We start from the raw sequence: 144,179 nt of genomic DNA on the forward strand, positions 1-144,179 counted from the left end.
AGGAACTTGACTGGCCTGCACAGAGTCCTGACCTCAACCCAATAAAAACACCTTTGGGAAGAATTAGAGCGGAGACTGTGAGCGAGGCCTTCTCTGCTAACATCAGTGCCTGACCTCACAAATGGTCTTCTAGAAAATTCCCATAAACACACTCCTTGTGGAATGCTGTCCCAAAAGAGTTGAATCTGTTATAGCTGCAAAGGGCGGGCCAACAACATATTAAACCCAATGGTTTAAGCATGGGATGTCATCCAATTTCATGTGCATGTAAAGGCAGACATCCCAAGACTGAAATAAAGACTTTTGAATATAGTGTATAACGAAATGATTTAATATATATTTTACTTTATGCAATATTTGTGTAAAACAGCCATAAACGGGCTTTCCTGTTACATACAATGTATTTATACATTGTTAATGTATCTAATTTGCAAATTAATGTTTTTGGGGCAACATGTAATGAAAAAAGAAGTGTAATAATGGGAGTAGTAATTGGCAATATTTTCATAATAATATATATTTCATAGGGATATTGAAATATAATTTCTTTCCCTGTTCATTTGTTGTGTCTCCCAAAATGCTGGACAAACATGATTTAAGCCCCATGTCCTCAACAGTGGTATGAAATTGATGTCCTGTTTTGTAACAAAAAGTCATATTTTGATTTGAAACCCTATTACATTTTCCTGAGATGTTGATTTACAAACAATTAAAAAATTGGTCAGATTTAAATGATAACTGTAAATTATTATTATATTTCCATAAGAGTGTTAAATTGAATTACTTATTCTTAGCAATTTTTATAGTCCAGAGCGGCAGTTGTCATTGTGAAACTTCCAAACATTTGGCATCTCAGAAAAGCCCTAAATGTGCTCTTTACAGCAAACTGTGACATGTATGTTGTCAGAGGCATTCACTAAAATATGTCCACTACAAAGGAAAAAAGTAAATTTCTAAATCTATTTTCTATTTCTATAGAACCTTTAAGGTTCTATATAAAGCATACACACACCTGATAATACTCATAGACTCGCATATAAGATCATCCGTTGACCAGTGTATGATGCACTGAGGAAGGATTTCATCGAATTTTCCTGTGCTAAGATTTGAATAAATTCTACATTTGTTTAGTGCAGAACTTTTTATTTTATTTAATATGTTTTACTACTTAAAACGGCATATGGCTGATGTGTTGAAGGGGTGGGTTGTCCAGGAATGCCTTGCAGTAGGGCTTGGGCACAAAAGCTTCGTTGTGCGTTGTCCTGAAGTCATGTTTGCTGTGCCGGGGCTTGATATGACTGTCTTTAACCTAGAAATAGATTAGTACAAGGGTCAAGATCAGCTTTAAAACTTAGTAAACTTATAACACCTCCCTTACATCGGCTTGGTGTGTCCCGGCCTTTACAGTTGCTGACAAGGTACTTGAACAGCTATTATACTGTTTAACCCCCAAAACTACTTATCACATGGTTTCAACCGAACTTTGGCACCACCAGGAAAGCCAAGACCCATCTCACAACTACAGACAGTTTAAAACCCGACCAATGTCTATGTTTACTTTTCATGGACTGCAGAATAAATGGGAAACCAGTGAGCTGGAATTTATCTGTGTGAAATTGAAATATTTTACCTGTTGAAGCTGGCTAGGGCTCAGTTCCTGTCTTCTGGAGTTCAGGGGGACAAAATCTTTTTGCACAGTTGTAAACATCCGATCTGGCTCTAAAAAACAAGATCAGAGAAATACTTGATATACATTTTTTTTTTATTATATTAGAGATTGTTAACAAAATATTTTAGGAGTATGTATTAATTTTCTTAAAGAATATTATTTAGTCTTTTTAGTGGAGGGTAACCTAAAAATAATCTTGATGTAGTAACATTTTTTTTTAAATATAACTGAACCAACCTGCCAATATTTAGTTTTAAAAATCAGATCAGGTAGAAATAGCTCTACAGCAGCTAAGTAAAGGTATAATGAGAACAGGTCATTTTAGGTGACTATACAATGTGAAAATGCACGTTAATAAACCAAAGGTACCTTGCTCAAGCAGCACATGGCTAGGTGGGAAATTGGCCATCTTGGGACGGTCCACTTCCTTTGGTGTGAACTGCTCCTGTGATGTCGTGTTGTAGAACTGTCCAGCCAGATCAAGACACCCGAATTTTACATCACTAAAATTCCGGATATTGGATCCGTCCACATGCACTGGGAACTGTGTATGGTCAATCTGATAGGGCAAACACAACTCGGTTAGGAAAGACACACTGTATTTAGATCGTCAAGCAAGAGGCGAGTTGCAACAGGTCACACCTTTGGGAAGAAGCTCTGGTTTGTTGTTGACAGTCTCTCCTGGTTGCCCTCAAGTACCTCTCCTTTGAACACAGAGCTGAGGGTCGGGCATCTGCGCTCTAGGTGAATAGGGCCTGGTGAAAACAAACATGAGGTTAAGTTGGGAGGGGGGAAACGATACACTTGATGTATATGTGCTAATATGTTGATTTGCCCAGTATGTGATGAATGTAAAACATAAGCTGAAAGCATGTTGATTATTGAGTCTACATAAAAATTCACATAAGTTATTTAAGAATATTTGAAATGGCGCCATCTGCTGGCTTATGCTGTGCTTTTCCCTTAAAGGGGTACTTCAGCACTGGGAAGATGAATGTGTATTTAAACAGGGTCGTTTATGTAGTATAAATGTAAAATAATTTTTAAATTTGGTGCCTTCTAGACTGAGAAAAGCCATAAAATGTACAGTTGTTTTCATTTTCATAGTAATAAAACAGAACAGACACTATAATTAAAAACTGAATGTGTCTGCTCAATATAGTGTGAGCCAAATGAGTGTCACAGCAGCAGTCAGATTACATTTATTACGAGTAAAGAGCCAAAATTCATGATTCGGATCACCAATGTCACATGATTTCAGCAGTTTGACACACGATCCGAATCATGAATCGATAAACTGATTCATAACCGTTCGAATCTTTGAGGATTTAAAAAAAAAAAACAGTGAAGAGAAGACAATTGTGAATAAAATCGTAGAGTCTGTTATTTTTGGACCAAAATATATTTTCGAGGCTTCAAGAGAATCTAATTAACTAACTGATGTCACATATAGACTACTTTGATGATGTTTTTATTCCCTTTCTGGACATGGACAGTATAGTGTGCATACACTTCCATACGCTCTCAGACTAAATATAAAATATCTTAAACTGTGTCATGAAGATGAACGGAGGTCTTCCGGGTGTGGAACGACATTAGGGTCAGTCATTAGTGACATCAATTTAATTTTTGGGTGAACTAACCCTTTAACATGCACAGAAAGCCAGTGAACAGATAAATCCGGCTTAGATAAAAAAAATAAAAAAAAGAGAACAACTCTGAAGTGGGCCAAATACAAGTGTTAGATCAGGGTTTTTTAAACACTCAAATATGATGATCCCCTTGTAAGGAATATACTGTAAAGGTAGCTATAGAATTTCACACATAAAGCCCTTGAAATTAAATAATAAATAAAATACTTCTATATGAATGTCTTAAAAAATCAGAATTAAGAATGAATGCCAATAAGTCATTAAATAAAATGTAATAATAATAATAATGTAAAAATAATATTTAATCTGAAAATGCATTTAAATATTGCATTTCATTCAAATTTTATGGTAATGCTTAAAATTGTTTATAGTTTAAATAGTTATAAGGCAGAAGAAAAAAAACACGGCATACAATTATTGTACATACCACATTTGCGTGCAGGAAATTCTTCGGTTGAGGTTGTTATCCATTTATCATCAGCAAGTTCCCGGAGGTTGATGGGCTGAGATTTATTTATCTTGGGAAGCAGACATTCCCTGTATTTAGCAAAGCTGTTGACAAAAAAAAAAAAAAGGTTTTAGGTTTATCTGATGTATACTGAAAAGAAGGTGTGATCAAATGTTATTTCTAGAGCTTTCCTGTTAGGTTTTATGTGTTTTGTCTTTATGCGGGAAGGTTATCAGTACCTGCTGGCGCCTAAATGACTGAAAGAGTTGGAATATGTTGTTTGTCTGTTCAGTATCTTTTCTCGGTCTCCCATTGCTACGGATGAATACTGAATTCGTTGCTGAATGAAAGACAGAATGAAAGATGTTATTGAACCGCAGCATCATTGGTGCTCTCTGACGCTACAGCAAATGATATAGAATTACCTTCTCTGCAGACGGAAGAGGAGGAGGAGTAGGACACCATCTGTACTTGAACTGCTCGTGATAACTGGAGCTGAATTGGTCCTTTTTGTCTGTGTTCAGACTTGATCCGACACCTTATTGATACAAAAACAATATCTTATATCCACTCATAAAATACAAAAGTACTACTATAGATAAAGGGACTTTGGTGTGCAGTAGGCTACCTGTGTTCGCTGCAGCCTTTGCCTTGAGGACTGGGGACACTTCATGTTTGGTGTAATTGGATATGTATGTAGTTCCAGGACATTTGCTCCCTGGCAGACCTAACCTGACTGCGGTGGTGGGACGTATTATTTGGGCTGCAGACTTCGGCAGGGGCTTGAAGTCTGACTGAGTGGTCTCAAAGTCGCCACAGCTGTTCTCAGAATGCATTTGAAAGTTGGTTCTCTGCATGGTGAGGTGGGTTAACATCGGCTGGATGACATGGGTTGGTTGATGAGATGGGAAGGACAAGGCTGTCTCTGTCTGGTAGTTTCCCATGTAATTCTGGCCGACATGCTGTAAAAGTGCTGACACAGGCTGAAGGATAATAGGCCCCTCTCTTTTCTGCAGAGTGGTGTTGTCAACTGATTTGAAGTGGCTCTTGTTCGTTGTTCTATACATGCCGGTTGCTCCATCCAAAAACGGAACATTTGAAATCCTTGACTGAATCATCTTCATATAGCGTAGCTATAGAGTAAATACACGTTGAAAGCTTTAAAAAAGCGAAAATGTGCGACTGAAATCTATTGAAACCAAATCACAAAATCTCTTCTCGAAGCGCTCAATCGAAGCATCTATGATGTCACAGTCCCCGCCAATGCCTTTCGAATTAAAACATGTTGAAGAAATGTATACAACTTTACATTGAGCTATATGTTTACATAAAACATTAAATTATTTTACCTTTTTGTATTCTTGCTAAGTTCTTGTCCATATACACAAAGCAAAGACAAAGGGGGGCTTTTCAATTTTGTTGTGGAGACATTAATTATTAAATGTTTTCCAAGACAACCGGGTCTCTACGTTGCTCATGTTATTTGGAGATGTCTAGGTGGTTTAACACATCGTGGGACGCTTAATGAACCCCCCACATCTTTTGTTTGTTTGTTTGTTTGTTTTTTAATTCGATATGGAGTAATAATCAGAGCAATCATACTAATAGCTTGAGGGCTTTTATTACTCTTCAGTAGGTGGCGGTATTGGGTCAACTGCAATCAGGCAGTAAGGATCCCCAAAACAATAATACACCCAAGGTTTAGTTCACACAAAAATTATCTCAAGATTTAACGTTACTCACCATCAAGACATCTTAGGTGCGTGTCATTCTTCTTTCATACGAATAACGTAAAATCGGAGTTATATTAAAGATGTCCTGGCTTTTCCGATTTTTATCATGTCCATTAAAAGTGGCTATCCATCATATAACTGCTCCACACGGCTCCGGGAGGGGTAATGAAGGTAATTTGAAGCGAGTTGATGCGTTTGTGTGAGAAAAATATCCATATTTAAGACAAAGTCAATTATCTAGTTTCTGGCGATTCAACTTATTCAACTGAAGGAAAAAAAGTGTAGCGCCCAGCCCCCTCAGTTCAAAATGCTTACGCGCGTAAAAACAGAGCAACGTTCGGTTATAAAGTTTTGAGCCAATATATTTTTAATAAAACGAATATAAAAGACATTTAATAAAGAAGTTGAACAAAGAATTATTCAAAATATTATTCGTCTGAAAGAATAATGTCATGTACACCTAGGAAGATTTGAGGGTTAGTAAATTATGGGCTAATTAAATTTTTTGGTTGAACTAACGTTAACTACATTTTTTCTGATGACATCGGAGAGCTCTCTGACCCCTACATAAACAGCAAATGACACCTTTAAGGTCCAGAAAAGTAGTAAAGACATTGTTAAAACAGTCCGTGTGACTACAGTGGTTCAATATTAATTTTATGAAGCAATAAGTACTTTTCATGCGCAAAAATCAAACAAAATTACGCAATTTCTTCTAGTCTGTCAGACTCTTATGCTGTTGACTCAGTGTAAACAAAACAGTGCAGCTTCATAGTTTTACTACTGGTGCATGCCTTGTGCTCACATAAACAGCATCAGCCAATGGTAAGCTTGGGTTCTGGGTGAATTAAATAATTTACATTATGTCAACAGCATAAAAGTCTGACACAGGCTAGAAGAAATTGTTGAATAAAGTTGTTATTTTGCTTGTATTAAATAACCTTTTAAATATCCAAGTCTTGGTCAACTGCAATTAGAGTTATAGTGATTCCAAAACATAACTTAAATATCCAAGGACTGAATCCCTATGCCAGGAATTTAAAATTAAATTAACAACTGGGAATTTTATAAATATGAAATCTTCCATTTTCACCAAAAAAACAACTAAAACAAGAAAAAGGATAGGCCTCCCCTGCTAGATTGATCCAGTCTTTACCAGATCCTGTCAGAAGACATCATTTTTGTCTGGTATCCAAAACTGTCAGCAGTGTTTTGTCTGACACCTATAACCAGTCAACAGCCTGAGACAGAGGAAGCCGTAAAATAACAGAAAGTGGAGATGAAGCGAGGATGAAAAGATGGATGCAGTATTATAGAATAATCTGAGTTGTGTATGTTTTAATGCTTGTGTATGTAGCAATGCTTAACTGCTTTACAACATCATCCTGTGATGTTTAAAAGTGGAAATGGACACGTCCTCTTTCATGAAAACCACTATTCCTTAAAACCAGAAATGTATAAAATCAAACTAAAAAATAAAGCCAGGAAAGAGCAAATAAATTATAAGGAACAGAAAAAAGGACATGAATAAATAATTGAATGATACATTATTATAAATGAATAAAAATAAAATAAATAACATGCTCATTCTCTTGAAGCTACACATACAGATTGTCATTAAGAATCCTTCATAGTTACAGGTTAACATATTCACAGATAACATTTATAAGTATTTAATGTTTTCAAATTGTGGGTAAAGCCCACCATTTTTTAATTCTCTGTTCATTCAAATTATAATAAAGCAATAAAGCTACTTTAGATCCCATTTTATAAAAAACAAAAAAAACATAGCAACACTGCTTCAAAATGCACCATAATTATCACAATTCAATATTACACCAAAACAAATGATAAAGCAAGCAGTGCAGTACTTTATGCATTTATTGATTTGTACTTCATGCCAATGTAACTTAATCTAATAAGTTGTCTAAGAATCATTCTTCATAAAGCATCATAAAGGCTATCTTGGAGGGTTTTAGGTTTGGGAAACAACAATTAAATTAAAGGACGTGTACACTGAAGCAAATACTTTTATTGGGAATTCATATAAAACAACAAACAACAGGCACACAATAGAAAAATAGTATATGTGCAAATGTTTTTGAGGTTACAGGGCGGATGTCAAAGCAAAGAAAAATCAACACTTAAAGTGAATGTTTAGACTAAAATACATGTTTTTTTTAAACAAAGAATGAACTACGTAGTATAAAGGTTGGTATAAAGATGCATGCTGACATACTGAAACCGATAGTGGTTTATAAGAAGTCTAAAGTGTTTTTCCTAAAGGGTTGTTGCAGTTAGAAGTGCCATTTTGAACTAATGGAATCAAGACAGTGAAAATTGAATTGAAGTACTGTGCAAACCAGTTGATCCCAGCTTTTTAGGTAGATTTAGAATGGAGACTGCAGCAGATTAGTTAAAAATGATGAATAAATTAGTTAATGAAAAATGGAAGTTAAGGTTAATCATTCACTCATATTATCATTTGTTACTAAGAGAAATATAATGTTTTGTTAGTTCTATGTGCATCAAATTCCCTGCTCTTCTTGTTGTCAATTGCAGAGCCCTGCATTGAGCAAATTTTATGAGGCATGTAAGAGAAACTGCGTTCAACAAGCCATTAAATGTCCTAACAGAGACATGCTGGTGTCCGTAAATATTGAGATATCTTCATTCTTCAGGTCTAGTTATGCATCTAACAAGAATACCAATAACTACATTTAACAGTAGCTTATATCTACAGAATGTTCTGTTCAAAGTCTTACTCTAATTACTCATTTAGAAACCTAGTCACAACTCACAACCAAATCACAGATCTCAACAACAATTTCAATGTTGATCTCTAGTACCAATAAACAGGTCTAAAATAAGCTAGTCTTTTGGACAGTTCTCTATGGTATTCCTTGTGACTATTTTAATCAAACAGGCTCCGTTGAATGAGCGCGAAACAACTGGTAAGTTAACACGATGGCTTTTTCAGCTTTCAGGACGCAAACGTGGAACATAAATGCAAATATTGTAGTGTTACTTATCACCTCTCTAGTACCATGACGAAATGTCGAGTTGTGCAGCTTGGAAAGATTCCAGTTGAGAACAGGTTCTCCTCTTCCTCATATTGGTGGTTTTGCCATACAATGTTTGTCCAACCGAAGCGGTCAATTGTCCAGGAGCTTGGCTAGGTTCTGTCGCAGGTCGCTCAAGTCGAAGATCTTGACGTCTAAAGTTTCAATGACCTTTTGCATCGCAATCTCCGCCCTGTTCCGGGCATCCTGGGAGGAAGCTAAATCGCTCTCTACTGCTTGCACTCGTTTCTCCAACTCAGAGTTCTTCACTTCCAGGTCCTAATGCCAAGGAAAACAAACATTCTTAGGTCACTAAACCATAATCATATTTATACCGTGAACTCTGAAGCTAGTGTAAATACTTCTGTTGTACCCACCTAGCAGTAAAGTGAATAAAGACATGTACCTGCATCCTTTGAATGGCCTCTTCCCTTTCTTTCTCGAGCTCACCAAAATCTGGTTTCTTGCCCCGCAGAGTCTTTATTTCCTGTAATGACCATTTTTAAATAAGGAATATGCTTTACTAACTTATTCATCTTACAAGTGAAATGTAAAAGGAGTTCTACTTCATTTTCAATGGAAATGCATTGGTTTTAAACGGGCTGTTTATATACATATGCACATGGTTAAAAATGTTGGAAATACAGGGTCTGGAGTGGCTGTGACAGTGCTATTGAATATAATGGGATTCCCTATATAGTTTTGATGTGTCAAAGTCTAAAGAAGAAAGGTGCGTCCCAAGTTATGTACTATTCTGTGCTGTTTTATAGTATAAATAATGTGAGTTGTGCGTTTAGAAATCCCACACAAACAAAAAAAATCCACTTTAGATGCACAGATGATACCCTGCAAAAACAAAGTGAGGAATGTTGGTCAATTGATTCAACTGTGCAAGCTTCCCTTACATAGTGGTGGTGGTGGTGGTGGTGTGTGTGTGTGTGTGTGTGTGTGTGTGTGTGTGTGTGTGTATGTGTGTGTTGGGGGGGGGGGGGGGGGGTATCAGACCCTAATGTTTGATGACAAAACCATATTAAATTCATACACTAGATGGTTCAGTGCATAGTTTAAAGTTCATATAGTGCTTCATTTGGGACACGACTGGAATCTCTTGCCGTGTCAGTTAGCACTGCTATTACATAATATAAAGTAATCTTGACCTCATCTTTAGCTTTGATAAGGGCCTCCATCTCTGCCACAGACTGTGTGAGCTCCTCATTCCCCGTCTCAGTGGAAGCAGAAACCCCGCTCTGAGCCTCCAGGTCTGCAACCTGAAATATGAAACCAGAAGACTACAGCTATTCCAAGTTCTCTCATCAAACTCCGGTAGAACCATCAGTCCCCAACTGTATAAAATCTCAGACAAAAACTGAGAATGTGCCATGTTGTCCAATAAAAATCTAGTTTAAACCACATGTGCCAATTCTTATTCATGTTGGTTTCACTTGGTTCTGAAAAGGTATCTTCATTACAACGTAACTACAAGGATTAAGTATTGAGTAATATTATTTAACATGTAGTTGCATGTAATTATGTATGGTTTCCTGTTATTACTACAGTAAGTACAAGGACAATGTAAAATAGTTACCAAACAGCTTTCAAGTTGTTTCAAGAAAGTGTAAATTTAATGTCATGTGGTGTAACCATTAAGTAAAAATATATTTAACAATAACTTACATACATACATATCACAAAATATTAATATTTGTGTTTTTTTTGGAGCATCACAACATTTCACAACTTGAAGTAACCCCTCCCCTCACGTTAGTCACACCGCATGACTTGGATTTAATGGACAAAATTTGGATAATTTTGCCAAACTACGTAAGGTTTTACGTAAAGACCATCTCCGTCAACACAACTTATCACCATCTTCTTTAGTATCATTATTGTTATTATTACTGTTATTATTATTACTGATATTACTGTTGCAGTCATCACAAAATATTATTATTATTACATAAATACATCTACTATTACTATTATTTGTCATTTCTGCTTTTTATTTATTGTTGTTCTATTACTGCTGTTTTATTGTTGTTTTTGTGTTTTGTTGTTGTGTTTTATATTTATGTTTTAAGTTTTGCACTCCTAATAAATACAAAAAAGAAAAGACCATCTCTACAAGTTCAATCCCACATATTCTTTTCATTATAGATAACCTTTCAGAATTCTTAAATATGAAAATTCTTTTTTGTTGTTGCTTTTAGTTTTTATGTGAAAAAAAGTGTCACCCTCAAGTTGCTTCAAAACTGTCTGAATTTATTTCTTCTGCTGAACACAAAAGAATATATTTTAAAGAATGTCAGTAAACAAACCCCTTGAGGGTTGATGAACCCCATTGACTTCCATGGTATTTTTTGTCCCATACTATAGAAGTCAATGGGGCCCATAAACTGTTTGGTTACCCATACTCAAAATATTTTCTTTTTGAATATTCTGAGGGTAAGTAAATAATGAAAGAATTTAAATTTTTGGGTGAACTATCCCTTTAGTGTTTTCTCCAATCACTACCACACTATTTTCCACAGAGCCATGATTTCTGTGACTGAGCATCTTTTCTTCAGGGGTCGTTATAATTCGCAGGAAACGCTACACTCATGTTCACCCCTAAAGGTGAAAGTAAAGCAGGACATCACTGCACTGGAGCTTTTAGCACTGTCACAACTCTGAGCCATTTTTTTTCGGTTTGTGTTAGAGAGAAACTTAGTGGTCTCATTTTCCCCACGGTCATTTGTCTTCCTTCTGTTCCGGGCAATGAAGGCGTATTGTCTTTTCCTAAAAATATCCCTCCGCACGCTCTCAGAAGACCTGAACTATATACGTCACCTGGTTGATGTTTGCTTCAGTAGACCTTCAAAGTGTTGTGGAATCATTAATGTATGATTATGTAAAAATGCTGCCAAAGACTGCCTAAGGGAAAATATTCAGTTTGCTTGAGCAACTGCTAAAACAAATTGTTAACACATGAGAATGTCTAACTTGGACGTTATTTTTATGTGGTCCTCAAAAAGCAGCAATGTGGAAAAACGGATCTGGAACCTCACCTTGGATCTCCCAAAACTCTTGTGAACATTTACAGACCCACTGAAGTGCTTTCAAACATGCAGCATTATTCATTGTGTTGACATAATTTCCACTGAAACAGGAAGACACAGCCGACATATCTAGGGCCCTATAAAATCCATTTTATTTTTTCCCAAAATCAGTTTTTAATTTTTGCAAATTACATTTTTTCAGTTTTTCATTTTTGGGAATTCATTTTTTTTGGTACCCTTTACTGTTATTTTAGTTATAAAAAGTGTGCTTTTAATGTTAATATTGTAAACAATATAATATAACATAAAATAGGAATTACCTTAAATTTATTGAGGTTACTTTTCAGGACAAATACTGCAAGATGCAACATAACACTGCACTTCAAGTACATCACAACAAAATATTAATGGTTATGAGCTTTAAACTTTCCAGTAAAATACATTATATTAGTTTATACAAGTACATTTTTCTACATTTTTGGGTGAAACATTTCTTCAACATTGCTCACCTGCTCTCTGAGGCGATCTGTTTCTTCCTGATACTCGGCTAATTGTGTTTTCCAATGTTCAATGCTGCTGTTAGCATCTTGAAGAGCGGCTACAAGCTTAGCGTTGCTGTCCCGAAGAGAAAACAGCTCTGCCTCCGAGTTTCTCTCGCATATCGACCTGTTAACAAACCAACATCTGGGGTTCAGTTTTACAAAGTTTTTCCTTCTGGAACCTGCGGTAAAGACACAGGGTATATGCAGGAATCCTGAAGTTAATTTCAATACCTTTTTAAGACTTTTTAAAGACCTTCTCAACATATTTTAAGACCTTCAAGTTCTAATCGGCAAACAAACCTTTAATAAACAGTTTTAGTCGAATGTAGACTTAAAATCTCTATCGTAGCCCAATTTTGTGAAACTAAATATGTCAAACTAAATATAAGGACATCACTCAGGCAGCAGTAAAGGCTACTGCGCCTTTAAGACCTGATGCAGGGATATGCTCGTCTTTCTCGACTGTGCATACTATACAGTTCACTTAAGGCACATTCAGACTATGTCTGCTAGGATACTCATCAAGATGGACATGCTGACATACTTCTTGTGTGAGTTTGTCCGTTTAAGCGCAAGACTTGAAAGAGAACTCAATATTTGCGCTGTGAGACGAGCGCGCGCTCTCGGATGATGCACAGCGTCAGATCTTCTCTCAGCGCGCACGAGTCTCACAGCGCGTCTTCACCCGAGTGACGACGGAGAAAACGACTGGTTATATGCGCACATACGGCAGCACTCGCATGCATTGAATAAAGTTTACAAAGAGGTGAAACAGCTCGGTAGGTGAAGCGACCCAGACAGCAAAATGTATTTGGGCCAGATTTGGGCCAGGTCTTCATTAGCATTTGGCGCAGGTCCGCTAAACGGACCTGGGCCGGGGTCATCCTTTCCAACGGCCCAATACCGGAACAGGTTGGAATTACGGATCAGAGACAGATCTGGGCCAGAACTGGCCCAGTACAGTTATTAAAGCCATGACGTGTGGTGCGGATCTGGCCCAGATCCGCTACTCATATTTTACATCTGGGGCTCATCTGGCCCTGGTCTGTGATGCATATTTAAGCTATCAGACAAACACGGCCCACACAATTTGTACATTTCAAAATATTTTTATTTTATTTTAAAAAGGCAAAAAGAGAACAGTATGAACAACGGTCAACAACCATCTACGTGAATCCAGATGAAAAAAAAGAAAACACAAAACAATGCCAACCAATATATAATCAAGTGAGAGAAAAAAGATTAATGTTAAGTATTCAAATGACAAAAAAATATATATAATAAATAAATACAAAACCAAGTAAAACCTATTTTGAACACAATATTAATGTGCACACATTTTACAGCACATTTGTTGGGTGCGATCGGGCAAAATGCAAATCAAATTGATGTCAAAAACTAAACGTCAATTTGACATCCACACATTGATGTTTTCTTGACCACCAAAATAATGACACAAAATTAATAATAATACTTTTATTAATCAGTATACATACATACATACATACATACATACATACATACATTTCATACAATACTGGATTTTGTAAATTCAAATAAAAAAATTGCTTTATTGACATAAATCATACAATATTGCCAGAGCTACACTCTCAGAAAAAAAAAGGTACAGTGCTGTCATTGGCAGTACCCGAAGGTACAAAAGTGAAAAGGTACACCTTTGTACCTTACTCACCCCTATATTAGTAACATAAAAAGGTACATATCGGTACTTTAAGAGCATGTATTAGTAACGTGGTGGCTGTGGTCGGCCAAACCAAAAACATTTTTTTTTGAATGTGAATGCTGTTTTACGTGGATATTATGACATGAGTGAAGCACAACGCTTTATTTACTAAATAAATAATAGGTACGCAATTAAATGTTACCTCGCAGCCAAGGAAACAACATTCATGTCAAACAGGAGAGGTAAACATTGTGAAGTGAGACAAATTTAAGCTTTGAGTTTTCCAATCTAGTCACCCGATTTCCCGAATAGGCTTACTCTATTTTATTCTACTGGACATGGAATCTCATATTTATTTTCCCAAATCTTAAAGAGATGTAAATTAAGTATCTCTTTGGTATAGTCTAAGTATAAATCTAAAGTATAATCTTCAGCATTATGTTTCCTTGGCTGCGAGGTAACATTTAATTGCGAACCTATTATTTATTTAGTAAATAAAGCGTTGTGCTTCACTCATGTCATAATATCCACGTAAAACAGCATTCACATACAAAAAAAATTGTTTAGCTGACCACAGCCGGTGCTACTCAGGCACCGCGGTGGCGCTCTACCGCGGTGGTGCGGTTGTCATGCACATAGACAGTAAAAGAAATGGACAGAGCTATCCCATAGACGTCAACGGCGGAAAATGAGGTCAATTAGAGGCACAAACTTCCCGTCTCTGAGCGTCTCCTCCTGTCTATAAGGTAATTTCTCAACTGTGCCACAGAGTCGCGTTGGTTATGACGCAATCGATTTTTACAAAAACAGCTTCTACGGGCGATAATGTAAGATACAAGGTAACGGAGCCTTTTATGCATTGTCGTGTTTCTTTATAAATAAACAATGGACAAATGGAGTCTTTAAACGCCTCAGATGTAAAGTTATTCACTGTCAAAGTGACTCAAAAATGAATGGGAGTCAAAGGGACGCTAACAGCAGGTGATGGCTTGGTTAGCAATGGCCGCCCCTATGGGGGGAACGCTTTCCGAGCGCTAGATTACCCCCTTGGTCATGCATGTTTACTGGCACAGCAAAAAACTGCCACAGCCCTACTTAGGGTACCACCCCAGTGACAGCAATGTACCTTTTTTTCTGACAGTGTAGGAATATAAATAATAGATAGGAACATAAATAATAATACATATATGAACATTAATAATACTGATAATAAAAAAATCTAAATAATAGTGGAAAATATAACAACATAACTCAAATTTAAAGGGATACTTCACCGCTATTTCATATTAAACTGTTATTACCTTAATTAAAACGAGTTGATACATACCTCTCTCGTCTCAGTGTGTGCTCTTAATCTCTCTGACGCGTGGTGACGATCTGATAGCATTTAGCTTAGCCCACTAAGCCCAGTTCATTCACTATTGTACCAAACAGAGATCAAGTAGAAGTTTCCCCTATTTAAATACAGTTACACCAATAGTTGAACGATCAAGTATGAGGACAAAAAATAAAATGTGGCACTTTTCCTTTTCTTTGTGTCACCATACTTGGTCGTTCAACTATTCGTGTTGAACGAAAGAGGTATATATCAACTCATTTTAGTTAAGGGAATAACATAGTTTAATATGAAAAAAGTGAAGTATCCCTTTAAATAAACAGTGTAAAAAATTAGAACATTAAAAAAAAAAAAAAAATTCCATAGGCGTAATAGTTTTCATATCATACAAACCGTATTTTCTATCCCCTTACACTGCCCCTGCCCCTAAACCTAACCATCACAGGAAACATGCTGCATTTTACTTTCTTATAAAAACTCATTCTGTATGATTTATAAGCCTTTTGAAAAGTGAGGACATGGGTAATGTCCTCATATTTCACAAAAACAAGCATACACACACACACACACACACACACACACACACACACACAATATATATTTATCACTGTGGTGTACAATAGGGAAATACGCTGAGGTCAGACACAATACACACATTAAATACAATTTCTGAACAATTTCCTAATCTGAATCTGAACACAGATCAATTGCTGTCTGACCATTTTGGCGTCCCATTCCCTCATTTCTGTTGGGAGCAGCTCGAAGATGGTTCTTCATGAGATGTTTTATATCAGCCTCTGAAGATGCTGGGCCTGACTGCTGTACAGAACCTGAATGAAGATGGAGCATATTTTGTATTACTTGTTTCACATCATTTAAAGTAGAGCATAAATAAGACTTTCATCAACCATCATTTGTAGTAACATAGCAATTCACAAAGTAATTTAACCTCTTTAAAGCTAGTGTTATACTTTCTGTGTGCACAAGGTTATACATGATGTAATGCAAAGCAAAAAACAAAGGCGTAGTTTGATGATGCCAAGTTTAAGAGCAGAACCTTGGGCCATATAGTCTTCATCTCACAGCCGGTGGAAAAGAATCGGGATAGGACTCATTCATGAATGTGATTATTAACATTAATGTAGTAGGAAGCAGAGCAGGTCCAAGTGTTGTGGAGCTTAGCAAGGTTGCTGGAGCGATTGTTAATGAGATGAACAACACACGCCTCGTGAGCACCGGGACTTTTATCATGACGGGATGGAACACTGTTCTGTGCACCATTTCCGCTTTTCCGGTCATGAGTATGCGCCTCTGTTTATCATATTAGATACATTTGAGTGTGTTTTAAAATTATGTTATTACGTTACTCTATGCATTCACTTGTTCACACTGCTAAGAGTAAAGCGCTTCTGCCGAGGCACAGATATGACGCAATTGACAGGTGACTCCCTCAAACGCTATGCTGAAACGCCACGGGTCCTTGGTTAAAATAGCAATTTTCTCACAATTTACAAATAGTTGGAAACATTTGGGATATTGTAAGAACTCAACTGAACAAAATATATAACACATATATAAATACTACATAGTGCACCTTTAATATTGTTCATACAGTGTCACTTACGTTTGGATGTCAAAGCCTTCTAAAACAAAATAAATAAAACCAATAATTTGAGAAAATAAAAAGAAGATAGATGTATGGTGATATTATAGGTGGAAAATATTGGTAAAACATTATTTTTTACTTGATCAGAGATTATAACTTTATCAGCTCACCTGTGTTTCCTACTTCTCTGTCAGCAGCTTCCTCCAGAAATGTTGTAATCTTGGGATAATTGCTGTAATGTTATAGTGGTTACTTTGTCCCTCCTGAAATCACAGAACATTTGTATATATATTTTAACCAGTTTCACATTCGCATTTTTCGCATTCATCGATTAACAGCGCACACATTTAACTAACATTAAATGAATAAGCCCTAATGACCTATTCAATTTCCAGCAAAACCTTTACAAAACTGTCAAGTTCAACACCTCGGCTCTAATCTACCCATAAATATGTTATTAAAAGAACACATTTTATTAATAAGAGCTTAAGTTACGTTAACTGTTAACGTTAACTTAACTTACCTGCTCTGAAAACAGTTGGGATGCTAACGAACTTTCTCGAAGACAATTAATAACATTACATTTCTATAAAGTAAATATTCAACAGAAGAGTGTCAATTACACGTAAGAAAAGTGTTAGGAAAAGCTGTGTGTATTGTTTGTGTAACTTTAGAGAAAATAAACTCACCTGAAAGCAGTGGGGGAAAAACAACAGAGGGAGTTTTGTAGTTTGTCGGTTGCTGCTGCATCGTATCCATGGCAACTCTGCGACGCTTCAGTGTTTGAAATCTTCTCGACTGTTCAATGCGCACGCACATTAAAACCAAAACACTTCAAGTCACGCAGCATTTACAGACACATCTATAATTAACACATTACATTTTACTGCAAAATGCCACCCCACGTGATAATGGCACTTTTATTATTTAGGATGTTTTTGTTTTTGTTTTTGCAAACGCAGCTATTTAAAAAAAATTGATTAATGTCAAATATTTTACAAATCCAAAACGGCTCGGAAGGAAACTGTGCCAAATGGATGCATTTTAAGGCCTTAGTCATGAAAAATGTTATAAACTTAAATGAAATAATTACTAAATATTGAGGTCAATTTGATGTCTAAAACATGACGTTGATTTGATGTAAATTAAACGTCAAAAATTTTGTCCTACATATACATAAAACCAATTTAAGTGTGGGATTAACTTCCGATTTTCACCCAGTTAACACTGGAAAAAATTAATTTCCAAACTGAATTTAAAATGGTGCATAGGCCTACAGAATATTGGTCAAGTCTTGACTAATATTTGACGTCAAATTGACGTCAAGGTGCCCGCTGGGTTAAAGGGGACTTTAAATTAGTGATTCCTCTGCGTACCACTAAAGGGAGCCTGAGTACCACTTTTGATTCCCCCAAAAAATAACCAAACGAACAAAAACTTAACGTGAACGCTCTTGCTGGGGTCCGGCCCACACCCGCCGGACGGACTCAATTCAGCTGTGGCGCGTATGGTCTGCGCAGCTGCCCCGGTTCGGCACCCAACCCGCCGAACGGACTCAATTCAGCTGTGGCGCGTATGGTCTGCGCAGCTGCCCCGGATCGGCGCCGCGCCCGCCGGACGGACTGCCATAGTTCAATCTACAGACAGGTCTGGCGCAAAGTTGGTGCAGATCTGCATAGTGAGTGTGACTGCTGCGCGAATCTGCTGATTCGAAAACGGATCTGGCACAGATGTAAATGCTGTCTGGGGAGTTTACCCGCCACAACTCTAAATCAGCCGCGTCTGGCTGGTGGCAGCGCTAATGTCCATCCCTGGCGCGCGCGCTCCGAGCCGATCTCAGACTGAGCGCCCCGGTGTTTTTTAATACTTATGGGGATGAAAATAAATATATTCATAAATACTTTTTGGAGTCAAACTCTTTTGACAAAGCTTGAACAAAATACTTTCAAAATTTAAGACTTTATAAAGCCGTGATAAGACTTTTTAATACTTTATAAGGGTCTTAATTTTCCCAAAATTGATTTATCACCTTTTAATACTTTTCAAGACCCCGCGGATACCCTGAGACAATTGGCAGCCGACGGTAAACACCACACACAAGTTTTATAATGTCATTTCTTTTGTGTTCAATTTTAAATTTATTTTGCAGAGACAACTGTAAGCCATTTGCAGGTTGACTTCCTGAATCTGAGGCTGTGTGATGTTTTCAACATCATATTATTAAATGTTGTGATTGTATGGAGAATTACTTCATGCTTGAATCTGTAAGACTTAAGTTAAACTCAATTACCCCAGAAAACCACTGAGGAGGAAGAGTACATCAGGCGGATTGATTAGATTCACGTGCATCTGAGTGAGACATTAGTGGCTATATATATCAAACTGTGAAGCTACTGTACCCCATTACAAAATATGAGACAAATTAAATTAAAAAATACATTCAATTTAAAGTTTGTCCCCAAATAATGCCGCAACTACACGTGTGACTCTTGAACAGGTATATTTGCGGCAATAGCCAACAATATGGGTTAAAATGATACATTTTTCTTTTATACCAAAAATCATTAGGATATTAAGTAAAGATGATGTCCCATGAAGATATTTTGTAAATTTCCTACTGTAAAAAGATCGAAGGGGTATTATTAGTAGTAATTTGCATTGCTAAGGACTCCATTTGGACAACTATAAAGGCGAGTTTCTTAATTTTGCACCCATATTGTAGCACACCATACATCAGGGGTCTTCAACTAAAATAGCTTGGGGTCCAGAAAAAAACCTTCCTCACCAGCCGAGGTCCGGACAATTATATACCTAAAAACATGAATTGATGTCTTTTTGCCAGACTAAAGAAATTAGTGTAGATTAAAATGTCTTTTGAACAAAATATAATATGTTCTCATATAGATAAAGAATGTCTTTTCATATTGTTAAAGCAAACATAGGTAATCCTTCACAAAATGTATTTCATTTTGAGGTTGTTCTGTTTAAGTTGCATTGGTACAAAATATCTAATTCAACCAGTAGCCATGTCTGACAAAAATATGATGAATGAAATAATGCCTTCATCTCTAAATCTGCACTGAAAATACATTAATTTCAACATTACTAAAGTGCTTTTTCTGCTGAACTGAGATAAACAGTAACAATCAATGAACACAAACCCTCCTGGTTAAAAAACAAAACCTCAACGTCAAAAACAAAATCTCCTAACATAATTGTATGTTCATTTACATGTATAGTCTCTAGCTAACTAAATGTAGGCTATCTTCAGCACTGTTCTCTCTGAGCTTTAAATTGCACTGGTAAAAAATCATTAGCAATATCATCCAGAAACACAAACAGGCACAAATAAAGTGCCACCAGTGTTGGAAAAATGAAAAAGTGCACAAAATCTTCTCTTTATTTTAACTGTTCCTTTAAATCCAGAAAAACGTAAATAACCTCTCAAAAGGCTGAGCTGAGTTGAACTTAAAGATGGAATGGAAGCATAAACATTCCTGGTTCCAAAAAATAAAAAAGTGAATATAGCTACATTGTCTGAACTTCAGTGCATGTGAGAAATTGGCTCATTTATTTTCTGCGCCCTTACCTCAGACTGCTGAGGATAAAGGGGTCTTTAAAATGTGTATGGCTGAAGCCGAAATCGCCCCTATACCCTAAATAGGGCATTATTTGAGGGGACAGCCATTTGTAGTGGTGTCCGAAACCACAGTGGACATGTTTTGAGTGTACTCACATGTTGCACCGCAATAACGAGTGTGCAGCCGATATACACACAACAGCCGTCCGACTTCACGCACTCGTTTTCATTCACTCCATCAAGTGAACTGTAATAGTGGACTAACGTAGGGAATAGTGAATGAGGGTTAAGGGGCCAATTTCTGATTCAGCCTCTGTTTTGCGCGCCGCTTTCTTCTCTCAGTCTCTTCACTGCAGGTGTGACTGCGCGTCTAAACATATAGTGAGCATAGTAACGTAGCCTAAATGGGGTCGCACACCGGACTGAAGCTCATGGGCACGCGCGTCTCAGGATCTCACACCGGACGCTCACATACGCGCAAGCTCAGTTGTGAATCGACTTCTGACAGAACAGCTGCACGATGTATTATATTTATATTATATTTCCCTCAAATAGTCCTTGTACATACTGATTTCACCCTGTGCTACAAGATACACTCATCGTGCAGTTCTGTCTGAAGTCGATTCAAAACTGAGCTTGCGCATATATGTGTGCGTCCGGTGTGAGATCCTGAGACGCACCGCTGAGCTTCAGTCCGGTGTGCGACCCCTTTAACTGTCAACGCAACCGTGGCAACATAGGCAAAACGGTTCTACTGAGCTGCCTGATATAAATGTGATGATTTATTTATTTATTTAAAATAGCATTTGGCATTTATTTATTTCAGTGCGTCAAAAGGCTTCGCGGTCCGGATGGATGCATCTCGTGGTCCGGATCCGGACCGGAGTCCGCCAGTTGGCGACCCCTGCCATACATCAATGGAAAGCTTATTTATTCAGCTTTCAGATGATGCAGCTTTTCAGATGATAAATCTCAAAAATGATGACTGGTTTTGTGTTCCAGGGTCACGTATTACAAACAGGAGACTGAATTATTGTAAAAGAAAATTTGAGATTTGATGAGGAATTCAAATTGTATGAGGAATTTTTGTCAAGTGAATATTTTACCCTTCAGAAAGCATCTTCCTCATCTGTTCTTTTTCCATGGACTGCTCCATATCAGCACTCTTGCTGCGAAACAACTTGTCTTCACTAGAGCCATTGACACCAAGCAGTGGAGGAGACTGACGGTCCATCGACAGCGCCTGTATTACAGACAATAAAAACAATATATATATAAAATAAAACAAATTTTGTATTAATATTTTAATTATAGCAAGGACACATTAAATTGATCAAAAGTGACAGTGAAGATAATCACAGCATCCGTTACAAAGGAAAAATCTATTTCCAATCAATGTTATTTTGAACTTTCAACTCAAAATCCTGAGAAAAGTTTCCATAAAAATATAAAGGCAATACAAAATATTACAATGATTTCTAAAGGATCATCTGACACTAAAGACTGGAGCAATGATGCTGAAAAATCAGCTTTTTGCAATATAAATGAGTATATTTACAAGATATATGCAGTATTTATGAAATCTCCTCTTAAATGCCGCCGTTGATTTGGTGCTTTACAGGAGATGTCCACATTTAAAATGAATGACGGTCCCAGTGAGCTCACATTTTCCATCCTATGGTAAGAGTTAGATAATTTAAAAAGATAACTTCTTTAAACAACACATTCTTAGTCTATTTGTTTGATGAAGAAACTCTTTTAGAGTCTGCACATGGAACTAAACTGGGCCTGAGGCAACATATGGCGTTGATCTTTGATTCAAATTTGAAAGGACATGGTTTCATTTCAACCTAATGTTCATGTTGACTTGAGAAAACCTTATGAAAAAAACTCAGCTATTTTGCTTACACTGTACAACAGCACGCACAGCCTTGGTTTTTCAAACATGTACTGTGTTTCTGTGGAGCAAAGCATGCTTGCTCTCAGAAAAGCTTGTATAATTCATCAATCTCAGATGCATTCCCCAAAGGAAGACGGTCTATTTCTAATCCGACCACTCAGGCCGATGACTTGTTTGCCTTCTCTATAGTGGTTCATGGCAGGCGTAGGGAGCTTGAGATGGAGCTCTCTGTGTGTTTAATATATTTAAAGGAAGAGCAAGAGGAATCAGAGATGACAACTCCACTGCATAGTCAATGGCTCGGGTGCTCGATTCCTTCAATAATGTATCTTGCACATTTCTACATTTTTAATGAGGGATCACAGATTTCCAGCATATTCCGCTTATCGTGAGGCAATGAGTTTTTTTGTGTTTTTTGCTTCACTAACCAAATAAAAATAAAAAAACACAGAACTTTAGCAACACTATAAGAAATAGTTCAAATTAAACCACCATCATCTTCCACCAAATATCATTCTTAATCAAACAAGGAGTAAAGACAGGACATATCAATGAGCCGCAGAAGCTATTAGTAGAAGCAGTGTTATTTTATACTTTATACTTTTTAAAATTCGGAATTAGCTTTATTTATTTATTTTCTATCTATTTTTGTTTCAGTTTTAGTACTTTTAGCACTTAAACTTATTATAAAGTTAGTTGCTAAAGGCCAAAGTATACTTCAAATTTTACGCGTATGTGAGGGTTGGCGTACAGTGTAGCGTGATTCATCATCCCATCCACTCCACTAGCCATTATTTTTATTGGAAGGAAACGTGTGTGTTATCCACTCATTAATGGAAAGGAAAGCCCCTTGTTTGCGAAATGTTTGCATTTGCATGGTAACTCAAAATGTGTTTTTTTTGTTTTTTTACCACTTTCGTTATTTTGGCTAGACATTTTGTTTGTTGGAAATATGAACTGAATTTAGAAATGCTTTTGAAAATAAAAATTTGGCATTTAATGAACAAATTAATTTTTGAAATGAAGATAGCGTTTGCTAATTCGTTCCCAGAGTCCACAAATAAAAGTAGACAGTTTATAGTTTATAATTATGTCTTGAACTTATCTAAGTATTGCCGCTGTTTTAAAGGAAGAAGGAAAAATGAAAAAAATGTTGGCGCCTTAATTGGCCGTGGGTTAAAGAAAACATAGCCTAACTACAAAACGAATACAATTAAGTGGAAAAAATAATAAAAATATATAAGCCCTATGTTGCAGCAATGCGTCACCGCACCAGGTGACCTGTAAATGCGGAAAAAAAAGTTTCCATTACAGTTTTGTGAAAATTTCCTTTCGAATAGCCTGAAAAATCACCTCATGAGAGCGTAAAAACTTTTTGCAATATATGGGAGTTTTTGTGAAATTGCTGCGTGCGTTTCCATTGGGCGCATTTTCATTCCGCAATTTCAATTTGCGCAATTTGAAGGGCAATGGAAACGCAGCTACTGACATGCCCCAAACTCTCTAAGAAAGAATAAAAAAAATCGTATTAACAACATTTTGGTGGCATTCATTGTGTTCAACTCATAAATACGATCTTTTCGACTTGACATGGACGCACCATAAGTCATCTTGCATGGCGGGGTTTCATATCCAGGGCTTCCTAAGGGGTTTGAGGACCTCTGTCATAAGAGCGGAATGAATGTGCGGTGGTGTGTCAGCTGCACAGGGGACACAGGTGTGTCATTGTATGTGGAAACAGATGCAGATGGTAGTTTGACAGCTTACCTGAGACAGCTGAGCGAGAGATGCAAGGCCATCACCACAGCAGAGACATGAGAGAAAGAAGATAGAAGGATTTCATTGATTCATTTAGTAAGTGGGCTGAATGTAGATTGGTGGCGCTTACAGTTTGAACAAAAACATAAGTGGACAAGTTTTGCATGGGAAAACAGACTATTGCAAAAGATACAAAACTGTGACAAAACATTTTTTGACGTACAAGAGATGTTCATTAATGTTGGCCAGAGAAAATAGCCGTTATATAAACAGAATACTGGATTAGGCCAGAAAGCTTTTAGAAGCAGACCACGCATATAGATTCAGTGATCAAAGAGCACATCTTTCTGTTTGACTTATTTATACACTTCTATTTTTTACCCCATCACCCCTGGTCTAATGCTGCACCCCGAAAAAACACTTTATTAATTAATAAGGGCAGCATTATTCAACGCACACTGTTGCTGTTCTGAACTCTAAACACTCAGGTTTGATTAAATAATGAATAGCTCACAGTAAGCGGTCTGTTTCATACACTCTACAGAGGCACGTTTGAACTCAAAAGAGCTAATGGGATGAAAAGCCTGTCATGGCCATTAAACCACTACAGAATACTGTATATACGTACAAAATGCAAAGCATATGGCAATATAAAGTAACATATTCTGTATTTTGAGATTATTATAAGAATTATAATATTAAGCATATTAAGCATATAAAATTAAGCATATTTTCCCCCAAAATACTATTTTTTGTAATTTTTTTTACTGTATACTCTATACTGTACTGTTTTACAGTATACACATATTTTAATGTTTTTTTTATTGCTCTTTTGTTTAAATTAGAATAAAAGCTGTGTATAAAATATTATAATGAGAAAGGGGGTTGGGATATGGTATATGCATAACTGTGTGTGTTTGTGTGTGTGTGTGTGTGTGTGTAGAGAGAGAAAGAGCGAGTGAGCGAGTGAGTGAGTGAGAGAGAGAAAACTGTCAGAACAAACATACACACACACACACACACACACACATTATATCTCTCTCTCTCTCTCTCACACACACACACACACACATTTAGGGGTGTGGTCCTGGTCAAGACAATCTCCTGAACTCCAAACTAAATGTCAGAATGGGAAAGAAAGGTGATTTAAACAATTTTGAGCGTGGCATGGTTGTTGGTGCCAGACGGGCCGGTCTGAGTATTTCATCTGCTCAGTTACTGGGATTTTCACACCCAACCAATTCTAGGGTTTACAAAGAATGGTGTAAAAAGGGAATGATGGCTCTGATGGCTACTTCCAGCAGGATATTACACCATGTCACAAAGCTCGAATCATTTCACATTGGTTTCTTGAACATGACAATGAGTTCACTGTACTAAAATGGCCCCCACAGTCACCAGATCTCAACCCAATAGAGCATCTTTGGGATGTGGTGGAACGGGAGCTTCGTGCCCTGGATGTGCATCCCACAAATCTCCATCAACTGCAAGATGCTATCCTATCAATATGGGCCAACATTTCTAAAGAATACTTTCAGCACCCTGTTGAATCCATGCCGCGTAGAATTAAGGCAGTTCTGAAGGCGAAAGTAGTCAAACACAGTATTAGTATGGTGTTCCTAATAATCCTTTAGGTGAGTGTTTAAATACATATCTTTCTATCAAAGTTATCAGGAAATTATAGTTACAATTATAAGCACCTCTCCTCTCCAAATTCTTGTTATCATCATTCATTTGGGCATTGATTTTTTTTTTTTAATTTCCATAGTTCTAAACAGATGACTCATTACTCTAACAGTCATTTTTAAAATGTACTAAATACAATCCATGTTAAAGGGGTCATGAATGAGAAATCAAATTTTCCTTGCTCTATCGACATAAGAGTTCACTGTACTATTAAAAGACAATAAAATAAGTTTAAGAACTCAAAACGTACTTTTTAAAAAAACAGCTTTTATTGAAACCAAGCTTAGACAAACGACTCGTTTCACATTTTGTCACATTATTACGCCATTGTGTGGTGAAAGACCATCTCTGCAGTAGGTCAACGGTGCATACTACTACACCGTCTCTTTAGCCCCACCCACTGATTCGTGCATGTCATGTAGCAGTAAATACGAGACGGGATTACTCCAGCAACAAAACCAGAGACACTTCTGAGAATAATAAGATGTTTTAAAGTGCCAAGTTTTGGGAAAAAACACTCTGTGCATGCCATCATTGCATTTTACCATGCATCACTATTTCTTTGTTCGATACAGATAGGATGATATGTGCGTAGTATTTATATTGTAGCGCCACAGTCAAACTAGATAGTTGTGATATGCTGTTCTTTCCTTTGCTTTAACATTTAGATGCTTAATATGTTGGACTATTGGATACTGAAGAAAGCACATAGAGAACGCTGCTTTGGTTACTGATCTAAGCCATTCGCTGTAATCCTGAATAAAAGCTTCAGACAGTGAGTTCTTCTGTTTTGTCATCAGTGAGACATAATACGTTTCATGTTATTTAAAACACAACACTGCCAATGAGTTTTAACTTCATTGAAAAGGAAGAACCATGAAGAGCCTACAAGAACGACAGCGTGACAAACGACTATACAGTCAATCATAATTCCATTCCCATGAAACACTGCGAGTCATCCTTTGTTAATTATAACTGTGGTAACTCCTAATATTTCAAGTGTTCGAAAGACAGGGTCAAAAACATGATAGAAAATCGTTTACCACTAAATTAGGGTGTTTTTTTGAGGTAAAAATCTTGATGAAATTATAAACGGACCCAATATAAATTGGGTGTGAAATATTACCTGACCATGTTCTTGACTACATTTACTGCACAGCTCTTTTGGCAAACAAGTCAAACTGGATTGAGCGGTTTAATCAAAGAATACATATTATATAAACTCTTATATTATGTGTAAGTAGACTTCGATATACTCTCGTGCTGCTTTAATGGACTGTAAGGGGCACGGTAATCAAAGGCTGAGTGCGTCACAAACGGTGAATGAAAAAAGTTAAATGAAGCTTGAAGCTGAATGAAGCTAAAATTCAAAAGGCATTTGAATTCTCCGGGTGGCCGCACCGTTACACAACTCCACACGGACTACAACCAGTGTCTCTGTCACCTCCTGGCATGTGAGGACATGCTTTGTGAGTCGCAATTCCTAAGAATTCAGAAAAACAATAAACACAGTGAAACACTCCTGTGACTGATATTAACATTTTAAAACACTGGACCATGTGTAACGCATGATATCACTGGACGCGATGGCCGCATTATATCACTAAAGGCCAGGCGATCCTCTGTGCTATTGTTAGTATGGTTAATAGGATGGAATGAAATACTCTGGCACGTTATCTGAATCGAGCAGCTGCTGAGAAAGTATGACGAGTTATTCGAGATCTCAATTTTAATCATTATGTTATGCCACTGTGGCGTTTTCAGTCACATTTCTAAAAGGTTCAAGATTAACTCAAGTTATAGACCAGTTGTGTTTACCTGTGGAGCAGAGATGTTTAGGCCAGGACTCAACAGCTCAAACTTCTCCTGTGATTTATCCCGGACCAGCCGTGCAGCCTCCTTAAAATCTTTAAACTGCTCTGAGAACTGCAAAGAGACATAACATGATTAAAAGCTTTATAGTAACATTTTTGAGCAAATCTTTACCAATATATAGCAATAAGTTACAGGAGGCCACGCTGTATTATGCAGTAAAGTCACATCAGCTTTATTTACAATAAAAAAGAAAATAAAAAAATAAATAAAATTATATATATATATATATATATATATATATATATATATACACACATACATATATATATATATATATATATATAAATATATATATACATATATATACACAATACAGATTGTTTCACAGCTGCTTTACATTTATAAATAGGAAAATAGTGATTCAGTGATGCAAACAGAATTTAATTATGTTCAGTTCATCTATACTGAGACCCCCACCCCCCATTTTTACATATTTACATTTAGAGCATAAGAAACAAATGTGAAAAAATATTTTTGAAAAAATATATATTATTCATGTTATGCTGTGTCCCAAATGACGCACTATACACCAATACACTATGTACTAAACCATGTAGTGTATGAAGTTTACATGGTTATTTATTCATTCAATATGGGAATCTGGTAGTGTCTCTCCCTCCACTACGCAATTAAAGCTGCTGCAACTTCGTTTTTTTCCGTTAATTTAGTGCATCACCCAGGTATTTAAAGTGCACTTTTTCTTTGTGGAATTTTCAGTATGAACACACTACTTGAACTATTTATACTTAAAAATGTTATAGAATAGTGCATATATGCGAATTGAGATGCACTTCAAGACTAAGTTGTTCAAAAACGTAAAAATATGTATAGGCAAAACAAATAACAATTTAAAAAAATGTGTCCACCAAACTTTGTATCAAGAAGATTTTCAACTAGGTTATGAAAGATATAACCGATTCAGATTATTTCTTTATTCCCATGTCAGCATTTAAGGCTATATTCATGGCAAAATTCAATTATAAAAAGAGAAATAATCCATAAATACAATTTTTAAAAAAAGCAAACACACAAAGCAAATCATAAGATTTTTCAAATAAACATGATACTAAAAAAAAATCAAATACCTTTACAGGCATAATTGTACTAAATAAATCCCTGAGTGAAATAACTTCATAAAAGAGCATTCTACTTGTATTAAACGCAGGACAATCAGATAAGATATGTTTGTTAGAAAGTCTAGGCAAAACATGCATAGAGAGTTGGGGCCGAGTCAAACTTGTATAACCTATACGGCTTCTGGTGAAGACCACTTGATCAAATCTAGCTTTAAAAGAAATTAAGTCTGTTTGAGATATCTGGATGGATTTAATATAGCTTATTACTCTTGCACGTATCCCACACTTCTTGTCACTTATTAAACTATAACGATTAATAACAGGTCTGATATCTGAGTCAGTGACTTTCATTTACTTCCTGATTAAAAGCTTCCTTTGCAGCTGCATCAGCTCGTTCATTTCCTGAAAGGCCACCATAATATATAATGGAATGAACTGATGTAACATTTTTCTTTATGCAAAATGTGGGTAAAATGGCCATAAATGGGTAGTCCCATTCAATACAATGCATCTTTACACTGTCTCTAATTAGCATATAAATGTGTTCTTGCAGCAACTTATAATATAAAAAGAAGTGTAATAATGGGAGCAATAATTGGCAACATTTTCATAATATCTAATTTCATAGAAATATTGATAAATTATTTATTTCCCTATTCACTTGTTGAGTCTCCCAAAATGCCTGATAAACATGATTTAAGTCCTGGTGTTCTCTACAGTGGAAATGTACAAGATCAATCCCTTTTTTTGTAAAAGAAAGTCATATTTTGATTAGAAACCCCATACAATTTTCCTGAGATCTTGATTTATGACAAACGATTTAAATGTAGCCATATTTAAATGATAATAAAAATATTATCATATTTCCAGAAGAGTACTAAATTTCACTAAATTAATGCCAGTCATGTATAAAGAGACCAAGGCTAATTTGTTGTCATGGTGAAACCTTCATGGTATCGCTTAAAAGCCCTGAATGTGATCTGTACAGGACATTCAGACTGTGACATGTATGGCGTCAGAGAAATTCACAAAAATATAATGTCCACTACAGTGGACAAAAGTCTATTCCTGGGTCCCATAGCAGCAGCTCTGGAGGAAACGACATTCAGATCAGTTCAGTTCTCATCCAATAGTCTCAGTGCAAGTCAATCATTTTGCAGAATATTAATTAAATACAGATGCTACTTAAATGCATGCCATGCAGTGGACACCAAAATCGTCACTTATGTTACATGATTGATAAGAAAATGAAACTATTAATGGCCAAATTGAACATTCATGGTTTAGCACCTCTAAAGGTAAGGTCATTAGTGAACATTAGTCTAATCAACACAACCTTTATTTCTAGAGGACATTTAAAAACAGAAGATGACCCATAGTGCTTTACAGATAAAGCAAGATAAAAAAAAGAAGTAAAAAACTAAATAATAATTACCTACCAAATATAAAACATGAATCAAAACATTTAAATACAACATCATATATTTAATAAAGTAAAAGAGTACATAAAGTGCTCTGGTCTGAGAGTAAAGGTGTAAAAGGTCACATATATTTGGACGTGAGGCCAAATAATGCCTTGTTAACAAAAATCTGAATTTTAAATATCAACCCTGATTTTCACCAGGAGCCACTGTAGGGATGCTAAAACTGGGGAAATGTGATCCTCTTTCCCACCCTGCTAACAGCCTGGCTGCTGCGTTTTGGCTGTAGACGGGATAACGCAGTTTGGGGCATACCAATAGACAATGAGTTGTAATAGTGTAACCTTGATGAAATAAGTGACTGGATCACAATTTCCAAATCAGTATGGGAAAGAAAATGCTTTATTTTAGGGATTGATCTCAGGTGGTGAAAACTACTTTTGACAATAGCACTGATCTGCTCATTGAAAAGTAAAGATGAAACACAGCTGAACCAGCTAGTCAAGGTCTTACTAGGCATACTAGAAACTTCCAACAGGTGTGTTGAGGCAAGATGGAACTAAACTCTGCAGGACAGCAGCCCTTTAGGGCCGAGTTGGGACACCCCTAATATAGGAGGAAAACCAAAGGAGGGTCATCCCCTGGATGCCTACCATACAGTCTAAACAGTTTAGAAAAATATAATGAAGAATTTACATTGAACGCCACACCGAGACCTATTAAAACTAGGAAGACAGGGGAACCTGAGTCCCTGGAGAGTAAAATATAATTTGCGACCCTCAATAACGCCGATTCAGTGTTATGCAAATGTATGAAACCAGACTAAAATTGATCTAAAATATTACATGAATTTAGATAGGAGAAGAGCTCCAAATAAACAACTCTCTCCAAAATCTTTGACATAAAAGGCAGTTTGGAGAGCAGTCTGTAGTTGTATTGCTGGATAAAAGAAAAGTTTTTTGTTTTTTTACAAAAATGATTTGAACAACTCCACTTGGTAATGAGCTGTATACCCAGCTTATAGCTGGAGCACTTAATCTTAGACAGTGCATCTGCTAGTTGTTCTGGTGTAACTGGTTCAAAGTGAGTCAAAAAGCTGGATAGGGAAGGAATTACTGGTTGATTAAGAGTAGTAGGTACAATTCCATGTTAAATTTCCTCTATATGAGTATAGAAGTTTTAAAAATGTTGCACAGTTCTCTTGGGTAAAGTCTTGAACTCTATTTTTGGTTTAAATCAATTGTACTGGACTAAACTTTTGGTCAAGAAAACTTTGCTTTAGCTTCCTTTACTGCTCTGATAGTTAAGCATTTCAATGAAATGTCATAGAAATGAAGACACAGAAGTCACTTTCAAACCATACTGCTTTCTGTTGGTCAATGTGACGAATACGTGTGACCAATTTGCTATTGTTTGATATGCTGGCGTTTGCCTTGACACGAAATTTCCATCCTAACTACAAATTCGCAGAACATATCTATTTATCTATGAAGCATAATGTTAGCTGGATAATACATTATGCCATGGCTCTCTGGAATACTTAACTCTGACTGGCCAATTACTCTCAGCAATTGGGTCATATTCCAGGATAAAGTCATTATGCTGAGCTATATTTCCTATTTATAACAGGTAATAATTTAAAATTGTCCCACATATTGCAAAAAGATACACTTAAAATGTTATACTCTACAATAAGTTTCCAAATGTTAACTGCATTCATTAGCATTAAAAGGATAGTTCACCCAAAAATGAAAAGCCCATGATTTACTCACCCTCAAGTCATCCTAGGTGTACATGACGAATACATTTTATTAAAATATGTCCCGGCTCTTCAAAGCTTATAATGGCAGTGAATGGGTAGTTCTGAAGTCCATAAAAGTGCATCTATCCATTATAAAAGTGCTTCACACGGCTCCAGGGGATTCATGAAGGCCTTTTGAAGCGAAGCCATGCATTTGTGTTAGAAAAACATCCATATTTAAAACTGTAAAATATGTAGCTTCCGGCAGACGGGCGTACACATCGACTTAAGGCAAAATAGTAACCCTTGACCTGACGCACAAACGTTCGATATTCCGATACATTGCATCAGGGGTTATTCTTCTGTAGTAGAGTTTAGATTTCCTGCCCGAGCCGAGCCGAGCCGGGCCAGCCCGAGATTTCCCGCCACTATCCTCGGTCCAGGCAGAAAGCTATGCCATAATCATAAATATATATAACAAAAAGTTGCAAAAGTCAGGATAAGTGTAAAAATGCTCGTTGAACACACAGCGTTCATGTTCAACATGCAGCGATGGAGCGCAGCATTCTCAACAGAAACGCTCAAAAGTCTTGAGCTGCTCGCGTGAACACTGCACTTTGCCTAACTTAATCTTTTCGTTTCGATTAAGAGTGGACATTTCAAACTTTCTATAGGCTACGCATATTTCTCATGTCAGTGAGGCAAGTAGCCTGCTGAGTTTTGGTTTATTTATGAGATGCGCTCCAGATCATGAGCAATACAAGCGATCGCTCCCGCGACTTCACTTATTGATTAAATCCATGCAACTGGCCAAAGAAACCTTTATTAAAATTAAGATACAATTTATACAAAACGAAAGAAAGGCTTTCTACAAAATAAAACCTAATATTAAGCTAAATATAAACACCAAAACCATTTCTGACACAATCGCATTTTTGCACTTAGGCTATAATAATATAATAATAATAATATAAAATTTAAACAAACATAAGAAAAAAACATTGTTTAATGGCTACAACAAGTATAGTAAGCTACAGATAAATGTCATGTCTGAGCTGGATGTGAGCGAACATCATTCATGAGCGCGCACATGTGGATTATTGAGCTTAGGTCACACTGATCCGCGTCGCTGAGCTCGGCTCATTACAGGCTCGTTCTCATCAGAATTTTTAAAAAATGGTAGGGGTTTAAATCGGGCACGGGCTCATAATTACGGTTAATGTATTGGACCGGGCAGGGCTTGGACAACGTGCACTGGCTCTGGTAGGGTCGGGCTTGATTTTTTTGAGCCCGACCTAAGCTCTATTCTGTAGGAGTGGGAAGTTCGGATCATTTTACAAACTCGGATCTTTGATTCTCCTTCAGCAAAATGAACACATCTTTTTTCAATTCAGAATTCATTCATTTCAGCAGAATATAATTAAAATGTCACATGTCCAATTCCCCAACACATCTAGTACTTATGAAACAGAACTGATCAGTTCACCTTTCGACTCTTCGGGATCGAGTCATTCGTTCACCAACTCACAGCCCCATAGGCTGAATGCAGAAACAGAAGAGATCCTGTACATGTTGTGTCTTTTCTTCTTAAAGCAATAATGACCCCTGACGACTTAAAAATATACAAATATTAAAATAAGAAAATGACGAATATTAAAATAAAACAAAATGTTTTCTGAAGTTTATGAACAGGATAAATTGTTGCAGTGCACACACACTGAATCAGTCTCATTTCGCTCTTCTCTTCTCTTCTCTTTTTTTGTTTTGTTTTGTGCACTCTCGCTCTGCCACTAAGTATTAAAGGTAGACTTTTATTAGAAGCTGAACAAACTAATAAAATGCAATTTCAACTTTCTGTTATTATTGAAAACAATTAATAAAACATTTTATTATTACTCTAATTCACAACATCCTTCCTCCACGAACAACTGTTCATCAACTTTCTAATGAATAAAGCAACTGTATGGTCTCTTCAACTCAGTCCCTGTGGATGTGCGAACAGCACAGGATCTAACTTTGTCATCTCGGCCTGAAAACAGCTGTTCAATTTATCCTAATTTCCAGGTTTGTCTCGGGTGTGTTGGCATCTCCGATGAGAACAAGGTGCCCATCTTCAACTCCGTAAATTTCTGTGTGTTACAAGAATGTGTGGATTTCAAATCCAGTAGACAGTCCTTTCTCCAGCGATTTAACAGGTTAGCCACGAGGCGGTTCCTGTATCTCCACCTTCTTGTCATATCCTCCTTACTCACAGGTCATAGTCTGCAGGAAAGGGTTTTGAAGCAAGTGAAATGAGTCATTCACCAACCAAAAAGTGTGCAGTGGCTGTGGCTCGTCAAGCTCATTGTGGACAAATCTAAGGGGTCTGGAATTCAGTGTGGCCTATACTTCTGCAAGGAGCGTAGATATTTCTTCAAAAGGTAAGCGATGCTCTTCCTAGCACCTTCCTCAGGTTTGTTTTCACAGACCTTACAAGCCTCTCCCAAAATCCACCCCACCAGGCTGCTCGTTCTACAATGAAAGCCAAGTGATGCCTTTCCCTGAGAAGTAATCCAGAATTTGTGGATCTTTGATGGCTTTCCACAGCTCACTGAGGTCTTGTTTCGCTCTTGTAAAAGTTTTGGAATTGTCTGAATAGATGACTTTACACAGCCCTCTTCTGAAAACAAATAGCTTGAGTAGGTTTGCTACGATAGTCGGCGTTACCGGTGTTCAGACTCGACACGGTAACATTATTTGCACTCCGTGGCACCTCCCCCACCGTCAATTAGATTTATAGTAATCAAGTAATTTAGTTCACTTAGAGAACAGACCGTACAAATAAAAACTGAACATGTCTGCTTAATAAAGCATGGTCCGAAGCATGATGTTGTAGCACAAACTGATCAGATTTCATTCACCACGAGTGAAGACCTGACAGATATGATGATCGCAGAAGATTTGGTTTCAAAGAGAAATGTAAAAGTGCCTATTTAAGTGAGTTAGTCATTGCACTGTGTTTTGTATTTTTCATTAAGAATAATAAGCTAATGAACCCACAATTCAAGCAACCCAATTCAAAATACGAAACTAAAATGTGCACGGCCATACAGAGTGCACATTTATGGCTGCACTGTCATCCATTCACGGCCTCACAGAGCACACATTTACAGACGAACTGTCATTCACAGTGTGTGTGCACTGGGGTGTTTTCAGTTCGTGCATAAAGAAGCATAACTTTCATAGGAATTCATTGAAACCACTCTCTTTGATCTGCTTAGTTATTAATGCCCGAGCGGCCGTGTGCATGTTACTTTCGGTTAGATAGAATTAGTGATTTAAAAGCCTAGTCTGTGATACCGGTATTATCGTGTCAAGTCAATAAACCGGTGGGAAAATTTCCTCACTGTCACATCCCTACTTGAGTGCTAACGGAAAACGTTCAGTTGACTGACTAGAAACCAGCTCCAAATGCACTGCTCTAGTGACGGCACATGTGAACAGAGCAACATAAGCCTTGCATAGCCCTCATATCATTCTTCAGATACAGGTGGACCTGCAAAATCTATGTTGTATCTCGTTGTAATGGAACAGTGTCCTGTTGTGCGGGCTTTGCTTTAAATCTTAATTGGTCTGCCTCTCAAAATCCAGCATTTTACTTCTGATTTGTACTAGTGTGTCTATCAGACCAGAATGCATGTTAAATTCATGGTTGTGCTGAACCAGCAGCTCACAGTCTTTGTTGGGCAGAATCCATTGATGTTTTTCTCTGTAACTAAAATCTGACTGCTGCAGTCTGCCTTCAACACAAAGCAATTCATCTTCATCAAGGAAAGGTTTTAGGTCTCTGATTTTTGAATCTGAGTTCAGGGGCTTTCCATCTTATTTAAATTAATCTCATGACTAAACCTGCTGTCTTGTATCACTTTTATCCAGTACTTCTCAGCCTCAAACATTTTATCAGCAGTCAACTCACCTGGTCTCTTAGAGCTTGAACATTATCGTATTGAGTATTGAGTAAAAATCGTTTGATCCAAGCAGTGACTCGCAACACTGTTTTCTGTATCTCCTTCAAATCTTGTCTTTGCAATTTTGTAGTTATCTGAGAGTTCTGGTTTGTCAGGTCGCCAGTCGCGAGTTGTTTTTTCAAACATGTGAAGAGCTTTCTATTCTTCAGGGCTGCCGGCCTGCTGCATGGTAATGCCAAGGGACAATTTCCCAGAAGGCCTTTTGATGTTCTGAGACCAGCGTGTCTTCCTTAATCCGTGCGTGCATGCATGGTGCGTAAGAAACACTGGACATTGTGACTGGGCCATGCACTGACCATACAAAAATGCTCTCAAACGCCACAAGTGCATCTGTAATTCTTTCTTGGCCTGACTCTATATGCCAATAATAGCCTGCACTAATCAGCATCGTCAACTCTGTATCACAAGTTTTCGGGGTCTGGGTAATATGCCAGCTTCAAGCCTTTTCGTTTCAGTTCTCCTTAGATGTGTTGACCTTGGATCTTCATCACAGTGGTGCATAGTTAGGGGGTCTTGAGCGCTTCTACATCAACTTTCTGCTCTTTGCTCCAGTTGTTCTGCAGAATTACCTTCACCTTTACATCTTAATGTTCCTAGTTCTGCAGAGCCAAAAGTATAAAGTGTGAATGTTTCTTGCTTTATCACAGGTAATTTTAAAGCTTTTACTATGTTCTCGCTGATAAAGCTTCTTTGAATGCCCCATCCAGTAGACAGCGAATGGTTTTATGTCCACCAGGCCCTTCAGTCTGAAGCAGCACAGTGCTAATCAGTGTCTGAAATGTGTGTTTCTCTATTCTCACACACAGCACCATGCTGTCTGCCTCCACACACACATTACAGCACACTTTGGCCTTACATAATCTTGCAATGTGTTCTTTGAGCCAAGAAAAACAAAGCATCGTCCCATTTTCATGAATTTTTCTTTCCGTGCAGCAATATCAGTTTCTGGACAGAGCTCAGTTTTGTGTATCTTTGTATCAGTGCAGCTTTGTGCTGCACTGTCACAGAAAAGGCAGTTCTGCATTCTTTGACTGCTGGTTTGACTGCTGGCAGTACTGCAGCTGATGGCATGTTTTTTTTTTCTTCATTTCAATAGATGTGTCTGGTCTTTTAAAGGGTTTATGATAGCTCTGGATGTCTTTGAAATAACCTGGCTTAATCAGTTGCATGGCTCTTTTTCTGCTCAGAATCTCTATCTGCAGGAAATCCATAACTTCTGAGACCTTCCATTTATCACTGGTTCCTATTTGACGACTGTACTTCAAGAGTGATGTCCTCTATGATCATCTGTAGAAGAACAGGGCATAAATGCCATATGCCTGCGATTCTAAGCTACGGATCTGAACTTCACAGTGACCAAGTGAACTTGATGGAGCTCTATATTCAGTGGCTTTAACAGACAGTTTCCTAGCCTTGCTCCAATCACTGTTCTTATCAGCTCAAGACAAGGCAGTGATATCTTCTTCATGGGGGCAACACTGGACTTTGAAGCGACAAGGCATGTAGTCTCTGCTCCATCATCAGCTACTTGCAGAAGGTAGGAGACAGTATTATAAGCTTTTTCTCTTGCATCAAATTATGTGAAGTTGTTGTGCCTCATGTCTGTGCTCAGTTTTTATTCCATACCAACGAGGAATGATTAGTGGTGGATCTGTGGAAGTTCTGAACACCATCCTTGCAATTCTTGTGCAAGTTATGTGGGCAGCTCCTCGTCCCATCAGAGGCCTCGTATCCACTCGTATATCTTGGAAAAGGCATCTCAAGCGTACAGTGTATGGGGTAAAAAAGCCTATTGGGTTGAATATGCGAGCAGAGAGATTTAGAAGACTTATTTTAGTATTCGGTCTCCTAGCTACAGCATCCAGCTATGGAGTCAGATCAAAGACTAACTTTGTCATGTGCATTGTTGAGCAGATCCTTCCTTCTGAACAAGTTCTAAAGCAGATCGATCGTGTGATCATAATTGCCGGCGTTCATCCTCAGTCCCGCTATTGCCTCTGAAGCAGCACCAATCAGATATGTCTTCAAGTAATTAAACTTCTCTGTTTTGCTCAGGCCGTCATTTTTGTGAATAGCGGTTTCAAACTGATTCGCAAAGTTTTTCCACAAGCTAATGTCATCGTTGAACGTGTTGATGATGAACTTGGGTAACTTAACTGTTTGTCCGTGCGTCGACTGCTCTGTGTCACTCAGTCTGCTGCTTTCCTGGTCTCTCTGCATCACACGCTGCACATGAGCCTTCGCGCTGACAATTCGCTCTCCATACTCCACAGCATCAACAGCTTCATTCTCCAAATCACCAATTTCTGTTTGTTCCTCTATTTTGATCTGACTCCAGCAGTGTTCCCTCTTTTGCAGATAACAGGGCTAACAGTTCACATTATCTGGCAATGATCGGATCTTCTTTGGAAACCTCTGTCTTTATTGATGCGTTCACACCGCCGCCGGAGAGAGCGTCAAAATTCGCTCTATCCGCCCTGTCAACGACGCTGTAGAAAGATTTGTGGACGCCCTGACACAGATCGAATGCTTGGTCTTTTTTTAACTGTATTTAAAGGAGCGGGAAAACATTGAAGCAGGAGGTAATTGTGCAGACTGACCACAAGTAGGGTATAAGTTAAAAAAATGTGAAAGAAATTGATCAATGGAAAGAACTTAACTATAGTTACATGTTTGCTAACGAAATAAACCTATTAAAAGGCATTTCTGTGTTGTGGATTTTGTGTTCATGGTTAAGTTTATCGGAATTTATAGATGTTTACTAGCTGTGGTCTTTAGTTTACGTTAACATTAATTTGTGTGCAGCCTACATTACAATAACTGTCCTGGTTGAAGTGCAGCATTAATGCTATTGGTCAAATCAGTGTTGTTTTGAGCAAATTAATTGCATTCCCGCTAAAAAATACAAGCATTCTAGCGTGAAAATGTTGCCTATAAATAGTATTGTTTGCCTTCTTATCCAACCCACTACAGCAATGATCAACCTCTCCTCAATTTTGCTTGGGAACTAAGTGCTCGTAACCAAAGTTTACAAGACTGCGTTCTCTGTAGTCCTCTCAAGCTGAGCACTTCTACATTTTGATTGGTTGACCTGATTTCAACTCTTCGCAATGCCCAACTCGTCGATTTGGAGCTTACTGGTTCCCATTGAAAATGAATGATTTCCAGCCACTTAATGTGTGAACGCACAGTAAGTCTTGCAAAAGTCTCGTGGTGGAACCACATACAGCTCTCTATTTTCTGAGTAGTCTTTCAAGTTGTTCCGCCATTTCAGATGTTGCTTGCTAGTTATCCTGGGTTTCGGCACAATAATTGTGGTTTCTTTTCTTAACAGCAATGACCACTGATGACTTGAATTAAAATAAAACAAACTGTTTACTGAAGTTTATGAACAGGATTACAAATTGTTGCAGTGCACACACATTGAATCTTTTTTTTTTGTTCTGCACGCTCTCACTCTGCCAATAAGCATTTTGGGTAGACCTTTCTTAACGCTGAACAACCTAATAAACAGCAATTTAAACTAGTGCTGAAAGATATATTATATGTTTTAACATCGACATTGCGATGTGCGTGTGCGATAGCCACATCGCTGGCACATGCGATGTGAAGGGTAGTAGCCCATGGTGTATTAAGAGAACGGTAACACACAGTAAACACGAGTTTGTTGCTGGAGTGACATGCACGTTCCGCGAGCCTGCACAGTGATTGGTTCGCTGTGCCACTGCTCAGCGCTCACGGCCAAACATTCACTGCTAAAATGCGCGACGAAATGCGCTATTTCTGATATAATTGAAGACAATTAATTAAACTTTATATTATTACTCTAATTAATTCACAACATCACAGAACCGATGGCATGTTGCGCAACACAAAATGAACAAATCGCTCTCTAAAACAACTCGTTGTTCCTGAGTCCTGAGATTATTTCAAAATAAACGACATTCAGAATGCCTTTATGAACCCCCTGGAACCATGTGGAGCACTTTTATAATGGATAGATGCACTTTTATGGACTTCAAAACAGAACTAGCCACTCACTGCCATTATAAAGCTTGGAAGAGCCAGGAAATGCTTTAATATAACTAATTGTATTCGTCTGAAAGAAGAATGTCATATACACCTAGGATGACTTGAGGGTGAGTAAATCATGGGCTATTTTTTTTCATTTTTGGGTGAACTATCACTTTAACTTCTACAACATGCATTTACCTGCTGAAGCTGCTGCTCTGTGGCAAACCCAAGGCCATACACTGTGTTCGCCCTGCTGTCCGCCCACTGGCCAAACTTCTGTGACGTTTTGGTGAAGGTCATATTAGGTGTGATGGTGCTGTTGATAATCGCCTGCAGTAGAGCAGATATCAAAAATAACACTTCTTGATCATTAAAATCAAGGTGCAAATATCAAAAATAGCATCTTTTTATTCATTTTTGAATCTTTTTAAAGTGCCCATATTATGTTTTCTTTTTAAATATATATTCCCTTTTATGCAGACTCGCAGAGTGTAATGCAGCTGTCTTTGAATGTAACATTTCTGCAAAGTTGTACAGTTAAAATTGAACGATAAAGTTATTTTCAGAATCAACCAATTTTGAATCGCCAATATGCTTAATGCCCACCTAAGTTGTCTGTCGTCCATCCACGAACAACTTGACACGCCCACAAACACATCATTTTACTGACGACTGCTTCTCAAATCTCGTAGGTTACCATAGGATTCACAAAATGCTTGCTCTTGAAAGATGTGTCATTACTCAGTTTATTCAGCTCCCTAGATGAACCTGTTGTTGGAGACCTCCAAAACTAAACTAAGAATACTACCTTTAAAATATCAGAATAGGGGCACTTTAAAATTGCACCAATAACAGAGTCGGATCACCTTCTAGCCAAGGTCTCTCACCTTAGTGCCCCCTACGCTGATGATGCGATACACGCTCCTGCCAGCATCATAGAAGAAGGAGACTGTGACAGCGTGTTTGCTGGCCGGAATCCAATTTCGTTTTGTGTCCGGGTCAATTTGGAAGACGTGTGCCTTCATGCTGAATAGCGGCTGCTCCCTTCCAGAAAAAACAAACAAAAAACAATATATTCATAACATACTCTGCATTATTTAATTCTATATTAGGATGCCTTCATTATTCTTGAGCGGATGTAGTTTGATATTATATAAGAAGTGTGATCACAGAAAAAGCAGCGCTTGTGACAAGACTGAGAAACACCTAATGCGAGGTCAAGTGTGGGCCAAAACTGATTATGAAGGGGCACCGCCGTGCAAATAGGCTGAGAAAGGCCCTGTCTGGACTGTCTGACACATCAACATGAGCTTAATCAGATATATTTCTGACCTGTGAGAAAGGCTCAGACTGTTCAACACTGATAGCAAAGAAAGACAAAGTGTGAAGTAATATAGTGGATAAAACTAAAGTCTGCTAACCTAGAAGTGTTTCCTAATGGACTACATTCTACAATATGTAATCCAGAGTAATCCAACAAATTTTACGTTCCACCCTGTCAAAACCAAATGCAATATGATATGAATGGAATGCCCTAGTACCTTTCAAAAGTTGATTTTGAAAGAAGGCTCTTATGCTCACCAAGACTGAATTTATTTGAGAACAAATATAATCAACAGTTATATTTTGAAGACCACCTAAACCGAGACCAAGTCCAGACCAAGACCAGTGTGTGCTGAGACCAAGACTTTGTGGGGTTGAGACCAAGACAAGAGTCAAGACCAAGCCCAGACCAGAACTCCTTAAATTAAAAAAGATCCATATCTACTATTTGAGAAATTACTTATATTTAATTAATAAATATAATTAAAATAGTAAGACAATATAGCACTGTTACCAATCAAACCACTGACAATACAATTAATGGCACAGAAGTTGCATCTGAATTGGTACAATTACACCTTTGTGTAATTACACCTTTGTGTTACACCTTTAACATAAATAATGTTAAAAATTAATTTACATAAGCTTAAGTCCGTAACTTTTTGCGCTCTAGCTGTTAAAGGAACTGTATGTAAGAAATGTATTTCAATTAATCATAAAATGGCCCTTATATGTCACTAGACATTAAGAAATCATGTTAATTTAATGTACTTATAATTGACAGCAGTAGTCCGGCCAGGATATTGTCATTTAAAAGTTGTTGTTGCAGCCCTCGACTGATGTTGACATGTTGTGTTTTGGCCTGAAGCTCTGCCCTCCACCTTTCTACCAATCACGAAGTCAGTAGTGTTTCGGCATCCGGGTTGCCAGTTCTGCTCTAGTTACCACAGCTGCAGCTACACGCATTCCTGCTGGATCCTGCAGCCTATCTGGAAACCTCGAGTCAAGGGGGAGGGGGAGAGGGGATAGATGCTCTCCTGGCTGGGCTTCCAGCATGCACTATCAAACCCTTGCAGCTGATCCAGAATGCAGCGGCGAGAGTGGTCTTTAATGAGCCGAAGAGAGCGCATGTTACGCCTCTCTTCATCAGACTGCACTGGTTGCCAATGGCTGCTCGCATCAAATTCAAGGCACTAGATCTCGCCTACAAAACAACCACTGGCTCTACACCAATATACCTAAACTCACTTGTTCAGACTTACACACCCTCCAGAAGCTTGTGTTTTGCGAGTGAACGGCACCTCGTGGTTCCATCCCAAAGGGGCATGAAATCGCTCTCACGGACATTTTCCTGGACCGTTCCCACCTGTTGGAATGACCTGCCGATATCAATTCGTGCTGCCGAGTCTGTAGCCATTTTTAAAAAAACATCTTAAGACACATCTTTTCCAATTGCACCTGACCAATAAAGAATAGCACTTACCTATCCATAAAATTTTGTTTGTTTGTCCAAAAAAAAAAAAAAAAAATTGTGTACTGTGCTAATTAACTGAGACTTCTTACAGCTCTTACAGGTTGTTGGCCTTGTTTATTTCGTTGTTTCAATTGCTCTCCCCTTTTTTGTAAGTCGCTTTGGATAAAAGCGTCTGCTAAATGATTAAATGTGAATGTAGTGATCGCAGTACCAGTTTTGGCCACAATCTTACATACACTTCGTTTAATAAACAGAACTGCATGCGTCTTGCTCTCTCTGTTTATGTCTATGGCGAGTGACGCAGAGACTTTGCTCCTCCACAGCGGTACCTACCAGTGTGGCCTGAACTAGTCCCAATATAAACACATATAAACACTTATAGTACTTAGGTGTACTATAATTTTATTCAGGGTAAGACAAAAACACAGTATGGAAAATTGATTCATGTTGTACATTCTCATTATATAATTTTTGTAAATCTTCCACACAAAAAAAGTTATGGACAACAGTTTTAACATTTACAGAATAATTTATTAAACTTATTAGTTCAAAGCAGCTGATTTTTTTTAATAACGAAACGTAGCCCAATTAGCAAAGACACAGTTTAAAGGGGTGGTTCCATGTTTTTTTTCTAGGCTTGATTGTGAGCCGTGAGCCACGAGCCACGGTTCAGCTGCGCGAGACGAACACTGGCAGTGTGAATGCACAACGGGAGCGCGCGGCTCCCGCTCTCCATACGTACTGCTCCTGCCCTGCCAACGCACTGCTTTGCGCGTGCAGAGTGAAACCGGTGTTACGGTCGAATGCAACATCCAATTGCATACAGTATCATTTGAACTATGCCCATTGATCAGGCCTCTTGTGGTCTGATTAGATGAAAGACTACGTATCCAATTGCGTACAGTCATTTGAACTATGCCAGTTGTGCAGTAAAATACAGACCAGACTCCCCAGACTGATGTTCAGTCTTAAAAGACTGAGCTTGGTCTGGTGATAGCCAGACAATAAAGTTACCATAGTCTCTGGCTGTATTCACAGAGACTAGAGCCATGTCGTTAGGCAGAGATATAAGTATTTGAAAAAATGATCATGAATTCTGAATGTCTAGTTACGTATCAGGGCCATTTTATAATTAATTGAAATACCTGTCTTACAAACAGTTCTTTTATGTTTCATTTGCGGCAGTTCGCACGTCAGCTGAGGAGATATGAGCAACTCCAAACACATGAACGCGATGGAGTTTGCAGCTTTGCACACGGATCACCGTCATTGTGATGTGTGCGAAATCTTTAATGAGACTTTATATATACACTTGATAATATCTTCGAAATAAACCATTAAAATGTTCTCAACACTAGACGCAACAAACATCAGAAGCTGTAACGTGTGTGTTTGTGTGTGTGTGTGTGATGATGGGCAGCGCTCTTGCTTTTTGATTTGTGTAATTTAAATATCTCACTTTAATCATATTTATAGCTACTTAGAGCTGATCCGCGCATCTCTAGTATGCCCATCCGTACTCTTGTTCTTATTTCAAGTTTACTTCCTGTCCAATATTTTTTGCTTCTTACAAAAGCAACAAAGCCTTCAGAAGAAAGTTAAGGCTCATGTCATGCCTGAGCTGAAGCTGAAACATGAAAGTGAAGTTGCACAACATAATTATGTTTAGGAATTTTTGTTATTTATAGTACTATTTTGGTTTATTGGGTGTAGGTTTAGTTTTAGATTGAACTATGTTTACTTTTTTTAAGTAATTTGAAATAAATTTGTATATAATATGGCAATTGTATGCATTAAAATAGTTTAGTTTCACAAATATTATTGTATGCAATTTCAGCAATAAAACTTAATTTTCTCAAAAGAAAACAAATTAAATGTTAATTTTAAGATACCCGTCTTATTTTCTATCTATTTAGTATTGCTCTTTAATAAAGGAAAAGTAATTATTATCCGATTAATTGAACAATTAAGTGGTAGATTAATGGATTACAAAAATAATCGGTAGCTGCAGACATAAATCTGATTAATTCAGTAAGGAAACACCTCCGCGTTTTGCTCAGGTCCATGTACTCTCTGGGTGTGTGTGAGGGATATTCTCGATAATTTCAGATCACATATCGTCAAAACAACAATTACGATGTTAATCGCAGACGATATCTCACACCCCTACATTGGAACCCGTTGACTTTAACTGTATCGGCAGGGTTTTTTGTTGTTCTGCTTGAGAAAGTGAAATTCACTAGATTCACATCGCTCTCTGACGTGGCCTCTTGACCCTCTCCCTGCCAGCCAGAATTCTACTGCCAGAAAGTAATGGTCTGATGCTAATGGCAAATCAGTCTGTAATCTCTCATCAAATTTGACCTATCAGTCCAGTGAGATCATCAGATTATCAAGCTTTGCTCTGTAACATCAGCCTTTTCCCACACAATGCTGAAGGTCACACCTGTGTCATCAATGTTGTGGCTCCATAGCAAATTCTGGGTCCATCAATCTTTACTGAATTAAACCTCCAGAGGCCAAAGTGACATTTTGGTAATGCTTAATCACTCTGGCAAGGTTATCTAGGACAGAATACCTCCGGAAAAGGCGGTGCAGATGCTCCATGAAGAAACTGTTTATCAAGCACTTCTGCAGCACAGTTTGATATATAAAAAGGTCTCCACTCCAACTTCTACAGTAATTTCACGCCACAGTCAAGGTCTTCAGTCAGAGACTGAGCCTTCTGGATTGTTCCCAAGACTCCATAGCATCTTTTAATGTCTCTAAGATCAAATAAGATCAAAGACCTGATCAAATCCTGAAAATACTGAAACTAGGAACAGCAGAATACACAATAAACAGGATGGAAAGAGACAAGTCTTTCTATTAAGGAGAAGTAACCTGCTAATAGCACGCCGTTCTAAAATTTCACATCTGATTTGTGTTCCTCTGACCCAATTACCAAGAAATCTCCAATAGTGCCAGATGTATTTACAGAGTACCACTTGAGCCCATCTGAGAAAAGCCAATCTCAGTTAATTTTTCTCGTCTGCACAGAAAGTATTTGAATCCATGTCAATAAAGCCAGCCTGTCATGCACCTTCAAACAGACATGTTTAAACAGTGCACTTGCCTGAAACTAATACGTTATCCTTTCATGAGCACTTTATATGTCATAGCATCTTTATCTAAGTGCAATATCAGGTCAAACAAAATTGCTTTGCCAGACTTTTTCCACAAGAAGTTGGGAAAAAAACATTCCCAAACAAACATTTTATTATTATGTGAAATATATACTCTATTGCCAAAAGTATTGGGACACCCCTCCAATTTTTTAAATCATTGAATTCAGGTGTTACAATCACTTTCATGACCAAAGGTGTATACAATCGATCACTTAGGCATGCAGACTGCTTCTACAAACATTTTTGAAAGAATGGGTCTCTCTCAGGACCTCAGTGACTTCAAGTGTGGTACTGTGATGGGTTGTCCCTTCATAAAATTTCCTTACTACTAAATATTCTACAGTCAACTGTTAGTGGTATTATAACAAGTGGGAAGCAATTGGGAACAACAGCAACTCTGCCACGAAGTGGTAGGCCACGTAAACTCACAGAGCGGGGTCAGTGCATGCTGAGGCACACAGAAGCCACCAACTTTCTGCAGAGTCAATAGCAACAGACCTCCAAACGTTGTGGCCTTCCGATTAGCTCAAAACAGTGTGTAGAGAGCTTCATGGAATGGATTTCCATGGCCGAGCAGCTGCATCCAAACCTTTCCAACATTATCTAGAGCTGTGAGTATGAAGGTATTATTGGTGCAGAACAACTGAACACGTGTGAGAGTGAAATTTGAATCTGTAGAGCATATCCACACGTGTATCAATAAATTTGAAGTCACAGAGAAAAATCTTTTAGGTGTTGTAAACTTGTAGCTTTTTTCTCTCTCTTACAAGTTACACCTTCACACATTCTTCACTGCAGGTGCACATGAACATGAGGTATTGTTTTGGGAAGTTTGAATCTGAATATATTGGCAATTTTACCGAACTTGTTGAACTTTTCTATCCTAGCAATTAGTCCAAGTTCAAAATAAAACAATAACCGCTCCATTAACATACTGAGCTGTTTGAAACATCTATCTATCTATCTATCTATCTATCTATCTATCTATCTATCTATCTATCTATCTATCTATCTATCTATCTATCTATCTATCTAATCACCACTATGTCCCGTAGGGGGCAGGGCTTCGTACAAACAAGCTCTTCTGATTGGCTGAGATTCTCTGCTCTCTGCACAGGGCCTGCCGCTGCCTTTTGGATGCACAACTCACTTTTGCTCCACATTTCTCGGTGTATATGGTGCAAAAGTGAGAGCGTGCAGAACAGGCAGAAAAATTCAAGCAGTTGTAGTGATTGGACTTATGATTGTGTTAGAAAAATATCCAAGAAAAGTAATGCATTTGTGACCAAATATTCTACAAGTGTTCGACTCTCATTGCATGGATGTTAATTCGCGGATGTGCAAAATTTGTCCGTGACTTCACATTTTTGATACGGGTGTGTGACTGTGTTTTGCACCAAATGCACTGCAGCAACTGTAGCAAAAATGTGAGCCTATGCGTATCTTCATGCGTGATTCGTAGAATAGGATTTGTGCACCTGCAGTTAAGAATATGTGAAGGTGTAACTGTTGTGTTGTGTTTGTAAGAGAGAGAAAAATTCTACAAGTTTATAACTCCTAAAAGATTTTTCTCTCTGACTTCAAATTTATTGATACATGTGTGGATATGCTCTATAGATCAAAATTTCACTCATGTGTTCAGTTGTTTTGCACCAAAAATACCTTTATATGTGAGTCAAGTGTTCTCTGGAGTGACGAATCATGCTTCTGTCTGGCAATCCGATGGACGAGTCTGGGTTTGGTGGTTGTCAGGAGAACGGTACTTGCCTGACTGCATTGTGCCAATTATAAAGTTTGGTGGAGGGGGAATCTTGGTTGTTGTTTTTAGGGGATGGACTTGGTCCCTTAGTTGCAGTGAAAGGAATTGTAAAATGCTTCAGCATATAAAGATATTTTAGACCATTTCATGCTCCCAACTTTATGGGAACCGCTTGGGGATGGGATAGCCCCCTGAAAAGGGTGAATATTCCAATTTCATGTCGACATTAAACAATTCACGTAAAATTGTGTGTGAATGACCATCAAGAATTTGAACAACACCAACAACCTTCTTTCCCCTAATTATCTGTTTATTTTTTTATTATAATAATAATGAATATAATTATTCTTAAAATTATTTTACCTTATGCAAGAACAGTGCCAAATAATCTGGTTTCAGGCATTCAAGGTTATTGTTTTTTTAAGTCATGCAAAAAGGTTAAGACACGTGAAAAGGGTAAATTTCTGGCGTTCCACAGTATAATCTGAACGAGTGCAAAGCTCATGAAAAACTGTTAATTCTGGATATGACGACATTTACAATGTCGCATACATAAAATGTCTCAGACAATAGCTTGTCTGTGCATGCATAACTTCACAATAATTAAACAACACATACTATCCAAATATATATTTACAGGCGTTTCGATGGGAATTAAAGAAAATCTTCGCATAAAACAGAGCGAGAGACTGCGTCTCAAAATCCATTGAGCTACCTAACTAGTAGGCAGCATTTGGTTAAATTGCACACACGTGCATCATTTCTAGGCATGATTTTAGGCATTTTTCAACAAACTCGGAACGCGTCTTATGATGCCTAAACTGATGTCTAGTTAGACAGCGCAAGTGATTTTATAACAGCCGTAATGTGAGCTCGCGCTCGCCCTTTTCAAAACTTACGCCGTCCAAAATAACGAACCAAACTAAAGTTACACAGAATTCACAACTGTCACACTGGTAAGCGTTAACGTTAACTCTAAATGTTTAAGGAAATGTAAATTGCGCTGTTCGAAACCGTCGTCGCTTTACTGACATAACGTTAAGCAGTTAAAACTGTTAGAAGAGGGAACTTACCCCATTTCCACAATAGTAAATCAGTGAATTTCGACCTCTCCAGCTTTCTTTCCCAACTGATCCGGGGAGTGTCGGTTGCAGTCCAGTCTATCCTGTTTATGGCGACAACCAGACAGCAATGTAAGTGTCAAAACAGTTGTTGTGCTTTGTTTGCTCCGTTAATGGAGTGTTTTTATGGAAATGGTGCTCTCCTTTGTCTAGTGTCTCTGTTGGCTCTCGGTTTCTTGTCCTCATAATCCTATTAGTTCTTCTCAAATGGCCTCGCTATTTCCACACTGTTGAAAAGCACGAAATATGCGTGCGCTTCCGAAGCGACGTTTCGTAGAGTCCTCATGGTCAAATTTCTCAAGTAATCTCTGCACCCCCAGAATACTACTACAGCGTTCACTTATACTGACACACTCCTTCATGCTAATGAAATCTGTTGCCCCCTAGTGGCCACGGGTCGCAGTTGGACAGAATGGGGTGGCCTGGTAAATCTTATCTCCACAAAACAAAACTCGTTTTCATATATACATATATATATATATATATATATATATATATATATATATATATATATATATATATATATATATATATATATATATATATATATATATGTATATGTGTATGTATGTATAGATATGTATGTATAGATATATATTTAAATGTATGTATGTGTATATATATATATATATATATATATATATATATATATATATATATATATATATATATATATATATATATATATATATGTGTGTGTGTGTATATATATATACATACACACACACACACACACACACACACACACACACACACATATAGAGAGAGAGAGAGAGAGAGAGAGAGAGAGAGAGAGAGAGAGAGAGATTTTTTTTGTGGAGTTATCAAGTTGTAAGATATGGTCCTTCTCAAAAAATTAGCATATTATGATAAAGTTCATTATTTTCCATAATGTAATGATAAAAACTAAACTTTCATATATTTTGCACACCGCAAAAATTCAATTTTAATCAATTTAATAGTACAATATTTTTTGTTAAATGCTTTATTTATGTTTTTTTTTTATCTACTACGGTACGCGCTTTTACTTGGTTCTTTTTTAATTCTTATAGATTCTGAGGAGGTGGAGATCTTCATTTCTGAATGATTCCTGTATATCCTGAACAGCCGTCTGAAGTCATGAGGCAGCCGCAGCACAGAATCGCAAACAAAGGTACTTTTGTGAAGACAGGGGGCAGCAGAACTTCACTTGTGCATCTGCAACAGGATGCTGTTCTTCTATAACTAAACACTGCTTTGTTTCTGATAGATTCACACATTATATTTAGTAACCAGCATGGTTGTCTCTCTCTCAAATAACTGATACAGGTAATTCAAAATAAAATAATATACTTGTATAAAAATAATATACAGTTTTAATGTTATAAGTAAAATGAAATTATTATTTTTTTGCAGTTTTTATGCGATTTTCCACTTATTTATGGTATAGTTGAATAAGTGTTGTTAAACACTTGATATTTCAGTAAATGTTTAACACTTAAAAAATTATATTTGTAAATTAAATGTATCAGAATTGGTCGTCAGTATTATCCACTCACTGTTACTTAAAAATTGACAAAAAGTTAATTCATACTCAGCTTCTTAAATACAAATGTACCTTGGTTATACAGTAACATTAGCTGTAACTATGGTTACTATGGATGAAATGGAAAAACCCAGGACTCTCGGTTTGTGATGTATGTTTATTTAAACATTGTAAAACCTTTTCAGACAGATTGAATTGCTCTCCCCAGTTGACAGTTAAATGTAAATGCATCAAACATATCAAATCTGATTTCACATTAAATGGGTGGTTGATTGCCCCTTTTTACAAGAGGTAAAATAAATCTCTGATGTCCCCAGAGTGTGTATGTGAAGTTTCATCACAAAATACCCCACAGATCATTTTTATAGCCTGTTAAAATTGTCACTTTTTGAGGATGAGCAAAATTGTGCTGTTTTTGTGTGTCCCTTTAAATGCAAAACACAGAGCTGCTGCTCATGAGGCGGAGCTTGAAGAACTCCAGTTAGCAACTCTGATGACCTCATGCAGACAGGCGATGAAATTTCTGACATTTCTGAATGGTTAGTTGATAAATGTATGATGTGGAGTGAACTATCTTCAAGTTATTGATTTGCATATTCTGTCATGATAATCTCACCCCCTTTGTTGTGTGTACCCGGGAGCAGGGTTTATGCAAATTTCAGGGTTTGTGATGTCACTTACCTGGGAGGAAGCTTGTGTCATCCCTACCAGCCGTTTGTTTTAGTCTTTAAAAAGCTATTTCTGTAAACGAAAATATGTCCCTTTGCTTTGAACTTTGAGCATTGTAACTTTGTAGTTATTGTTTATGGCCAAACAGCAACATTACACACTAACTAAAATGTAAACCGTGAAATCATAATTAACCACCCCTTTAATTATACACACACACACACACACACACACACACACACACACACACACACACACACACACACACACACACACGCGTTTTTGTTTTACTATATTACATAGTCACATTACATAGACTTCCATTGATTTTATAACAGGTTAATGATATTTTTTTCCACATAACCAAACCCCTACACTTACATCACAGAGGCGTGTGCAAAACACTAGATATAAATAAAACATATTTTTGGCCGATTTAAAAGCCTTTTTAACTAGTGAGGACCAGAAAAATGTCCTTACTACTAGTCAGTTGTCGTTATATTTCAACATAGAAGTGAGCATATGTTGCCTACATGCATAGCCTGACGTGGTCATACTCAATTCTAGTCAGAATATGAGTCTGAAACTGCTCCATTGGGCTGTGATTATGGGGTGTGTTTTAACCGAACCAGGAAAGATCTCAATTGGATAGACCTACAACCAATCAGAGCAACGAAGCGACGCATTGTCAAATGTCAACAGAACTCAACTGCACTGTGTTGCCAAGTCCGCGTTTTTTTTCTGTGGGTTGTATTCTATGTCCACGGGTTGAAGCGACTATTATGTGATATACAGACCCATGAGTGCGAATTTTAGCAGGCAACCTTACCAAAATAACACACATTTTACCCCCCAAACAACATTTTTTCCCCGGAGAACTTAAAGTGCTTTAAGGTCCAGTTCTGATGCCCATGTGCCTATTGTAGACGCTTTGGGTGGTGGACAGGGGATCATTATAGGTAATCTGATTGGTCTGCAGCCCCATACACAGTAGAGTACAATGCACTGTGTGTTGTGACACACTCACACATAACCATCATTAACATTAACCAGTATTACATTATGACCACTGACAGGTAATGTGAATAACACTAAGTATCTCTTCATCACAGCACCTATTAATGGGTGTGATATATTAGGCAGCAAGTGAACATTTTGTCCTCAAAGTTTGTGTTAGAAGCAGGAAAAATGGGTCGGAACATCTCCAAGCCTGCAGCTCTTGTGGGGTGTTCTTGGTCTGCAGTGGCCAGTAGCTATCAAGAGTGGTCCAAGGAAGGAACAGTGGTGAACCAGTGACAGGGTCATGGGCACATGAGGAGCGAAGGCTGGCCCGTGTGGTCCGATCAAACAGACGAGCTACTGTAGCTCAAATTGCTCAAGAAGTTAATGCTGGTTCTAATGGAAGGGTGTAATGCTGTCACCTGTCCACTACCGAAAACGTCAAAAGTGAGCATGTGAGCATGGAAACGGAAATGGCTCTTTCAGCAGGATAATGCCACAAAACAAAATTGGTTCAGGAATGGTTTGAGAAGCGCAAAAATGAGTTTGAGGTGTTGACCTAGCCTCCAAATTCCCCAGATTTCAGTCCAATCAAGCATCTGTGGGATGTGCTGAACAAACAAGTCAGATTCATGGAGGCCCCACCTCGCCATTTACAGAACTTAAAGGATCTGCTGCTATCATCTTGGTGGCAGGTACCATAGTACATCTTCAGGGGTGGAGTCCATGTCTCGACAGGTCAGGAGTGTTGTGGCAGCTTAATGGTGACCAACAAATATTAGGAAGATAGTCGTGATGTTATTTCTGTGTATTTCATAATGTAATTTATTCCTGTTACGGCAAAGCTGAATTTTCAGCAGCCATTTTATGTAAATCTTTCTAATATTCAGATTTTGGAAATCAAGGAACATTTTACAATGTCTATTACAAATGTTGAAAACCATATCACCCTGTAGCCCAAGACTGGTTGCCCACTGAAGCGAACAGGGCTGAACCTGGTCAGTACCTGGATGAGAGGCACTTTGGGGTTGTTGGAAGAGGTTTGAGGCCAGCAGGGGGCGCTCACCCTGTGGTCTGTGTGGGTCCCAATGCCCCAGTATAGTAATGGGGACACTGTACTATAACAAGCACCATCCTTTGGATTAGACATAAAACTAAGGTCATTAAAAATCCCATCGCACTTCTTATAAAGAGTAGGGATATAACCCCGGTGACCTGACCATACTCCCTCCATTTGCCCTTAAAGGAAGTGTATGTAAGATTGTGGCCAAAACTGGTACTGCGATCACTATCCCCTCTCCCCCTCCCCTGACTCGAGGTTGCCTGATAGGCTGCAGGATCCAGCAGGAACGTTTGTAGCTGCAGCTGTGGTAACTAGAGCAGAGCTGGCAACCCGGATGCAGAAACACTACTGACTTCGTGATTGGTAGAAAGGTGGAGGGCAGAGCTTCAAGCCAAAACACAACATGTCAACATCAGTCGAGGGCTGCAACAACAACTTTTAAATGACAATATCCTGGCCGGACTACTGCTGTCAGTGATATAAGTATTTGAAATTAACATGATTTCCTAATGTCTAGTTACATATAAGGACCATTTTATGATGGATTGAAATACATTTCTTACATACGTTCCAATCATGGCCTCCTAATAAATCCCCATCCTTTTAATTGGCTCTATCATTCTCTCTCTCCTCTCCACCCACAGCTGGTTTGTGGTGAGTGCAGTGGGACAGTGGCTGCCGTCACATCATCCAAGTGGATGCTGTACACTAGTGGTGGTTGAGGGGAGACCCCCTGATACGACAATATATGGTAACATTTATAAATGTCTTTACTGTAACCTTTGGTCAATTTTAATGCATCATTGCTGAATAAAAGTATTAGATTCTTTGAAAAAATCTTACAGACCCAAACTTTTGAGCAGTAGTGTAACTGTATCTATTAAGTAGACTAACTGTAACTCTATTACTAAAAACACCAATAAGCGGCTTCATACATAGACATAATGAGAATACAGAATGTGACGTCACTGACCACAACAAAGCTTTAAAGTGGGGATTCGTTTGCAACCTCAGTAATTGCTGAGAATCAGACACTGTTCTCAGAACTGGGTTATTTCCAGTATTATGTCTCAGGTGCACTTTAAAGAAAAGAAGAAAAGCAAAAGACACTATTACTGTCTGCACCTGGTTGTACTGAAGACACATGCAGCAGATAGAAGGAGTTTGTTTAGGGTTGTTTATTTGTCAGGCACAAGACCAGACAAGACTATAATGACGTTTTGTCACTCTCCCAGGATCCTTGATTCAAAGAACAGGCCGTTTCTGTATGTGGACTCTGTGTCATTGTCCTTTAATGCGCTATCTGTCGTGTGGAAAGGATCTGGCAGCTGTAGCGTCTGTCCTCTGTAACTAGGATTCGGGTAGCAACAGGATTTCATAGAGCTCAAGTCAGTAACTTCACCCTCCTCGTCTTCCTCATCTTCCTCTTCAAAGACGACAAGGCCAAACCCTTTCAGTAAAGTGCTCTGTTCCGGAGTCTCGTTTTCACTTGGTTTGCTGAGATCTTGACGCAGCAAGAGAACAAATTCATGCACTTCCTCCGTTCTCTGGCTCAGGTCCTGTGACACAAACATTTTCTTATTTGGCATAACATGCACTGATGAATCATGCGCAATAAGATCAATTTAATTGCAAATGTACCATCCATTAGTTTGGCTTCACTGTCATATAGGTCAACTGTATGCAAATCAGTTCTGCGTGTGAAAGGACTTAGCAAAATAGCTTTTCTCTATCTTATAGCTGCTTTTGAGGTACGTCACTGCAATTGTGCTGATGTGACGTATTGTGGTTGGTATTTTGACCTCACCGCAAATTTGTTTCTGCTAACTGATGCAAGATTTCGAAAATTTGGGTCATTATAATGTGTTGCACAGTCAATCATGCCTTTAAAATATTGAGGTTGTTTCGTTGGAAATAAGTTTAGATTCTTTAGCAGTTTGTGTTGCTAACCTGATCTTGTGTACGTATGAATTCTGCTGTATCAATCACAGGACTGGGTACCTCAGGCATCAATTTACTCCTAAATCTGCAAAGCAAATAGGCAGTTAAAGACATTTTATTGTTAAATACATTTACATTTAGCAGCAAGTGTATATATATATATATATATATATATATATATATATATATATATATATATATATATATATATATATATATATATATATATATATATATATATATATATATATATATATGTTAATGTGTAACATATGGAAAACAATAAAGCTGTTGCAAAACTATTTTAAAGTTAGCCTGGGAAAACCCAGACAACTTCCGGCAAATTTAGATCTGCTGTCTCGGATGTTTCTCTGTCGATCTGCATAGGCTACGTCATAGTTCGTTGGTGACGCCCCTTTGGAAAAAAATTGTCTATGAAGCTTTGCCAGACCATAACTCAGTTACTACTGAGGATGGTCTGGTTTTAACCAGGCTAGTTTAAAGTTGTAATATTCTAGACATATAATATTCTAAGAATAAAGTAAAAATTACCAGATCAAAGTCATTGAATAAAGTTGTGATATTGTTAGAATAAAGTGAAAATGATAATAGTTAGCATTATAAGATTAAAGTTCAGTCATAATTTACTGAGAATGTCAAAATTCCACACACAAAAAAAAAAAAATTGTAGCATTATGACAATAAAGTAATATTTTGAGAATTAAGTGACAGCAATATGAGATTAAGGTTGCTATATTTTGTGAATGAGAATACATTTGTAGCATTATGAGAATAAAGTTGCAATATTTTGAGAATAAAGTTAAAATAACCAGAACAAAGTTATAGTAAATGTTTTCAGAATAAAGTAAAAATTGTGCCTACAAAGTTGTAATATTCCGTAAAATATTAAGAATAAAGCAGTAGCAAATTGAGTCAAAATGAGATAAAAAATTATGAGAATAAAATCATAGCAATATGAGATTACGGTTGTTATAGTTTGAGAATTAAATCAAAATTACAAGAATCAAATTGTAGTATTATATGAATTAAGTTGAAATATTTTTCTAATCAAGTGACTTCTAATCAAAATATTTTTCTAATCAAATTCAGAGTAAAGTTGGAAAGACGAGATATTTTGTAATATTTTGACAATAAAGTGAAAATATGCTGAACAAAGTCATAGTAATACAAAATGAAAGTTGCAATATTTTCAGAATAAAGTCATAATATTCCATAAAATTGCGAGAATAAAGTAGTAGCAAAATGAGATTAAAGTTGTAATATTTTGAGAATAAAGTTAAAATGATGAGAATAAAACCACAGCAACATAAGATTACGGTTGCTATATTTTGAGAATAAAGTCGAAATTACAAGAATAAATGTGTTGTATTATGAGAATAAAACTGAAATATTTTGAGAATCAAGTAAAAATTCAGACTAAAGCTGCAGAAATATGAGATATCTCGTAATATTTTGAGAATAAATGAAAAATTCATAGAAAGTAAGCAGAACAATGTAATACAAGATTTAAGTTGATTTAAGTATTTTCAGTATCAAAAACATGACAACAAAGACATAATATTGTGTAAAATTGTGAGAATAAAGTAGTAGCAAAATGAGATAAAATTTGTAATATTTTAAGAATAAAGTCAAAAGTTCAGGAATCGTAACAGTATGTGATTTAGTTCAATGTATTCAAAGTAAATAAATTCGGTCATAAATTGACCGTTCTCAAAGACCCACCCCCTTTAGTTAATGTCCGACAAGCCATGGCACTCTCACACCACACCGGTTCTCACATAGAGAAAATACATCGCAGAGCAAAGAGGACACTGACAACACGCCGGTCGACAGACAGGACAGACAAGTTACTTTCGATATCAAACCAGGTCTCAACTTTTAAATGTTTTAATTTTTAATGAAATTTAAAAAATAAACACCCTTTTGTGTCTCTTTAATTAGTTGTGATCGCTGTAGCGCCTCAGTTAAAGCTGCTCGTGAACCGATCATCTCTTCCTTCTAGTTCATCGATAAGCATCAAATGAACATGAATGAACGCTAAAATAAAAAAAACATTGCTTCAACCGCGGAAAGACATCAACACACCAGTTTTCAAGTTTAAGTCCACCGACGTTTATTTTTCAACTCTCCTGACTGCTTTGTCGGACAAAATTCGACGATGTGATTGGTCGGAACGCCTGTCAATCAAACTTGCTGCGACGGTTGAATTCTCGACCTTTGTTCACACACAAATGAAGATATTTTTGTTGAATTCCGAAGGCTCAGAAAGGCCTCCATTGGCAGCAATGTCATTTCCTCTCTCAAGACCCATAAAAGACACTAAAGACGTCGTTACAAAGCCCATCTCACTACGGTGGCTCTGCAATAATTTTATGAAGCGACGAGAATAGTTCTTGTGCGCAAGAAAAATCTAAATAATGACTTTATTTGACAAGATCTTGTCTTCCATCTGGGCCATTGACGTGAACTCACGAAGCACCATGACACATTCACGAGAACATGACGTGAACTGGTGGAGGCGAGGAACTTCGTTTCCAAGCAGAGGAAGATGCGCCGTATAAGCTGTTGAATTCTACATTGGTTGTGCTTTAGGTCTTGGCGCTTGGTGCTAATGTGTGCATTTCCTGGATGCCCAAACCATGAGAAACTAATAGGTGCACGTGATAAAGTGCCTTATCAAAGCCGCGAAATGAAGGGCTTAAAAATTTGGGGTGAACTAGCCCTTTAACAAAAGTAAATAAAGTCAGATCTTTTTTTTCCCTTAGTGTTCACGAAACCATGCCTTTGCTAGCTCTATGCTCTTTCAAGCCACAGGTTATGTACAATATAACATAACATAACTTGGTCATAATCTGTCAATTCATCTGTGATAATCTCACCTCCTGACAGCTACAGAGCAGAGTATAGTACACATGAGGGCAACCACACAGACGCTCAGGATGATCTGGTCCTGCCATGATAAGCCTGGATGAAAGGGTAGAACACATTTGCAGTTGGCAGGTATATTCTCACACCTCATTGTGTCTATAATAATACATTTCAGTTCTGCATATTCATTTCTCATACTGTTTTAGTACCCATTTCTTTTGAGGGTGTTTCAAAGTTCAACGTTGAGTTCGGCCCTTTACCAGCTATTGTTTCTCCGGCTATAGAAACGGTGTAAGAGACCCCCGGGTGGAGGTTCTTGATCGGGAAGCTGGTTTCATTTGCTTGGACATTATGGAGTGCTGAAGCAAGAGGAACAGTAAACAATGTGTTTATAATGGATTATTGTGTTATACAAGTAAAAAATGTTTATCTACAGTTGTGATGTAAAGGTTTCATATATCAAATGGATGATCAGTAAAACTACAAACTTTCTCCTTACTAGTTATTCCCTGTCCTGAAATCCAAATGAGATAATGCAGTAGAAATCCTCGCTGCTCCGCCACAGGAATGGAAAGCCAATTCACCACAGCTGATTCAGGTGTCACATTAGAACTATGCACATTCCCTGGACCTTTAAGAGGTGCTGAAACAAATGCAAACATTCCATTGGGAAAATCATTCTGGATCATATCTTATATTGTGATCAGTGTGGGATGCATGACATATCAGTACCATATTGTTTATTTACAGAGCCCTATAATGGGACATGGTGATGGAATAAATATGAGATGAGAGGAAAAAAGATGGCAACGTGCTTGCGTTCCATCACAAATATTTTGATGTATTTTGCTTTCCCACAGGAATCTTTGTGATCACTCTCAAAATGTTAGGGTTACTTGAAGTATCTTTGTGTTTGCTAACCAAAGTTTCTTGAGTTCCAACCAAGCATGCCACACTAATCCTGAAAAGTGAAGCCAAAATGTCCTGACCTTGTGGTTCACACCGACATAATTAATTGTTCTGCATTTGCAAGAGTGTGGGTGGGCTTTTGATATTGCTACTCTACTTCCTGCTCTTTACTGTGCGGACTCATGTCCCAAATCAGCATCATATTCGGGCAATGGTGCCTTCACTTTTCTTCAGTGGGTGGTAGTGAAGACGCGTCGCCCATATTTTTTATAGTCTATCAGTTCCAACCCTAATAAAACACATCTGAAAAAGCTAAACTGTAAACCCGAATAAGTTTGGGGGTATTCAGTTTCATCAAATATTTTAAGAAATTCAATGTTTAAACATGACTGACATAACTAAATATTTTAGTAAGTTAGAAGGGTTAGTTCACCCAAAAATGAAATTGATGTTATTAATGGCTCACCCTAATTTCGTTCCACACCTGTAAGACCTCCGTTCATCTTCAGAACACAGTTTAAAGGGGGAGTGAAATGCTGTTTCATGCATACTGAGCTTTTTACACTGTTAAAGACTTGGATTCCCATCCTAAACATAGACAGTTTCAAAAAAATAAGTTGGACGCTTGATGGAGTATTTCTGTGTCAAAAATACTCCTTCCGGTTTCTCACAAGATTCGGAGAGTTTTTTTCGAGTATGTGTCCGCTTGACGTCTACAGAGCGGAAGGTCCTTGTATGGGCTGCGCGTGCCCATAAACACTGCTCTCACTGCTGTCTCAGGACTTCACCAAATCAACAACATCACCAAAGAAGTGTGTTTTTGATGGAGCGGTGATGATAAAGGTTCACGATCCTAGTAAAACTGCTTCAAACATCTATGTTGTTGGCTATCGTCGCGTGAGTAAACAACAGTAAACAACATGACCGTATAGTTAATTTATCAATGAAGCATGCGATGTAACTTATGGCGTGCGTTTAAATACATTTGTTTAGCTGACCACTATAGGTGTCTGTTTATCCCAGGTGAAAAATCCGTATTATTAAATGCATTAAAAATGTACTTGAGTATCTTTTTAGTACAATAGTAATATATTATAATGCATGTTTAATGCATTTAATAGTGCGACTTTTTCACCTGGGATTGTAAAACTACCCCAAACATAAACTTAGTTCACACAAAGCACATTCAAATCCGCTACTCCATTGTTTTTCTATGTAACACTGTAACACAGTCTGAAGTACAAAACCGTTTTGCTTGCTACTGCTAAGGTTTAGTCGCATACAATAGTCCATAACCCGAATCATGTCCTCATAAACGGCGAGTAAACACACACAAACGTTGACAGGCCACTAAATACAGTACATACCACAGAGACGGACGTCCTGCTGTTGCTGTTTCTCCTGTTCAATTTATTTCAGCCTCCGGATCTGATTCTGGATCATATATGTATTAGTTGAATCTGATTGATAGCCATGGTTTATTAGGGTAACATTTTCTTTTCCACGCTTGAGGATGTCAGCTTTCAGACGCTCTCATGCAATAGCTGCGCGCTCGTGATTCTTTAGCTCCGCCCACACGATACACCTCTAGCCGCTCATTTTTTTTCCGGAAAGACTCGGTACAGCCTATCTTTCTTTTATAAATATAATAAAACTAAAGACTTTTCGGAGATATGAAGGATGCAATACAACTCTATAGGTACTCAAGATTGACATGAGATTGACTGAAACTGAGTGTTTTACCCCCCCCCCCCTTAAGATATTTTATATTTACTTCAGAAACAGAATAAAAACATCATCAAAGTAGTCCATATGTGACATCAGTTGGTTAATTAGAATACAGCGGCTCGATTGATAGGGCTCTGTGTCTAACGTTACAGACATTTCACCCTCCTCCACTTCAGGTGAAGGTGGTGGAGAAAAGTCCTATACTTTAGATGACCGCTCTGTTGCAAAGCTATTGTCCTCACTCCAGTCACTATCCATCTTTGAGTCTGACAACTGTCAAACAAGTGGTTACTACGGGTCTGTTACTAAACCCCCCCCCCCCCCCCCCCCCCCACACACACACACACACACACACACCCACACGCTCAGCCCCACCCTTGTCTCGTCCCCTCTGTCTCCGCTGGGCTCTGCCCACTTTTGCAGCATTTTTCAAATATTGCCAGTGGGCGGAGTGAGGCTGTGAACAGGGGTTTAGTTAACCTTTAAGGGGGGTCTGAATACTTTCCATAACCACTGTATCTGTTCTCAAACCAAGCTCATGCTCCACTTACCCATCCACCCACTAAACTCAACAAAACAGAAACTCTTCTAAATTACACTACTAAAATATCCCACGCAATAATAATATTGCACCAAAATTATATAACACTTAAGTTTAGCATTTACTCTCCCTTTCTAGTGTCATGGCAAAGCATGCTGGGAAATAGAACTCCTAGCCCAGTTCAGTTAAATTTAAGTTAGTCCAAATTAAAAAAAAAGTTCACAAAACTCAAAAGAATGAAACAATTAAGATTACTTAAAATGTGTCAGTTTTGTGAATTCAAAAGAAAATAAAAATTCTAAATACTCAACAAAAAAAAAATTGTCTCTATATTTTCCCTGCTCGACCAATTAATTGTTTTAAACTGAGTGTCTTTAGTTACTGCAGGTAAGTAAATTGGATCATGGTTTGAGCTAAATTCTGATGGACAGTTGCCTTCCAGGGCTAAATTTGAGGAACCCTGCTTTAGGGGCTCTGTATAATTGGCTGATATAAGCTATTTTTTAAAATGTATAAAGTATATACACTATATTGTCAAAAGTTTTTTTTACTTGCCCATACATTTTAATTACATTCTTAATCCGTAGGGTTTGATATGGAGTTGGCCTAACCTTTGCAGCTATAAGCTTCAACTGTTCTGGGAAGACTTTCCACAAGGTTTAGGAGTGTGTTTATGGGAACTTTTGACCATTCAGGCATTGATGTTGGATGATAAGGCCTGACTTGCAGTCTCTGCTCTAATTCTTCCCAAAGGTGTTCTATCGGGTTGAGGTCAGGACTCTGTGCAGGTCAGTCAAGTTCCTCCACTCCAAACTCTCTCATCCATGTCTTAATGAACCTTGCTTTGTGCACTGGTGCGCAGTCAATGCTGGGCAAGCTACTTGGAAAATGTTGTGAGCTAAGCTACCAGTTACTCTACATTAAGTCAAAGTGTGTAGGTATGTGTGTGTTTTTGTGTGTGTGTGTGTGTGTTCTATCTCCATTAAAACAAGTTTCATTTATTCATAACAAGAGGTGGCCAGGCTGGACCCCGATGCTTTAAACACGAGGTGTTATTCAAGCGACACAATAGATTATTTTAAAACTTTGCATTGAAAAGATGGTTTCTCTTTTGTCACCATGTGGACGATGCCCTCAACAGCGAATTGAGCGTTCGGAAACAATGTGCGAATGGGCACGCGTCGAACCCGTCTTGAAAGGCTTGCGCGTGCATCTGTGCACGTCTGCGCGAGGCAGAAAGGAACGTAGAAAGTGAAGTATATCCACGACTTGGCAGTTGTGTTTCCAGTTTGAGCTTGATCTTCAGAAATGCTTGGGAAAATGTAACATTAGCTTGTGTGGACGCTACCGCACTACTTGATCAACAAAAGAGCTTCGCTACTGAAAAAGCGAAAACGCTACCACCGCGCTAATGAAAAACTGAGTTAAGCTAGTAGCATCAATAATTGTTGCGACGCTACTGCCAAACACTGTGCGCAGTCATGTTCGAACAGGAAGGGGCCATCCCCAAACTGTTCCCACAAAGTTGGATGCATGAAATTGCCAAAAAATGTATTGGTATGCTGAAGAATTAAGAGTTCCTTTCACTGGTACTAAGGGGCCAAGCCCAACCCCTGAAAAACACCCCCAGGCCATAATTTTCCTTTTAATATCGGCCATTTTTTGTTTATAACATAAAAAAATCTCAGTTTATCGATATTAGACAGAACCTTATCGCTGCATCCTTAGTCTGAACCATAGACTGTAAAAAAATATGGACCTAGTGTCCGTGACGTCACCCATAGGATTCCGATAAGCCGCTCTGAAGCTTAAAGTATGGGCGAGCTGGGCGTTGCCATCTTGTGAGCGAATCATCGCGTGTCACTCCCGGATAACAGAAAATGGGCAAAAAGGCGGGATGTGCGCGGAGCTGAGGTGACGCAATAACTATAAACGGCAGATAAATGGCTATCCACTTGTAACCACGCCCTTAATTATGCAGAACTTTAAGGCTTTATATAACGTAAACGAATGAGTTTAAAAAAAATTCACCCCCCCTCAGAGTTGTCATGAAGATCAAAATTAGCCTTATAAGCCAAAACCACATTTTGTACCAGGCTGTAAACATGTTCTTTTCTGCTGTAAAGTTGAGAATTTTAACATGGGGCTCAATGAGATTCTGCTCCCTTCTGGAGCCTGTCCCTAGTGGCCAGTTGAGGAATTACAGTTTATATTACTTCCGTATTGGCTTCAAGAGAGATCGCGGGAGGTTGCTGCTTGGTCTGAACGTACCTCCTTGTTCTGAGTAAAAAGGACACATATCAACAGTTTGAAGCCGTTTTTTTCTCATGGTGTGAAGAAAGTAATAATGACGTACAAACTTCTCCACCCCTGTAATTAAAACCAAAAACACGAGTTAGCATACACAGCATGCTAATATGACACATGAACATAGTGCTCTACACTGGAGGAATGACTTATCTCTACCTTTTTCAATGTCCTTGAATGATCTTTCAGCGAACGAGCTGTTTACTGCACTTGTTCTGTTCTCACCGTTTTCCAGCTTGTACCATTCTAAGCAGGTTTGAGAAGCCTTAGTGATATTAGAGGGCTTGTCACAGTCTGAAAATGTAAAAAAAAAAAAAAAAAAGTTTCCAAGTTAAAGTTATTTTCTCTCAAGGTTTTTCTTAGGTTTTTCACATTTTTGTATCATGAGTAATTACTTTAAGACCGTCTTCACCAAAAAACCCACACCCTTCGCTTGCTTCCTGCTGTAGGCACACACACTCAGACATTCATTCACATAGGCTACAATACATTAAAACCCAAGTTTACACACTCACAGTTCACACTTGCAGCACACACTTACTGCTCAGATGTTTCACAGCGGGAATGATTATCTCCTGTTGATCTGAACTTCCAACCTTGTTAGTTGCAATGAAGGAAATCCTGGCCTCTGAATAGGTTATTGAGGTTTCATAGGTTCGATTCAAAGTTACATTTTCCTTTCTCTTCGGTTTTTCACAAGGCCAAACGGTGACTTTCAGCCTGTACTCCACACCCCCAACAGACTCTTCAGCTGGTGGTTCCTAAAGAAAATGACATTGGAGCATCATTCAAATCAAATTTCATTCATCTCACACCAACAAACAGAAACATTTCTGATGTCCTCTGTTCTTCTTATACTTACATCCCAGCTGAGATTAATATGCCTGGTACCATTTGTCCATTTTTTTTCTTCCCAGCGTACAAGTGGGAGGTGGATTTCTGCAGAGAGGTGTTACATCAGTTAACCAAATATTTTCAAATGCTTTTACTTCACTGTGAAATTGCAGCATTCATTGATAGATTCAGCTGAAATCAAACCTAAGGGAACATCCACCACTGGGCTCCAGTCACTCCAGAGAGCATTTAGTGAGTCTGTACATAGATGCGGCTGCAGTTTGGCCTGCCGCCTCAGCTGGATCTGGTAGATGGTCTGTTTCTTTAGATGTAGCTTGTAGGAATCTACAGACATATTCATCTCAGTCAGTTTTTATGTTTTGCACTCAAATCATTTAAAGGGGTCATACATTCCACACCAAAAACAATGTATTTAGTATGAATAAAAGTAATTGTTTTTTATTATTATTTTCCAACATCTCCATTATTTGCTGCTGTACCTTTAAGAGTCCATGTAAACACCCTCACTGTATACGTCAAATTGCTAAAGCCTCAAAGAATCAGAACCTGCACAAAAACTGACCTCCATTGGAAGCATTTGCAGAGCAGTAGGTGCTACACAAATCCACATTTGACAAACTTTCCCACATTTTACTGTTTATCTTCACTGTTTTATCATTTTTATGAGCTGTTTAGAACAGCGTACAGTGCTGCCATGCACATAATACGCACATTTAATACATGAAAAGAATAACTCTATGGCCTATTATATACAGTACTTGCCAAAATGTGCAGTACAGCAATGTATAATCCAGTGTATTTCATAATCTAATGCACTTGACTTGACCTTTAATGGAATCATTAGAAAATACTAATGATCTGCTATCAATTTCTACTAATAAAATATAGTGGCTATAATAGTGAAGCTGTAAGTTTAACTGCTTCAAGAACAGCAACATTATACCTCGCAAGTGAGAAATGTTGTGTAGCTTTTTAGTTGCAAAACTATTTTACTGATAAAGTCTCAGGGCAGCGCTGGCATATTTCGGTGTGCGTTTCTGTGTGTGTCTGTTCTGTGTGTGTCTGTACTGTATATGTGTGCCTTTTTATGGGAAAGAGGGAGAAAAAGAGCAAGATATTTCCATAGATAATCTCTTTGCTTGGTCAATATCTTTGTGGGGTTCTTTTGCTGGTGTAGGCTGTAAGGACCTTTGACATAACTGAAATAATTCAGCAAAGTCAATGGAGATGTAATGCGGTCAACCGTACACCCGTTCCTCAATCAATCAGTATCAATTATTGTCACCATTCTCACAGATTCGCCCTTTTTTAAGTTTACACAAAGATGATTCAAAATATGTTTCAGGATTTGCGTTCTCTAGCCACCGGGCACTATAAAAGCACTATATAAATGAAGGTGACTTGATTTAACTATTCAACAGTCCCATTAAAAACATTTCAAACTTGAGTTCTCAAAATTACAGAATGTTTTCATAGTACACTGAATTTTTTTTTTTTTTTTTTTTTTAAGAATAAATACTTTTTAAATCAATGCCTGACTCAAATGACTTTATTTCGGCACATGTATACCATGTATTAACAGAATAAGGACTCTAACCTTTGCTAGTGCTGTCCTCAGTTTCGAATGTCGTCTATAATTGCAGAACACACAGTGTTAAAAAAATAACAGATTCACTTCAGGATATGAAAATATCAGATTTTCTGAAATGGCTTACATTCTGCCATGTGAAGCCTCTCTCCCTCCATCTGATCTCGTATATAACACCTTTGTTATCCTTTGGTTTGTCCAATTTGAGGGTCAGGACATCAGTTGTCCTTTTCATGCTGGTAATCTGAGGTTTACTGTATTTTACTGTTGACAACATGAGCGTGACATGTTAGGGGCGACATGCCGTGCAAAATGTTATGCTGAAAATATAATTCATTATTTGCAATTAAATGTGTAATATATAATGTTACTATTTATTAAAAGGATGTATTATTATACATTTAAATTATAATGCAATATATGTATAATATACCTATTTATTACCTACTTTAAAAATCCCATCATATAAACTGTCAGAAAATGGCAGTTTGAATAGATCTCTTAGTCTGTGTTCTTACCCAAGCATTCAAGGATGACTGAGATTTTGCTAGAATTGCAGGTGAGATTGCCCACTTGTGTCTGTACCCATATGTCCATCTTTCTTCTTATGATTAGTTCCTCCAAGGGAATGTATCTCTTTGATTGAGTGCCAGAGTTCGCACACATTATAAAACTTTTCTTTTCACTGTCCCTGCACACACCAGGAATTAAGTGTTAGATTCATGCAGACAGACATACGTTATTAAGCCTCTGTATCTGTTTACATTGTGGCAATTCAATTCAATCAGTCGAGTCTCTTCACAAAATTTGGACTAAACTGCTCGATTCATATGGATTATTTTTATATGGATGAACTTTTTGAAGTGCCAAAGGGTAGTTGCGTAGACTGTCAATGGAGAGACAGAAATCCCTCAGATTTCATTTTGAAATATTTTTACTTGTGTTTTGAAGATGAACAAAAGTCGTGGAACGACATGAGGATTAGATGTCCATTTTTAAATTTTTTAGTGAAATAACCCTTTAACTGTCAAAAATAATCATAAGAAATCTTCAATGGAGTAAAAAGTTTCCTCCGTACTCTCTTGGTTTACATTCTTTAACTTTGAGGATTACAATGTTTTATAACTATACAGATAATGAGATGTGTTCTTGTTACTCACCATATATAAAGAGTGTGTGTCTGATTCTCCTCAGGACTTCTCTTATCCCATTCACAAATAAAGTCCTCCTCCTGGTTAGTGGAATTTTTGTAACACCGTGGACTGGTTGTAGGTATACATCCTGCTGCTTTAAGAATATTTACATCATCATAACAATTTATTTTTTAAATCTATAAGTTTGACTATTGTAACTCACCTGATCCCATCAAATAAGTATCTTAAAGAAGTTTATTATGCTCACCAACGCTGCATTAATTTGATCAAAAATACAGTAAAAACAGTAATATTGTGAAATAGGCAAGTCACCTTTATTTATATAGCGCTTTTTACAATGCAGATTGTTTCAAAGCAGCTTCACAATGGTAATGCAACAGAATAACAGATTAATAGAATGTAATATAGTTAAATATGTACAGGTCCTTCTAAAAAAATTAGCATATTGTGATAAAGTTCATTATTTTCCATAATGTAATGATAAAAATTAAACTTTCATATATTTTAGATTCATTGCACACCAACTGAAATATTTCAGGTCTTTTATTGTTTTAATACTGATGATTTTGGCATACAGCTCAATTCACATATTTCATCCGACCAATAAAAGAAAAGTGTTTTTAATACAAAAAAAGCCAACCTTCAAATAATTATGTTCAGTTATGCACTCAATACTTGATCAGGAATCCTTTTGCAGAAATGACTGCTTCAATGTGGCGTGACATGGAGGCGATCAGCCTGTGGCACTGCTGAGGTGTTATGGAGGAACAGGATGCTTCGATAGCGACCTTAAGCTCATCCAGAGTGTTGGGTCTTGCGTCTCTCAACTTTCTCTTTAGCCTGACAAGCCAGACCCACATCAAAATGTTTGGTCTGGAAACTCACCATAGACAGGGCTCAATCCGAGGGGCGGGATAAACGGTTGCCTTTCAAACTCCCTCTGCACGCGATAGGATAGCGCTACAACCAACCAGAGCAACGAAGGTGAAACAGAGCTTGTTGATAGATTAAACATTCGCCGTATCCGGTCGGCTAAACTCCGAACACATCTTCCCTTTTTAAGAATGACTTCAGTGCCGTTCTTTGTTCTTTTCTCAGAGAAAAGCTTAACTCCAAGTCTTCCAGACCGCCGCCGTTCGCCACTTTCTGTGTTTACTAGAAGCACGCAAACGCAACTCGGCCGTCGTCAATATGGCCCCGCCCGCCGACTCTATACATGATGTGATTGGCCCGTCCAGATTGTGAGGAATACAGCTCAGATGGGTATTGAGAGTTCCTAGACGACACTTGCAGGGAAATTAAATTTGCTGCTGCTAGGGTGCGTCTAGATTTCTAGGCAACTTTCTCTTCACAATATCCCACAGATTCTCTACGGGGTTCAGGTCAGGAGACTTGGCAGGCCAATTGAGTACAGTAATACAATGGTCAGTAAACCATTTACCAGTGGTTTTGGCACTGTGAGCAGGTGCCAGGTTGTGCAGAAAAACGAAATCTTCATCTCCATAAAGCTTTTCAGCAGATGGACGCATGAAGTGCTCCAAAATCTCCTGATAGCTAGCTGCATTGACCCTGCCCTTGATAAAACACAGTGGACCAACACCAGCAGCTGACATGGCACCCCAGACCATCACTGACTGTGGGCACTTGACACTGGACTTCAGGCATTTTGGCATTTCCTTCTCCCCAGTCTTCCTCCAGACTCTGGCACCTTGATTTCCGAATGACATGCAAAATGTGCATGTCCTGGGGAATGCGGCACCTGTAGCCCATTTCCTGCACACGCCTGTGCACGGTGGCTCTGGATGTTTCTACTCCAGACTCAGTCCACTGCTTCCGCAGGTCCCCCAATGTCTGGAATCGGTCCTTCTCCACAATCTTCTTCAGGGTCCGGTCACCTCTTCTCGTTGTGTAGCGTTTTTTGCCACACTTTTTCCTTCCCATAGACTTCCCACTGAGGTCCCTTGATACAGCACTCTGGGAACAGCCTATTCGTTCAGAAATTTATTTCTGTCTTACCCTCTCGCTTGAGGGTGTCAATGATGGCCTTCTGGACAGCAGTCAGGTCGGCAGTCTTACCCATGATTGCGGTTTTGAGTAATGAACCAGGCTGAGAGTTTTTAAAAGCCTCAGGAATCTTTTGCAGGTGTTTAGAGTTAATTAGTTGATTCAGATGATTTGGTTAATAGCTCGTTTAGAGAACCTTTTCATGATATGCTAATTCTTTGAGACAGGAATTTGGGGTTTTCATGAGCTGTATGCCAAAATCATCAGTATTAAAACAATAAAAGACCTGAAATATTTCAGTTGGTTTGCAATGAATTTAAAATATATGACAGTTTAATTTTTATCATTACATTACGGAAAATAAGGAACGTTATCACATATGCTAATTCTTTTAGAAGGACCTGTATACTGTGTGACCGCACAGCTGAATTTTCATCATAATTTCTTCAGTCTTCAGTGTCACATGATACTTCAAAAATTAAAAAATGCTGATTTGGTGCTCAAGACTTATCAATGTTAAAAAGAGTTTGTGTTAATATTTTTGTGAAAACTATGATAGACTATATTTTAAAGTTTGGGGTAAATGCATTTCTGGAGGAAGTAATATTAGTCAAGGACACATTCAATGGATCATAAGTAGAGTAAAGATATTTAACAATGTTAAAAAAAGATTTCAACATTAATAATAATAAACATTATTAATACAACCACCAATAATTGAGCACAAAATCGGCATATTAGAATAAATTCTGAAAGATCATGTGACACTGAAGGCTGGAGTTATGATGCAGAAAATTCAGCTTTGCTATCACGGGTATAAATAATATTTTTAAAAATATATACTCAAATAGAAAACATTATTACTGTTTTTACTGTATGTTCGATGAAATGCAGGCATGGTTGGGAAGGTTACTTTTAAAATGTATTTCACTATATATTACAAAATACATGCTTTAAAAGTAATTTGTAATGTATTTCGTTAGATTAGAAAGGGTAAATAGTTTTCTTGTGGGAAATGTAGTTATTATCTTCTGAAGGGCTGTACTAAATGGAAAAAAAATACTTTTTATCTCACAATTCTGACTTTTTTTCTTAGAACTGCGAGATTTAAACTCACTATTTTCAAAAAAAGATTTGTATGATCCCCGATCCCTCTTATTTTGTTACATTTTTTACAATTGTGCAAGTTCTGCAAGGGGTATGAAACCTATGAGCAGAAATCTAGGATGACTGTCAGAGTCTGAGAATCACCAACTGCTGTTTACAATAACTGACCGTTACAGTTTACATTAATGTTTAAATGAAATAAAGGACATTAACATTCAAAGTAATCACTTTGGTCATCTAAAATACTTTTTAAAATATAACTGTAATCTGATTACCACCCATTTCAAATGTAACGGTAATGAAACACATTTACAAAAATGTTTTATTTTAAATATGAAACTAAGTTACATGTATGTATTTATACTCTTCAACCATGAATGCAGGCTTGATGAGAGCAAGAGTCATTGAAAAAAAATTAAGAAATCATATTTATCACAAACCTTTGACCTACGTATATACATTTAAATAAGTATTTGACTTCTCAGATTAGATTGATGTAAAAGTAAAAACAACACCAAAAGCTGTTCTTTTCATTTGTTTACATCCTGTGGTTTTAAAGTTGTTTAATGGTGGTTTAGCCAAATGGTTCCAATAGGTCACAGCTCTGATAAAATCTACACACCATCACAATCATCTGAAATCCATATAGCTACTTCCGTAAAGTCTATAACTAATCTCACTATCATCTTCCTCTGCGGTGTTATATGTGTCGTTTGCACTGATACCATCAGCCATGACAGACAAAAGTGAGTGTCAAACATACCTTCAGTCAGACTGACAGAAACAAGAAGCAAAAGAACAGCCACTCTCATCCCCATCGCATCTAGTGTTCAGAAAGTGTCCTCACTCATTAGACATGGCGAATACACGGCCAGTTCAAGACGACCATTGTAGCCAGAGTTCACGTTAACACGCTAACATTCGCAGGGTTGGATGTCATCTACACGTATGAGGGGATAGTTTCTACGCACTAGTTGTGTGTCTTTCTGGGGTAGAATGAGGTGCAAACTACTGCATCACCACAAACCACAACACGAGAGCAGCAGGGGAGGCTCATCTCACTTCATGAGAAAAAGCAGATTTGGTCGCCTGCTACACCCCTGTGTTTGCCTTCACTTTCAAACATGAACATGTGAGATGGAGATGCTACACTGTAAAAAAAATTGTGTTGGTTTTTGTTGGTTTAACTTAAAAAAAAGTAAGTAACCTGGTTGCCTTAAAATTTTGAGTTTATTGAAATTAAAAATTTGAGTTGATACAATGAAGGAAATTTGTTTAATACATAGAAACTCAAAATATTATTGTATCTGAACAACATAAAACATTTGATAAATCATGAAAATAGTCCTATTTGGCATGTTTCGCTGCGTCATCAGAAATAAAACACACACAATTACCCAATATGCTTACAAAATATTTTAAAAATATTTTAATAAAGGTTGTCGAATCTCAAAAAATGTTCATTATATAAACTCAAAATTTTAAGTTCAATAAACTCACAGTTTTAAGGCAACCAGGTAACTTTTTTTCTAAATATTTTTTTACAGTGTACATGAGTTCTGTTTCCAAATCAAACCATAAACCTTATTGTACAAACCTATTGGGATCGCTTTCCAACTAAATCATCATTAACCCGACGTGGGCGGCTTTTAGTAAGGTGGTACTTTAGAGTAATCAGGATTTGACTCCTGAAACTGGCTCCATTTTTACATCCTCATTTTATTTGTAGCACGCTCCATTTTCCTTAACACGTGAAGCCTTGAAAATTTTTCATGAACTCAGAATATGAACTCAGAATTTAAATACATGTAACTATGTAAACACTTTACTCTTGAGTTGGACAAGGGGAAAAAAATCAACAAGACAAAATTTGGAACAAAAATCCCCTTTCACTCATTCATCACAGTAATGAAACCCCTAATTATGCCTCATAATGCATCACACCAACTATTTTGTTTTGTTCTCTGATATCTTTGCTTGGTCTGTTTCTTAATGTATTTTTGCGTCAGTTCTCAGACCCCTATGCTGGTTTCTGTCAAATGTTTAGCGCGATTTAGTTTCACTTCTTAGGTGTGTTTGCGGGTGAGGTGAATAGGAAGGCTTCAATTTAACCGCACTCAGCGGCCACTATTACATTGATATCAACTGCTTCCTTAAGTTATTAATAGAAACTGTGTAGCTAAGCAGTGGCAGTACATTGAGTGTTCATCTGAAATAACTTTACAGCTTCAATAACATTTTTTTTAGAGCTCATGCTAATTTTGATTGAAAGTAGATCACACAAAAAGGCTTTTAAGTCTTGTTTTTGATGACTGCACTTCTTTTCTTTTTTTTTAAAGAAAAGAAAAAAGGTCACTGAAAGGTTTCTTGGAAATGGTGAAATCCGTTTCCTCTGATGTTGACTTCCGTTCAAATGTCAAAAAATGTGATTCACTTGTAAAAACAAAAAGAAAAAGTCCTGTATAAATAAATAAATAACTAAAAATACACTAACAAGTTTACAGTTTTACTTTCACAGCTTAGTTATGTGCATCCTGTTACCATTTAAACTGCCATGTCAATTATCTTGTCACAGCTAAATCCTCCACATTCATATTAATTAAATACCGTTTCAGAGAGAAATATAGTAGCACACTGATCCGTCACCCATAGGTCTTTAATGTGGAGATCTCACCACATGTGTTTGAAACTTGTATAAGGGTGCATTTAAAGGTTAAAGTCCAAGTGAACTGGAAGTAGCGAGTGAGTTTTCTACAGTGCTGTGACGTATTTCCGAGGGAAACAGAATATATATAATATGTCATAATCAACATTATGAAATCATGTTCATTTCAAATACTTATATCACTGACAACAGTAGTCCGGCCAGGATATTTTCATGTAAAAGTTGTTGTTGCAGCCCTCGACTGATGTTGATGTTGATGTGCTGTGTTTTGGCCTGAAGCGCCACCCATACCTGTCAACATTTGGGTATCAAAATCCGGGAGAGATGGGGCCATAAATCTTCACACAGACCCATAATAATAATACTTTTAATTTGTACCTATGCTCTTCCAACTTGTTTAACAACTTAACAAGTAGGACATATCAATTGTTATCAGTTTGCACTGCATGAGTTATGAATTTTATATAGATTAATCCTCATTAAAGGTACTTAAGTTATTTAGTCAAGAGCAGAGCATATTTAGTGAGCAATTACTTTTGTTCTTTACATTGTCATTATAAGTGGTTAAATCAGCACTAGGTAACTTTTCAACCTTCATAATATATTTTTTAAGACTCTTGTGATGATAAATCGACTTACAATAGGTTGAATGACACGTCTGCCATAGCCTGATGGGGTCTGTATCGTTTTTAATCGTACTTTTAAACTTCGGGTGTCGGGTAGTAACCCGAGAACAAAAAGAACTACAAAATTCGACTGCTTTTTCGGCATATACGTCACTTCCACCAACACCCACACTTCCTTAAATTCGGACGTGCGAGCCCAACTTTGTTCGTCGGATAATATAGTCATGTCCGAAGCAGCAGAGACACATAAGAAAGAAAAGGTTTTGTTGGAGGAAACGAAAAAATGATGGGATTAAAGGCAGGACGAGGATCAACATTGGACCAGCGTTTGCTCGTCGGCGTGAACTGAAGGAGGCGTGCCCGACCGATGCTGTCATGCTTGTTATGCTGTTTACCTACCACGCAAACATTGAACTGAAGTATCAAATAGATTCTGTAAAACGGTAACCAATAGACTACTATAATGACGCTGGCTTGTAAACGTGAGCATCGTGATTATTTGGCGTTTGAAAAATAAAACCCATGAAATTATATTCATATGACATGCTGAAACATATGCCACTGACTGTAACGTTACCTGGGATGAAGACATTTCACACGCGACGCCAGAAGAACACCTGCATGTGAACTCTTGCAGTGTTCAGGTTAGCTGTTAGTGCTGCACCAACCCGCGGCGCCACTTTTATGAAGTTATTTGGCCCGCACCGCACCACTGTATATATTTTTACAACCCGCCCCGCACCCGCGACCATTAAATAGACATACGGGGTCCGCGGGTTATGAGACGACCCACTCATCACTAGTTCAGGGCTATCAGGGTTGTCATGTCAACAAATGCACGCGCGATGGCATCCCCTGTTGTAGGATGACAGAGTTTACGACAGTAGTAGACATAATTTTTTCCAAACTGTAGGGGGACCCCGAGAGCAAAAGTAGCCAAGTGCTGCTTTAATATCACTTTAAAAGATCTTCTGCTGTCGCACATGATGCGGATGTGAAATGCTGAAGTCGTAGTTACAAAACTTACAAAACGCGTGACTGTCCCCCACCCTGCTCCTCTTCAGAAAAATTTAATTCGCTGTCCCATTGATCAGGGTTTTGTTTTTTGGCAGGAGTGCCTTCTGTCTTACGTCCATCAGCCGTCTCTGTTTTGTTTTTTGATTTTTTTCCCGAGTTGTCACTCGTCATCTGACCTCACACACTAACCTCGCGACAACTGCCACCTACACTGTAGCCTACTGCAGATGACAGTTATTGCGAGGCTATACAGAGCACAGATTGGATTTTTTTTTTCCTCCGGTATTATTATTTTTTAATATCACAGGTTAAAATATGGGATATTTACAGGAAAATACTAATACGAGAGGGCAGCTGGAAAGTATGGTAAAATATGGGACTTTCCCGACCAAAACGGGATACTTGACAGGTATGGCTCCACCCTCCACCAATCACGAAGTTAGTAGTGTTTCGGCATCCGGGTTGCCAGATCTGCTCTAGTTACCTCAGCTGCAGCTACAAACGTTCCTGCTGGATCCTGCAGCCTATCTGGCAACCTCGAGTCAGGGGGAGGGGGAGAGGGGATGCACCACTCTACAGTCATTTGAAAGTGATTGCAGTACCAGTTTTGGCCACAATCTTACATACACTTACTTTAAAAATTACCACAGCAAACAATTATTTTCTGTGTATTAACTTGCACAGATTAGTTGTTCACCCTAAGACCTGTAATATGTGCTAACAAAGTAAATAAGACTTTAATGACCAAGCGTATCTTTAAAAAAATTCACGAAGCTGCTGCAGATGAAATATAATGTGAATAACATTGAATAAACCTTATCTTCAGGTTGGGTACTAATTATCACTCAAACCCCTTCATCTAAACCTCTGACAGAAATACAATATAATATACATAACATGTTTTCAATTGTGTATAAAGACCTTACATAATGAACCGTTATGTTATAATTACCTTAGAATGAGCAATTTCTATTTACACACACTGCGGGTCCCCTTACAGTGAAGTCTCCATTTTGCACCGCCATGTTTCTACAGTAGCCCTAAACGGACAAACTTCTCTCCAGAACGCTAGCTGTCTCAGACACTGACATCTTTGTCCTGTGTCAGCCACCGTAGCTTCTCTATGAGCTTCGAAAAAGAGGCGTGAGCGTTGGGCTGTTGCAGTTCACAACCTCACCACTAGAGGCCACTAAAACATACACAGTGCATTTTAAAATTTCTCAGTGAATCGGAAAGTGGCAACCGAGTTTTCTTCAGTGCTGTGCCGTGATGAAGCGAAACGGAATATTGAACAGAGGGCAGGATTTTACCTCAGCGCTCCTCTCCATCTCTCGCTCATAGATAGCTGGAGTGGAGTGGTGGTTACGCATTTTAAAACACAAGCCGCCAAACTGTCGTGATCTGAGAAGGAACACCATACCAGACCGGAAGTTACTTTTCAGATTTTGATTAAAGATTACTGCAACAACAAACAAAAATAATAAAAAAATGCTGTATTATCTTGCACAGATTAATTGTTCACCCTAAGACCTGTAATGTGTGATAAAGTAAATAGGGTCAATTTTGATTTCATGAGGACTTTTAACTACTTCCACATCCGCAAGTTTTTTTTTTTTTTTTTTTTTTTTTTTTTTTTTACTCATGTTTGTAGGATTAGATTAGAAACGATACAAACTGCAGTATTAGCATTAGAGTGTGCACGAATCGGCACTTCCAATTCTAACCGGAAAAAAAGTAGACCAGAGTATCTTTGGAATGCTCTTTTAAACACAGCTGCTGTGTGCCACCACAGTGTTTGTAGCTCTGTATAGCTGTGTTTGAATCTCTATTTGACATATTTTCTTTGTAATCTACACTGCTAAATATAACTTACCCATCACCATATAGTGTTTAATATAGCCTTTCAATTTAAATTTGACATTACTAGCTTTTAATCTAAATCACTACCACACGTTAGCTTTTCGCTAGCCTGGTAGCTTTCCATCCCAGTATCCGGGTCTCCTGTTTTCTGAGTTCTTTAGACAACTGTGGTGAGTTGGATTATTAAAAAGACTCCATCAGACAACTGTGGTAAGTTTTGGATTCATCAACAAATACGGTAAGCCATGTCTTCTTCTCCTGTCATTGTCACTTGCACTGCATGCTACATGTTTAGCATATCTATCTCCGTTGGCGAACAGGGCTTCACATGTGATAAATGTAAGGAATTAATCAGGCTGACGGAGAAGATTTCAGATTTAGAGACACGCATCCAAGCTTTATGTGAGAGTAGTGAGAATGTAACAGCTTTAGATACTGCTTTGGATGCGACTAGCTTAGTGAACACTCATTGTTTGGTTCCGGCTGAGCCCGCGCAGCAGGGCTGGGTGACGATAAGAAAGCATAGTCGCGGATCAAAAAACCGCTCTTCTGTTCCGATTAGAACATCAAACAGGTTCTCCCCACTCAGTGATGCACCCACTGAGGATCCTGTTGAAAGTGCCCTAGTTATTGGCGATTCTATTACACGGAATGTGAAAATAGAGACACCAGCCACGATAGTCACATGTTTACCGGGAGCCAGAGCGCCTGACATCAAAGCAAATTTAAAAGTGCTGGCTAAAGCTAATCGTAAATTCTCTAAGATTATTATTCACGTTGGCACTAATGATGTTCGACTTCGCCAGTCGGAGATCACCAAAATTAACATTAAAGAGGTGTGTAAACTCGCAAGTACGATGTCAAGAGCCGTAGTTTTCTCTGGTCCTCTCCCTGCGAAAAGGAGTGATGAAATAGTTAACAGATTATCATCACTCAATGGCTGGTTGTCTAAGTGGTGTCTGCAAAATAACATAGGGTTCATAGACAATTGGAAAAGTTTTTGGGGCAGACCTGACCTGTTGAAGATAGACGGCATTCATCCCTCCTGGGCTGGTGCTGCTCTTCTCTCTAGTAATTTGGCACATAGTCTTAGAGCTAAACCTTGACTCACTGGGGCCCAGGTCAGGAAGCAGACAAACTGGCTAAACCAACCGTCTGCTAGCTGTCTCACGTCACCAAAGTCAGCTAAATCCCAGCACATAGAGACTCTTTCACCTAGATATTATCAAATAGAGACTGTGTCTGTTCCCCGAATTAGTAAATACAAAAAACCATCAAAACCATTCAACAGTAAAAATTTAATTGATGTCCAACAAATAAACAACAGATATAATACGGATGAACAATTGATAAAGCTCGGGTTGCTGAATATTCGATCCCTTTCGCCAAAAACGTTTGTTGTCAATGATATGATTATAGATCATAACTTAGATGTGCTGTGCTTGACAGAAACCTGGCTAAAACCTGACGATTACATTACTTTAAATGAGTGCACCCCCCGAGATTATTGTTATAAACATGAGCCACGTCTGAAAGGTAAAGAGGTGTTGCTATAATTTATAATAATATTTTCAGTATTACTCAGAAGTCTAGTTTCAAATATAATTCCTTTGAAGTTTTGGTGCTTTATGTAACGTTGTGTAGTGTAAATGATAAATCCCGTCTGACATTTGTGTTGGCTACTGTATACAGGCCACCAGGGCACAATACAGACTTTATCAAAGAATTTGCTGGTTTTGTATCGGTTTTAGTATTAGCTGTGGATAAAGTACTAATTGTTGGGGATTTTAATATCCACGGAGACAATGAAAAAGACACATTGGGATTGGCATTTAGAGACATTCTAAACTCTATTGGAGTTAGACAACACGTATCGGGACCCACTCATCGCCTTAATCATACTTTAGATCTAATAATGTCACATGGAATAAATGTTGATACTGTTAAAATTCTGCAGCAGAGCGATGACATCTCAGATCATTACCTAATATCATGTATACTTAATTTACCTAAGGCTGCAAAGCCATCCCCTCGCTTCAAATATGGCAGGACGATAACCGCTGCGACTAAAGATTGCTTTGTACATAATCTTCCTCATCAGTTCCATCTCCTCAGCATTACAGATAGCCAAGAGGAACTTGATGCTGCAACAGAAACTATTGACTCTCTCTTTACTAGCACTTTAGACATAGTTGCTCCCCGGCGCTTAAAGAAGATTAAAGCAAATAATCCAACGCCGTGGTACAACGAGCACACTCGGGCCCTTAAAACAGCAGCCAGAAAAATAGAGCGCAGCTGGAAGAAAACAAAACTGGAGGTTTTTCGCAATTTGTGGAAAGAGAGCATGATTGCATACAGAAAGGCCATAAAAACTGCTAGATCTGCTTATTTCTCAACTCTTTTAGAAGAAAACAAACACAACCCTAAGTATTTATTCGATACAGTAGCTAAATTATCAAAAAATAAAGCTTCAGCTTCAGATGTTTGTAAACAACACAGCAGTAATGACTTTATGAACTTCTTTACTAGTAAGATTGATAATATTAGGAATAAAATTATAACCATGCAGCCGTCTATTACAGTATCACTTCAGACAGAGCGCTGTAGTGTCACTGAGGAAAAATTACACTCATTCACTACTATAGGAGGAGAAGAATTGGCTAAACTTGTAAAATCATCAAAATCAACAACATGTATGCTTGACCCCATACCGACTAGGCTATTAAAAGAGATACTTCCAGAGGTCATAGATCCTCTGCTTAATATCATTAATTCATCTTTGACATTAGGATATGTACAGTACTGAAAACTTTTAAGTTGGCTATAATTAAACCACTTATTAAAAAAACGCAACTTGATCCTAAAGAATTAGTCAATTACAGGCCAAGCTCGAATCTACCGTTTCTATCAAAAATACTAGAAAAGGCTGCAGTGCCGTTTCTAGGCATAGGCAAACTAGGCGGTCGCCTAGGGCGCCAACAGCTGGGGGGCGTCAATGAGCCCCCGCCCCAACAAGATTTTTTAGTTATTTCATATATATTTTATTATTAATATTTCGTACTTTTGCTATTTCAAGGCATTATGATTAGTTGCGATTATTGGAGTGAAGTCGCCATGGTGATAGTGGAGCTGCTGTAATGAAATGAGATCATGTAGAGGGCGGCAGGGAACGTCGTCATCCGTGGCGTTGTAACGCTTGTGTCCGAGTGAAAAATGAGGATAGCTCACTTAATCTAACTGGAGTGGATGCAAACACGGAGGCGATTAACATCAAACAGATCGCACTTTATTCCCCGCTGAACTCTCATCACAAACTCCCTTTCCGTCCACAGCATTACTTAATAAAACAAAATAACTGTTAGCAACAGAAAACAGAAAATAATCCCCACATATGGGAGCTCAAGACTCAGTGCGCACATACACAAAATGCAGACTTCGTTTGCAGGGAGCGCGCGCAACTCTTAAAGGGGCCACACTATATTTCTACTCGTTACAGCGTGCTTTAGTTTCATCATCATGAAAAGGTCAAAGCCATCAGGGGCTCAGTATCGTAAAAAGAAAGCGAAATATACAGGTATAGCCTACTTATTGGTTACATGTTCTCTACTAAGCTGGTCCCTCTATCATAACGTTGAGCAAAACATTACACTGAATATTAGTACTGGACGGACCACACGCCATGCTCATTTCAGGTGCAGAACATTATAGCAGTTAATTTGAATAATTTTTTTTTTACATCAGAGATAGCTGTTTAGTGTAAATTGATCAAGTAGGCTAATACTGTCATAACCATGGGCGTCACTAGGCCCTTTTTTATGAACTTATGCATCAGCCCCCCTTAAAAAAATATGTGATTAACCTTTAAAACATGAAACTGGCGCAAGGCTTCGGCTACTGCTTCGTCCCGTTTTTTAGTCTTTGTGTCAGTGTGTTCTTCAATCTGCAGCGGCGCCGAGTGACATGGTTTTCAAGCTATTGTTATCTAATTTTTTGGCCTTCAGAACATCTTAAAATACACATATGTAGATCATAGAAATCAAATTTTTCTCGGGGGAGCATGCCCCCGAACCCCCCAACATCTGTGATCTCAGAGATAATAAACCTAGCTACATTATTCGATTAATGCATGTATAATATGCCCATGAAATAAGGAAGTCATATTTACTTAATAAGTTGAAGTTTAAAAAAAAAAGGGGGGGGGGGGTGCAACATATGAATCTCGCCTAGGGTGCCAGAAAGGCTAGAAACGGCCCTGAAAGGCTGTGTCTTCACAATTATGTTCCTTCTTAGAAAGAAATGGTATATGTGAGGATTTCCAGTCAGGATTTAGACCGTATCATAGCACTGAGACTGCTCTAATTAGAGTTACAAATGATTTACTCCTATCATCTGATCGTGGTTGTATCTCTCTATTAGTGTTACTCGATCTTAGCGCTGCATTTGATACTATCGATCACAATATTCTTCTGAATAGAATCGAAAACTATGTTGGCATTAGTGGAACTGCTTTGGCATGGTTTAAATCATACTTATCTGACCGTTATCAGTTTGTAGCAGTAAATGAAGAGATGTCACACCAATCACAAGTTCAGTATGGAGTACCGCAAGGCTCAGTGTTAGGACCGTTGCTTTTCACCCTGTATATGCTACCACTGGGAGATATCATTAGGAAACATGGCGTTAGCTTTCATTGTTATGCTGACGATACTCAGCTCTATATTTCCTCACGCCCTGACGAAACCTACCAATTCACAAGATTAACGGAATGCATAGCTGATATAAAAAATTGGATGAATAGTAATTTCCTGCAACTTAATTCAGATAAAACTGAATTTTTAATTATTGGACAGAAAAGTTCCACAAGTAGTAACCGAGAATACTGTCTAACACTTGATGACTGCTCTGTCAAGCCCTCGTCGTCAGTGAGGAACCTGGGTGTGCTCTTTGATACCAATCTTTCATTTGAAAGCCACGTTTCTAGCATCTGTAAAACCGCATTCTATCATCTTAAAAATATATCTAAATTACGGCACATGCTTTCAATGCAAAATGCTGAACAGTTAGTACATGCGTTCATGAGCTCAAGGCTAGATTATTGTAATGCTCTACTGGGTGGTTGCCCTGCTCGCTTAATAAACAAACTCCAGCTAGTCCAAAATGCAGCAGCTAGAGTTCTTACTAGAACCAGGAAGTATGATCATATTAGTCCAGTTCTGTCAATATTGCACTGGCTCCCTATTAAACATCGCATACATTTTAAAATCTTGCTTATTACTTACAAAGCACTAAATAGTTTAGCTCCCCGGTACTTAAGCGAGCTCTTAACGCATTATACTCCATCACGTCTATTGCGGTCTCAAAACTCTGGCCAGTTGATAATACCTAGAATATCTAAATCAACTGCAGGCGGTCGATCCTTTTCCTATTTAGCTCCTAAACTGTGGAATAGTCTTCCTAGCATTGTTCGGGAAGCAGACACACTCTGTCAGTTTAAATCTAGACTAAAAACACATCTCTTTACTATGGCATACACATAGAACATTTGTAACTTTTTATTATTCAATTCAATTGACTGATTGTTAGGCTGCATTAACTAGGTCAGCCGGAACCGGGAACACTTCCCATAACACCTGATGTACTCATTTAAATCATAAGAAGAATGGCATCTACGCTAATGTTGTCTCTCTGTTTATCCCGAGGTTTATCCCGGATCTGGGCCCTGTCCGGATCGGATGGTGGACCTGCCTGGACATGACCAGCTCATCCTGGAGTGTCTGCTGAGCCGTGTCAAATGGTGTCTCCTCCGAATTTGCCTCACTGGCACGACATGCTCAAAACCCGTCTTCGGCGCAATAATTCCGATCTTTCATGTATTCATACTCTTGTGTAATCGACGCACCATCCCATCATTTATTTCCAAATAAATCTGTCTCTTCCGTTATACCCTGAAATTTTGAATATTCCAATCTAATATGATTTCTGACCTGTAAGGTTGCCAGAATAATATTCTTACACGGTGTGTTAATAGGCCAGAGGAGAACTGGCACCCCGACTGAGTCTGGTTTCTCCCAAGGTTTATTTTTCTCCATCATGCCCTGATGGAGTTTTGGTTCCTTGCCACTGTCGCCTTTGGCTTGGCTTGCTCAGTTGGGGACACTAAAAATATGATTAAAGTTATTCAACTTATTATACAAATAAAATGTATGAATTAGGTCTTATTTAATTCTATAAACTTAAATACTGATCTGCCAACATTGTTGCTATATGATAAATTAAACTAAGCTAATAACATTACTGTTTTCTCCAGTACGACTGTACAGCCAAATCTAATTTTGTCGCAATATTATCCTGTTTGACACTGTGAAGCTGCTTTGACACAATCGTGATTGTAAAAGCGCTATATAAATAAAGTTGATTGATTGATTGATTGACACAACAATTTGGGACACACTAATTCTAATTTCCCCTGGTGTAAACTTAATCCGGGTACTAGTAAGGACCCTGGCTCACTACAAATCGGGGCCCTGTCTCAAAATGACAGAGTTTATGTGCACTTACAGTCTTGTGGACTTGCAATGCCCTCTGCATGCGCGTGTCCATTTAAGTCCATAAGACCGTAAGGCATGCGTGCCCAATCCTGTTCCTGGAGATCTACCTATCTGCAAAGTCCAGATAGAGATCCAACACTGATCCAATACACCTGTCTGTACATATCAAGTGCTCCTGTAGATCTTGGCTGTGTCCGAAACCTGAAAAATGCTGCCTTCGGAGGACACATTTCAAGGCAGGAAGGCATCAAGCCACATCCAAATCTAATGTTAGCTTTACGTCCTGTCTCCTGAGATGCCTTCATCTGATCAATTTTTGAAGGCAGCGTACATGTATCCTTCGCTGCCATTGATATCTCACAATCCTGTGCTTTCCATTCAGTGACAGTTGAGCTGGGGGGAAAAGATGCTGTTCGAAAGCTGCGTTTGCTGGTCCGTTTGTGTGTAAATGTATGTTTTTTACCAATATTTTCCACTTCTGATGTCATTTCTAAGAAATGATTAATGTAGTAATTAAATATGTTTAATTCTCACCAGTTCTCTCTCTCTCTTTCACTGTAGCTCATTAAACTGTTACACTGCCTTAGAAGTCTGTCCGAAATCAGTTTCGTGAGGTGCCTTCATGCACAAAACGCTGCCTGCAGAGCCATTGTCTCACAACGCAGCCAGGCAACGAGACAGCTGTCTTTGGACGCAGCCATCAACTGGCTGGTTCAGTTGTATTTGATGAGGGCTGAAGCTGAACTTTGCAGTATATCTCCAGGAGCATCGGGCATAGGACAGTGTGATTACTAAATTATCCTTTCTTAGATGTAATTACAGATATCAATTAAAGCTGTAATTACATGCTATACAATAGTCTACTCGCCTAAAGGATTATTAGGAACACCATACTGTGTTTGACTACTTTTACCTTCAGAACTGCCTTAATTCTACGTGGCATTCATTGAACAGGGTGCTGAAAGCATTCTTTAGAAATGTTGGCCCATATTGATAGGATAGCATCTTGCAGTTGATGGAGATTTGTGGGATGCACATCCAGGGCACGAAGCTCCCGTTCCACCACATCCCAAAGATGCTCTATTGGGTTGAGATCTGGTGACTGCGGGGGCCATTTTAGTACAGTGAACTCATTGTCATGTTCAAGAAACCAATCTGAAATGATTTGAGCTTTGTGACAGTGCATTATCCTGCTGGAAGTAGCCATCAGAGGATTGGGTATATGGTGGTCATAAGGGATGGACATGGTCAGAAACAATGCTCTGATAGGCCGTGGCATTTAAACAATGCCCAATTGGCACTAAGGGGCCTAAAGTGTGCCAAGAAAACATCCCGCACACCATTACAACACCACCACCAGCCTGCACAGTGGTAACAAGGCATGATGGATCCATGTTCTCATTCTGTTTACTCCAAATTCTAATTTTACCATCGGAATGTCTCAAAAGAAATCGAGACTCATCAGATCAGGCAACATTTTTCCAGTCTTCAACTGTCCAATTTAGGTGAGCTTGTGCAAATTGTAGCCTCTTTTTCCTGTTTGTAGTGGAGATGAGTGGTACCCGGTGGGGTCTTCTGCTGTTGTAGCCCGTCCGCCTCAAGGTTGTGCGTGTTGTGGCTTCACAAATGCTTTGCTGCATACCTCGGTTGTAACGAGTGGTTATTTCAGTCAAAGTTGCTCTTTTATCAGCTTGAATCAGTCGGCCCATTCTCCTCTGACCTCTAGCATCAACAAGGCATTTTCGCCCACAGGACTGCGGCAAACTAGCCTAGAAATCTAGACGCACCCTAGCGGCAGCAAATTTAATCTGCCCGCAAGTGTCGTCTAGGAACTCTCAATACCCTTCTGAGCTGTAACTCTTGCCGGGCCAATCACATCGTGTATAGAGTCGGTGGGTGGGGCCATAATGACGACGGCCGAGTTGCGTTTGCGTGCTTCTAGTAAACACAGAAACTGGTGAACCGCCGCGGTCTTTCGAATCAGCTTTGAGCGCAATTCTGGAAGAATTGGAGTTAAGCTTTTCTCTGAGAAAAGAACAAAGAACGGCACTGAAGTCATTCTTAAAAAGGGAAGATGTGTTCGGGGTTTTGCTGACCGGATACGGCAAATGTTTAATCTATCAACAAGCTCTGTTTCACCTTCGTTGCTCTGGTTGGTGTAGCGCTATCCTATCGTGTGCAGAGGGAGTTTGAAAGACAACCGTTTATCCCGCCCCTCGGATTGAGCCCTGCGGTGAGTTTCCAGACCAAACATCTTGATGTGGGTCTGGCTTGTCAGGCTAGCTGCATGCTGGATGTTTTTCCCTTTTCACAGCATTCTTTGTAAACCCTAGAAATGGTTGGGCATGGAAATCCCAGTAACTGAGCAGATTGTAAAATACTAGGACTGGCCCGTCTGGCACCAACAACTTGATTGGATAATTGCATTAATGAGAAATTGAACAGGTGTTCCTAATAATCCTTTAGGTGAGTGTGTGTATATGTATATAAGTGAGAAGGTGTGTCCATAATCCTGCTGTATATGTTGTTTCTATCAAATGTGTATTGTTTTGTTGTTTAAATAAAAAAAATAATTATATACATACAAATATATGTTATGTTTTGTCCCAGAAGGATTTACCTGTTTGCTTCTCTTGTTGTTATACTGTATCTCCTGGGCTATAGAAATGTGTTTTGTTTACATTATCCTGGAAATGCTTAACATGAACATCAGAAATTCTGTAGGGAAAAACATGTCTGTAATCTTTTTCCCCCTTTGTAAACTAAAACAAAATCTCATAAGTTGCTATTGATTGCGTCCCTGTTTTTGTATATGTCGCACATTGCTGAAAATTCATAACTTAATAAAACACAATAGTAATCTAAATTAAAGGACTCTTGATATTTATTTAAAAAATAACAACTTACATTTGGTGTATGTAAATATATTATATTATATAGGGCAGGCCTAGTTTCATGACTTTCAGACATATGTCGAATTTTGTCGCCATCTCGTGTTCAAAATGCGTATTGACCATTCATGTACAATCTCTATTTACCGGTTTACATATCTAGCTCTATAAAACTATATCTAAAAAAAAAAACCTTTAACACTTGCTGAATGTTATTAGGTTAACCAGCTAAAACTATTTTAGAATGCTTACTCTCAATGTGATGTTTCTCTTGTTATAAGCAAACAAAATAAAAGCATAGCAGTGAAATGATTTGCATTTAATACTTGTGCTACGTTTGTCAAGATTTTATTTAATATTAAATGCATGCATGTGAATGAAGTCTGCATTGCATGCAATGCAATAAAGTCTGTGGTCATGCTGCAATTAATCATATTCCACTGTTGCAGTAGCTATTGCACCACCATTGTATTTCAAATACAAAAACAGAAGTTGTTGTGATACAGTTAGTCATTATGTGTGTGTCTGTTGAGTTCACTTTTGTTTATCACCGATTTATAATCAGCAAAAAAAAGAGAGGGAGAGGAGAAGGTAGGTCCTCATCACCATGGTAACTGAGAGACCTCTTCTCTCTCTTATTTTGCAGTGTTCAAGTCCTCAACACAAAGAGAAAGAGAGCAGAAAGGAAAGCCCCAAAATGTTTAACATAATTCCTGTTGATGTAACTATCAAATCCAAGTGTATATTATTCAGAACATTTTTCAAAACTCCTACTTCCATTCCATATTTGTCAGAGGATTTAAAAAAGGCTATGCATACCCTTTAGACAGATGTGCAAGCGTAGAATTAGCTCATTGCATTGATGTCAACATTTGTAATCAGAAAACAGTTCTTCTGGTGTGCAGAGTGCACATCTGCACTCTTGCTTGTGCAGCCAGGCAGCCAGTGCAATCAGCTGATTGGTCAAGAGCTGCCGTGACCATCAAAACTGTAATCATTCATTTCATGCCAAGGTATCAAGATGAAACGACAGACCCCAGCAGTGTATCTACAGTTTCCTGAGGCCTCTTGAGAGTTCTGGTTTTGGTTTTCCACCTGTGACCAGATAACAGACTTGATGCACATTGTTGAAGTTCATTATGGCAAGCCATTTTAACCTTTATTCTTTAAATTCACTGGAACGTATTATGTTACTAGTGCTATAATTTATGAATTATAATAAGGAGTATTAACTAGTTGCTTATTAGCATGCATATTACAAGCATATTGGCTGTTAATTAATACTAAAGCACATAGTAAGTTCTTATTCTGAATGACCATATTCTAGGACCCTTAAAGGGTTAGTTCACCCAAAAATGAAAATGCTGTCATTAATTACTCCCCCTCATGTTGTTTCAAACCTGTGAGACCTTTTTGGCGCACAAAAAGTATTCTCGTCGCTTCATAACATTAAGGTTATACCACTGTATTTACATGGACTATTTGATTATCTTTAATCTTTAAAAAGTGAAAGTGGGTGAAACTGGTAATAATGTTGCAGTGGGGTCAGAAAGTTGTATTTGTGTTAATATCTTAATTTTTGTTCTGAAAATGAACAAAGGTCTCATGGGTTTGGAACGACATGAGCGTGAGTAATTAAAGTAATTCATTTTTTTCGTTCCTTTTTTTTATGGGTGTGTAGATTGTTCAGACATCCGTGAAGGTATTCCACATGTTAGGCACATATCAAAATACTAATAATGTAAATATTAAACAATAATGAGCTTTTCTTGGATAGTATGTCCTTTTTGCCATAGTAGTATTTTTTTTAAATTTTAAACAAAAACAAAACAACTATTGATGAACAGAATGTCTTAATTATTAAAGGGGTACTTGCGCTGGGAAGATGAATCTGTATTTAAACTGGGTCATCATTGTAGTAGAAATGAGAAATTATTTTTGAATTTGGTGCCTTCTAGACTGAGAAAAGCCAGAAAATGTATTTTTGTCTCATGGGGATGAAAGACTACAATTCCCAGAATGCTTCGCTGCCCTGTGAGGCCATTCCCAAAGCCACCGCTACTGGATTGCTGTGACTGAGTTGGAGAAGACGCTACAATTAAAAACCGAACATGTCTGTTCAATATAATGAGTGAGTCACCGCGCGAGTGTCACAGCACTGAGCACTAACTGCACTCGCGGCATACATTCACAACGCGAGTTCAGTCTGGCGCGTTTCAGTTCATGCCTTTGCAAGCTTAACTTTCATAGAAATTAATTTGGGAAGTTAAAAGACTTACATTGCTCACCATAGCTCCGTTTAAATGTGCGGGTTCAAAACATGCGGAAATGGCTCCCTCTGCTGGCTGTAGTCTTTAGCCTTTGGCCAAACATTCCTCCAATGATGCAAATATCGTCAATTTGCATCATAGGAGGAATTTTTCCAGAAGTAAAATGCATAAATCGCTTGTCTCAGGGGGACATGAGGGGGGAAAAGCACATTTTTTTGAATATACTCCAGGGTATACTGATACAAAGCCATATGCTAATCACTGAAGTAACCCTTTAAGAACAGTACTGTTTTGTACCCTTTTTCAACAACAGGATAGTGTATATGCTGTTGATGCTCCTTACGTCTCAAAATGCAAAACATTTAACGTTGTTGTCAAATTATTATTTAAAAATGACTTGTCTACAGGGTGGAACGGAGCATAAAGGAGTGGAACACCAATGTTAACAGATATTAACCATAACCAAAATGTTACCAGGAATGGCCCATCTATTGTTTTTACTATAGGCTTATTCTATTTTTTTTAAATTAATGATTGACTTCCAACCAGTTGATGCTTCCAACTATAGGGTATGTATCCTCCAAAAGTCCCAATATAATTTATTATTTATTTATCAGATTTATTACATTTACTTGTACCCAAGCCAGTATCCATGGCAGTTTATAATAGGCTAATATTTTTTGGTAACTCTTTGATTTTATGGTTTATAGTTCTTGTGGAAGTTGATTACTGTGAACCGAGGGCATGATTAAATTGAATTCATATAACAATAAAAGGTGTGCAAAATACAAAATAGTATTTTTATATATATATATTGGCTGTATAGGCTATATATGTTTAAGTGATAAAGAAGACCTAAATATATAATTTGAGCCATTTCTTATGTGACATATTTGATTAAAAAAAATATGAGTACATAAATCATAGAGACAGAGACGTCACTGTATAACAGGAACGACTCAGATAACCTAGGAGTTTTAATGAATAAATATTAAAACTACTTGCCACAAAGCTCGTTGGTTAAAAGCTGCCCTAATACCATTAAACCTTTAATTACATGTTAAGCTATGAAAAAAGTCAAATGTCTCACAGATATTGTGGTTTCTCGGCGGGGTTTTGGTATTGTTAAGTTTTTTTCCACCTGTGTGTTGATGCACGTTTTTGAAGCACACCTCCTCTGACTCTGAGCGATCACATGGGAGATGTGACCGCAGCATTCAATCTCAATCATCTCTCACTCGTTCTTCCTACCAGAGTCACTTTCGCTAAGAAACATGACCTCACTTCAACTAAAAGTGTTGAGAATTGGTCTCTTTTAATGGAGTATCTGCACGAGTACAACAGAAAACCTCAAGCTGTCGTTTGGCAGATGTTAAACGACGATGTGTAAACAGTGGGCACTTTGTGTTGTCTCGCGTGAGATCTGAAACAAGCTGTTTATTTTCACCTGATCGTGCTTCACGGGCTTTCTTAAAGATGAAGAGGAGAGACAAGCTGAAAATCCCCTCCCTCACTTTAGAGTAAGCTCAAATATTTCTTTCGTTATTCAAATGTTGGTGATTAATTATTTACTCGCGATGGGGGAAACCCCTCGGAACTAATGTTAGAGACGAGTCGACACAGCAGCTACATTTTACCAAAAAAAAAAAAAAAAAATCCGCTTTATTAATTTATCTTTAAACCCTGTGTGTTCTTATGGTTGATATTGATGTACAAATAAATACACTGAAGAAATATCTGCGCGCGATGACATGTAGTGTTTGATGTACGGAAGGAAACCTACTGTGCTGGATATGGACACACTGCGATTTAACATTAAGCGACACATGTGTAACAATAAAGGTTACAATGCTTCATTATAGATGAAATGTTTGTTTTGTTGTTGTTTTGCGGAGGCACATTTCCTTTTGTTTCATGCGCAGTAAACCACACGGAGCACAGTGTTGGAGACTTAAAAGTTAAATATCCTCTATGATTAACAACAAGCTATGTTTATTTTTTCATGGCTTCTTCAGCTTTATGTTTACACTGTAGAAAATTCAATTTTAATGGATTTTTTTTTAAATTCTACAGTGAATCTATTATCCTGTTAATTAACTGTATTATCTTTTAAAAAGTTATAATACAGCACATTAAATGTAACAACTTTAAAATAATATGTCTATACGTTTAAAAAAAATAACTGATATTAATTGACTGATATTGACTGATAACTGATATTAATGTATTATTAAATGCTGTCGAATCGATAAATCGGGATTAATCACATCCAAAACAAAGGTTTTTGTTTACATAATATATGTATGCGTACTGTGTAATCATCTAAATACACACTCGTTCATGTATATATTTAATATTATATATATATATATATATATATATATATATATATATATATATATATATATATATATATATATATATATATACACATAGAATACACATGCATCTATGTCTTAAATATATACATGAACGAGTGTATTTAGATAATTATACACAGTACGCATACATATACATACTGTATACGTACCTTTTGTATATGTATTTGTGTGTATATATATATAGTCGCAAATACAAACTTTTATTCTGGTCATTAATCACGATTAATCTATTTGACAGCTCAAGTATAATACATTTAACAGCACATTACATGTAACTACTGTAAAAAACTTAAAATTTGTTTATACGTTAAAAAAGTATGAATTTCAGTATAATATGATAATATATATTATATATTCAGCTAAATCATACATGTACTTTACTGTTGTTTTTTTTAATTGTAAGAAAAATGTTGCCTTATAATTTACAGTGAAAAACAGTAAAATGCGTGATGCGTAATGCTTATTTTTGATTTATTTTAGGGTGATTACATTTTATGTTATTTAGTTAACGTTTGTTGCATTATTTTAGTGTCACACGGGTTTATGTGGATGGCACTGTGCACTCTCTGGGGGCGGTTTATGGATAGGCCCACTTGTTGTTACTGTATTATTTGTATTAGGATTTTTTAGAAACCACGGTTTTTACAGTAAATATAATATACCCTACATTGCCACTGCCTACTAGTCAGATTAAATGGAATGGTCTTCACTACAGTCTTTTACTGCCAAATGTCTTTTCATTGGAGTAATTCCACATCACGTTTAATAGAGGGTTGAGTGAACTCTCAAATCACGTTTTCAGGATCCTACTATGATTGAGCTTTTAAGTCTGGCAGTGGTCTGACACTCTTCTTATCGCATCTGGATCGTTCTCGCAATGTTTTTCTGCTTTTCTGACACTTGCTTCTGCCTGCCTTCAACATGATCACTGCAGCTTTCCAACCCTGTCCTCCCACTCTGGGCTTGCAGTGAATATAGCCGACCCCACAACCCACTGCATTTTCAATCCCAATGTGTAGGAGCCCATATCCGGAGCCTTCCTTCAACAAAAAGCATATTCAAATATGATTGAGGATTACTGCTGATTTGTAGGGATTTTCTGCTTTGGGTTCCAAAAGCACTGCATTGTATCTCTAAGAAGAAACAAAGCTGTTTGAATTGTGCGTTTTATCGAACACTGCATATTCTGAAGGCGAATGCAACAGAGAACGGCTGAAAGCGGCATAACATCAGATTGTTGAGCGCAGGGGGGTAGTATTCACAGTTGGGTCGTCTCCAGTTTTCTCTCTTCACCATGACAACATCTTCACACTTCCAGAGCGCTCGTTGCTATCCGTTGCAGTGAGAATATACAAACTGCCAGACGGTGGCAGCCCTATTTGTACAGTCACACACATTAACATTCTAGCTTTTAGGTCACTATAATACTCTTTTTTTATGCAAACCAAAGTTCATCAAAGTTTGACTCGTGCTCACAGGAGCACTTCGGGGGATGTTTTAGAACGGCCAGTACTAAAACAGCACATTACCCTCATCAAGGTCACACTAATCAATACCTGTCTAAACCGGCTTCTGCTAACAACATGCCTCACGTCTATTTTGATTTGCTCCATTCAGTCTGCTTTGAGCTTGACGTGTACATACCTGTCGGGTTAGCCTGAATATATTTTAGGCTTCTCCGCTGATGACAACATTGAATGGCATGAAGGAAACTTGAGAAATTGTGCTTCCTGGAGTTAATGGCCTTATCTTGATGTCACTAATGCATTTTGTGGAACTGAAAGTTATGGTGGCAGTAAACAGTAAATGACTTTGAAGGTCACACATTAAAGTAATTAACTGAACTTTTACACTGGGAAACACCTGCCACCTGCAGGACCAGACTCAAAACTATTTGACAAAAAACACTTTTTTTTGATTATATGGTTTTATATAGCTAACCCTAATAATCCAGTGCATATGCTTTTAGATCTCTGATTATATGAATTATGCTGCATGTATTAGCTGTTCATTATGCATGATGCATTCCATCTCATCGCCTGACATTTTCCATCTGGATAACTGCTGCTTGTGGATATTAAGTTATTTAAAGATGCTGTAAGTGATTTTTGACATCCTGCTAACCTTTGTAAGATTACGAGTACGGGTACAGCAATGTTTACAAGATAACGATAAAAACTGAACTTTTTTCCTTCTCGTTTTTCATGTGCAGGCGACAATGTTGTCAAAACAATCCCTGTTCACACGGATCCGGAAAAACGACTAAAATCTCGGTATTATGCGGCCAGTAGTTGGCGATGTCACTTTGTAAGAAATATTAAGCGCATATGGACTGAATGTCTATGTAATGTGCGAGCGCATGACGTTACCGTTTAAAAAACGATTTTAACACGTTTTCAAAAGTAAATGAATGGCCAAAAAGCATAAAACGTTTTTTTCCACTTTTAGGAGACGTTTACAAAACCACAGTGTACTAAAAACATATATACGTTTTTAAACCGCTTTTATGTTTTTGTGGTTGACATGGAAAAGATAACACTATTGTTTTAAAAAAATAATAATAATTTAGCCCCCCAAAACAACATTGATTTGTAAATGAATGGCCGAAACGCATAAAAGTTACCTGGTTTTAGTTGAAAACGGTGTAGTGTAAATGGCCCCTTAGTTGAAAACAATGTCTTGTTAACGGCCCCTAAAATTGAGTGTCTACATCTATTCATCCACACACACTCTGTCCAAAACCCACGTCAGCACACAAAAATAACTTTCAAGATTGCTGATTGGCTAAAAAAGTGCAGGACATGCTCAGATTTTTACTGTTTACAAAACCCTGTGATATCTGAGGATGCTTGTTTGAGGGATACACTACCCTTTGAAATTAGTATGATTTTTATTTGAACTGATGTCACATTATGGACTACTTTCATGATGTTTTTATTCTCTTTCTGGACAGGGACAGTAAAGTGTGCATAAACTTCCATACGCTCTCTGACTAAATATAAAATATCTTAAACTGTGTTCTGAAGATGACCGGAGGTCTTACGGGTGAAGAACGACATTAGGGTGAATCATTAATGGCGTCAATTTCATTTTTGGGTGAACTAACCCTTTAAATCGATCAAAAGCAAGAGTAAAGACATGTAATGTTACAAATTAGAATGATTTCTGAAGGATCATGTGACACAGAAGACTGGAGTAATGATGCTTAAAATTCAGCTTTTCCATCAGGAATAAATCACATTCTAAAATCTATTTTAAATTGAATCAGTATTTTACAATATTTTGTTTTTTAATGTATTTTTGATCAAATAAACGTAGCCTTGATGAGCATAAGATACTTTTTTGTGACAACTTTATAGAACCGCTTACAGCAGCTTTAACATGACCTTTTCAAAGTCCCTGTTCATATCTCATTCATTCATTCATTTGTGCATTTATTTTTTCTTTCATGTGTAATGTTTTGCTGTACCATGATGCCTCTTAATTAATCCCTAAAGCACTTTTTGCAGTGCCGCCGAAAGCATGAAGAAACACCAAAAGAAAAACGGTCTACATGCACTTAGTCAGAGCGCTAATGCATGTAAACGTGTCTTGCTTTTCAGTTTGTCACCCAGCCAGAGCCCCATCATCCTGAGTCCATGCAGTCCAGGCAGCCCCTGCAGTCCTTTACAATCCCTTCATCCCTGGAGGTAAGACAGCCGATTCACACGCCAAAACATTACATAAACCTGCTCTGGTCCTGCAGAGAGGCAGAACTGTCTCCAGTTAGTCAGCATGAAAAACACATCTTAATGATTTTTTTCAAACTCATATCTATATGTACAACTCATGTGTATGATTCATATGGATTCCAAAAGCCCCAAAAGTGTTTTGCACATGCAAATGACATGCCACATGTGCATAACTGACTACTAGCTGATATTAATACTACTGTATCTCCTTTTTTTGAAAAACCTTTTAAATTTATAATTTGACTGCACATTTGAACTATTTTTCTTGTATGCTATATATGAGGATTTTTATGACAAAATAAAAATGAACAAAAACCTTTTATTTTTAAACTTGTAAAATGTAAATATACACCGATCAGGCATAACATTATGACACTGATTATCTCTTTATCATGGCACCTGTTATTGGGTGGGGTATATTAGGCACTTAGGCAGCAAGTGAACAATTTGTCCTCAAAGTGGATGTGTTAGAAGCAGGACAAATGGGCAAGCGTAAGGTTTTGAGCGAGTTTGACAAGAGCCAAATTGTGATGGCTAGACGACTGGGTCAGAGCATCTCCAAAACTGCAGCTCTTGTGAAGTGTTCCCAGTCTGCAGTGGTCAAAAGTGGTCCAAGGAAGGAACAGTGGTAGACCGGTGACAGGGTCATGGGCGGCCAAGGCTCATTGATGCACGTGGGGAGTGAAAGCTGGCGTGGGTGGTCCGATCAAACAGACAAGTTAGGGTGCCCATGCTGACCCCTGTCCAACGCTGAAAGTGCCAACAGTGGGCATGTGAGCATCATAACTGGACCACGGAGCAATGGAAGAAGATGGCCTGGTCTAATGAATCACGTTATCTTTTACATCACATGGATGGCCGAGTGCGTGTGCATCACTTACCTGGGGAACACATGGCACCAGGATGCACTATGAGAAAAAGGCAGTCTGGCGGAAGCAGTGTGATACTTTGGCCAATGTTCTGCTGGTAAACCTTGGGCTCTGCCATCCATGTGGATGTAACTTTGACACGTAATAATAATAATAATAATATTCGTTTGTTACATTTATATAATGCTTTTTCTGGGTCCCCAAAGCGGTTTACAAATTTTAGGGGGGGGGGGGGGGGGGGATCTCCTCAACCCCCATCAATGTGCAGCATCCACCTGGATGATGTGACGGCAACCATATTGCGTCAGAATGCTCACCGTACACCAGCTGATTGGTGGAGAGGAGACCGAGTAATTAAGCCAATCAGGAGAGGGGGATGATTAGGAGGCCATGATGGACAGAGGCCAATGGACAAATTTGGCCAGGATGCCGGGGTTACACCCCTACTCTTTTTTTCCGAAGGACATCCTGGGATTTTTAACATAAGGTACATAGTGTAACGTACCACCTACCTAAGCAGTGTTGCAGACCATGTACACCCTTTCATGGTCATAATGTTATGACTGATCATGTATATATAATTGACACATTTAATAGGCACTTTTATCCAAAGCAACTTACAAACGAGGAGAGCAAAAGTAGCAATCAAATCAGTAGGGAAACTGTGACGAGTCTCAGTGAGTCTAGGACATTAGACATAGCATTTTGAGTTGTTGTTGTTCATTTGCAGAACGCAATGTTCTGGAGGGCACATAAGTCTGAAGGAAGAGAGGTGTGACGTGCACTGTCTTCGGCTCGTTAAAGACCACTCTTGCTGCAGCATTCAGGATCAGTTGTGTGTATGAATGAATGTATGTGTATATGTATGTATGTATGTATGTATGTATGTATGTATGTATGTATGTATGTATGTATGTATGATGCATGTATGTAATCTCCTCCAAACAAAAAAGTTTGTGTGTACATAATATATGTGCTTACAATAAACATAATTATTGTGTATATATAAATGCACAGATATGCATTTATATATTTAAGAAAAATAATCGTTTGACAGCCATAATATATTTATACAGTTGTACTGTGTGTGTGTGTGTGTGTGTGTGTGTGTGTGTGTGTGTGTGTGTGTGTGTGTGTGTGTGTGTGTGTGTGTGTGGTATATGTATAGTGCTTGGTAACTGATTACAAGTAATCTGGGTTACATAATCAGATTCCGAAATCATAATAATTATCTTAATTATATTATATTACATTTTAAAATACTTGTAATTGTAATTACACTACAAGTTACTTTTTATTGATTACATGATTACATATTATTCCCACAATGGCAAATCATTCATAGTTTATTTATTCTTATTTTTCATGTGTTCAATTTTCCTTTCTAAAAAGCATATTGCTTACATGCATTTAGAAAGTCTTTGCACACATAGATCCCAGCCACAGTCTAAATACTATATCCAAAATTTAGAGGCCACAAAGCAATTGACTAAAGGATTTACAGAAATAATTTCACATTTAAGATCTTTTCTCAAAATCACAACACATATCTAATCAACTCCTGACAAACACATGAATGAATCTTTAAAATATCAGTCAGTAAGTATTTTATCTTTGGAAGGCTTTTTTCCTTTCAAACACGTTTTTGTTATAATTTTAATTATTTTAAATGTTTGTGTTTTTTTTTATTATGCATTTATTTACTTGCTTTTCATTAAACTCACAAACCCTTAAATTATATTACCTAAAATGTGTAATGTAATGGATTACGTTACTAACTTCACTTTTGATCATGTAGCCTAATTTGGAATTGGTAACGAACTACAATTTGTACTATATTGTTCGATGCTCTGTTTTGACCACGTGAAGATTTAACGTCACTGGTGATACGTTTACGTTAGGCCATACCATCTTTGAGATTCGCTATTGCTTCTATCGTATTCATTGAACTTGGAAAATATATATTTAGACCATGGGGACTTAATATTTCTACGAAAAAAAATACAAAAAGGGTTAGTCCGTCAAAAGCAGAGATGTTTTAGTCAGAGGAGCCTCGTTTTAGACTTATCTCCCCCTCTTCACAGCGAGATGGTACATCCCAAGCTTATCACCCGGCAATCAATCAACACTGGAGAAACAACCTCAACACACACAGCATCTTACTCAGAAACATGGGCTCACTGCTGTTATCTGGTGCAATTGTCTTTTTCGAAAGTATATAATTAACTTGCTGCCAGCTCTAGACGATATCGGAAGGTGATTTAAACAGAATGTGAGCGTCTAAACTTTTACGAAGTTGCACGGCGAGTCCAGGCAGGCAAACAGTAGCGTGTCACACAAAGGACAGAGATGCGCCGCTGCGAGTCAGACGCAATCTCCCTTACGACTTCATCCAGTCAAGAGCCGGACTGTTCTGCCGGGTTCTGTTGCTCGGTGTTGCTGTTGCTTGGGCGGTTGACCCTCTGATCGTGTGCGATTATGTCTGATCCAAGTTCCTGGAGCGCGTTGCCTGGCAGCAGCAAAGCTCATTTTGTTAGAGGCGCGATGCTCAAGCGATCCAAAAGGTAACATGCAACATTAGACGAGATGACACACTGGAAAGTTTTGAACTTGCACAATTTTGGGGCGTTTCTTGGTCGATGTATGTAATTACTGTGCACTCGAGTATACAGCAGTGCTATTGTTGTGTCTATTAGCGTGTCTAATCGAAAATGACGCACTATAGTAGAGCAAAGACTATGAAAACTGTTGGCTTGGCTTTACCTTTTATTTCGAGCTATCGAATGTATGTGTATATATATGTTTATGAGTGTATGGGGGAGGGTTGTTTATATGCATTGATATACATCTGTAGCTGCAGACTTGCTCGAGAGGAAGGTGCAATGCATGTCTCTGCAAGAGGTGCTGGGACAGCAAGTGACACATCACATGCATAACTTGAGTCTTTTGGGTAATGCCAAATGACAGCTGTGTTGAAGGACACCTGTGATGCCCAGAGTCTGCATATGTGGCAGAATTACTCCTAGATTTAATCTTTTATATATATATATATATATATATATATATATATATATATTGTTGCTTTCTTTCGTTAACTTTGCCGGTGGCGATCATAGCTGGGTTGGATTATGATGAAAGGTTTTTAATAATCCCTCTCTCCTCTTGTTTGTATGTTGCAGCTGTCGCAGCAGTAATAGAAAGAGCCTTGGTGTTGGAACACCATCGCCAACCCGCCCTCTTTCTCCTCTGTCCGCCCACACAGGTAATACTCGCCGCCACATGACACCTGCACTAGGACAGCTGACATTGAGCCGGCCTGTCACCATTAAGAGGTTCATGTGGCTGGAGTAACATAAGCCTGTCCAGTGTCCACTCCTTCACCCTTGTGTCTCATACTACCCTGGTTCAAGGGTTTACTTTTAGTTAAAAAAGGGATAGTTCACCCCAAAAATAAAATATGTGAAAAATCCAATCCTGTATGTTGTTATTTTGTTCTGCAGAACTCAAAAGGATATTTTTTTGAAGAGCCTACATGCAGCTCCTTTCTGTATAGCAGCAGTTTGTTAGTAACCATGTCTATCACAAAGAAGTTTCATATGAATTTTGTAGTTGTAGTCTTCTGAAGCAGCATGATTGATTTGCATTAGGAAAAGACCAAAATTTAAACAGTTTTCCACTGATAATCTTCCTCCGCAATGACTGGATTATTTAGTTAGTGACTTAAAGGGTTAGTTTACCCAAAAATGAAATTGATGTCACCGTAATGTCGTTCCACACCCGTAAAACCTCCGTTCATCTTCGAAACACAGTTTAAGATATTTTATATTTAGATATTTAGATTTTATATTTATATTAAGATATTTTATATTTATATTTTATATTGAGTGTATGCAAGTGTATGCACACTATACTGTCCATGTCCAGAAAGGGAATAAAAACATCATCAAAGTAGTCCATATGTGATATCAGTTGGTTAATTAGAAACTCTTGAAGCATCAAAAATACATTTTGGTCCAAAAATAACAAAAACTACTACTTTATTCAGCATTGTCTCCTCTTTCGGGTTTGTTTTCAATCCTCAAATAAAGATTCAAACGGTTATGAATCAGCGTATTTATTTAATGATTCGGATCGCCAATGTCACGTGATTTCAGCAGTTTGACACGCAATCCGAATCATCGAATTCGCTCACGAATCAGCTGAAATATTTGCTCATGAATCAGTCACATTTTTTGTGGTTTTGCATATTAAGCTGTGAGAAAATATTTCGAAACTTTGAAAAAATTACACGTCAACTTTTAACTCCAAACAGTGAATCAGACACACATTATGTTCCAAAAGAAGAAATTTGTGAGGCCATCTGACATCTATTAAATCCTGTAGCTTACGTAATACTGTGTACTCTGTTGAAATTTCCTCTTGTTCCCCTTCCAGCTGCCAGCAGCCCTCTGGACAGCCCACGAAATGTGTCCACTGCTGTTTGCTCTCTCAACTTCCCTTTCGCCCGCAGGTAGACAAGCGCACTTTTTCATATTTTTCTTTTTCTTTAAATAGATGACACATCAGTATTCTTGATATTCTTCAGCATTTACCACACTGTCAAGTCAGTGTCAGGTTCATATTATATAGAGTTGACTCATTTATTCTCATATGGATATTTCTATATAATAGAGCTCACTAAGTCTGTTGCCTATTTTCTCTCTTCATCCCTCTTGATTTCTTCTCAGCCACCTGGCTCGAGCTGACAGGTAGCCAATCTCTTTTTCACACCATGACCTGGCTAAACCGTAATCACATTACGTATTTCTGTGACTCTACTCTTTAGACTCTACTACCTGTTATTTTTTGCATTGCTGCTTTGCATCACACTCTCTTCCCTATGAAAGCCTGTTTCCGCCACTAAATAAAAAAAAAAGATCAATTGCGAGTTTCTAATTTCAGAATTCTGACTTTTTTCTCACAATTGTGAGTTATGAAGTCAAAATTCTGTTTTTTTTGTTTTTCTCAGTCAGAATTCACTGTATCACGCAATTGTGAGTTTATATCTCAGAATTGTGACTTTATAACTCGCAATTGTGAGGGGAAAAAGTCAGAATTCTGAGATAAAAAGTCGTAATTACTCTTTTCATTTTTTAATTTAGTGGCGGAAACGGGCTTCCATACTTCTCTTATACTAGGCTAAAGGGGGCCGCACACTGGGTGAGAAGCTTAGCCCCACGTCTTTAAAATTCGGACACATTATTTTCTATTAGCGTAGCACTCCGGCAGTGCCTAGCTACGACTCGGGACAATGTTCAAAATCCAGCTGTGCCACAGTTCCATTTACCTAGTTTTATATAAAATTTACATTATAATTGTCTCAGATGTCATTACATATTGACTTCACTCTGTGCTGCAAAATATCTTTACCTTTACAGTTATAGTTTAACTGCTTGATTAAATCCTAAACATAGACCAATAGGAAAATATAATAAACCGGCACCAGTTCACACTTCAGCTGGATACTATTGCTGAAAATAGCGTATAGTATAGCGTAACAAAGATGATGAAAAACATCTCGAAAAACATTCAATGAAATTGGGAAATACCTCAAATTACATGCGTTAAACCAAAATACATAAATCTGCAGATTTTTCAGACTTTCAGGTGGGATTCTCTGTGAATTCAGTTAATGTAAGTTACGCCCTGAGGTAAAATGTTCAGGTTGCAGACTTGGCAACGGTTGTATTTAATTGTACAGTGCAATCATAACATAGTATAAATATTATTTTAATTTCATAATGTCTTTAATATAATAATAATATTGCTGACCATAAGATGATAATCACAGACTGTGGGTTCGGTGTGCGATACCATCCAGACCCAGTTCTTGTCCGTCCGTGTGCGACCCCATCCCCATATACTACACTGTTCCATTTATGGACATTTAAAAAAAAATTACGCACTTAGGAAAATTGTTGAAAGATTTATATAGGTACACTTTATTAGGTACACCTGTTCAACTGCTTGTTAACACAAGTATCTAATCAGCAAATCACATTGAAAAGTTGACTGGTCTGATGAGTCTTCTGATGTAGTTCAAATGGCAGGGTCAGAATTTGGTGTAAACGGCATAAAAGCATGGATTCATCCTGCCTTGTAGGCTGGTGGTGTAATGGTGTGGGGGTATTTTCTTGGCACACTTTGGGCCCCATAGTGCCAATTGAGCTTTGTTTAAACACCACAGCATATCTGAGTATTGTTACTGATCATGTCCAGCCCTTTATGACCAGAGTGTACCATCTTCTGATGGCTATTTCCAGTAGGGTAACGTCATGTCACAAAGCTCTAATCATCCCAAACTGGTTTCTTGAACATGACAATGAGTTCACTCTAATCAAATGACATCCACAGTCACCAGATCTCAGTCCAATAGAGCGCATTTGGGATGGGGTGTTGGAATAGGAGATTCACATCACGGATGTAGAGCTAACAAATCTGCAGCAACTGCGTGATTCTATCATGTTAATAATATGGACCAAAATCTCTCTGTTTCCAGCACCTTGTTGAATCTATGCTAAAAAGAATTATGGCCGTTTTGAAGGCAAAATGGTGTCCATCCTGATGCTAGCAAGGTGTACATAATAAAGTGGCCTGTATGTATGTGTGTGTCTAGAGAGAGAGAGAATAATTTGTTGTGGCCTGGCTAAGCGGCCGCATACAATTTTGAGTTATAGTGTAACATTCTGTCTCCTAAAATTCTCTTTCTTTTCTCCACAGAGCGGAAGGGAGACGGTGGTCTCTGGCTTCACTTCCATCCTCAGGTTACGGGACCAACCCTCCAAGCTCAACTGTCTCAGTGTGTGGCTTTCAATATCTACAATCAAATTTGACATTGTGCTTAAAGAACATAAACAGCGGTTTGAAACGAAATGATGTTGCTTATATAGTGACAAATTTCATTTTCAACTGAACTTTCCATTAAAACCCTTTAATAGTAAAAGAGCAAACAAGAAGGAATAAAATGATTCATCCCTGCATGATTCAACTCTGCGAAACATTCTCATATTTCTGCATATCTCGAAAATTATTATTAGGTTTAAGGATAGTGTTCAGTAAATATGGGACTATTTTATATTAATTTGATGATGCATTTGTTGTTTTGCAGTCGTCATCCTCATCTCAAGAGCGACTGCACCAGCTTCCATACCAACCCACACAGGACGAGCTTCATTTCCTGTTCAAACACTTCCGAAGTTCGGAGAGCATGACTGATGAAGATGGACGGCCCTCGCCGTTTATGCGACCCAGGTCACGTAGCCTTAGGTAAATAAAAAAACACACATGCACCGTTTAATTCCGACAAAGGAGGCCATTGTTTGCATCTTAATAATATGGTTATTAGGGTTCAATCATTAGATGTCCTTGAGTAGAGTTTTTGGTCTGACCTGGAGTTATCAGTGCAGTGTGATCTAGTGGTTAGCACACATTCTCTGGCATGTTGAGCTGTGGTGTTAATGGTTGCATTTGCGGTTCGAGTCTGGCTTGCATAATTTAATTGACTGTAATGTGTATAGTCAGTATAATTTTTGGGAACACTTTAGTGAAGGGAACACATATTCACTATTAACTACGACTTCTGCCTCAATAAACTCCTAATTTACTTGTTATTAATAGTTAGTAAGGTAGTTTTTGTAGCATTTAAGTTTAGGTATTGGGTAGGAATAAGGGATGTAGAATAAGTTCATGAAGAATAAGGCATTAATATGTGCTTTATAAGTACTAATAAACAGCCAATATCTTAGTAATATGCATGCTAATAAGCAACTAGTTAATAGTTAATTACTAAACCCTAAAATAAAGTGTTACCTAAATTAAAAAAAAAGTTTCACCCAAAAGTTCTGTCGTTATTTTTACTCACTTTTTAAAATTCACTCACTTGCATCGTTTCAATCCCGTATGACTTACTTTCTTCCATGGGGCACAAAGGACAAAATGTTAAGACTTTTCCCTGTAATTTTCCCTTCAATTAAATACATTTCCAATTGATTTAACTTTTGGGTGATAAACTAACTTATTATTTAGTATAATCCATGACTTCTAAAAATAGTTTTGAGGACTGTTTTTTTGCTTTTTCTTTCTTTGTTGAACCTCAGACCCTCATTTATTATAATTGAATAGTAAAGAACGACCAGAAATGAAGTCATATGGATTTGTCATGATGTGAGGGTGAGTAAACCATGACGTTTGTTGCCAGGCTTGCTCTCAGATGAGTGGACTCCTGACTAATAGGAATATCCAGGCTTCCCCCATCAAAAACAAAACAAAAACAAAAGGAGTGTTTTTGTTTTGCAAAAGATCCTCCCTTGAGGCTGAGTCAGAGAAGAGACAGATTTCACTATGGTGTAATTGAACACTGGGGTTGGAAATTTGCATCCAGAATTGTGAAGTACAAACTAAAATCGGATGTTTTTGTTTGTGACGCCCATTCTGAGTGAAGCAACAGTCTGTTGGTTTTGCTCTGCTGCTGTGCAACGCCTCACCTTTAGCCCACATCTCTGCAGGATTCAGAGGTTTAGATGTCCACCCACAAAGCTTCACACCTAAAAACAGAGTGTTCGCACAAACAAAGCACTGCTCAATTGGTTTTGAAATAAAAGGGGTTTAGTTGGTATGATTATTAATAAAGTATTTAAACTTTGAGCTTCATGATGGAGGCTTTCATCGTTTTTTTTTCTTTGTTTTAGCCCTGGACGAACTGGTGGCTCCTTTGATAATGAAATTATAATGATGAACCATGTCTATAAGGAGCGTTTTCCAAAGGTATGTAGCACCAAACTTGCTGAGCAGATTATGACCTGTATTTAATCTGAGGTGCTGAACGTTCTCTCTGCACAGGCTACCGCTCAGATGGAGGAGCGTTTGCTGGACGTCATCAGGCAGTTTTCCCCAGACAGCACCCTACCGCTGGGAGACGGAGTCCTGGGATTTATCCAGCACCAGTTGGTGGAGTTGGCGAGGGACTGTCTGGATAAATCCCAGAAGGGCCTGATCACATCTCTGTACTTCATGGAGCTGCAGGATAAATTGGACAAAATGCTGCACGAGGTGAGGCAGGAATCTCTAAAAAAGAACAATGTATACTAATTATGCAATATATACAAATTATAACGAAATGCGTAGAGAATATGTTTATTTTTTAGAGAATATGTTTACTGATAAATAAGGGTCTGCAGGAGTCCTCTCTATGGCATCATTTCCCTTTGTTTCTATGTATTGGTCATACCACATGACTGATTTGGCAGGCAAAAGTGTTTTTATTTTTTAATTTTATTTGAATGTAAGCAGAGAAGCATTTTTGTGTGAAATATTTTCTATTAATTAAGAGAGAATTATCATCATAAAACAGGTGATGATGATACTCTCAAGTTGTATGGATGAATCACATTTTATTTGTTTTTTGTAATGGATTAATAGGTGCAACTAAAACCCGCTCTTTAAATTTGGTGATGAGTTCTAAAAGTTTTAGTTGCAGACCAAGCACACATCCTGAAAAGTAAACAAAGTTTCTTAATCGCCCCCATGTGATTGGTCCCTGTGTAGATCATAATCCCGCCCCCTCCATGTATTTTAATGGGACACGAGACAAACTAAACAATCTAATTTCACTGCAAGTTATTTTTTTCCAAAGATGGTTTGTCATTTTAGGTAGTTTTTATCACGCTGATGTAAGTTCAAGTGTTTGTTTTTTTAAATAAATTTTGTTTAAGTTAGTTATTTGATGCTACAAAAATGGGGGCGTGACGTCATGATTGACAGCTGAGTTTGACGGCTTCTCTAAGCAAAGTTGTCAATGAAGCACCGACTGATTTTTTTTTTTTGTGGGATTTTCGGCAGGAGTATGGAGCTTTTAACTTTAATTTCTACATTTCCACAACTGTTTATTTCACAGCAACATAATGTTACTAATAGATACTGCGGGACTGTGGGCGGGGTCTTGATATCGCGGCTCTACTTCCTGCTCTCTACTGCACAGGCTCGGGTCCCAAATCAGCGCAAGATGTCAGCGCCATATTCAGACATTGACGACAGCTTTGCTTTTCTCCAGTAGAAGATAGTAAAAGGGCGTTGTCCATCTTTTTTACAGTCTATGATTCAGATGATTGCTACCCCCGATCAGACACGTTTCTCAGGTTTGAAAACGCAAGACGTTTTCTTGGTGTTTTTTTGGTAGATATTTTTTCATTTAGAAAAGAGCAATTCAAGTTTATGCTCTCATATTGTACAGACTTCGATATGTAGTATGGTTCTTATACCGCAAGTCTAAATCAGGTTTGAGTTTGAACATGACTCGTGAGTCCTTTTTATAACTATATGAACAATCGTTTTGAAGCCCTATTCTGCTGCTTTAGCATGTGTCAACCTAGTAACACTGGCCTTTTGTGATTATGCCAAAGCCAACGGGTGTCCTCAGATGGTGGTTTTGGTTTGGCAGAAATATCAGGTTTGACAGTGACATCACTGGTGTTGTTAGTGTGCTCCTGGGGCCAGAAACATCACGCATTCTCAAAAGAGACTGTGACCACTTCCACTAATGAGTGTGAAACCTACCTTATTCCCCTTCCCCAGGGTGTTTTTACACTATAAATACTTTTAAGATTTATTTTTTATATATACCTAACAGCATCCACGAGCCCCTAGTTAGCCACGTGCGGCTGCTTACATTTGCATACATGTGAGCGCTTGCGAGTGTGTATAATTGCGTGTCATTTCGTGTATAAATGTATGCGTACCCTGCAGCAGAGGTTTTGATTAGAAATATAGATCTCCCTGTTAAAGCTCTATGCTCATCTTTGCAACTACAGGGTGTTAGTTTCCATAGCAACGCTTACGCCCACCCTGTATGTAGTGTTCAGACAACCCCAGGCAAAACTCAGCGCGCTGTCAGATCGCTGCTGTGCAGTGGATGTCGTGCTCATAGATAAGGCTATTAAAGTGTTTCCCACTTTCCTTAGTCAGCGGTGCCAAGCACAGGGCCCCTGATGCTGCAGTCATGCCGCAAAATGTTGTGATTGATAGTCAAATTCTGAGGTTTTGTGTTGATATGTGGTTAGACCAGTCCGCTTTACAATGCTCCTCTGTCACTCTCTGCTGCCTCCTGGGATCTGATAGTCTTTGCGCCTTTATTTCCACTGGAGTTGTGCTTAAATCTGTTGGTAGACTGATACGTTGCAGGGGTCTAAAGAGCAGTTGACCAATGGCTGATATAATGACAAAGAAGTCTCTATTTTCTATTTATCTGTTGTTAATGATCTTACAGTGCTGTTGATAGATTTGGAACTGCAGTAAGTTATCTTATCCAGCGAGGCCACTAATAATTTTAATGGACACATTCTAATTGGATGTATTAAGCTACCACTACTTTAAAGTGTATAAATATGTCAAGTCATCTTTATTTATATATCGTTTTTACAATGACGATTGTTTCAAAGCAGTTTCACAGTGTTAATCAGGAAAATATTGCAAGAAAATATGATTTGTCTGTACATTCTGGAGAAAACAGGGATGTTATCAGCTCATTTCAATTTATCATATAGAGTCGATGTGGGCAGATCAGTAATTTGTTTTTAAGTCAATGTAAACAAATTAGTGCAAATTATCTGAAAATATTTTACATATGATAATAAAGAATACAGTTGGAATAAAATGTATTTAAAATTATTTATCTTTACATACATCATTTTTACTAATTAATATCAATATGGTGCATTACTTTTCATTAGACAAATGAAAATGAAAATGTAATAAAGCTAATAAAACTATTTAACTTTTTTTTTTACATTTTAATTTAAAAAAAATATTTAAATATTTTATTTAAAAACATTTTATTTAATTTTTTTTTCTTCCATAAATTGGAAGACATTGGGAAAAAAAATGTGTAAGGCCATACGAAATGTTTTATTTTTCCCCAAATACGCTTTCTTTACTTAAAAAAAATCCAATTCTGAATTCACAAAATCATAAAATTTAACAACAGTTTATTGAAAGTTTAACAAACTATGAATATGTGGGCATGTTTTTCCCCCCACAAATTCTACAGCCGTGCTTTCTGCATCACACAAATCATATTGTATGGATTGATCCTTGTATTTATAACTTTATGTAATTCCTAATTAATTATATTGTTTTAAGGTTATCAGTTTTTCTCAAATAATTGTTGATTGTCACAAATAGAACCGCATATTATGCATGGTCCTCAAATAATTATTGAATGTCACATATAGAACTGCATATTATACATTGTCCTTGATCATAAATAGATTGTAAATTTTGATCCGGTGTGTAAACCGTGAGGACTGTCTGAAGCTGGGCATCATTATAAAGCTCCGTGCTGCAGGGACACAAGTCACATTCAACTCTGAGCTGCCATCTGCTTATGATGGAGAGAGACTCTGGCTGCAGTGCTAAAAAAGGAAACGGTTCATTGTTTTGATGTGACGGTTCATGTCGAGTTAGAAGCATCCATGTTTCCCTCACACCCCTCTTGCAGTGGCATTTGGCTGTCTGCGAAACATGACTCACACATCTTATCATGCTATGAGGCTCTTTAATGCTGATTTGATAGCATGTCTCCCTTACTTTGTTCAGCTTCATCAAATGCATAAAAATGCAGTAATTTTAGTTTGTCGTAGGAGTCGCCTGACCGAGCTTGATCCCTTGTTTACTCAGCTTTTCACCTAAACAACCTTACGTGAGGAGACAGCTGCTCAAGATAGATTAAAACTGTTTCATGCGCTCTGCCGCAGACTCTTGCTTCGGATATAATATCTGAATAATGTCTCAACGTCTTGCTCGATCTTTGGATTTTGCAATCTAATGCATGTTAAATCCAGATTCAGTGAGTATGCAGTGTTGATTAAAATTCACACAAGTGCCTGGAAAGGATTTGATCCTGTAGCACCAGAGCATAAGTAGCTCATTACCTCCCACTCCCACATCCCACAAGCCAGCAGATTCCCCTGCACAAACAAGAAATAACATTCCAGTCATTCGCCAAATACTGTCCAGTGTTCAGAACGGACACAGTGTCCTTGTCTATTTGGTGACTAGCATAGGATGCCGCTTAAATGGTGTGTCTTATTCAATTAATCAACTTCCTAAGTTTTGTTTTATTTTCCCCCTGAAGTCCACTTATGTCAGTCAACATTTCATGCCTAAAATGGTTGTACTTTAATTTTCCACCCTCGCTGTGACTCTTTCAATTAAAAATTTGTTTTTCAATTTGTTTGCTACTTTGTCTTTAAAGGTCCCGTTCTTCGTGTGTTTTCGAAGCTTTGATTAAGTTTACAGTGTGCAATATAACATGAGTTCATGTTTCACGTGTAAAAAAACACAGTATTTTCCACACAATTTACTTATCTGTACACCGCTGTTTTCTTTTTCCCTTAAAAACGGCCTGATGATTTCCTTGTTCTACGAAGTCCCTCCTTCAGAAAACGTAACGAGTTCTGATTGGGCCAGCGCTTCCCGTGTTGTGATTGGACAGCAGCTTAGCGCACTTTGCCCGGAAAGGTCCCGCCTCTTACCATAACGGGGCGATGCAAGCGCTGAATGAGCGCTCTTCTCCATGTGAGAGAGCAACAAGACCACGCCCCCTATTTTGCGTGTAATTGTGGGCGGAGGGTTAGTCAACAAACGGTTCTAGTGACGTCATTACATCCCTGCACTTCCTGCTGTAGTCCAAACCGGCCGTTCGCTGTAGGCTTTGAAAGGGAACTTCTGTTAAATAAAATATCTCGCTTGGCATTGAACTTTGAGCTTATAATTTTACAGGTATTATTTATGCTCCAACAGCAACATTTCACACAAACTAAAGTTTGAAAGATGGAATCGCGAAGAACGGGACCTTTAAGACAAGTATATGTACATGACCTCTATTATGATTGGTTAGGGTGAGCCAAGTTGCTGAATACTGAATAGTTATGTGCACAAGGGATGTGTAAAACATGCACTACTATTCAAATGTTCATGGTCACTTCCTTAAAACTATTATAGTATAGGTAATGGGCAACGAACCGTCTTCTCTATTCATTTTTTTAAAAGAAAGACATAAAAAGGAACATTACATTACCTCAGGAAAGCCATTCAAGTGCCATAGCTCGTTAGTAAGCTAGAGTGCAGCATTTTGCTAAATATATGCACTATATTACATAATCATTATATTTTTACTTAACCTTTATATAAATGTCTATAAATGTATAGCGCAGATTGTTAATAAAGCAACAACATATTGGTAGGACAGAACAAGATATGCTATAAATAGCATTGTATTGTTACACCCCTATACAGCCACCATTTAAGTGTGTATTTCAACAAGGAATTGCAGTAGAAACAATTAAACCAGTAAAAAGTTGATGTACCCCCCCCCCCCCCCCCATTTGCATTTTAAATGTTTACATGCTACTGTTATGTGTATTGAAGTGTTGATTATAACATTTATTTTGATCTTTCATATATTTTTGGGGTTGCCTTAAATTTCAGCGCATCACAAAAAATTCTCTTGCATACAACTTTACCACATACATGGTACGATTTCAGGAGATCAAGACAAATCATGCAGTGTCCCTTTAACACAAGCGGCAACCTCCCGCGATCTCTCTTGAAGCCAATACGGAAGTAATGTAAACTGTAATTCCTCAACTGGCCACTAGGGACAGGCTCCAGAAGGGAGCAGAATCTCATTGAGCCCCATGTTAAAATTCTCAACTTTAAAGCAGAAAAAAACATGTTTACATTATATAAAGCCTTAAGGTTCTGCATAATTAAGGGCGTGGTTACAAGTGGATAGCCATTTATCCGCCGTCTATAGTTATTGCGTCACCTCAGCTCCGCGCACATCCCGCCATTTTGCCCATTTTCTGTTATCCGGGAGTGACACGCGTTGACCCGCTCACAAGATGGCAACGCCCAGCTCGCCCATACTTTAAGCTTCAGAACGGCTTATCAGAATCCTATGGGTGACGTAACGGACACTACGTCCATATTTTTTTACAGTCTATGCTTTAACAGTGTGCGTTTGTCTGTCTAAGGCTCTGGAGCGCTCTGAGAGCGAGGAGGTTTCAGTAATCACCCAGCTGGTGAAGAAGATCCTCATCATCATCTCACGCCCTGCACGACTGCTGGAGTGTCTGGTGAGATTCTGCACCTACACTGATTCACAGCCCTCCCATCAATATTCCTAACGGCTGACGCTCCTGAAACTGTGCTCCTTATTTTTACTTTGTAGGAGTTTGACCCCGAGGAGTTCTACCATTTACTAGAGGCTGCAGAAGGTCACGCCAAAGTCGGCCAGGGCATCAAAACAGATATACCCCGATATATAATCAACCAACTTGGGCTCAACCGAGATCCTCTTGATGGTGCGATAGCTGTCATTTATCTCATGTTGGTTTGTTTCGAAAGCCTGTCGGTTTCTCTTTAGGTTCATGTCTTTCTCTTTTGACAGAAGTTGAGCAGCTAGAGGAGCAGTACGACTCTGGCCCCACTCTGACAGTTGATTCTGAAGAAACTACTGCAGAGGTAAATGCACAACAAGAATATATGGAGCATTAAATTCTCTTTCTAGGTTTCATAAGATGCCACTAACAATACATCACTTCCTGTTGCCTACAGCAAAATAAATCTTTACCCACACCACTACGAAGAAAACCACTGGAGAGCGATTTTGAGACCTTAAAACTCATCAGTAATGGGGCTTATGGGTAAGCAAATCTGGTGCTTAACGCTTATTGTTTTGCGCACACTTTAAAAGGAGGGGCAGAAATCTCTCGGGTTAAATAAAAAATATCTTTGTGTTTGGAAGATGAACGAAAAGGTTATAGGTTTTAAACGACATGAGGGTGAGTGCATGATGATAGAATTTAAGTTTTTGGGTGAATTATACTTTATAAATACAGTAAGCTGAGTCTCAGAACTATATTGCAGATCATATCACAAATTAATAAGGTACTTTTTCTTTAATGCATCAGGTTTTTTCAGGAGTTAAATATCTGTTTAATCTATGCATTTTACTTGAAAATAAAGAAATAGGAAATATGTATATTTTTCAATGGCCCTAAACCAACCAGTCATCAGGCCGCCACAATATTTTTTTTATATATATTTTTTTTTATATTAAGGTATGTGATATATCTTGCTGTGTTCTCCATCTATCCTGCAGGGCTGTGTATCTGGTAAGGCATAAAGAAACTCGCCAACGATTTGCAATGAAAAAGATCAACCGACAAAACCTGATTCTGCGAAACCAGATCCAGCAGGTGTTTGTGGAGCGAGATATCCTGACATTTGCAGAGAATCCCTTTGTGGTCAGCATGTTCTGCTCCTTTGAGACCCGCAGACATCTGTGCATGGTCATGGAGTATGTGGAAGGTAAACTCAACAAAACTATTGTGAATATGTACAAGTAGAAATTGCCACATAACAATCAGTCAGTAATTAAGACATAAAATTAAGATAAAATTCACCATGAAATAAAAAATGCACAATACTTTTATGGAATGTTTTTCTTATGAATGATTTAGCTGTGTGTTTTTTTTTTTTAATTCATGCCCTTGTATTATGTATATATATATATATATATATATATATATATATATATATATATATATATATATATATATATATATATATATATATATATATATATATATATATATATATATATATATATATATAATCATATACATACACACATACATACACACACACAGATCAGGCATAACTTCATGAAGTGAATAACACTGATTATCTCTTCATCACAGCACCTGTTAGTGGGGGGGATATATTATGCAGCAAGTGAACATTTTTTCCTCAAAGTTAATGCGTTAGAAGCAGGAAATATAGGCAAGCAGAAGGATTTGAATAGGCCAAAATTGGTGATTCCTAGACGACTGGGTCAGAGCATCTCCAAAACTCAAATTTTATGGAGTGCTCCCATTCTGCAGTGGTCAATATCTATCAAAATTAGTCCAAGGAAGGAACAGTGGTGAACCGGCCACAGGGTCATGGGCGGCCAAGGCTCATTGATGCATGTGGGGAGTGAAGGCTGGAATGGTTTGAGGACCATATCAACAAGTTTGAGGTGTTGACTTGGCCTCCAGATTCCCCAGATCTCAATCCAGTCTAACATCATGGTGACGGATACCAGAGCACACATTCAGGGGTCTAGTGGAGTCCATGCCTCGGCGGGTCAGAGCTGTTTGGCAGCAAAAGGGGGAACAACACAATATTAGGAAGGTGGTCATAATGTTATGCCTGATCAGTGTACGTATATAAAATATTGAATTTATAATTAATCAATCTATTATTATTATTATCATTATTAATATATGTATATATCATTCACATGTATAAAAAAATAAGTCTGTGCTAATATAATTTCCAGGTGGTGACTGTGCAACTCTGCTAAAGAACATGGGCCCGCTTCCTGTGGATATGACCAGGATGTACTTTGCAGAGACCGTTTTGGCACTGGAGTACCTCCACAGTTACGGCATTGTGCACCGAGATCTCAAACCAGACAAGTGAGAAAAGACCTTAAAAACCTCTTGTGCAACTGTGTGGAAATCTAACTTGTTAAACGACTCTGTTAACCCTTCACAGCCTCTTAATTACTTCAATGGGGCATATCAAACTCACTGACTTCGGCCTCTCCAAAATCGGCCTTATGAACATGACAACCAATCTGTATGAGGGCCACATTGAAAAAGACACCAGGGAGTTTATCGACAAGCAGGTGGGCAAGAGCACATACTCCTTTGATCAAATTTATGTCACTTTTCAAGAATATTAATGTAGAGTCAATCAATGTTATTGTTTTGACTGCGTTGTAGGTTTGTGGCACTCCAGAGTACATTGCTCCAGAAGTGATCCTGCGGCAGGGCTACGGGAAACCTGTCGACTGGTGGGCCATGGGCATCATCCTGTATGAATTTCTGGTGGGATGTGTTCCATTCTTCGGAGACACACCAGAAGAGCTTTTTGGACAGGTTGTTAATGGTGAGTTCAGATGAATGTGTTTTTAAACTATTTGTCCTGTCAGCTGGTGAGACACAGATACTGTTAAAAGGATCAGGAAGCTTTACCAAATGCTTTAAAATGAAACCACATTAAAAGGATTTGATACACGCTGTTCCTTACGCAGATGAGATTATCTGGCCAGATGGAGATGACATACTTCCTGTAGACGCCCAGGACATGATCACAAGATTACTGAACCAAAGTCCGCTGGAGAGACTTGGAACAGGTGCTTTGTCATCCAGTTGTTGTTTACAAGAATTTTTAGCTAGGTATAGTTTGCTCAAAAATGTCATAATTTTCTCATCCTCAAGTTGTTCCAAACCAGAGATATGACATATTTCATCTGTGGGGCAAATAAAACAAATTTTTTCTTCTTCTCTCAAGTCGGTGTCACCAAAACTGTCAGTATTCTTCAAAATATATTTTGTCTTCCACAGAAGAAAGTCATACAGGTTTACAATGACGTGAGGCAGAGTAAATAATTACAGAATTTAACATTTTTGGGTGAACTATCCTTTTAACTGCTGCCTTGTTTTTTTAATGGGTCATATCATGAGAAATCAAATTTGCCTTGTTATAAAGATATATCTTTCAGAACCCATAACTTCCTCTACAGTCAAAATAGAACACATTGAATCAACATTGCTAAAATGGCTCGTTCTGAATACAGATCATACAGATTTCCCGTATTTACATACCCACATGTACATGTCAGTCAGTCCTTCACACCTTATTTGCCACATGGTAGGCAGCTTCAGAACAGCTGTATTTGTGTGTAAAAAATAAGTTGTATATAATATATTTTACAATATAACAATTAATAGTTATCTGTGTGTATATATATATATATATATATATATATATATATTTCTTGAATTGTTATATATTAAGCATTTTTGTGTGATTTCAGGTCAATTTGACACTCGCTATTATATACAAGATGAGACCATTTCAGTCTCTGTTGAACTGCATCTGTCACAAAAAACACTGATACATGAAGAAGCAAAAATCATCTCTTTAATTCACATAGCCAGAGAGAGGCTCAAAAACTAAACTGGTCACATATAACTTTTTATTACTATAAAAGTATAATAGTATAACATTACCTCGAGTGGAATGAAATTATAAAAAATGATATGATCTAGTTAAGTTCAGAATAAATGTTTAGAATTAGATCTCCTTCAAACATCATTTATACAGCTATTTTATGTCGAGATTTGGACAAGTTTGACTTCCCCTGTGTTTGTAGGTGGGGCTCCAGAAGTAAAGCAGCATTTGTTCTTCAGTGGCCTGGACTGGAACGGGCTCCTCCGTCTGAAAGCTGAATTCATCCCTCAGCTGGAGGCCGAAGACGACACTAGTTATTTTGACAGTGAGTCTCAGTAATTCAACAGGGAGGAGATTCTGCGAGCTTCATAAATGCCTGGAGCAAAGTGCTCTGGAAATGTCAGCTCATGTTCTTGTGCCTTATGCACTGAGGTGCAGTTATTATTTCTTCATTGTACTTGGCTATTACCCCCTAAATCCTTTGTTTGTTTATTTTTCTCTGTAGCGCGATCTGAACGCTACCATCATTTGGCCTCCGATGAGGATGATGAAACCAATGATGAGGAGTCTTCCCTAGAAATACGAGGGTTTTCTTCATGGTCAAATCGTTTCAGCAAGGTTGGGTTCTTTTGCATCCTTCACATTTTGATAATGTTGAAAGCTTTTTTTTTATTATTAGATGACTGAACAGTCATAATTAGGGGTGTACCGGTACACACATTCGTTTCGGTACAGGGCTTCCGGTACAGTGCACGTGTGTACCAAAGGGTAAGAATGCAATCTTTAACATTTGACACTAGGCTTGTTTTACACACGGAACATGCTTTAATACGAGTCCCCACACGAACATATTAAGTGTTCTGTCCATTTTATCACGAAATTCAAATGATGAACTTCACATCAGTTCAAGCGGCAGTGAATGAGTGAACGCGATCATCTCGTCTAGGATACATTACAATTCTGAAATGTATCATGTCTTGTAATTGCTTAATCATCGGTGGAAAGGACGTCAATAAAACAGCTTGTAAACAATGTCACGTAGCTTTACATTTACCTCAGGCAGTCATTCAGTCTACAGCTGGTTAGTTCACTGGAGAAATCAATTTACAAATATTTGGAAACATTTGGGGTATTGTAAGAACTCAACTGATCAAAATATATAACACTGGCCTAGTGGTTTTTGGATATTTTAATGCAAAAATACTACATAATGCACATTTAATCAGTCATGAAAATGACAGTGTATAAATGATTATTTCAACAACAAATTGGAGTAAAAACAGTTTTATAATTAGATTTAGAAGTTATAGCAAAAACCGTCTGTGAAGTTTACATGTTTCCATACAATGTGTTATTTGAGTGTTTATTATTTTATCTAAAACATAAATTAAACTGAATTTAGGCTAAATTGGGCTGTGTTGTTTATATTATAGTAATGCGTATTATCTTTATCATTATCTTGAGTTCTTCAGAAACTTTGTTATAATTGAACAAAATTAGGGAAAGACAAAATGTGCTCAGTAAACAACTGTTTAATGAAAAAAAACAAAAAAAAACATTTTATTTTTAGTTTTCTAGGCACTTACTGAACCTTCGGTTTTGTGTAGCGTTACACCCCAGTTATATTCATATTGTTTATTCCTTTCTGACATTAAAAAAAAATAATTATATATATATATATATATATATATATATATATATATATATATATATATATATATATATATATATATATATATATATATATATATATATATATATATATATATATATATATAGTGCTTTTAAAATCACGATTGTGTCAAAGCAGCTTCACAGTGTCAAACAGGATAATATTGCAACAAAATTAGATTTGGCTGTACAGTCGTACTGGAGAAAACAGTGATGTTATCAGTTTATTTTAATTTATCATATAGCGACAATGTTAGCAGATCAGTATTATAGTTTATAGAATTAAATAAAACCTAATTCATAAATTTTATGTGTATAATTAGTTGAATAATTTTAATCATATTTTTAGTGTCCCCAACTGAGCAAGCCAAGCCAAAGGCGACAGTGGCAAGGAACCAAAACTCCATCAGGGCATGATGGAGAAAAATAAACCTTGGGAGAAACCAGGCTCAGTCGGGGGGCCAGTTCTCCTCTGGCCTATTAACACACAGTGTATGATTATTATTCTGGCAACCTTACAGGTCAGAAATCATATTAGATCGGAATATTTAAAATTTCAGGGTATCCCGGAAGAGACGGGTTTATTTAGGATGTCAATTACCAATTACCCAAGAGTATGAATACATGAAAGTTCGGAATTATTGCGCCTGAGACTGGTTTCTATCTATATATATCTATATAGATTTATTTCTATCTATATATATATAGATCTTGTTTGAACTGTTACCGTCAGGACGGCGACTCCGATCACTGGCCACTAGAACATCTAGGCATAGGAACAGTTTCTTCCCACAGGCCATTTCCCTCTTGAACAGTTAATTTTTATTCTTAGAATTTTTTATTACCGTGTTGTATTGTGTTGTTTATGTGCACTGGAAGCTTCAGCACCAAAAAAAATTCCTTGTGTGTGAAAGCACACTTGGCAATAAAGCTCTTTCTGATTCTGATATATATATATATATATATATATATATATATATATATATATATATATATATATATATATATATATATATATATATATATATATATATATATATATTAAGCTATAATTATTTTTTGTTGAGGCAGAAACAGGCTTCCATAAACTTCACTTTTAATCATGTCAAATAAAGAAAATGAACAGTGTCAGACAAATTTTTGAAATATTCACACATGAGATAAAGACTCATATCAGTATCCTAGAAACCAACGTAAGGGTTTTGCCTTTTAATAAAAGAATCATGGGTGATGCACATAATATTTCTATAATAACATATGTAATTAAACTTTTGCTTTTAAATGTTTTTTGTTTTTTTAAACTATGTTTAGCTGGCCACTGTTGTATTGGCCAGCTAAACATAGGGAACAAAAAACGTAAATGTATGGTGTTATTGACTTATCCACTCTCTTTTCCACAATTTTGTAGGTGTACAGCAGCACAGAGCACCTAGCCACACCATCCCTAAGTTTCTCCTCCGATCGCAGTCACAGTGAGGAGATAGAGGACCGGGCAGACGGGCGGGACACTCACTCCCCAGGAGAGATCCAACGGCAGGCCTCCACTGGAGACAAGAGGCTCTCGGCTCAGAGGGCAAGGTGCGAATAGAGGAATGAAGAAATAGTCACGCCAATATAAAAATGATGTGCCGTTAAAAACAAATGAAACCTATTTTACAATGAAGAAAACGTTAAAAAAATGACATTAAAGCCACAATATGTAATTTTTCACCACACAGGTCGCTTATTCAAAACAAAGGTATAGCTTGATGACACCTTGATTTCACAGGGCTTTTATGATGTTGCAGACGAGAGCTTCCGGCCTTCCGCTCGTGTATGCAGGGAATTAGCGCTGTTTTATCATATTAGATACATTATTTCAGTGTGTTGGCAATTGTTGTAGTGCTACTCTGTGCATTTTCTTAACAGCTACTATGCACTGCAGTAAGCTAGAAGAGTATTAGGCATGGTACAATACGGTACTTGCGGTAAATCAAGAAAACAAGATTTAAACAATGACTAATATATCAAAGCGTCTTTGGTGTTTTATGGTTAATTGAGGGTAACGTGGTTATGATTTCATTGATAGGCGGTGCAACAACAACAGTCCGTGTCCTGGTTAAAATTTCTTATTAATCTGGATTTAAACATTCCTTGAAACATTTGGGATAATGTAAGTACAGCAACCAAGTCAACAAAATGTATTGCATTGTTCTAGTGTTTTTTGGATATTTTCATCCAAGAATCTTATATTGTGCCTTTAATTATAAAAATAAAATATTTTTTAATATTTATAAAATATTATTTTAGTTATTGCATGGTTCGATTCTGATCAGTTGCAAAATTCGGAGGTCAGTTTTTTGTTCCCCTGAAATGATAACGCTGTATTGACGCTGGTTTTATTTCCCTCGTGTCATACTGCGGATGCACTCTTTCATGTTATTCAAACATAGCTGCGGCCATTTTGAGCCTCAGTTTATTATTACTTTACATACTTTAAATTAGGATTTCAGTATCAGTGCCGCAGTTCACTACAACTCGCCCAGAAAAAAAAGTTTTGAGACATCAAGATTAATAATAAGTCCAACACAAACTTCTTCTCTGAGGTAAATATGTTCTGTTGTGTTCATCGTAGCAAGTTCTCTCGTAAACATCGATCAACTGTCATTCATCTAACGCACAGAGTTCCAGTCCGGAGATGTTCAACTCAGTAAAGAAAGTACACTGATGCTTTCTTTGGGATTTCTAGGAATAGCATTTTATGACATGTTTTTATAAATCTTGATGAATAAATATGGGGTTTATTTTGCGATAACAACCGGCTGTGTGTACATTATTCGTCTGTTTTCCTTGAGGCTCAGTCACAGTAGATGATATTTACTAGTCTCTAAATGTGTTTTTTTTTTCTCTTCCAGCCTGCGTCCTCGAACTTCATCTAGCTCCTCTCAGCCTGAGCGTGCCGTGAGCCCCCTAGTGGTGAGCAGCACACACAGCCTAGAGGCCATGCCACGATTCGCCCTGTCCACGGATGATGAGGGTAAGGGGACTAAAAATTTGCCACATTTTAGTTTTCTGTTACCAGTTTTTTTACTTCAAAAATGAACATTGGTGGGCAACTTCATAACGGCCGTTAAAATTCATTTATTTTAAAACGAAAAAACATTTGTGCAGCATTTTCAACATATGATCCAAGTTATTCAACTAAACATACAAATTACATTTATTAATTAGGTCATATTTAATTCTATAAACTATCCAAATCAAACTAGCCAAATCAAATTGTTGTAATATTATCCTGTTTAACACTGTGAAGCTGCTTTGAAACAATCGTCATTGTAAAAGCGCTATATAAATAAAGTTGATTGATTTGTAAATATAACACAGGTATATTATTATGATATATATTTTTTTTATTGCTGAATTGCCACATTTTAGAGTTTCCTGTCACCAATTTATTAGAGGTTTTCTAAACTGTGGAGAAAGTAGTTTTTATTTCACTGTCTGAAAACATTATTTTGCAATAACAACAATGTGAACTTATGGTTGTGTGCATGGCCTAGTGAATACATTCCGGCCACATAAAGATCTGTCATGTTCCAATCCTGTTGTCCCCTTATTTCCTGTTCTCATTTTGTCTTTCTATAAAATGTCAAAAAGACCTTTAAAGAAAACCTCTTCCATTTTATGCATATTTATACAGAATTATATACTGTAGTAAATGTGTCCCCTAGCAATGTTCAAAGTTAAAAGTCCTTATGTTGTGCTACATTCACTAGGTGGAGTTGTGTTTTAATGCAAACCTTTTAATTCTGCAGCGGAAGTTGTTGTATCCAACCTGCGACGACTCAGACTTCGTAGCAACAGCACAGGAACAAAACATTCGTCGCCAAGGGAACAAGGGACTCCTCAGTGCTTTGGAAACCAGCTGGAGACGCCTGATAGGCAGCGACTTTCACCAGGTCGCAAAGTCCCCAAGTCTGCATCAGTGTCCACCCTCTCGCTCATCATCACACCAGGTCAGACCCCAAACGTAGTTACCATGGCAGCTCTCCAAAAACGGTGGTCCTCCTCATATCTAGGAATGGTTTTGTTGATGTCATGGTTTTGTTTCAGATCTACAAAAAAAAAAAATTGACATATTTTTCTTGCTTTTCCCCAGATGACGGGAGTTGCAGCCTGCAGGCGCACTCAATTTCCCCTCGGTCGTTTTCCTCAAATCCATCATCCCGAGACTCCTCCCCCAACCGAGACCTGTCACTCAGCATCAGCAGACTCCGCCCCCCAATCATCATCCACAGCTCTGGGAAGAAATACGGCTTCACCCTGCAGACCATTCGTGTTTACATGGGGACCAGTGACATTTACACCATAAACCACATGGTCTCGGTGAGCAGAGAATCACTTCTAAAGCATCTTATCTTGGGCTGAAACGATTCATCGAATAACTCGAGTTCATAGAAGTAAAAAAATCCTAGAGGCAAATTGCCTCTGCTTCGTTAAGTCCATTTAACTACACACGGATAATGCAGAGAGACTTTTTTTGAGTAAGGACTCAATCCGGAGTTCCGGTAGGTAAACATATCAAAAATTCCGGCTGGATGAGAGTTAAATCATTAATGTGTTTATTTTCTCTTTATTAAAAGAGAAACTCTCATTTCACAGTAAAACGCAACGAATGTGTGTCGTACTTAACTTTCGTTTTCAGCTCATGTCGAGATCAAAGACCGTATTTTCAATGGCATATTATAAACTTACGAGAATACTTTATTACGTAAAAGAAGTAAATATACATTAATGAGCACACATATTTTTGAAAGAAATAAGTGTTTTTAGCTAAGAATAAACTAAAAAAGTTACACAGTGTAGCTTTAATGATATATACTTAATAATATCTTCGAAATACACCATTAAAATGTCAAAACTAGCGGCAACAAACATTAGAACATGCTGTAACGTGTGTGTGTGTGTGTGTGTGTGTGTGAGACATGCAGCGCTCATGCTTTTAAAGCTGATTGCTTTCATTAAATATCACACTTTAATCATATTTATAGCTAATAACTTAATAAAACAAGCTGTGTTGCAATGATGAATGATTAGCTCAAAATGTACATCAGTGGCCTATGTGCGATGTACTTTCGATGTATTGTCAACCCTGGTTTAGGTTAAGTTTTTTTAAAGGTGCCCTAGAATGATTTGAAACAATATGTTAAATTGTTCTCTGATATCTACATAGAGGGTATGTGGCTTATTTAAGGGAAAAATTGTCCAGGTACAGTTTTACAGGTCCATTTACAACCCTATAAATTGTCCCTAGGATGTAATGCTTTGTTTTTGCCTTATTTGGAAGAGTCATGAATATTAATGTTGAGCTCTGCTCTGATTGGCTTATTTCAGCAGCTCACAGCAGTTCAGTGAAGTGGCTCGTGAGTCCTGACCATCTTGACACAACACAGACCGACTAAATGAAACTTTGAGCAAAACATCTCAAATTAAGATTGATAAAATGCAGCTTACTTGTTTATTTGGTGTTTTCAGATCATTCGCACGCGAGAAACAGCTCGCGTTCGTGCGGTTGCCAGATTTCTGTAATTAAATCCCCAAACAGAGCTTTTCTGTGAAAAGAAACTCGTATACACTCCGGTTTTTACCTAAACATGTCTAATCTGGCAACCATATGCACGCAAGCTCTCTCTCGCGCACGTACGATCTGAAAACACCAATAAACAAGTAAGCTGACACACTAGAAATAGGAACACTATTTAATTTTGTATGGTACTTGGAATTTCCTATTGTTACTGTACTAGCATCTTGCATCATCTAGACAATGCGGTCTCCCTAAGAAACTTTCAATTTAATCAGAAATTGTTTAAACAGTCAATAAGTGGATAAAATCGTTACTTACTGCTTGCAGGAATACAGTTGCCACTTTCTTAAGTTTAAGACGCTGAGCGAAGCTTGCTTGAAATGGGCCGAACAAACGAACAATCTTGAATTAAATTGTTGTGGTATCGGATTATAAACATCAACCATGACTATTGACATTTTTTATCTTTGGGAAGGGTAGAAAAGTCCTCAGGTCTCCTGAACAGCCTGGAACATGAAGTGTGTCCATGCGAGCAGCTTGTTTAGGATGATTCGCTCCATTTCCGCCTGACAATGCACATGTTTGGACAGATGCAAATGTTGGGGGCGTGCATATTAATGATCCCCAATGCTTGTGTCCTGGTTTTCGTTATGTTGAGAAGCACTTTTCCGTGGAGTTTTGGATTTACGAGATTTACATAAGAAGTAGGAGGCAATGGTGTTTGAGACTCACAGTAGTATGTGATGTCCATGCACTGAACTCTTATTATTTCACCATGGCAAGGTTAATTCAATTTTTCATTCTAGGGCACCTTTAAAGCAACCTGCTTCAGTGTAGCTAATATGTGCACACTTAACACTGAGGATTTAAATTTGTGACGATCAGTTGCGATTGGATGGTTTGTTTTTAACGTTACAGCTGATCTCTAGTTACAGCATCTCTAGTATGCCCATCCGTACTCTTGTTCTTATTTCAAGTTTCCTTCCTGTCCAATATTTTTAGCTTCTTACAAAAGCCACAAAGCCTTCAGAAGACAGTATGTATGCTCATGTCATGCCTGAGCTGAAGCTGAAACATGAAAGTGAAGTTGCACAACATAAATACAATGTTTAGGCATTATTGTTATTTATAGTACTATTATTTTGGTTTATTGGTTGTAGATTTAGTTTTAGATTTAACTATATTTACCTTTTTAAAGTAATTTGAAATAGATTTTTATATAACATGTCAATTGTATGCATTCAAATTTAGTTTCACAGTTATTAATGTATGCAATTTCAGCAATAAAACAAAAAATTTCTAAAAAGAAAACAAATTAGATGTTAATTTTAAGATACCCGTCTTATTTTCTCTTGTATATTTAGCATTGCTCTTTAATAAAGAAAAAAGTAATTATTATCCGATTAATCGATGGATTAAGTGCTAGATTAATCTATTACAAAAAGAATCGATAGATGCAGCCCTAGTCTTATCAGAACACACTCAGGCCCTGTTTACATCTGGTATAAAGATGCGTTTTGGTCAACTGAATCGCAAGTAGATGAGACCGACACACCCTTGTCTCTCTTGTCCACTTTCAACCTCTTCTGTCCACATTTCTTCGAGGGGAGGGTCTATGTATGGGTGTTTTTTTCAGATATTTCGATTTAATAAACAAAAGCTTGATTTACGCAATTAGTGTATGAACGCACCCGGAGATGACGGAAAAACATATGAAGAGCATCAGCTTTAGTTTTTGCTCTGATAGCCGCGGGACCACACAAACGCTGTGAGTTGTGTGTTAGAAATCAGGATTGGTAAGAAAACATAGTGCTTGGTTTTTCTTCAAACCAAACTTGGGTCTTCAGCCAACAAATTTTAAATCCCTTCTAGCTAGCACACTTTCCATAATGTCTTTAGTAGCTGTTCTAACATATGAGCATCTACACCACAAAAGCAATCCAATCGAATGTGTTTTCAACTAACTATGGATGTGGTAGAAATTGGACAAGCTCAAAACATTTTCGACCCCGATTACACCTGTATTGAGCGTCACCCACTTGTGATCCGATCAACCAAAATCCATCTTAATACCATGTGTACACAGGACCTCTGTCATTGAGTTTTAAAGATGGACTGTTCGGTCTGTTTATTCTGCTTTGTTTTGTTCTTTTCCTCTGTCAGGGTGTGGAGGAGAGCAGCCCTGCCCATGAGGCTGGACTGCGCGCAGGTGATCTGATCACTCATGTGAATGGAGAGTCTGTGCAGGGTCTAGTGCACACAGAGATGATGGAGCTTCTCTTGAAGGTATTTGTACAGCAGCATTCTGGGATTTGTTGAACCATGGTGTAATGTTCTGAACTAGACCAAAAACAAAATGTCAGTTGATGGGGAAAAAAACAAAAACAGCTTTAAGACCCTTACTATTACTCACTACTGATTAATCAATATTTTATTTATTTATGTTAACAGTTTTTGATTTAATGGTTTTTTTCAATATATTACATTTCTGTATATTCCCTACCTGTTAGACAGGTAGGAAATATTAAACAGTTTTAATTGATTTACAGCACTAGTAATAATGCAGTTTGAAATGCTGAGAACAATATTTAAAGATATAGTAAAGATGCAACTAGCCATAAATTTCTACTCAAATTGAGTTATAGATATAGATTACTTACCTTAAAAAGAATTACAGATGACAACCAGTCTAGAAATCTAGACTATGTAATTTGCTCTCAAATGTAGTTGCATTTGCATTTGTGGTTGGAAATGTAATTTGCTCTCCGTTGGCTTGCCAGTAGGGGTGCAACTAACGTTTTTTTTGATAATCGGTTAGTAGTTGGCTGATTAATTTTCCGATTAATCGGACAAAAGGGCTCTTTTCCAATGCTGTCCTCCAAACAAACACATCAGCTGAGTGCTATGAACACACACATAGTGAATATAGCACCATTACAAAAATGAACCATGGTTTTACAATGTGAAAACAACAAAAAATAATACTAATAAATAAATAAATAACAGGGCTATTGTAGTTATTCAATGGTAACCACAAATTAACCATTGTTTTGCTTCAAATTAATAGTTTAACTATATTGTATGTGTGTGGTTAAATAAAAGGTAATCAATATGGAAAAGGCAGTTTTATTATACTAAAAACATGGTTTTACTATCTAATATAACCATGGTTAATTTCCGTAAGGGTGCATCTGTGATGTAGCCTACATTATTTGCAAAAACACAAACGCTCGTTCAGTGGTGATTGAAGTTTAACAGACTGTCAGAACGCGTTTAAATGGCAAATGGAAATACACTCATGAATTAGTAGCATTTACAGATGAAGAAATATCTACTGTCCTTTATATAAATCAGAGGATATCCTGTAAAATGACACTTTTGCGCTGAGGACGCACACACATATCGAGCATGACAGGGTATAATGCTAATGCATTCACTTAAAAAAGAGACATCTCATGTTTTGGGCCCATGGATCACGTGCCTTTCCTGCATCAGATCACTGTTTCCACTCCACTATTTCTAGATGCAAATTTTGTCCATAAAAATGCATTATTCAGCGCTGTAATTTGTCACGACTGGTGAAAGATTTGCAAACAGAAAGCAGACCAGACAAATCGATTAATGAGAATCATTATCGATGATTTTCATTATCGATTATTATTGATTCGATTAGTTGTTGCAGCCCTACTTGCGAGCTTGAAAAACCAAACCCTAGTCAGGCCAATCATATCGTGTATATAGTCGGTGGGCGGGCTTAACATAATGACGGCAGAATTCCCTGCTACTTGAAAACAAAGACGGCGGCGGCGGCTGCTGCTGCTGCTGGAGAACAGCAGTCTTTCGAATCCACTTTGGCCACGACTCTAAGCTTTTCTTTGAGAAAAGAACAAAGAACAGAACTTGAGGCTTTCTTAAAAAAGGAAGATGTGTTCTGGGTTTTGCAGACCGGGTTGGGCTCTGGTTGGTGGTTGGTTGTAGCTCTATCCTTTTGCGTGCAGAGGGAATTTGAAAGACAACCATTTATCCCGCCCCTCATATTGAGCCCTGCCAATGAGTGTGTTCACAGACCCAACATCTTGAGGTGGTCTAGTTGGTCAGGCTAGATGTAAACATATTTATATGTAATCTGAAAAAAAATACATTTGAATAATTAATAGTCAAAGTTTTCTTGCAGAATACAAAAAGTAGTTTTCTAGTATGAATATGAATAGTAATAATTCATATGGTGGGTACTGACAATGTAATTTTTGGATTAGTAAAACACACAGATTCCTTTAATTGTTAAAATGACATTATTACTAATGTATATAGTAGTAAGGGGAGATTAATAGGTAAAAGATCAGTCAGCTTGCCATAAAGATTGCTTTTGTGTAATTTATATCAACTTGTTTAATCTGTTTCATTTGGTCTTTTTAATATACAGAGCGGTAACCAGGTGGCCCTGCAGACTATTGCGCTGGAGGACACGTCTATAAAGATCGGACCTGCACGCAAGAGCAGCTGTAAAGGAAAGATGGCCCGCCGCATCAAGAGGAGCAAATGGAAGGACAGTCAGGACCGGTCAGGAAAACTCTCGTATTATTTGACATAATTTGAATCTGTGGTTGGATATTTTAATGGCTCATCCCAATACACTGCGCAGGATAGAAGCTATAAAATAAATTGTAATTAAATTCCGACAATTATATGTGCATCTAATTTGCGTTCATTAAATTGTATTATGTTCACAGAGGCATGTACATAATACAGTTTAATGAACTTAAATTAGATGCACATATAATTGTTGAAATTGAATTAACATTTATTTTACCCAATATTCGTTTATCCTTTGACATGGTTATTGGTTGATCTTTTTATCTATCACTAATGTTAATAAGGACATGCAGTTTGATGCCACTTCTAAGAGTTGACATTCATCAATGTTTGACTAAACCTGAATAATCTCTCATGTCGACCCAGGAGGCGCAGCATGCTGAAGAAGCTGTCCAAACAGAGCACCGTCATGCACAGCAGCCGCAGTTTCTCCTCCGGCCTGCATCACTCTGTGTCCTCCAGCGAGAGTCTGCCCGGCTCACCCACACACAGCCTTTCCTCCGGACCCACAACACCCTGCCGGAGCCCCGTTCCTGACCACACCACTGGTATGACCTTACTATAAAACCGGAAATTATTTGTCACCCATTAATCAATGAATTTAAGTAGCTGAATAAATATAAATACAAATGTAAAAGTATTTAAATATTAAATATATTTTTTTATTATTTATATTATAAAATGAAGGGCTGGGTTGAAAATCCTGATTTCTCAATTTTAATCGATTCTCATTTCGATGAACCAATATTAATTCTTAATTTTTAAGAATCGGTCTTTTAGTCTAAACCAATCAGAGTCTCGTCTCCCATTCCCTTTAAAAACCAGCTGTGCTTGCAACATGGCGGATTTGCGAGCGGAAAGACTGAATATAAGTGTGAATATAAGTTCACACTTGTAGTTTGGTTAGTTTGGTCCGGACCAAAAAAAAAACAATACATATAGTCCTGGTTTTTAACAGCAACCCTAAAGTTACCGAACCAAAGGCATAGGGAGATGCTCACAACCTGATTGGTCGGCTTATATGACGTAGAAGCTTGCTTACCGAACATTCAAAACAATGCTGTGTGCTGGATTAAACGCGATCATTTTATGCGTGTACATATGACATTATTTTTACCAGCTGAGAACTCATGAAGAGCTCATGAAATGTTCAAAACATTCAAAACAGCACCAGAATTGCAGAAACGAAGATTTGCAGCAAAAGAGACGGCAATTCCGTCGTCTGTACTGACTAATGGGCAACACAGGTCCTTTGATTAGAAGAACCAGGAATGCTTTTGGTGCGTTTTTTCTAGCATTTTCTAAACGTGCTCGTCGGACCAAATATTGATGAGGCACTTACCTCCTCGTTGCTCTACGTTTGCCCTCTAACGTTAACGTTATTCATTTTGGATACATCGATCTTTCTTTCCATGTTGTCAAATCAGCTGACTATGTGTATCTTGTGACATTACGTCCTGTTTTTGGTTCGTTTAGATGTCTTTGGTCCATGCTGTGTTCATATATCAATCGAACCGCACCAGAGTTCGTTTGGAAGCGGACCAGGGTTCGGATGGCAGCGTTCACATATATTCAAATGAACCGCACTAACCGAGCAATCGCACCAGGGTTCGTTTTAATCGAACCAAACATGACAAGTGTGAACGCAACCTTTAGTTGCCTGAAAATAGTAACATGCCAGCAATGCACCTGAACACACCTCGTTTTCATAGGTGTAATAATACATTTTATTTGTATTGCACTTTACATTTGGAACAAATCTCACTGGACGTGAAAATGATAACTGCGTCAGGCTGAAACTAGCAAAAAAACGCTTGAGTCGCTTCTGGCATCACCTTGCTTGTATATGATGGGGTTCTAAATTTCTATACAAAAAGTTACTAATGTTAACCTTTTTATAGTTATAAAATGTGTATTTTATAGTAACCAACTGACAGTTTATACTATACACTGTATAGTTTACAGCATTAGGTTTTGTTTTTCTTGCGAAAAGTTGACACATAAATTAATTAACTGAATCGAGATCTGATTTTCCTTTTTACCTTTTTTCGAATTTGCGAGTTTGTAAATCTAAATCAAATTGCAAAATATTTGTCAATACCCAGCCCTACTAATTTTTAGGTCACTTATTCAATTAGAAAATGCCAAAAAAGTTTAATTATGCTGTTTCTTAATTATATTGTTAAAATTGTCACAAAACATCTGTTCAGATGCCAGCCTGCCCCAGAACGCCTCACCATGCTCCAGCTCTCCCAGTTCACCGGCGGTCCAGATGCGACCCAGCTCGCTGCACGGCCTTGGGTCTAAACTTGGTAACCAACGTTACACTAAAGTGGGGAGACGGAAGTCCACCAGTAGTATCCCACCGTCGCCTCTGGCCTGCACCTCCTCGCCACAGGCCCTATCCCCCCAGCGCTCCCCCTCCCCCTTACCCAGCGTCTCCAAAACCCTCCATTCCTTCCATGGCAAGACCCTCTCGCCCCCCACTATCATTCGGCATGTGGTCAGACCCCGGAGTGCAGAACCTCCGCGTTCCCCTCTGCTGAAGAGAGTCCAGTCTGCAGAAAAACTCTCAGGGGCCTTATTTGCTGACAAAAAGCCCCACGCGCCCCGCCGACACACGTTGGAAGTCCCCCACTGCGAGATGGATATACTGGGGGACACCGAGGCAGAGGTGGCCTGTGGTGCGACGTATTCGGTGGATCACGGCAGGCTGGGTGGGTACTTTTGCGGCCAGAGAATGAGGGACTGGCCTGGTGACCGAATGGAGCAGATCGTTGTAATGCGCAAGCTGAATCTCTCGGAACGCAGAGATTCCTTCAAGAAGCAGGAAGCCGTGCAGGAAGTGAGCTTTGACGAACCGGATGACAGGGCCACCCAGATTCCCGCTCAGTCAGCCACGTCCGCTGGCGCGCGTCCCAAGCAGATGATGTGCGAAACGCAGTCGGAGGAGGACTGCATGGCGAGGAGGAATCCGCTGGTCCCCCAGATCGCCGTGCAAGGATCGGAAAGCGAGGAAGCGGACGATTGGAGGCTTTGTTCGGATGAAGACGAGGAAGGGGCTGAGGTAAACGTGTCACATATTCAAAGTCAAGCTGACCCTCAGGCTGCCAAAGATGTCCCACGCTCCTCAGCAGCCACCCACGAAGCCGACGGGACGACTACAGATGCGGCGAAGCCAGAAAAACATCAAAGTCCAGAAAAAAGCAAACTGAAAGAGAGATAAATGAGTAAAGGACTGTTACAGCACATCATCATCCCGGCGGGCTTCCCGTTGAGATATTTGTTGCCACGCAGAATTCAAACTGTTGATAAGTGGAGTTTTTTATTAACGTGTAAATGGAAGTAAGATAGTCTTATGCAGGGAATATTTATGCTTTTTTTATTTATAATGTACACTGGAGATGTGCTGTTGGCCAAAAAAAAAAAGAAGTAACGGTTTCTGGTAAATTTCTCACCTTCTGTGAACGGGTTGAGGAGGGGATTTGAATGACTTGATTTTTCTATGAAAATGTGCAAAAGCTTCGAATCCATTTCATCTTCCAAGAGCTTTTCAGTTTTGCACCGACATCGTGTGATTTTTATTTTTTAAAGCTGCGAGTTCAAATGATATGTGAAAGAAATTGTCTCTTGGCCACTTTCATGTATTATTCCACAATCGCAAAGGTTTCCACAGTGTTTCAAATAATCAGTGCGAAGGAAAAAGGGACTCTGTTCCGACCGTTTCATTTGAAATGTAACTACATGATGGTCAAGGTGTCAAAAAACTATAACATTTGTCTGCGGATTTTATGCATCAACCTAAATAGATCAGTTTTATTTTACCGTTTTGTCGTTTAGATTTAGAATATTTTAAATTGATCTTAATTTTATGAAGCACAGAGTATCAGGAAAGGAATTCAATTTAATTCTTGCCTTTATCAAATTTGTTCTTTACTTAAACATCTGGACACCAAACATGATCCCTTTCTGGGTTAAACTTTCACAGAGTTCCCACAGTTCTTTTTTTACTTTTCCTTAAAGGAACGCTACACCGTTTTTAGAAATAGGGCTTATTCAACTTCTTTCCTACATTTAGATATGTGGGCAAATGCATTTTGGTCTTAGTGCATGCATTGTTTTAGTTTGGCAGGGTTAACGCTAGCTTAGCATAATGAATGGAATCTTATGTTACCAGATAGCATGTCCTGAGTAAAAGTGATCCAAAAAAACACCACCTAATTACTTCCTGTGGCCTGCATATTCACAACGTCTGGCTGTTGAGCGATCGCAATGTGTTGCGTGATATCTCTGCGCCCAAGTAGCAGTGCTTCGCCTGTGCTTCCCCATAATATAGTGCCAAGTCGATATCTGCCTAGGAAATCGCCTAGTCTTAATCTGCATCGCTATATGTACTCATTGTGAATACAGGCCACAAGAAGTAATAAGGTGTTGTTGTTGTTTTTTGGATCACTTTTATCGGGACATGCTAGCTGGCAACATAGGATTCCATTCATTATGCTAAGCTAAGCTAGTGCCAAACTAAAGCAATGCATAAGACAAAAAATGCGTTTGGCCACATATCTAATGTAGGAAAGAAGTTGAATAAGCCCTATTTCTAAAAACGGTGGAGCGTTCCTTTAAATATTATTCCTGTACTTTTATTTTTCACACAGCTTTGTTCAGTTTACCTGCAACCTAAAACATGTCAAAGTCTCACAGGTGCTAAAATGAATGGGCTCTCACACACCTCTGAAATAGTTAAGCATGCAGACACACACCTCACACTAACCGGAACTCATCGATTTGTGCACTTTCACAATAATTCACTGCATAAACCACGTCACCACAAGTTGTTTGACCGTTGGCCTGTCGCGAGCGCTCACTAGCTTTTGTACTTGGAATAATGTTTACATTTTTTATATATATGGATTTCTACTGTGCGAAGGTAACTTAATTACAAATATGTGCAGAACTGGAGTCAGTGGGTGAAGGCTTTAGCTAGATTATTTGTTTTTAAAGTTCGGCGTGATGTCATTGTTAATCGACAAATCTCTCTAACTGCACACGTCTGACTGGATGTTTTTATGCATGACCCTCTTCCAAAACACTTTTTTAAACTTGAATATGTTGTTGTTTTAATCTAATATGACAGTATTTTTATTGCATAGAAACTGCATGAGAAGGTATAACAGTCAAATGGATGCCGAAAAACTGAAAAAGGCACATGCTTGACCGATTCAAGAAAACACTTTGTTGTATTTTTGAGGTTTGTTACTTGTGACCTCTCCGTTTAACTTTATGCATCGGGCTACTGTACATCTATGTGACACAAATTGGTGTAAGTTTTAATAGGCTGTATTTTTTATTTTATTTTTTTTGCCTGTCAGCCGACCGTTTGCATGCTGCATGTTGAGTAAATACACCGTACACATTGGCATGGCAACATGAGTGCAATATGTTTAATGGTCAAGTATAGCCACGCCTTTGAATTATTACAGTAATGCTATTAAAAGCTTAATATTATGCAGACCCAGTTGTGACATTTTATCCCTCTGTAATCACAGATTTTAGTGGATGAAGTGTTCGTCGTGTGGCTATCAAACCCACTCTTAAATATGTTTCGATGAGATGGGGTGACTACCGTCCACTGCTGAAGCATCACAGCCCTGGAAGTCCATGATCCATATAACCTGTTGTGCTGATGGTTTCTTCCATTTTTCCAGAATTGTCAGGACTTCTTGATAATAGGTGATTGTAAAAAAAAAAAAAAAAAAAAGATTAAAAATATACTTTTTATAAATATTTTGTAATGTTAACTGTTTGTCTGATGATGTTTTGTAATAAATCATTCACTGGTTAAGATGGAATATAAATGACTTGTTTTTGTTTTATACTGTGCTTGGTAGTAACCGATCACAGTACTTGTAATTAGATTACAGACCAACCACTAGTCATGTGACTATCAATGAAAACTGAGCAGAACAGCATTTGATCACTGGATTTACAGACATCATTTCACTTTTAACTGATCTTTCAACATATCTAAAACATTATTATTTGAATTATTACTCAGTGAGTCATTTATTTAACCGTGCATTGCGGTCTTTGGAAGGCTAGTCTTTCAAACATTAAAATATATAAATTCATGCAAATTTCATATACACTGGTCAGCCATAACATTATGACCACTGACAGATGAAGTGAATGACAGATTATCTCTTCTTCACCTGTTAGTGGATGGGATATGTTAGGTGGAAAGTGAACATTTTGTCCTCAAAGTTGATGTGTTAGAAGCAGGATAAATGGGCATGTGTAAGGATTTAAACGAGTTTGACAAGGGTCAAATTGGAATGGCTAGACGACTGGGTCAGAGCATCTCCAAAACTGCAGCTCTCTTGGAGTGTTTCCGGTCTGCAGTGGTCAGTTTCTATCAAAATGGTCCAAGTAAGGAACAGTGGAGAACTGGCGACAGGGTCACGGGTGGCCAAGACTCGTTGACACCAGGATGCAGTATGGGAAGAAGGCAAGCGGGCAGAGGTAGCTTGATGCTTTGGCCAAGGTTCTGCTGGGAAATCTTGGGTCCTGCCATCCATGTGAATGTTACTTTGACACATACCACCTACCTAAGCATTGTTTCAGGCCATGTACACCCTTTCATGGAAACGGTATTCCCTGGAGGATGTGGCCTCTTTCAGCAGGATAATGCACCCTGCCACAAAGAAAAAATGGTTTGAGGAGCACAACAGTGAGTTTGAGGTGTTGACTTGCCTCCAAATTCCTCAGATCTCAATCCAATCGATTATCTGTTGGATGTGCTGAACAAGCAAGTCTGATCTATGGAGGCCCCACCTTACAACTTATCGGACTTAAAGGATCTGCTGCTAACATCTTGGTGCCAGGTACAACAGCACACCTTCAGGGATCTTTTGGAGTCCATGCCTCGACCGGGTCAGAGGCAAAAGAGGGACCAACACAATATTATGTCATAATGTTATGCCAGCCTCATGTATTTAATGTATTGAATGATTTTCCAGCCTTATTGTCAGTTGAACCTTTTTGGCCTTCACTAGCTTTTAAATAGGTAATTAGGTCAATAATAAAATTGAGCTCATGGTTAAGACATGGCACACAATTTATTTAAATTTTTTTAATTAATGTTTAATTTCTTTGTATAAACACCGGGCATAGCCTGACGTGGTCATACTCAATTCTAGTCAGAATATGAGTCTGAAACTGCTCCATTGGGCTGTGATTATGGGGCGTTTCTCAACCGAACCAGGAAAGATCTCAATTGGATAGACCTTCAACCAATCAGAGCAAGGAAGCTACGTCAACAGAGCTCAACTGTACTGTGTTGCCAAGTCCACGTTTTTTCCCACGGTTTGTTTTCTATTTCTGCGGGTTGAAGGGACTATTATGTGATATACAGACCCATAAGTGCGACTCAAAAAAACAAACAAGCTTTTCGTTTAGGATTTGAACAAATATAATCCAAGCCTTTGATGACGTGCATGATGACGTTTATTAGCGGCATCCAATAGCCACATAGGGGCTAGATAGCGGGTTCGTGACTCGTTAGCACTTCGTCGTCTTGTTATTAAAGAAAGACGATTTGATTTGCCTTCTTGGGTTTTATTTTTACATCTAAGACATATAGACTAGTACGATACGGTCAACAGAAAGTTGGCTCCCACTACTCGCCCCTTCCAACCATAACAAACAATATGACAAAAGGAAGTAATAAAGGAAAACGGAAGTGATCACCTGTGCCCCCCGTGACTGTGAATAACCAATTAGAAGTAACAAGAATTAATGCACTTACATTCCGGCCCCATGATTATTACAAAAAAAAGATAATAATCATCATCAATTAACAACCACAATAAATACATACATAAATTGTACAACATAAGTCATTTACAAATATAATTATACATGTAGGTGTATGTATGCATTTGTCCATAAAAAAAAAGAGTCTCTGTATTTCTTCTTAGCCCAATCCTTAAATTATGTCAGTCAAAAAAAGGGTCTCAAAAAAAAGTCTGTCTATAAGTCAGTCATGTACCTGTCAGTATGTCCGTACGTCATTGAGCGCTCAAAATCAATTACAGTCTTCTTCAGATTCAAGAAGTAGACAAATCTTGGTGACTGGTCTGTCTAAGCAATTATACTTTGTTTTGATCCTTACTTGGCGAATCAATCCCCTTTTATCTGGTGTAGTATGAATAATTTTGCCCATAATCCATGAGTTTCGAGGGGCAGCATCATTAACAACAAGTACAACATCTCCTACTTGAAAATTTCTTCTCTTTACAAGCCATTTCTGCCGTTCCTGTAGCTGAGGTAGGTATTCCTTTAGCCATCTCCTCCAAAACAGGTCGGCCATGTACTGTACTTGTCGCCATCTACGACGAACATATATGTCCTCCTTCCGAAATAAACCAGGAGGTAAAGATGGTTGGGTTTTAAGAAGTAACAGGTGGTTGGGGGTTAGAGCCTCCAGATCGTTGGGATCCATGGATGATCTGGTTATAGGACGGCCGTTGATAATTGACTCCACTTCACACAAAAGCGTATGAAGACCCTCTTCATCTATACTCTGCCCTCTTAAGATAGAATTCATAGTCTTCTTCACTGATCGAATCATCCTCTCCCAGATGCCTCCATGATGCGATCCTGTAGGAGGATTGAACATCCATTTGATACTCTTCTGGATTAGAACGTCATTAATCTTATCATGGTTCCAGTTTTGTATGGCTTCTCTCAATTCTCGTTCAGCTCCAACGAAATTGGTTCCATTATCTGAACGCAACTCCAATACTTGACCACGTCGTGCTATGAACCTTCGCAAAGCGTGGATAAAAGAATCTGTGTCTAATGATGCAGCCACTTCAATATGTATGGCTCTTATAGCCAAACAAGTAAAGATGACTCCATATCGCTTCACATTACTTCTCCCACGTCTGATCTCAAATGGACCGAAACAATCAACTCCAACTCGAGTAAACGGTGGTTCATCTGGTGAGACTCTACTTGAAGGTAAATTTGCCATCTGCTGGCAACCTGTTGCTCCTTGAAGTCTTTTACAGATTACACATCTGGACAGAACTCTCCGTATGGCTGAACTTGCGCCTGGGATCCAATACCGTTGACGTAACCTGGCCAACATGTAATTTCGTCCACTGTGTCCAACCTCATTGTGAATATGTCTTAAAAGTAACTCAGAAATATGCAGATCCTTTGACAGTATTATTGGATGCTTTGATTCTTCGGGCATGACTGCATTATCCAGACGTCCATACATTCTTATTACACCCGCCTCAAGTACTGGATTGAGACAATACAGAGGACTGCTCCGTTTCACTTCTTCACCTCTCTGTAACGATATCAATTCCTCTGGAAACTTCATCCTTTGAGAAAAGCAGACAATCTCCATTTCACTTTTGTTTAACTCCTCTACCGATAGATAGCCTTCACACATACTAGATCGTAGTTTACGCATGGCTTCATCGATGATAACCTTCAGGGGTCGATCAGTTTCAGTACAATCTAAAGTTTCGTTCAGTTGTTTTCTCTTCTTACTTAGAGCTAGGAGGATTCTCTTCAGCCTAAGAATCCAAGCCACACCCTTCCTCAGACGTGTCCATGATGAGTAATGATTGATAAGCCGTGCAACAGCATCCTCTTTCTCTTCGGTTTGAACCAGTAGTGTGTTAACCCCAACTTCACGCTTGATTTCTGGATCTTGCACCAAACTCCTTTCCAGATCAATTGGGTTGTTTGGCCACTCTTCCTGTGATCTAATAAGAAAGGGAGGGCCAAATAGCCACATCTGCTCCTTAAGTAAGAGATCCACCTTTAGCCCCCTTGAGGCAAAGTCAGCCGGATTGTTGGCAGAATCTATATATCTCCACTGAGCTGCGCAGGATGCTCTCAGGATCTCAGACACTCTGTTGGCAACAAAACACTTAAATCTAGAAGATTCATTTTGAATATATTTCAACACAGCAGTGCTGTCAGACCAAAACACTGACTCTTGCAGCTTCATCCTTAGATCCCTTTTCCATAGCCTATCCATTCGGCTGGCGAGAGTGGCAGCTGTAAGCTCCATACGGGGAATGGTAGTAGATTTCACTGGTGCTACTCGAGCCTTACCCATCAAAAAGGCAGAATGTACAATGCTCTGAGTGTTATGTAGAAGCAGGTAGGACACAACACCATAGCCTTCTTCACTGGCGTCAGAGAAGTGATGTAACTGAGCCAACGTGACTTCTCCAAACCCTATAGGTTTCAAACATCTTTTTGTCTCAAATTTCTCCAAACCATGAAGCTCTTCAAGCCAATTTCTCCATCTTTGTGCATATTTAATGGGTATAACACTATCCCATCCAATCCTTTCCCTGCAAAGATCTTGAAGAATCTTCTTTGCAGAAAGGACTACTGGAGACAAAAATCCAAGAGGATCATACACTGCACTAATCACAGAAAGTATTCCTCTTCTAGTAAAAGGTCTGTCCTTAATTACCACTTTGAATCTGAAGGTGTCAGATTCAGCACACCAATGTACACCCAGTACTCTCTCCATCGGAAGTACATCATGGTTCAAATCAAGATCCTTCACTTCTTTCACCCGTTCTTCTTCTGGTACAGCATTCAACACACCACGACTGTTGCTCATCCATTTGGTCAGATGAAATCCACCTTTAGCACACATTGCATGGAGTTCTTTATATAGTTGGATCGCATCAGATTCTGTGGGGACTGAAGCGAGACAATCATCAACATAGAAGTGATTTCGAATTACCTCTGCTGTCCTGCGATTAAACCCATCTCCATGGTCCTCTGCACATCTCCTGAGTGCATAGTTAGAACAACTTGGGGATGAGGAAGCTCCGAACAGATGTACAACCATTCGAAATTCCTCCAACTCCTTACTCAAGTCACCCTTTGACCACCACAGAAACCTCAAAAGATCTGAGTCTTCTATAGGAACCTTTACCTGATAGAACATGGATTCAACATCAGCCATTAAGGCGACAGACTCCTTTCTGAATCCTGTAAGAACACTTATTAGAGTGCTTGTCAGATCTGGTCCCTGAAGTAGTTGTCCATTCAATGATACTCCTTGAAAGGAGGCACTGCAGTCAAAAACCACCCTAATTTTCTTCTTTTTTGAATGGTAAACCCCGTGATGAGGTATATACCAAACACGGCCATCATGCCTTTCAAGTTTCTCCACGGGTACTTTTTCCGCATATCTTTTGGAAATTACCTCTTCCATGAAAGCAGTATAATCTGCCTGAAATGTTGGATCTTTCCTGAATTTCCTTTGGAGGTTCAAAGCTCGCTGTTCTGCAACGATTTTGTTGTTTGGAAAGACCACATCCTTATTCTTGAGCGGTAAACCAATGCTGTAATGACCATCTATTAGTTTTATAGACTGAGACACAAGATCCATGAACTGATTATCTTCTTTAGACATCCCTACCATTTCATCCAGAGCATTTTCAGGGAAATCAGTCCTAAACTGTTGTTTCCAAAGCTCATCCAATTTTGAGACAGAGATCCTGTTTACAGTGACATTAGGTTGATCATTACAGGAAGTTCCATTCTCTTCCATACATTTAAGCGGTCCATTTACCGTCCATCCAAGTATGGTTCTTACCGCATATGGTCCATTCCTTTGGCTGCGAACAACCTGCCATGGCTCCATTGCCTCTGGCACATTTGCTCCGATCAAGAGTTCAACTCCTGCTTCAATTGAAGGTAAGGAAATTTGACTCAAATAAGGCCATCGAACCAGATCACTCTGCACAGGAATATTAGAATTGGATACTGGCATGCTTTTCTGAGTATATACTTCAGAAAGTGAACAATAGTGTGTCTGATCCAATCCTGCAACTTCTAGATCCTTAAGAAAATAACTGGAAACCAATTTATCCTGATTCATTGTTTTAAGCAAAATATTCACTCTTTTACCGGAAAGATTAAGTTTGTTCATAAGACTTTCCGTACAGAAGGTTGCTGAACTGCCAGGATCTAGAAAGGCATAAGTTTCCACGATTTTGTTTCCATTGTTACATTTGACACATACTGGAAGAATGGACAAGGCACAAGCATCTTCACCGGCCCCAGTAAGACTACTGGACTGAACAGAGATCAGAGCACTACCTACTGCTTGCTTTGGTTCCTCTGATTTATCTCGCTGGAGGACATGAAGGATGCTGGGGTGTTTAAAGCCACACACCTTACATGTAATCCGCTTCTTACAATCTCTGCTAATGTGGCCTATACCCAAACAGCCAAAACAGATTCCTTTCTTCTTCAGAAAGTCCATTTTCTCTTTATGGTTTTTTTTGGTAAGCACAGGACAGGAATTCAAGAAATGTTCTTCACCACAATAAAGACAAGACGAACCTTTGTTTGTTTTCCTAGGGTCTTCCAATCCTGCTACAGAGACCGTGGTAGCGAAACTACTTCCCTTAGGCTTAGAACGAATCAAGTTTCGACCTCCACCAGAAGGAGCCTCAACAATGTTCCCAAACACAGGATCAGTAACAATTCTGACTTGCTTTTCTATAAAATTCACGATGTCTTTAAATGTTGCTTGTTCATTACGGCTTTCCTGTAAATCACACGCCACAGCTCTCCATTTGTCTCTGAGCTTAAACGGCAACTTTGAAAGAATAATTTGCATGTTAGTAACCAAGTTTAACTCTTTCATGTAACGAACGTCGTCCATGGCATTACAGCAAGCTCTGAGAAAAAGATGATAATCTTGTAAGGCTTTAGTATCCTCAGGTCTTATGGACTTCCAAGAGAGCACTTTATCCATATATGCTGCAGATATTTTAACTTCGTTTCCAAAGTGTTCCTTAAGTAAGGCTTTAGCCTTCATATAGCCCTGTCTAGAAACCATATGTTGACAACTTCTTACAAGTTCTCTTGGTTGACCTCGGGTAAACTGCTCCAGAAAGTAGAAACAGTCACCGTAATCATTTACCCTTCTTTCAACAATTTCCTCAAATGATCGTATGAAGCTTTGGTATTGCAAAGGATCTCCATCAAAGGATACCATATCTCTGTGAGGGAGTAATGAAATGTTACGTTGCTGAACCAACATGGCAGTGATGTCATTTTGTTTCTCCATAAGACGCAATATACTTTGTTGCTCTCCATCAACTGCTGAGAGTCCTGAAACAGGTACATCACTACTATAGTTAGAATGTAGCTGCCCATTCATTGATGTAGTTGACTGTACCGGTGCTATAGATCTTTGTTGTAGCGCAGGGTAAGGAGGAGAATTGCTTTGCAGCACAAGAGGAGGTTGAGAGCTGCTTTGTGGCATGTAAGGAGGCTGAGAGCTGCTTTGTGGCATGTAGGGAGGCTGAGAGCCGCTTTGTGGCATGTTGGGAGGCTGAGGGCTGCTTTGCGGCACGTAAGGATGCTGAGAGCCGCTTTGTGGCATGTTGGGAGGCTGAGGGCTGCTTTGCGGCACATAAGGATGCTGAGAGCTGCTTTGTGGCATGTTGGGAGGCTGAGGGCTGCTTTGCGGCACGTAAGGATGCTGAGAGCTGCTTTGCGGCACGTAAGGATGCTGAGAGCTGCTTTGTGGCATGTAGGGAGGCTGAGAGCCGCTTTGTGGCATGTTGGGAGGCTGAGGGCTGCTTTGCGGCACGTAAGGATGCTGAGAGCTGCTTTCCTTATTTCTTGCACCTGTTGTTGAATTATTAACAGGCAAAGACTGTGATTCAACATATGTTTCGACTTGAACTGATGCAACTGCCATCGAAATTGAAGAAATAATTTCATCATTTTCCTTTCTTTCTTTTCTTACTTCCGAATTAATACTTTGTCTTGATGTAACAGACCTGTACACATTAGCTCTAGCCATAGACACAGCAATTTTAGTTTGAAGATCAATTCTTTCCTTCTTCTTCCTTAAACGCTCTTCTTCTTCTTCCACAGCATGCTTCTGCTGCAGCATTTGCTGACTGGCTAATAAAGCAGCTACTTCAGCTTCTGCTTGAAGACGAGCAGATGAAGTAGATGATCTACTAGATCGTGAACCAGAGGAGGAGCTCCTTTTATGTGATTTTTTGCTGTATACATTTGAGATGCTATCAGTTGGTTTAATCTCATCCATGAAATGCTCACAGGTCAATGCATCACATTCCTCACCTTGCTCACATTGATTCAGAGTGTTTGAATTTGCATTCACATCAGAGGTTGCAACAGGCATTGGATCATTTAAAGCAGCCTGCACATCTATTGCCTTATGAGATGACAGAGCACATTCGTCACTCCGTTCTAAAATTACTGCTGTAGTAAGTGACGTTGTCTTACGTTTAAGGTCACACAGCCATTGCTCCACATCTTCAATGAACCCCTTGTTGAACCGTACAATTGAGCCATACCATTCATTTTGCTTAATTTGTTCTTCAGCAGGAAATAAAGGAATCACATTCTCATGCAACAAATTGACATCATCTCTCAAAAGCTTCAGTGTTTCCAAGAGAGAACAAACCTTAGATGAATTCTCATCGTTTTTCATAAGCTCTTTCATTGAAGCGATCACATTTTTTATTTTGTTCACTTTAGATTTACGGTCCCTTTGTAACGATTCAATCTTTAACTCCCAAGCCTTAGCTGTGAGTTTACGCTCCCTTTTGCTCTCCATAACCACGTCACCCTGTTCATCGTCCATTTTCCTTCCTCAAAGAACTCAGCAGCGCTGGCTCCCAAAGCAATCCATATAATCACACACGAGGATTATGCAAATCCCAACGCTGCATGCAACACGCATGACATAAACTACGCGTTTCCAATCCACCGTAGTTTATCCAAACAAATCGATCCGCTCCACATCAAGCACAACCAGACATAACGTCTTCAATCGACCGGCAGCAAACAGCAAGCAGCATAATAATAAACTGATTCACATACCGGTTCAAATGCTGTGCATCTCGTGTCCGTTTCCACTTGCGGTCTACAACTGCTTTTCGGTCCAGCGCGTGAATGGAATCTCTTTGAACTGAAGCGCCGCTTTCTGTTGACTAATATTAGCGGCATCCAATAGCCACATAGGGGCTAGATAGCGGGTTCGTGACTCGTTAGCACTTCGTCGTCTTGTTATTAAAGAAAGACGATTTGATTTGCCTTCTTGGGTTTTATTTTTACATCTAAGACATATAGACTAGTACGATACGGTCAACAGAAAGTTGGCTCCCACTACTCGCCCCTTCCAACCATAACAAACAATATGACAAAAGGAAGTAATAAAGGAAAACGGAAGTGATCACCTGTGCCCCCCGTGACTGTGAATAACCAATTAGAAGTAACAAGAATTAATGCACTTACAACGTTACTGTTTATCATCTGTCCGTCATCGTTTAAAGCCCGCCCTGATGATTTCATTGGTCCGAACAGTTTCTGTTCGGGGATAATTACTCCTCAATGGAGTCCAGACCGAACCGCCCAACCTAAAAATGTTGTGGGCGGGGCTAAGTTCGGCTGGCATCCAGGCTATACCGGGCGGTGAATTTATATATATATATATATATAATATATAATGTTTTTTGTTTGTTTTTTCACGACGAAAACGTCCCTACAGCACGTCTAATTCAGTAGCCCCGCCCACCGACTCATGGAGCTGCGAAGAAGATGGCAAGATATTGCGCTATTCCTGGTTGTGGAAGAACACAGTCACTGCATAAGCTTCCTTCTAAACCTAATATCCAGCTCACGTGGGAAAGACATGTTCACTTCATTTCACTGCGGGATCGTTTGTAAACAAATCTCAGGCCGATGCTGGATTAGCAGACATTTGAGATTAAAGGGGGGGTGAAATGCTGTTTCATGCATACTGAGCTTTTTACACTGTTAAAGACTTGGATTCCCATCCTAAACATAGACAAAGTTTCAAACACTAATGTTGGACGTTTGATGGAGTATTTCTGTGTCAAAAATACTCCTTCCGGTTTCTCACAAGTTTCGGAGAGTTTTTTTCGAGTATGGGTCGGCTTGACGTTAATAAGATCGGAAGGTCCTTGTATGGGCCGTACGGGCTCTTCTCCCGGTAGGGTGCGCGCGCGTGACTAGAGCGAGAGAGGAAATGCACGCCCCATAAACGCTCGCTCAGGTGCTGATCCAGTCGTCCGTGAACACTTATGGCGCCGCGCTCCACTTTATTCTTATGGGTGATATCAAGCGACATCAACGCTTCAGCACAGCATTCCGGGAAGGCAGCGCTGCATTTGAACCGATTTGAACGCAGAAATGACGGGAAGCTTCACAACATCGCGGATTTCCACGGTCAATGCTGTCACAGGACTTCACCAAATCATACCAAAGAAGTGTGTTTTTGACGGAGCGGTCCCAGAAATAAAGGTTCGGTCCTGCTTTGGAAGCAGCCGTTGAGTAAAACTGCTTCAAATATCTGTGCTGTTGGCTACGTCACATGAGTAAACATCAGTAAACGCGTGCTTCGTCATTCAAATGCGCTAAAGGTTAACGTTACTCCATTGTTCTATATAACGTTACACTAGTCTGACGTGCAAAACCGTTTTGCTTGCTACTGCTAAGGTTTAGTCGCATACAATAGTCCATAAACCGAATCATGTCCTCATAAACTGCGAGTAAAGACACACAAATGTTGACAGTGTAGTGAATGAGACATACATAATTCACCCTTGTTATTAAATATGGTTCTATATACTGCTGAGGATTAACACAGTACTGTTCAGGGATCGTGGTCCCTTTAAGTTTGTCTGATGCGCGTTGACTTTTGACGTTGGTTAACACCCACTTTGGGGGTTTTGTTGTCTGTTGTTTTTTTGGTGATTAAACGAGACACTTGTGTGCTCGACGTGAGAAGTTGTCGCTTGTTATTCACAGCAATTTCCACACTGGTGACCCCGATTTTTGTCTGCTGGACGTATCCAGAGAAACTACCATGACCGCGAACGCCATCACTCTTAAACTCCCCGAATTCTGGGAAACGTCAGCTTCGGCATGGTTCGCTCAGACCGAAGCGCAATTCGCGTTGCGTGAGATCACCGCGGATACAACTAAATACTACTATGTTGTGTCTGCTCTCGGAAATACAACAGCATCCAGAGTGGTGAGCCTTCTTACAAATCCTCCAGCAACTGACAAGCATATAGCGCTCAAAGCCCACTTATTGAAAACATTTGAACTGTCAGACGCTGAGAGAGCCAACAGGCTTTTCTCCCTTCAAGGACTGGGTGACAGCAAACCGTCCGAGCTCATGGATCGTATGCTGGATCTTTTAGGTGAGCACAGACCCGATTTTCTTTTCACCCATCTTTTTCTGCGGCAGCTGCCTTCCCAAGTGAGAGCTGCTCTAGCTAACACCACAATTACTGAGTGTATGAAATTAGCCGGGGAGGCTGATAAGTTTTTCCTGGCGAGTCAGGGACATTGTGAGTCCACAATTTTTCCTCGCACATCGCTTCGGCAGCGCGAGATGAGTCCACACTGATTGCTGCCACAATTCCTCGTCGACAACAGTTTTCTGGCTCTCAACAACCGTCAAGCTTATGTTTCTACCATGCGAAGTTCGGAACCAAGGCTAACAAATGTCGCCCACCATGCAGTTTCGGCGGGTCGGGAAACGCCAGGGCCGGCGCTCAGTAGTGGCCATTAGCGTCGGCCGCGTAGGCAGGCTGCTTTTCATCCGCGACAGCGTCTATGGACGACGTTTTCTGTGTGACACAGGAGCACAGAGGAGCGTCCTGCCTGCATCCCGTTTAGACATGGTGACTGACAGCCACGGCCCCCCTTTGGAAGCTGCCAATGGTAGCCTGATCCGCACATATGGCACAAGGTACGTCGAATTGTGTTTTGGAGGAGAGCATTTCGGCTGGGACTTTGTCACAGCTAAGGTCGCTTTTCCCCTCCTTGGGTCTGATTTTTTGTGTGCGCATGGACTGTTGGTGGATGTTAAGAACAGCCGTTTGATTGACGTGGTCACATTTTGCTCTTATACGTGCACGCTCAGCAGGGCTGACTCTATGCGACTGTCTAGCACGCTTTCAGTTTCTGATGATTTCCACCGTCTACTTGCCAGTTGCCCAGCCCTCACTCAGCCCACTTTCTCTGCATCAGCAGTGAAACACGGTGTGAAGCACCATCTAACCACCACTGGCCCACCCGTCTACGCCCACGCTCGATGCCTCGACCCGACCAAGCTTGCCGTCGCAAAGGCCGAGTTTACAAACATGGAGCACCTGGGAATAGTCCGCCGATCCGACAGCCCGTGGGCCTCACCCCTTCACATTGTCCCTAAACCTGCCGGTGGATGGCGCCCATGTGGCGACTACAGGCGGCTTAATGAGGCAACAGCACCTGACCGATACCCAGTCCCCAACATACAGGATTTTTCAGCACACCTGGCTGGTATGGTGATATTTTCCAAGGTGGACCTAGTACAGGGATA

General features: G+C 38.4%; 4 protein-coding genes and 2 long non-coding RNA genes across 14 annotated transcripts; 2 read left to right on the top strand and 4 right to left on the bottom strand.

Annotated features, from left to right (window-relative positions):
- Window positions 1-889: 889 nt before the first annotated feature.
- Window positions 890-5,814, bottom strand: si:dkey-13m1.5 (uncharacterized). 2 transcript variants are annotated; one of them, XM_067431557.1, is made up of 9 exons: window positions 5,513-5,814; window positions 4,398-4,902; window positions 4,195-4,307; window positions 4,009-4,109; window positions 3,749-3,873; window positions 2,312-2,424; window positions 2,039-2,228; window positions 1,631-1,719; window positions 890-1,309 (listed from the first exon to the last, which is right to left on the bottom strand). In XM_067431557.1, exons 1-9 carry the CDS (start codon window positions 5,513-5,515, stop codon window positions 1,169-1,171), a joined length of 1,380 nt encoding a protein of 459 aa, XP_067287658.1. In that variant the 5' UTR covers window positions 5,516-5,814; the 3' UTR covers window positions 890-1,168. The 2 variants fall into 2 exon arrangements, with proteins under 2 accessions (XP_067287658.1, XP_067287659.1); XM_067431558.1 differs by lacking the exon at window positions 5,513-5,814 and adding an exon at window positions 5,119-5,169.
- A 1,698-nt stretch (window positions 5,815-7,512) lies between these two features.
- homer3b (homer scaffold protein 3b) lies at window positions 7,513-49,021 on the bottom strand. 2 transcript variants are annotated; one of them, XM_067431201.1, is made up of 10 exons: window positions 48,622-49,021; window positions 40,713-40,869; window positions 40,024-40,155; window positions 27,510-27,617; window positions 24,015-24,023; window positions 21,454-21,590; window positions 12,109-12,265; window positions 9,722-9,832; window positions 8,971-9,051; window positions 7,513-8,843 (listed from the first exon to the last, which is right to left on the bottom strand). In XM_067431201.1, the coding sequence occupies exons 1-10, from the start codon at window positions 48,624-48,626 to the stop codon at window positions 8,658-8,660; spliced, it is 1,083 nt and encodes a 360-aa protein (XP_067287302.1). In that variant the 5' UTR covers window positions 48,627-49,021; the 3' UTR covers window positions 7,513-8,657. The 2 variants fall into 2 exon arrangements, with proteins under 2 accessions (XP_067287302.1, XP_067287303.1); XM_067431202.1 differs by lacking the exon at window positions 24,015-24,023.
- On the bottom strand, window positions 15,727-17,779 carry LOC137058050 (uncharacterized). Its single transcript, XR_010900578.1, has 3 exons — window positions 17,291-17,779; window positions 16,938-17,030; window positions 15,727-15,991 (listed from the first exon to the last, which is right to left on the bottom strand). It is a non-coding gene; the product is annotated as an uncharacterized lncRNA (long non-coding RNA).
- On the top strand, window positions 48,606-58,147 carry LOC137058049 (uncharacterized). The gene is made up of 4 exons (XR_010900577.1): window positions 48,606-48,741; window positions 49,722-49,822; window positions 57,777-57,887; window positions 58,040-58,147. It is a non-coding gene; the product is annotated as an uncharacterized lncRNA (long non-coding RNA).
- On the bottom strand, window positions 53,781-70,923 carry il12rb1 (interleukin 12 receptor subunit beta 1). 2 transcript variants are annotated; one of them, XM_067431200.1, is made up of 15 exons: window positions 70,712-70,923; window positions 66,844-66,970; window positions 66,202-66,374; window positions 65,811-65,947; window positions 65,693-65,726; window positions 64,279-64,419; window positions 64,103-64,179; window positions 63,782-64,001; window positions 63,400-63,534; window positions 63,205-63,303; window positions 58,255-58,398; window positions 58,016-58,114; window positions 57,767-57,851; window positions 54,876-54,951; window positions 53,781-54,484 (listed from the first exon to the last, which is right to left on the bottom strand). In XM_067431200.1, the coding sequence occupies exons 1-15, from the start codon at window positions 70,764-70,766 to the stop codon at window positions 54,149-54,151; spliced, it is 1,938 nt and encodes a 645-aa protein (XP_067287301.1). In that variant the 5' UTR covers window positions 70,767-70,923; the 3' UTR covers window positions 53,781-54,148. The 2 variants fall into 2 exon arrangements, with proteins under 2 accessions (XP_067287301.1, XP_067287300.1); XM_067431199.1 differs by having other exon boundaries at window positions 57,965-58,114.
- An 18,112-nt stretch (window positions 70,924-89,035) lies between these two features.
- mast3b (microtubule associated serine/threonine kinase 3b) lies at window positions 89,036-131,506 on the top strand. Of its 6 annotated transcripts, XM_067432150.1 has the most exons (28): window positions 89,036-89,345; window positions 93,809-93,895; window positions 97,986-98,068; window positions 99,241-99,316; window positions 99,534-99,554; window positions 101,566-101,644; window positions 101,954-102,111; window positions 103,533-103,608; window positions 103,684-103,893; window positions 109,875-109,976; window positions 110,072-110,204; window positions 110,291-110,364; window positions 110,458-110,546; window positions 111,005-111,213; window positions 112,229-112,367; window positions 112,447-112,579; window positions 112,677-112,842; window positions 112,988-113,089; window positions 114,113-114,235; window positions 114,416-114,528; window positions 116,990-117,159; window positions 118,476-118,597; window positions 119,376-119,576; window positions 119,720-119,946; window positions 123,308-123,430; window positions 125,568-125,704; window positions 126,104-126,285; window positions 127,948-131,506. In XM_067432150.1, exons 1-28 carry the CDS (start codon window positions 89,302-89,304, stop codon window positions 128,961-128,963), a joined length of 4,395 nt encoding a protein of 1,464 aa, XP_067288251.1. In that variant the 5' UTR covers window positions 89,036-89,301; the 3' UTR covers window positions 128,964-131,506. The 6 variants fall into 6 exon arrangements, with proteins under 6 accessions (XP_067288251.1, XP_067288252.1, XP_067288255.1 ...); XM_067432151.1 differs by lacking the exon at window positions 99,534-99,554; XM_067432154.1 differs by lacking the exon at window positions 93,809-93,895.
- Window positions 131,507-144,179: the final 12,673 nt, after the last annotated feature.

The sequence above is a fragment of the Pseudorasbora parva genome, chromosome 22, assembly GCF_024679245.1.
Source record: "Pseudorasbora parva isolate DD20220531a chromosome 22, ASM2467924v1, whole genome shotgun sequence".
NCBI classification, from domain to species: domain Eukaryota; kingdom Metazoa; phylum Chordata; class Actinopteri; order Cypriniformes; family Gobionidae; genus Pseudorasbora; species Pseudorasbora parva.

Coding starts and splice junctions, on each gene's coding strand:
- si:dkey-13m1.5 (XM_067431557.1), bottom strand. Junction 3,874..4,008: donor AGTCATTTAGGCGCCAGCAG/GTACTGATAACC, acceptor TTTTGTCAACAG/CTTTGCTAAATACAGGGAAT. Junction 2,425..3,748: donor ATTTCCTGCACGCAAATGTG/GTATGTACAATA, acceptor TGTTTTCACCAG/GCCCTATTCACCTAGAGCGC.
- homer3b (XM_067431201.1), bottom strand. Junction 40,156..40,712: donor TCAGCGTAGGGGGCACTAAG/GTGAGAGACCTT, acceptor GCTCTACTGCAG/GCGATTATCAACAGCACCAT. Junction 9,052..9,721: donor TTATCAAAGCTAAAGATGAG/GTCAAGATTACT, acceptor TGGTCATTACAG/GAAATAAAGACTCTGCGGGG.
- il12rb1 (XM_067431199.1), bottom strand. CDS start 70,766: ATGGGGATGAGAGTGGCTGTTCTTTTGCTTCTTGTTTCTGTCAGTCTG. Junction 63,304..63,399: donor ATTCAAGGACATTGAAAAAG/GTAGAGATAAGT, acceptor TTTTAATTACAG/GGGTGGAGAAGTTTGTACGT. Junction 58,399..63,204: donor TTTTTACTCAGAACAAGGAG/GTACGTTCAGAC, acceptor CATTTGTTTCAG/CACCTCTTAAAGGTCCAGGG.
- mast3b (XM_067432150.1), top strand. CDS start 89,302: ATGAAGAGGAGAGACAAGCTGAAAATCCCCTCCCTCACTTTAGA. Junction 119,947..123,307: donor CCATAAACCACATGGTCTCG/GTGAGCAGAGAA, acceptor TTCCTCTGTCAG/GGTGTGGAGGAGAGCAGCCC. Junction 125,705..126,103: donor TGGAAGGACAGTCAGGACCG/GTCAGGAAAACT, acceptor ATGTCGACCCAG/GAGGCGCAGCATGCTGAAGA.